Source organism: Apodemus sylvaticus, chromosome 3 (assembly GCF_947179515.1).
Source record: "Apodemus sylvaticus chromosome 3, mApoSyl1.1, whole genome shotgun sequence".
NCBI classification, from domain to species: domain Eukaryota; kingdom Metazoa; phylum Chordata; class Mammalia; order Rodentia; family Muridae; genus Apodemus; species Apodemus sylvaticus.
This window is the reverse complement of record NC_067474.1, coordinates 14,237,234-14,381,412: the sequence shown is the minus strand read 5'-3', so window position 1 is coordinate 14,381,412 and position 144,179 is coordinate 14,237,234. Positions and strand designations below refer to the sequence as shown.

Here is a 144,179-nt window from a genome sequence, read left to right as displayed (position 1 = left end):
CCACATGGATAGTGACGGTGAGATCACTTCAGTTACAGCACATTGGGAAATGGCATTGAGTTCACATTAATCCAGAAGTTGTGCATAGTACTCACATGACTTGAGAAATTCATTTGCCCCTTTGTTATATATTTTCACCTTACATTTAGTTTGGGAGATTGAATATCTATTACTTCCTTTAAAACTATAAGAATGCCTATGATTTTCTATTTGAGGGACATAGTTGACATATAGATCATAACTCTTGGTCCACTCATCTATAAGAATAAAATACCATCTCATGTTGTACATTTTTTCTTTTAAATAATATAACAGATTCATCATATTGTAAAATAGGTTTGCAGAAGCAGATAGTCATCTATGAAGCAGTTATTAAGACCTGACATCCTCTAATTATTTTTAAAAAGGGAACTCAGCAAATGGAATACTTGCTGGTGACTTCACAGAGCTAAGATATCTGAATATCCGAGTAACTGATTAGAAAGTCACTGTGTGAGCTACTAACCTGCCACACCTTGGTTGGCATGTAATTTTATCTTTTAAGCTTGCTCTTTCAGAAAAGTAGGGACTTCCATGAAAGTGAGTTCATGCTAGCAAGTGGAAGTAGAACTGCTGGCAGGCCTCGTCCATGGGGAGGCCTCCTCCAGGCCTGAGGGTGACCGTCTTAGCAATATGCCTTCCCCATGGGCTATTATGCATTTCAGTTGGAAAAAGGTTGTTTGGTGGTTTTTTTTTTTTTTAAAGAACATATAAAACAACTAAAAATGACAAATAATAATTACTAAAACCTAAGGATTTAAAGGTGTCATGAATATGTAGGAAAAGAGGAACCAAGGTTGCCTTGGGAGACTCCTGCTTGACTGTGGTGGGCTTCCACAGAGGAGCTGGGTGGAACGTTAGTGGCAGACCCAGTGAGCCCCTGGAGAGGCCCCGCTTCCCATTCCATTTCACTCTGCTTCCACATCCTGGGGCTTTGCGTGTCAAATCATATTCCTAAACTTATCTTTTCTCAGCACCCTCTGCACACTTCTCAGCAGATCTCAGCTGTGCTGCCTCCATTCAGGTCTCCAGGGAGAGGAGCCACAGCAGATGGGGTTAGGGCAGAGGGCTGACGCATCTGACAGCAAACGGCTAGGCTGCAGAGGAGAAGCTGTGAGCGTCAGGAAGCGCCTTCTCCCAGGAGACCCAACTAACCACTGAAGAAAGTTGAAAATGAGCCCTTTGAGAAACGCTATTAAAAGTAGTAAAAAATTGCAATTGTGCAGATGACGTGCTGCTGTGTGCTTATTCGGATGCTAATGAGTTTGACATTAGGGAACTCAGAGGCTTTACAGCTACTCCCTTATGTGATTCCGTTCTTTATTGGCAATCTTTGAGAAAATAAATGGAAAATGTATTGCTAATAAATACATAACACGATAGGGCATTAGACAGAAAGCCATTACTTTCAGGATTTAGAAAGAGCTTTGTTCACCAGTATGGCTGCTTGCAGGATCTTTTGTTTTAGGTTGGTGTGTGGCAAACAAAGGGAACTAAGCAGGTGGAAAGCTCCAGAACTCTTGCTCTATCAAGACCACAGCAGAGTGGGCCAAAACCATTTTTTTTAAAGTTGCGATCAAAAACAAAATAAGAATTCCCTAGCTGTGGTACTACTTTTCCATTCTTCTACTTGGGCAACTGTGCGAGAATTTGCTGCCTGCTTCTTCTGCACAGCCACAGTTGCTGACTTGAGTTGAAAAAAGCATCTGTTTCCTGTCTGGTCAAGGCTTGCAAGGAACAGGCATGTGTGGCTGAGAGGCTGCTGCTTCAGGACACTGCACTGGGTCAAAGGCCAGCAACAGAAGTCTCCAGCAAGGAAGGTTGGAAGCTTGTGACTTAAAATGTCAGAACTGCCAACTGTAAACATTGAGCCATGGCGTGTGTGCACGTGGCATAGCAGCCCGTCTCGGATGCCGAGTGCACTGCACTGGCTTCCCCTCCCCCACCCTGGACCCAGGAGAGGAGATGCAGCCTTGTGTATAGTTACTTGATGGTAAAATAAGCAAACAAACCAAAAAAACCCAGGCCTTTCCTTGAAAAGTGAATTAAAACACTAGCCATGGGATTAATAATACCTTCTGCTGGCCCTTTCAGAACTGCTCAGGTAACAAGGGAAGGCACATTCTGTCTCTTGAGCTTCTTCACTCGGGCTCCTTGAAAAGCATGCCCTGACTTTTTCTTTTTCATGACTAAGAGTAATAATAACAGTCCTAATAGGACGGGGGATGTAGCTCAATGGTAGCATGCTTGCCTACCGAGCATAAGGTCCTGGCTTCAATCCCTCGTACTACAAAAAGGAATCACAAAATTATTAATAATAATACAATTTGTAGTATAACAATTTTATTCTGTTTGTAATGTGGCCAACCAAATTATAGGTAAAAGATGCCAGCATGTCCTCTGTCATTCACTAAGGTTCTTTTAAGCGTTTTTCTCGTCCCGCCTGACAAGCTTCCTTTCTTTTACTTTTTCTCTCACTAGGATGAATTTCAAGATTTCTACTAAACTGAACAAAAATATTGTCACTCTGAGGGGCCAGAGCAAGCAGTTAGCAGACACAGGTTAACTGTAGAAAGAGTGGTGTGATCTCAGTTTTATTAAAAATTAGAAGAGATTGAAAGAAAACTCATTTAATCAAAGAATTTATATAAAGGCTTTCATAGTCACCAGTGGTCACCTCTGTGCATTTGCTTTGAAATTCATTGTTGCTGCTGAGTTTAGAATGGTGATCTTTTTCAGTACAACACTCAACTTACTGTTTTAAATAGCTAAGCAACTGGCATCTTCTAGGGCTGCCAACTGTTCTGTATCTAGTTACTGGTATCTGCCCTTACAGAATGGTTCATGATTAAATAGATTCAAAAATCTAACGTGTGTTCATTTGTATTAAAAATTAGTTAGGTTAAAGATACTTTAAAAACACAGTCTTATAAATCTCCCAGATGACTTTCAGGGCTCGTTCTGACAAACACTGAAAAGTCAGAAATTCGATTGTCCATGAGACAAAGTCTATTTGAAAAAAAAATATGTCTTATAGAAAAATTATTTTCTAAAAGTTGCCTATTTTGCAGCATATAAATCTCAAAATATGAGAAAGGGAAAACTTCAAAAGACTTTTATATGTTAGTTGCCTTAAATTATATTTAAATGAGTCATATTTTGAAAATACACAAAAACTCCAAAACATGAAGTTGTAGTGTCCACCCCCAGCCCATGTCACAAAAGTATGAATTCGAGGCCATGGTACAGTAACTGACAGAAATCTGTGGCACGCACTTGTTACCTGGGCAGAAAGTTGGACTATTTGCTGCAGATACTTGGTGAGAGGATGCAAACCTATGGCTTTGGCTTACATTCAACATTGACAGTTGTAGAAGTTTCTGGATAAACTCTACAATAGTAGCAACAACGTGAAATCAGAAAGACAATGTGACCAAAGTCTCCACTGCCTGGTGGTGGTGGTGCACGCCTTTAATCCCAGCACTTGGGAGGCAGAGGCAGGCGGATTTCTGAGTTCGAGGCCAGCCTGTCTCGAAAAAAACAAAAAACAACAACAAAAAGTCTCCACTGTAGTGTATTTCCTTTTGCTGCTGAAATTCATAGGGATTCTAAAATATTCCCCTTGAAAATTATTTCACTTGTGAGTAGCATGCACTAATGTGGTCCTTGGATAGAACTATTGCCTAGAGTATAGTCTGATAAACTGTACTGTTTGATAGCAGCTGAATCTATTTCCTCCTTCAAGTTTGGAGAATTGAGAAGGGCTAAGAGAGAAAAGACTACTCATAACTCTGAAGTAGAAATGCTGTTCAACCCCTCAAAGGCTGTATAGAATCAAAGACTATACAATAATACACATACAGATATGAAGAACTAGAATTAAGAACTGGGTGTCTTAAGACAGGCAGTGGTAGTGCACGCCTTTAATCTCAGCACTTGGGAGACAGAGGCAGGTGGAGTTCGAGGGCAGCCTGATCTACAGAGTGAGTTCCAGGACAGCCAGGGCTACACAGAGAAACCTTGTCTCAAAAAAACAAAACAAAACAAACAAACAAAAAAAAAGGGGGTGACTTCAGGGAGCTGAAGGGGGCTTGCAGCCATAGGAAGAACAACAATATGAACCAACCAGTACCCCCAGAGCTCCCAGGGACTAAACCACCAATGAAAGAGAACACATAGAGGGACCCATGACTCCAGCCACATATGTATCAGAGGATGGCCTTGTCAGTCATCAGTGGGAGGAGAGGCCTTTGGTCCTGTGAAGGCTCTATGCCCCAGTGTAAGGGAATGCCAGGACAGAGAAACAGGATGGGTAGGTTGTTGAGCAGGGGTGCAGGGGTTGGGATAGGGGATTTTCAGAAGGGAAATCAGGAAAGGGGGTAACATTTGAAATGTAAATAAAGAAAATATCTGATTAAAAAAAGAATTGCATGCCTTAAATAAGTGTGAATTAGAAAGAACACTGGTAAATATGTCACCATGGGATGCTATGAGGAAGAATTTTGTTAAAGTTTACATTTCTAAAAGATTGACACTAAACATGCTTCGGTTTGTCCTGAGCAATCAATAAATGCATAAACTTATAGAATATTTTAAAAGGAAGGTAAGAATAGAGAAAAATAGACAAATAGTTCAGCCCAGAACCTCTCACCACAAGTCAGCACTTTCCTCTGTTCACTATCAGAGCGCATTTCATTACAACTTTCCTTCTATAAAGAAAACTTCTAGGCCGCCATTTATACTGACTCACAGATGCATTGAGAACAGACTAGCATCATTAAAAGACAAGACAACATTGGGCTCTTTGTCCTCAAGCCGGACAAACTTTATTCTGATGAACTGGCATAATCTAGTCATTTCATTTTCTTGAGTTCCAGGCCTTTTCCAGTTTCCTAGGTTTCTCTTTTTTATTTTTCTAAATTTCACTTCTGACAAGGAAGTATTCACCAGGGATACACAGTCTCTTAGGGAGAGGATCAAGGACCATCCTGCATAGCACAGCACCTCTCCGTTTTACAACAAATTACTCAGAATTGAAAGGGCCTGTTGTGAGCTGGGGTTATAGGTCAGAAGAAAGGCACGTGCCTGGCAAATGCAAGTCCTTGAGTTCAATCCCTAGTACCACTGTAAATAAAAAAAAAAAATCAGAGAGGACATCTCACAAGAAGAATGTAATATATTCCATAATATAATATAGTAAAATATTGTCATTTTAGACATGCCAGAAAAGAACTACAGTGAGCCTTGGTTAAGAAGTAAAAGAAATTCAAACATGACTTGATTGATAAAAATTCTTTTTGCACAGGTATGAGGACATGAATTTGATCCCAAGCACCCATGTAGACTGCCACACAAAGCAATGAGCACTCATAAACCTAGTACTGGAGAGATGGAGACAAGAAGGTGCCTAAAACTCACTAGTCTGCCAGTTTGTCTGTATCTGGGAGCCCTAGGTCACTGTCTCAAAAAATAAGATAGAAAGCTACTTAAGAATGACACCCAAGGTTGAGTTCAGGCCTTCAAACCTACATATATGCATACAGTCCACATACACATGTACACCCATCCACATGCAACAACTCTCTGATAAACAAAACACACAAATAAAACTAAAAAACAAAAACATTTTTCCACTTGGCTAGGCCTTTCCTCACCTTGGCCATTGACTCTTTAACAACCCGAATGGTTTATATAAAAGCAACAACGCCATTCAGTTATGGCAGCACAGAGCCCTCCTAGTGTGCAGTACAAAGTCAGTGGTTCTTGAAGGTGACTGATGGAAGTTTCTATTTTCTCTACATCCAAATCAATGGCTGCCCTCAGACTGCCATAATTTTCCCCATACAAGACCAGAGTAGAGGCCCTGGTGGCTGCCCCAGTCATCCCAACTCAACAGAAAGGAGGCAGTGAGTAGTATAACAGGTTTGGCAGATAGGCACATAGGATGGGGGAAGGAACCAGAATCCAATGTACCACCAGGCAGTCATGATCAAGGTTGAGTGAACTTGAGCTTGAGCGGACTATCTGTCTTCTGAACCATCCAGCGCAGGTCTCTAAGGAGCAGAGTATCTGCAGGTTTCACATAGGGAGTGTGCACCAAGGCTGCACTACTGTCCACCTTGAGGCTAGCAGTGCCAGGAATGGTCCCTTCCATCAGGGTTCCAGGATCTGTCCCCCATGGCCCCTTACATAGATCCAGTCACCAGTCTGGATGCAATGAGGAGTCTCTGGCATCCCTGGAGCATTTAAGACAGACAGTTTGGGCCAAATCTCATGTTCTGGGATACCTCTTGGGAGGGACCAGTGGACACCAAAGGAGTTGGGGGTACTAAACAGGATCTCAAAGGGGGTCAGGTTAAAATGGCAGGGGCTGTTCTGGGCTTAGAAGAGCACCAAGGGTACTACCTAGCCTGAACCAGTTTCCAAGGTCAGTTTATTTAAGGTCTCTGTTAGGATTGTGTTAGTTTTCTCTGCCTGTTCTGAGCTCTGGGGACGCTACACACAATGGAGCTTCCAGTTAGTCCACAATATCTCTGCCAATCCCTGGCTTACCTTAAAGACAAAAAGCAGGAGAGTCAGGGCTGGTTCAAGTCTTGATTTAACTCATCCCCTTGTTTAATCACCTGCATATCCACCCTGTTAGGACCCTTAATTGTTCTCCTGCTGTTGTTGACCTTTGGCTCCTACATGTTGGACCACTACAGAACAGCTGATGATCTTAAAGCAGAGATACAAAGAACTCGATACAGAAGACCATGAGCTATCAGAATACCTGCAATTGCTTCAGGATTGAAGCATGCACAAAGAAAAGGGAGGAATGAAAGGGTCAGCTCGAGAACTTTGGAAAGGTCATGAAACACTTGCCCCTCCTGGAAGGCAGAGGCTACTTAACATTCCTCAGACCATAGTGGTGGAACCAAACTGCAGGTGGAGACATATTCTGAAGGACAGACCATTGGCCACTTACCTCATTCCCTAGAGACCAATCAGTTTAAAGGTGACACTGTTCTGCCAATCACATTGTGCCTAATGGCGGCTGCCCTGAGGACTGTATAAAGGCCCAGTGGGTGGGCTGCTTGTGGTCGTTCTCCATGTACAGGGCGACCCTGACATGTTGGAACAATAAGTTCCTCTTGTTTTTTGCATCGGGGAAAAAAAACTTTAAAAGAAGGGAAATGAATATTGGATATAGGGGAATTTTTTTTCAAATTAAAAGTTCATGTTAACTGTTGTAAGAGTTCAGAAATTACCTCAAACTAAAGTTATTTGAATGACTTTTCCATGTGTTATGACCTGCCCTTCCACAAAGAACCAGGCTCTATGCAACTGTCATAGGGTTTTACATAGATCTCTGTCAAAGAAAACGCAAAGGGCAAGTGCAGTTGAGTTTGTAAATTCTCCACAATGTTTCTTGAACCTTCTTCTGTCTTCTCAGAAGACAGCCTGGGACTTGCTTTCAACTCCATAGTAGGGCTCATATTTCTACACTGTAGTGTTGAGGTAGAGTTCTATTTTCTTTTGTCTATGATATAATAAGCTACAATAAAAAAAAAAGATGGTCAAGTACAGTAGCTAGGAAATTATTCATACATCTTCTGTATAAGCCTGTAAGTAAGTGAAGATGCTAAACAACATTGTTGTTGTTTTGTTTTTTGTTTTTTTTTTTTCAAGATAAGGTTTCTTTGTGTATCCCTAGCTGTTCTGGAACTCACTCTGTAGCTCAGGCTGGCCTCCAACTCAGAAATCCACCTGCTTCTGAATCCCAAGTGCTAGGATTAAATGCGTGCAGCACCACTGCCTGGAAAACAGCATCTTTCAACAGTGAACTACGTAGATTTCATCAATTTTCATGCTTCATTGGTTATCCATTTGTTTCTACCTCTGACTCATATATCCTTATATGAAATGTTGTTTATTAACATTCTTTATTTTACCAGTGTTTTTCACACTTGCCATTTGTTCTTATATTTGTTCAGCTATCCATAAGGCCATATATACCAGGAAGCCTTTTTCAAGTTTTCCTTATTGCTTTATAAGTTAGATTCTGAACATGAAGTGCCTTTTTCTTTCTGCTATAATATTGCACATGGTTTGTGTGAGCTACACATTAGACTGAACTCTTCCCAGTTTGTTTGTTTGTTTGTTTGTTTGTTGAAACAGGGTCTTGTTGTATAGCCATGGCTGACATGGAACTTTTTATGTAAACCAGACTGGCTGGCCTCAAACTCACAGGATCCACCTGCCTCTTCCTGCCATGTGCTGGGATTAATGTTGAATACAACCATGAGTGATTCATATTCGTGTGGTTTCAGAGCAAAAAGATTGCAATGGCAAATTAGAAGAACACGATAGGCATCTGAGAAATACCTTCTATTTTTCTGTAAAACTAATGAGGTGAGGTAGGCAGAGCTCTACAAAATCCATAGAGCAGGTCTTAAAAATTTTGTTTTGAAAAGAAATCATAATATTTACAATGTTAACAGCAATCTTTTCAATAACATTGTGGTGCCTAAGCAGAAAGATAATAAATATCACTTGCCAGTAGGCAAAAAAAATAGATTCTAAGAACTGTAATGTTCAAGATTGCATTACGTGTTATTTAGATTACTTTGCCTCAAACATGTAACAGTTGTGTGCCACCCTTATAATTCATGATGGATTGGAAACGGTAGGAATCTCTCCTACCCCATGTCTTCAGATATGCACAAGACAGAGGCCTTTGTACCTTGAATGCACATGATTAGAGTAAGACATACACTTTAGTAAGTGGTTTGTCTATAGAAAAACTACCCATGTTCCTTTGCAGTTTATCAAGACCCATGGAATAATTCAAATGAAGATCATTTATGTGAGAAGTTCCTACTCACATAAAGTTTTAGAGAGCAAAGAACTGGTGTGTGTGTGTGTGTGTGTGTGTGTGTTCACAGTGCTTCCTATTACTGAGCTGAGCCATGGTCTAATAAGATCTGGTTTTGAATTAGAATGGAAGAAAAGAGAAAGACATGCCACAGTTTTAAATTTTCTCACCAAAAAAAGCTTATGTATTTTAGGTTTCTGATGTATTGCTCCCCATGTGACAGATACTGAACATTCCACTTTGATTAACAGAGTAGAGAAGAAAAGGCCAGTGAGACTGATAGCCTATAAATTATAGCCTTGTTCCATTGCATGCCTATGAATTGGCCCAAGTTCATTTTCAAAACTTACTAACAGTTATATAGGATATATATGTTACACCAAAAGAAAAGAAAAAGTAATAGCCCAACAAAATACAGTTATGAGGTGAGATTCCAAGATCAATCAAGGAGTTTTGTGCATTTGCGCCCTCCCCCCAGGTGGCTACCTCACAGAACCATGACTGGCTTCTTAGTGCTGCTATAAAGAGGATTGTATTTTAATATGTTTCTGAAACTTTTGAATTTGACTCTGGAACTCCTGACAATCTGTCTTTCAGTTTTAGTAAAGAAACTCATGTTGGGGGCATTTTTTGAGAATGACTAGGGAAAGTTAATAGCACCGTGTTGCAGAATAATAGACTTGTACTATGTGACTGCTTGCCCATGGGAGTAGCTTCCTCAGAAATATGTGATATGTTTCATCATCTTAACCCTCGCATGCTACTGATCTCTCTTAATCTAGTTATTTGTGTAGCACACAGAGCTACGTTTGCATGAGCTGGGCCACTTTATATGCAGTGGAGAGCCTCCTGGGAGGAGGGGATTTCACAAGCAGTCCATGCCGTCCTGAGTAAACCAAGCCCTTTTAATCCTAGGCAGTGTCGCATCTGTCATAAACTCATATGGCTTCAAAAGAAAGAAAATCAACAGGAAAAAAAATCACCTCTGTTTTATTGTTTTCTCTTATTGTGTACTTTTAAAATATTTATAACAATGAACCATTTTATTTAGACTAAAGTGGCTGCTGTTCAGCCAAAGCCGTGAACACTTTTTGTTTGCTAATTTTAAACGCAGCTCAATGATTGGTGTGGTGCTTATTATGAAGCAATGACAAAAGAGTTCTGGTGGGTTTAATAGTTTTAGCTTACGAGAGCTGTTGTTAATTTCATCTGTAGTGTTGCAGGTGAAAAAATGCACAATGGATAAATAGTCTATATTGGTTTAACTGAACATAATATATAGTGTGTTCTGGAGTTGTTTGTCTCAATAGACTATAGTAATCAAAAGTAATGAACCTATTATGTGCAGGACCTTGGAGAGCGTCGAATGGCAGTAAAAGTGTGGCACATAAAAGGTTTATTAAAGGAAATTAAAGTCCATCATTGCCACACCTGCTCCCCTATTATAAGTCCATGGCAGGTCAGTGCCTTCAATCACAACCTAGCCTCTGAGAGCAGAGTCTAGCTCCATTACCATGGCAGTCACACCGCCGCTGCGCACGTCAGAATTTAAGAACTGCAGCCATGGAACATTCTTGCTCCCTGCCTCTTATTTTCCCACAAGCAAAGTACCTTGTTTATATTTAAGAATTCTAAAAATGTGCAGAAGTGAATTAAATGAAGAGGTTATTACTAGATTCTTGCAAAATAGATAGATGCCCATGGGGTCAGAGTGTATGAAAACAGAAGGCTTTGAAAGCCTGTATTCCTTTGATAATTTATTTGATTACCTTTAAAACCTACAGTAATGATAGAAATTGATATTTTCATGTACTTCACTTGGATTTTATGTTTCTTCTACATTTGTGTGATCTCATGACTGTAGTTTTTCTGGAACTCAAGGACAAAATGTAGTTTGCTGTTGATAGTTAAACTCCCAGTGGTATTTTGGAGGGGCACTGCAGGGGTTTGCCTTTTGGGTGCATTTTTGCATGGGCAATTGTTTTCCTAACTTAGAAAGAGTTATAATCAGAACTCATGTAGAAGGGTGGAGACATTTGAAATCAGTTAGTCACTCTGGATCCTTTGACTTGGTGTTTGGAGATCTTCTTACTCTCACAACACTGCTGATGAGACAACCCCCTTTTGGTCTTTGGAATTAATTCTAGAAGCATGCAAATCATTAGCAAACACTTGTAGACAAGGCCATCTGCCCCCTCGCTGTTATCATCTCTGGTTTTCCAACATCTGTAGATATGTCTCTAAAATCAGTGGTACTCAATAACTATCAACCAGATCTCATAGAGCCAAAAGGAAATTCAGAAACATAGAAGGCTGTATATTTTCATAATGACCTTCAGAATTTCTAATTACATGTTTTCATTGACTACTCAATATTAAAGCAATGATCTCAGTACTTGTGTTCATATTACAGATGGATGCCGAGGTTGAAGATAAAACATTGCATACTCTCTCAAAAGGAACTGAAGGTGAGTTAGTGAGCAGGCTCCCTGACACTGTGCCAACCACACCATGAAAGATGGGCATGCTTATGCTTGTCCCGTGTGTGCAGTAAGTGAGGAAACCATTGGGTAGCAGGAATGATGATCTCTAGTGACTGAGACAAAAACCAGATCGTCAGCTTATTACCAAGGCTGATTTTTATGTTTATATTGTCTGGCTTAATAGTCCCAGTCTCTACCTAGTTCTAGTGAAATGATAACATTTGTTTTTTCACTGTTCCTACTGGGAGTATCAGGCAGCTCCAGAAAGTAATGTGTGGAAGGTCCAACTTGTTGGCTACCCCTCTTTTTTGTAACCAACAGATGGTAATGTAATATTGAAATATAAGCACGCCCTTGATGATCTAAACAGCTGGAAAACAGGATTGACTGGCAATTATACCCCTCAAGGAAAATAACTTTTATTATAATTAGGTATATTTTGTGACCCTGAATTCTAAGTGGAAAACTAGTTTCACCATGGCTCTGAAAACATTCTGGAGAGCTGAACTTCACACTTCCTTCCAGTGTTCTTGCTGACTGGGAAGAGCTGAGCCACTGTAACCCTACCTTCCAGGAAGGGTTTGGGCTTTACACTTGATGACTAAGCAGATGTACTGCATTTGTTAGCTATGCATCTATGTATGTAGTCAGCATAGTTAATTCCTATTTAACTGAAATCCAGAGTCTCAATGCTTTTTATTCAGTCAAAGATGAAAGGTTTTAGGTAAAATGTGTGCAGTTGTCATTGACCATTGCATCCCAAATGCAAAGTAATCCTGTCTATAGTATGGACTTTTCTCTACTGAAACAGAGCCTTTACCCTCTATTATTATGGACTTTCAGTATAAATGACTTTTGAAGTAATCATATCCTATATCTTTACATTTGAAACAATATGTTTTAGGGCTTTAATTTTCATGCAACAAACATCTCAATAGGATATATGATTAAGAATAAGAGTCTATTTAATTACTTAAAATAAGTTCATGCTTGTTCTAAATAGCAGAATTCTAGAGACTAGACTGTTTGTCTCTTATTTTGATGTCTCAAAGCATACCACTCCATCACAGTTTCAAGACATGGGTCTTTTAATTTGCAATTATTTTTGGACTTCATTTTTTTTGGCAATGTGCACATAGCCTTAAATAGAGCCAACATGTTCTTTTAGAAGTGTACTACTGTTTCTTGTGAAGCGTGAGTAATTTTGGAAACCACCTGTTGTCTCCCTCCATATGCTGCTTACCCTTGTGTAGGCAGGTATTTACCAACATGAATTCCTTTAGTTCCCAGAGTTTCCGGCAGAAATTCAAAGCTCTCTGAAAAAGTCCTTCTTTTGAAAGCTGTTGATACTAACAGTGCTGAAGTCTGCTCCTGGCTCCCATGTGTAGGAACTGTGTGGGATCAACTTGGGGTTCTTATTAGTGAGGCTTGCAGATCTAAGAACTTTTCTACTGTCATCAAATATGTGGTCTAATGCATAGGTAGATGCTTGCATACAATCTATGACCCACTGTATCTATAAGCACCACAAAATAAATAAAAGCAGTAGTCTTAGTTGTCTTTTGAATAGTTTCTCATCCCAAAGAAAGTCAAGGTTTCCTTGTTTCTGAATTTTTTTTCAAGATACATCTAATGTAAGTTCACTGGAAAAATCTAGCCTACTAATCTCTAAGGAGCCAAGGCTACCCAGTGTGTCAAACCTAGGATGAGTCTGCTTGGGGGCCATGTTATCTGCCCTCTTATTTCCAAAAATCCAGAGTGAAAAAAAAACCTCATTCCATTCAGTGAGAAGCTAAGTGGGGTCAGTTCTAACCAGTCACTAGTGTTAAAGTTTCAGTCAAACAGTTTTAAAAATAAACTCAATTGAGACTTTCTTTTTTCTTCCTTCCTTTTTTCCTTCCTTCCTTCCTTCTTTCCTTTCTTTCATTTTTTTATGAACAGTTCCAATGGATTCTCTGATCCCAGAGCTCAGGTAAGATCTCTCCTATGTGACCCTTTCAAATATTGATTGGTCTGATTAGTCTAGAATACGTTGTTTTCAACCAGCTCAGAATCCTTGCTTCAGAATGAGGACTAGCTAACTAGTCCTCTTCATTTGGCTCTTTCTAACCTTCAGGGAAGGACAGAGGGGCAGCAGTTGTGTTGACAATGAGGCTAAAAAATATTTGATCTGATATTCTGATTTAAAAAAACACCTTTGTATAATGTCGATTACTCCCTGCTTTTCCTCACTGGCCACCTATTCCCTAGATGCTTGTAGACCTTGTGTGGCTAGATTTTGCACTGATGATCCATGAGCTCAAAAAAAGAATTGCCTAGGTTGTTAGCTATCCAGTTTTTGTTTTAAATACTTAGGTAATTCCATCAGGTAGGGACTTCCAATTTTAGCCTACACAATAGAAAATGTGACCTTTTTAAAGCATGTCCTTCCATTTCTGTGTTAGGTATTATAGCTTAGGCAGTGTTTGAAAATTCTACCTTACTGAGTGACACAGAAGTTCATTAGCCCTGCCTTCCCAGAATCATTGTCAAAGTATAAATTTTAAAAGTAAAGTACAGAGAGAAAATAAAGGATTTCCGGTGAGAACGAGCACAACCTTACTTTTCTTGAGTAACACAATTGCCCTTGCAAACCCACTAAGACCCCAGTTGATGAACTAGCCTGACTTTCTAACTTAGCAACCTCTGTTTGTATGTCTCGGGGAGTGTTTGACAAAGAGTGTTGCAGTGTCTGACCTCCCTACCCCACAGAGGGACACACTAACAGGCTCTGCAGCTTGTCCCAGGCTCTGTGCGTCGGGATTCCCTAAAACTCAGGCTCTTAGGTATTTCCTCTTTTAAGTGAGTTTCCTTTCCCGAGTACCAATTCATTTGTTTATATAGAATTTGGGTGTGCTTTTTATGCAAAAAGTTGCTATCAGGAAATCTATATGTTTGCCTGGGTTAATGATATTACCATTAACAATTTAAATTTTTAAACTAAAGCATTAAGAGCAGTGCATATGATAGGTGAACACATTTGGGCCACATTAAAAGTATGGAACTAATCACGTGTAAAGTATGAAATTGCCTGCCTCATTCATAATTCTTCCTTTTAAACCTACTCTCATTTAAAATCCTGGGTTTTTTTTTTTTTGAGGGAGGGCTTGATGTTTAAATGATGAAGGGGAGAAAGAACTTGATATGTCTGTGGTACCATACAAAGGATTTCTAGAGGTGTGCTATGATCACATAGATGGTTTCCTTGTGACCATAACCCTAATCCTTCTAGGAAACCATGTCATTCACAGAAAGGAAAGGGCCTTTCTAAATGATGATTGTTTACAAAAGTGACTTTAAAAAGAGACAAGTCTGAAGGAAAAATTTGCATGCATTGACCTAGATGGAGTGTCTACCTCAGATGAAGATGCAGGGAGAATTAAGGAAAGAAGAAAATGTGTAGAAATGTATTTTGTAACTTTTAGAGAAAAAAATATTTTTAAGTATGCTATTAACATTAATGACTACAGTAAAACTAGTATTGTTAAGATCCTATGTACTAGATGTTAATTTTATCAACCAATTACTTCATTTAATCCTCATAGTAACCTTATATATCATGGCTGAAATTTTCAAAATATACGTGAAAATCAATAGCTAATGCCAATATACCACAGATACTCAGGTAGTAAACCATCCAAAATCCTATTTCACAGGCCTGTTTCTCTCCTGGGCTGAACTTCTTCTCATTCACAACTAATCCAATGTAAGGTGTAAACCACAGAGGTGTTATCCCATACCCTGGGACCTGAAGAGGCTAGATCTCAGAGTGCTGCAGTCAGCCCTGGGGATAACCTCCACCAGTCTAATCATGGACAAAGAATTCCTTGTCTTCTAATTGTATAAAAATTATTCATATCAAATATCACATTTTACCTAATCCAGTAATAGATTAATTCAAAAGAAGGATAACACTGACTGGAGAAATTCACAATGTGTTCAGGCCTCTTGAATGAGCTCTAAAAGTTACTTTCTGAAATGTTGTAAATCTTTATGCTCAGCAGGTTGACTGTGCTTAGACTTTCTTTTTTCTTTTTCTTTCTTTCTTTTATTTTTATTTTTTATTTATTTATTTATTTATTTATTTTTGGATTTGGTTTTTCCAAGACAGGGTTTCTCTGTGTAGCCCTGGCTGTCCTGGAACTCACTCTGTAGACCAGGCTGGCCTCGAACTCAGATCCGCCTGCCTTTGCCTCCCAGAATGCTGGGATTACAGGCATGCGCCACCACCACCGGGCATGCTTAGGCTTTCTTGATGCCGAACTGTTTCTTACAGTTCAACTGTAAGACCCAAACATAGATTCCACTTACCATTCTGCATATATCTTGTGGAGGAAACTAAAGAAGTGATTTATAGGAAAACATGTATTGTTGGTATCAACTGACTCCACTGGCTTTTTGTAATTGAGCGTCACAACCATGTGTCTGAATTCAAAGTGCTACTAAGAGATGTGGAATTCTTTTCCAAATGTAGGACTTATTTATTTTGTAGAAAAGGCTGGTAACTTTATACAGTATACTTTAAAATGAACTGGGCATGTTTCTGCTTTCAGAGTGACTACTTACAAAAAAAAGTACTAATACAAATGAAGCTAATTTCAATATACTGTATATTGTTCGTGGCACTAATAAAAATTGATACTGACATTCTCATCTTCTTATTATTCTGTATGCCAGCTACTATCATCACCATTAAAAAAGCAATTTATAACCACAGGCCCACCTTTAATCATCTTCCTTATAGCATTTCCACTCTTCCTCTAACACATTCCAGTTACAGGTAGTGTAGAGAAAGCTCTGCTGCCTTCCTCATTCACAACCAGTGCATTGTCTCTGCTCTCTCCTTACTATGACTCTCCGAAATCTGAACCTCATGCCACTGTATCTACTAATTCTGGTAATTGACTCATGTGTTGGCAACCAGACAACCCTCTTCCTCTAATTAGGAAAACATATTCTTACTTCTGAAATGACTTCCTTATGCGACTCCTTAGAGAGACTAACACAAGGCCCTCAGGTATATTATTGTCCTTCTGTGGTCTATTAAGGTTACCAATTTGTTGGCTCAAGTGTAATAATGAAGTGACTACTTTAATGTCTCTTCTTACTTTATTTTCCTGAATATTTTATTTCCCTTAACCCCCCACCTTTGACATTCTAAGTATTAAACTGCTGAATCTTTTATGAACTCTAACCAATAAGTTAAAAAGCTAATGATGTGAGCATAGATGTAAACTTTTTAACTTACAAAGTTAGATGGTGTCTGGTTTTTCTTATGTTTTCTAACATCCTCATTTTAATACTTCATACATTCAATTTTACTAAAATAAAGCTTCCATTAGTAGTCATGATGATATTAAAACTGCATGAATATTTCTAATAACTAGATAACAACTAAAGAAAATATTAACAGAAACTTGGTAGAAAAGCATTTTAAAATCAATCAGGGAAACCTTTTACAGGAATTAAAACAAAATGAAGTTTGCTGTTTGACAAAAAAAAATCAATGAACTACTGTAAAACTATCATGTATTTGTATATTTGCATAAAATCTGATAGCACTTAGCACTGAACTTTTTACTTATTAGCACCTGAATCAATTCCCATTGAATTGGTTCTTAAAACAATATCCACAATATCTGATTGGATCCGCATAATAAGACAGTAAAGCAGTCAGGACAAATGACATTAGCTGCATTTGAGCTCTAGAATGGGCTCCAGGCTCAAGAAGCGCTTTAAGTACAGTCTGACTGAGAAGGAGAGTCAGAAGAAGAGCTTGGGTTCTCTGTGCTTCCTACTTCCTGCACCTTCTCTAGCTTCCTGTCACTTCTGCCTCCTCTTCTCTGCACTGTCCACCATGTCTGCAGTTCTGTGTCCTATCTACTTGAACTTAAACTTTATCAGTGAATAAATCAGAGCAACAAGAAGAAAGAAGACCTTTTTAGAAGGGGGCTCAAAATACCTATGGTTCACAGCCAACTAAAGGACTGAGTGTAGGGTCCCCAGTGGAGCAGCTAGAGAAAGGACCCAAGAAACTGAAGATGTTTGCAGACCCATAGGAGGAACAATAATATGTACCAACCAGTACCCTAGGGGCTCCCAGGAACCAAACCACCAACCAAAGAGTACACATGGAGGGACCCATGGCTCCAGCTGCATATGTAGCAGAGGATGGCCTTTACAGACATCAGTGAGAGGAGAGGCCTTTGGTCCTGTGAGGGCTCAGTGTAAGGGGAATGCCAGGTCAAGGAAGTGGGAGGGGGGTTGGTAAGCAGGGGAGGGGCAGGTGGGATAGGGGTTTTTTGGAGGGGAAACAAGGAAAGGGGATAATGTTTGAAATGTAAATAAAGCAAATATCTAATTAAAAATATTTTTAAAATCAGAGCAAAATATGTTCTGGCTTAAAAACAAACTCTACTATGCTTTCTCTTTTCCTGGAATGCCAGTTACAAAGTGAACACTGCCTTTGCTTCCAAGTTAGTTTCCATACATTGACTCTCATTTAAAGTCTACATGAAAATGTCAAGAAATGGCACAAATCCCTGTCTTACGTAATTTTTATTTCTTCATTGGTGAACTATCAAGGACCTTAAACATGTATTTTACACTGAGAGAGAGACGGGATAACCACCAAGTCCTAGTCTGTCTAACACCCTTAAATCAAAGTACTAAATGACCCCCGTCTCCATGGGTTCCTTTGATTCAGCCATCCATGTTTACAAAGTATTCTTGAAGCCTGAGAGATATTTAAGAAAATTCATCCAGAGCCATATGACAACTAGTCACTTATTATTTATAGTTTTAGGTATTAGGTATAATCAAAACATGATGTAAACTACCCGGGGGGTGGGGGGGGTATATTCAGGACATGTTTCATTACTGTGCCATTTTAGAAATGATCTTGAGCATTTCAGGTTTTGGTCTCTGAGAAGAAGTTATAGAAATTATATATCAAGGATACTGAGGATTTGATGTGTGTGTGTGTGTGTGTGTGTGTGTGTGTGTGTGTGTGTGCGCGCGCGCGTGCTTATTATGTTGATAGCCATGGTATTTTTTGGCTTAATTCTGTACTTTCTATGTTACATTACATCTCCTTCCAGAAAATGCTATAGAACTAAGAAATAAATACAGCAATTCAAAAACTCTAAAACAAGTTGCAAACAAAAATATTTATTATGAATTTGTTATCTCTTCCTTTCATGCTTAAACACTATCTCAAGGAAATTGTTGACCACTATCAACCCATGTTATATAAGTGCGGAGCCAATGTTGATATCATCTCTAGAAACAGGACTGTTGCAGAATTCTACTACCACAGACTGTATTCAGTTGAGCCATGAGGATTCATTTGCTCTGTGCTAGGATGTTTTCCAGAGCATGCTTAAATTTTCTGCTCCAACCAAAGGATTATTGTGTTTCAATATGTATCCTCTCAGTACTTCTTCTGCACCTGTGAGTGTTGACACAGTGGACACATAACAGGCAGCATCCATAGTAAAGCCATGGAATCAGGTAATAGCATCTCCAGAAGGGATATAAGCAAAGTGCTTTCACAGAATGGGAAATGTCACTTCTAATATCTTAGCCATTTCACAGCCCATACAAAATACAGATTCAGGATTTCTAGTCTAACAATTCCCCCAATTTTTCATTTCAATCTCATCCCCATACTACCTTCTAAGAAAAGCCTGTTCTTCATGCTGTTTCCTCTTTTGCCATTATAAATACATTTTCCAGGGAAATGGATGAAAATAGAGGTAATAATATTTATAATTTTTATTTATTTTTTAGATTCTAATTTAATTGTGAGCAACGCTGCAAAAAAAAAACAAAAACAAAACAAAACAAAAAAAACCCCCAAAAACCGAGTGCAGATATCTCTGTGAAATACAGAATAAAATACTTATTTATTTATTTATTTATTTATTTATTTATTTATTTATTTTATTTATTTTTGGTTTTTTGAGACAGGGTTTCTCTGTGTAGTCCTGGCTATCCTGGAACTCACTCTGTAGACCAGATTGGCCTCGAACTCAGAAATCTGCCTGCCTCTGCCTCCCAAGTGTTGGGATTAAAGGAGTGTGCCACCACTACCTGATAAAATACTTTTTTGCATCCCAAATTTATTACAGGCTCTGGTTGACCAAATTCTCCTCATTGAGTTTTCCTATGTGGAAAATGTGCTTATTCTTTCCAGCTTAGTAGTCACAGCATCTCTGAAGTGGCCAATGACCTCCTAGACAGACGAATACTTTCTTTCTTATGTTTCCAAAGCTTCTGTACTTTTCTTGTTTTAAACATCAGGTACTTTGACCCCACAGCCCTTTAGTTATACACTCTTCCATATGTCTACACACTCAAGAGGAAGCAGATTCTTAGCCTTCAAATGTACAGTTAGGTTGGAAAGAAGAAGGGAACAAATTAAATAAAAATCTAATCAATTAGACATAATTGTGTATTTTTATAGAACATCTACTTCTTTTAGTATAGAGAATTTATTTCATTCTTCTTTGTATCCCCATGGTACTTTAGAAATAAAATACCCTTACATCATTAACCTCTATATTTATTTTTTCTTGTAGAATGAATCATGGTAAAGGATATATTGTTGGAACATTTCTATTTAGCCTTTTACTTCTTTATATCTGTCTTAAAAGTTCCAACATGAATAGGAGAAATCACTCAAGACCCTACCCCTAGAAGAGGAGCTAGACAGTTAATAGTTGCTAAGAAGGGGAGAACCAGCCTTCTCTAAAAACAAGCCCCCTGATAAGCTATCCAATGTCAAGTGATTTACACACACACACACACACACACACACACACACACTAGGATTTTTAAAAGATGTCATAAATTTGAGAAGGGAGGGGTTGGAAGTGATGTAAAAATAGTATTTATGTATAAAAGTCTCAAATTTAAAAGAGTGCCAGCCATACCTCTTCTTCCAAATTCTTTGAGTCTCTCCACTGACCTGTACTTCCCTTTATTTTTTACTTTGTTTCTCTGTATAGCCCTGGCTGTCCTGAAACTCACTCTGAAGACCAGGCTGGCCTCGAACTCAGAAATCTGCCTGCCTCTGCCTCCCAAGTGCTGACATTAAAGGTGTGTGCCACCACTGTACTGCTACCTTCCCTTGTTTTTAAAGAATTTTTTATTAAACTGTGATGAAGACATAAACCATTTTTAATATAGTCATGCCTCCATCAAAGTCATGAATTCTTCCACTGGCCCCTCAATAGCAAGACAGCTAGTTGTATATTCCAACTATCAGGTAATGTATTGAAGTGCCAAATGTAAAAGTTAGTTGCTTTTGTTCTTGTCAGTATCTACTGTGGCCTGATTTTGTCATTTGCAGTCAAGAAGAGAAGACAAAACTGAGACAGAAATAAATACCATACTAATAAATACCATTTACTTAATAAAAACTAAGGAGCTGTAAGGAGAGAGGGCTTACAAACAAGCCAGTATTCCAGCAGGACCTGTGAGTACTTGGAAGACAAAGGCTTGGACCAGTCTGTGCGGAGGAGTGTAGGGACAGAACCCCACCTGATCCTCTGTGCTTTCCTGATGTGGCAACCATGGAGCCAACCGTTCTTCCAGGTTGATCTGTGAGACAATTAAGTAAGCCATGCAATCCTCACAGTGCCCACTGTAACAGCTATAGAGTTCCCCACAAGCCCTACAAGGTTCGTGGCACTAGGCTCCTCAAGGTCCATCTTTATTTCTCTATACCCATGATTCTCTAATGTTCTCATCACTTTAAGTGTATTTGCATGAAAAATGAATCTCCATCTCCATCGCTCCCTTCTTTGAACTGCAGCTGCACAGTCATCTCCAAAACGAGTTCCCTAAGAGATTAGTTCATGTCCAAACTTGTAAGCAGATCCTGTATCATAAATCAGGTATTCTTCTAGCCTTCTTCATGTTCATAAAGGGGGAAGAATGAAATGTATGAGTTCTTCCTTGACCTCTCTCTTCTTATCGTGTATCTAATCTCTCCAAAACGGTGTCTCATCCCTGCTCTGGCCATTCTCCCTGCACTCGTATTCCTGGCCTACCTGGTGCCAGGTGTACATGCTTGCTACTGTGTCAGCCTTTTATGTGCTCCCCCCACCCTCATACCTGGAATGTTGTTTCCCATTTGGCTATGTGGTTCCCTCCCTGACTCCAGCTTTTAACTGTCTTCCTGTTGACAAGGCTGTTTCTGACTCAACCTTTGCAACTACAAACCTCACTCCACAGCTTTCTTTATTCTTCTTGATTTTTTTCCTCTGTGGAAAAATAGGCACCTTCTGATCTGCAGTCTACCTGTGTTTAGTTCAAATCTGTTTTTATGGCATTTGTTTTGTGTCAGTGGGAATTGTCATCTTTTACCTCATTGATAATATCTACCACACAGAATAGTATCTGTCATATACTAAGTACTAATAAAAACACTGAATAAGTGGATTCTGAGAACTCTAGAAAATACTATGAGACACAGAAGTGGTTTGCGATCCTTATAAGACTGACTGCTGTGAGGAACATGGTAGCACAAGCAACCCATTCTTGACAAGTTTGCAAGTTCGGAACCCAGAGCAAGCCCTTCTTAGTTATGTGCTAAGTTAGGCTGAAAGGCACATGCTCCCATCAGCCTGTTCCTTGACTTGTATGTGCTTGTATGCTTGAAAGATGGTTAAAGAGAAAGGATAGATTAAAAGCAGAGGTGGTCTCTGGAGTTCCCGTGAAGCACAGTTCTTACCATTGCTGATATAGCTCTCCTGGCCATGTGTGACATGACAGTTCTGCTGTTTAAGAGAATTCGGTAAATAATATGTCAGGAGAAAGGCTCATCAGGTAAAGGTACATGCACCCAAGCCTGGTGAGCTCGATTCAGTCCCCAAATTCTGTAGTGGAAGAAGAGAACTGGCTGCTATACATGAGTCATGGCATATGCATTAAATGCACACACATAAAATAAAACAAATATGAATTTATTAATAGATAATAAATAATATTAGAATAACTAGAACTATTTGCTCTCTAAGAGTTGTGTTCGCCTTTTGTAACTTTGTGCTTTTATGACTTAAAACTTGAAGTCAAGCTCATTGCCTTGTCTAAAGCAGGTGCAGAGCAGCTTCGGGGCAGCCTAATGGGCCAAGGCTGCCAACATTCTAATCTCATCATCCCTATTTTGAGAGTTAAGCACCTTCATAAACAGTAATTTACAGACTACCTTTTAAAAGTATGCACAGTGACTGTGTAAGTCAGAGGGTATAATGAGAATATTGAGCTCTACCCTGGCCCACAGTGTCTCCAGAACTGTGAAATGGCATCTGCACACCCTGTTTCACTGGTTCCTGGGCAATGTAAAGTGGACACTGCTTCCCATACTGTTTAGACAAATAAGCTTCAGCTCAGAACCAGATGTGGAACCAGCAGCAGCATTCTTTGGGGTGTCTTAGTCCCTTGCTTTGCTGCTGTAACAGAAGACTACAAACTTGAGTGAATAATAAATACATTTATTATGTAAATAAGAAATTCAAAAGCTAGGGGTTACATCAGCACACCAGTAATGATGTACTCCATCATACCTGGGCAGAAGTTATCCCAAGGAAGACAAAAGGAGCACAAAATTCCATTTGTAACCATTGCTCCTGGGCTAATGTCAGGACAGAGACCCTGGTACCAGTTACTCCTTACAGGTCCCACTTTCCCACATTTTACTTGAATAGTTCACTTTTTATATGAGCTATGGAGTAAACCTGAAGCAATAGCAGGGAAAAGCAGTTATATAATGATCTAAATGAAAATATAAGCTAAAAAAATGGTATTCTGATGGAAAGATAGCTAGTATCAAAATGGTTTCTATTACTGACCCTGATGAGTAGAAATGACAAGGTACACTCTGAGGACTGAGGCCAGAAAAGGAGGTGGACAATCAGCATAACTTGTGTCGGGACACTTTGGGTCTCCAGAAACGAAAGGAGGTATCCAAGGAGGGACTGCTCCATCAGCTCATGGGGAGGATGTGAAGGCAAGTCCAGACACCCAAAGAGCAGAAGCAGCAAGCGGCAAGTACAGACATCATGTGCACACATCATTTTTGTTGGACTCCTTCTAAGTCAGAGACAATCTTTATTCTTCTTTAATTCATTTGTTATTATTTATTTGGGGTTTTCTAGACAATCTTACTCTATACCCCAGAATGCGCAGAAATAACCTATGTAGTTCAAACCAGTCTCTGACTTGGAGTAATACCCCAAACCTCAGTCATAAAAGTGCTAGGATGATAGGAACAACTTATAAAACTGGGTTGTGTACTTGGCTGCTAACGTATTTCACAGCTTGGCATGTGCACATATATGTGCACATGCCCACAGTTGTATCTGCATACTTAGAGCAATGTATCAGAGGGACACATTCCTAGTTCAGTACACATTCCTCCTTTGAAATTCCACTCAGATGTAATGATGGAGTTTTATCAAATGATTTAAAATGAGCCTTGGTAAAGATAAGGATATATTGGTGACATTAAAAATGGGAAACTTTCCTTTAAAAATACATTGTTTATTTCTCTAGGTTCCAATTTTTTAGTTCATGAATAATGAGGGGAGGACAGATTTGTGGACCAGATCTCTACATCTGAAGATAAATGTAGCAAATAAATTGGTATTTCTGTTGCAAGTGTAATGTAGCCATGTAGTCTTGGAAAAAATACTTTGTCTTAGATTCTAAATTACACCCATTAGTGGAAGAAGCCCACCCTCATGGGTGCAGCTTGGTCTGCTTTATTTCCTCTCCCATGGGTTGCTGTGACTTTGTTTCTGTCAGCCTTTGACTTACTGTGTCCTACACATGCATGTGTACACTGGCTAACTGGTCCCTTCTTTTCCCTTCACCTCACATTTTAGATCCCTGTTCTTTCTGGTCCTAGTGTCTCTGGAGAGCAGTAGGTCATCTTTGCTTTACTCTGATTGCTGAAAACTATAATGCTTCCTAGGCTTGAAGCCCTTCTATATTAGCTCCATTGAGTTTGAGTGTTTCTGCAGTTATCACTTCTTCACAAAGCAGAAGTCAACAACTGATGAGCTGTTTATAATATGTTGACTTTTACTTTTGACATCTTAATGGTGAGGTAACACCTGCCTCCCAGACACACACAGACATTTTTAATGTGATTGTTTTTAATGATTTGAATATTTTAAGATAATATTTTATTAATTCATTTGAGAGTTCCACACAGTGTAGTTTGACCTGGTTCACTCCAACTCCTCCAAGATCCATTCAACTTTGTGTTCTGTTCTGTTCCATTTTGTTTTTGTATTACCCCATCAGATTGGATTGGTGCTTCCCAAATACTCTTGAATATGGGTCCTGCTCTGGAAAATCCACTAAAGGGTCATAACCTTAAAGCGATCTCTTCTTTTATTCTAGTAGCTATCAGATGCCACTGTCTCTATAACAACGAGTAAAATGCACATGTGCTTGCCTCTTCACCAACGTGCCGTGGTTTTCTTTCTGGCTTGGGTTTACACAAGCTTTCTGCATGTTGTCATAATTGCTGTGAGTACATATGTGGATATGTCCAGTTGTATCTTTAAAACACTATTTTTTCTTGTCATCCACCATCTCTGTCTCTTACAATCTTTCCAGCCCTTCTTCTAATATCTGAGCCTTGAGTGTAAGGATTGATATAGAGGTCCTGTTTAGGGCTGAGCACTCTGTAGTCTCTTATTGTCTGAAGATTAACTAGTTGTATGTATCAATGTTATATGCCATCAACTGAAATAAGAAGTATCCCTAAAGAGGGCTGAGATATGCACTAATCTATGGGTATAGCAATAAGTCATCAAGAATGGTTTTAATTCTCTATCTGTTTGATAGAATATTAATAGTAGCTTCTTCCCTAAAGCCTATGACCTATCTAGTCATAGGCTCTTGATGCCTTGATGGTGTGAGGTATGGAGCAGGTCTTAAATCTAATCAGAATGTAATTTGTTACTACCATAGCATTTGTGTCACTATTGTACAAGTGTCTTACAGGACAGTCATTCTTGGAGCTCACAAGGTTTCCAGCTGGTAAAATTTATTATTAAAATGGAACAAATAAATTTAAGTGGGTAAGGGAAAAATACAGAAAGGCAGTACCCAGAATTATAGTCAGAGGAACAGCAAGTGCAAACCTAAAAGATCAGAAGCCCGTGTACAAGGAGTAGTGGGGAAGTAATAGGAAGCTAACTCAGAAAAAAATGGGTTCAGATCGTGCTGAGAATTATATTCCATTTTAGGACTTCTGACTCTACTGAGATATGAAAATTCTGTAGTGTTTTGAGAGATGGCATAATCATTAATAACATTATCCTGGTCTGCGTAGAAGAGGCTGCAAATCATGTGTTTAGAAGCATGTAGAGTTTAGAAGAATAGAAGTTTACTAATCATACCAATAAGAAATTGTGGGTGACTTGGAGTACGATGGTACCTACAGGGTGATGGAAAATTCTAAATGTATTTGGAAGAGGGAGCTAACTCACATTACTGTGAGAATAGATGTGGATACAGAAAGGAGTGAAGACTGGTTTAAGACTTGTAACTGTATTATCAGCATGACTGAGAAGCAAGATTTGAGGGCTGTACAATCTAGAGCATGTTGAGCAGACATGTTTACTGGCTACGGAAATAGGATACACTCAGAAATATCATACCCAAAGAATGTATTGGCTTTCCAATCTTATGAAATCCCCCTCTCCATGTACCACACTGAAGATGATTCAAATATTTTTATTTTATAAGAGGGTGCATACTTCTGTCTTCCCTCTTTGCATCCTGGACAAAAACCAAGGTCAATATACAAAATCTTCTGGCCTGCTAAGCATAGAAAGGGCCTTTATGCCAAGTGAGCTGCAGGATCTAGCTACTGTTCATGGCAGGAGCTGGGGGAGTACATATGGGCTGAATCCCAGGGGTGCTGGATCCAAGGTATGGAACATCAGCTTGGATAAGGACGTTGCTGTGGAAGCCATCTCTTATGTTATAGGATTTAATACCCTGTCAAGGAGCCTGAGGGGATGGTACTAGCATGCTGATAAACTGGCACTTGAAAGGCTAGAGAATCAACACCACATTCTAATTTAGAAAATCTAGAACTGCCACTGCAAACAACAGAAGAGAGAGGAGAGAGACATGACCATTCCTGGAATAGATACACAGGCCATAAAACCCACCCTATAAAAATCTGCTATCCCTTGCCAAGTTTGTACGCCTGAGGCACTTCTCAGAAACCAAGTACAGTGATTTCCTGTGAGGGAAGTCCTTCTCCCAGTGATGGCTTTGTGGCAGCTGTTTCCTTCACCTGTTACCAGGAGAATCTATGACAATGTGCTTAAAGAACAATTGTCCTGGTGAGGGAGGACTGTACAAACATTTCAAGAACTGTTGCAGTATATTATGCTCATACTCTGACTCTGCTCCTCCCCCTAACTCCTCCCAATTCTATCGGCTACCTCCCCATCACCTCCCAACTTCATGTCCTTTTAATCTTTTATAAATAACTCAAGTCTAGTCTTTCATGCTTTTGTGCTCATGGGTGTGGTTCTGTCCACTGGAGGAGATGACTTACCAGCAGTCACACCCTAAAAGAAAACTGACTTTCCGTCTTCCAGAAGCTACCAGCTATCCATAGCTACTCAGCTTGGAATGGAAACTCATGACATAAGCACAAACACACACACACACACACACACACCACACATACACATGCACACACATGCACACACACACTCATGAGTTCTTTTTGTAATTTCTTTTGAGATTGTAACATGATCGGATAATTTACCCATTATCTTTCTCCCTCCTAACCCGAACCCTCCAGTTAAACCGCTTTGCCCTTTTTCTAATTCATGGCATCTTTTTTTATTAATTGTTGTTATATACATACATGTGTGTCAGGGGTGGGGTGAGTGCATCCCTAAATATATAAATATAATATGTTCCATCTGTATTATGTTACTTGTATTTATGTTTCTGGCTGACCATTTGGTATTGAATAATGAACTGATGTACTCTTCCCTGGGGAGACATCTCCCACTCTCAGCATTCCACAGTTGCCTGTAGTTCTTTGTCTCAGGCTGAGAGAGACCTCTTGAGCCTCCTATAGTAATAAATACTTATCTATGTTGGACACCCACTGGTGCCCTCCTGTGTCAGCTCACTTTTGTGCAGTCTTGTGGGTAAGACTTTATAAATGGAGTTTCTGCATTTTTAGGGCAATGTCTCACAGAGGATTCCCTGTTCCTCTAGCTTTTACAATCTTTCCACTTACTCTTCTGAAATGATCCTGAAGTCTTACTTGCTGAGATATGGATTATTTTTATTGAATATAATCTTCATTTACATTTCAAATGCTAAAACCTTTCCCAATTTTCCCCCCTCCCCAAAAACTCCCACCCCTCCTCCCACCCCCTGCCTCCAAGTATATGCCCCTCCACCTGACCCACTCCCACCTCCCCCACATCTATTTCCCTTTGTTGGAGTATCTGTTGAGCCTTTATAGGACCAAGGACCTCTCCTCCCACTGATGCCCAACAAGACATTCCTCTGCCACACTTGGCTGGAACCAAAACCTATTGTGCTCCTCTAGTCTGCCCTCCAACTCCTCCATTGGGGACCCCACGCTCAGGCCAATGGTTGTCTTCTAGCATCTGCCTCTGTATTTGTAAGGCTCTGGCAAGGCCCCTCCAGAGACAACCATGGCATGGCATGCTCCTTTTGGTATGCACTTCTTGTCTTCCATAGTAGTGTCAGGTTTTAGTGACTGTTTATAGGATGGATCCACAGGTAGGGCAGTCTCTGGGTGGCCTTTCCTTCAGTCTCTGCTCCACACTTTGACTCCTTTATTGCTTCTATATTTTCTTCCCTTTCTCAGAGGAACCAAAGTACCCACCACTTCAGTCCTCCTTCTTCTTGAGCTTCCTGTGGTCTGTGAATTGTAACTTGTTTATTTGAGTTTTTGGGCTAATATCCACTTATCAGTGAGTGTATACCACGTGTGTTCTTTTGTGACTGGGTTACCTCACTCAGGATGACACTTTCTAGTTCTATCCATTTGCCTACGAATTTCAAGTATTCATTGTTTTTAATAGCTGCATAGTACTCCATTGTGTGTATATACCACCATTCCTATATCCATTCCTCTGTTGAGGGGCATCTGGGTTCTTTTCAGCTTGAGAAAAGATCTTTAACAATCCTAAATCGGATAGAGGGCCAATATCCAATGTATACAAAGAACTCAAGACTCCAGAGAGTCAAATAACCCTATTAAAAAATAGGGCACAGAACTAAACAGGGAATACCCAGAAAGGGATTGTGTGGCACTGTCCGCATCCTCCACTTGCACACATCTAAAAAGTAAAAAATTGTGATGTATTTTGCTACTGCAATGTAGGCAGTAGTACCAGCCACTCATGGTGAAGGCTCCACTACCATGAGTCACATTGAAATTCTCTCTCCATCAAGCTGATTATAACAGACATGTTATGTCTAACATGTTATAACATAAAGCTGACATGCTATTCAAACCCATAAGTTTCTGATTCTTCTTTTATTCATCATACTTTTCCAAAGTATTCACACATACTATGTATCCAGTGTAGAAAACTTTACTGGAAAATTGTATTTCTCTTTAATAAAAACTCTAGGAAGAGAGTTTTTTCCCAACTTCATTCAATGTTATATCTTTATTAGTATCTCTCTATATATTATTTAATATCCTCTTATAACTATAAACTGAGCTACAGTACTGCCCATATGCTTTAAAATTGTTAGAAATTGTTGAGTTGTGTTTTTTCCAAGAAGTATACAAAAGCCTCAGAAATCAACTGTAACTAATTACTGGTTGTTGTATGAAGTATAGAATGGGTTTGTTTTATAATTGTGGTATGGAATGCAAATGAACTCATACATACTTTCTCACTTTGGATAATTTGCACTGGACAGTCAGACTAATATACACACTTAGCACACAGAAATATTTGCAAAACAGTCCTCCCTGTATTTGTGCTAACCTCTGTTCTGAGTCCATAAAATACTTTCTTTTCTTGGATCAAAAAAAAATATTCACCACCAGTAGAAGCTCAAAGTAATTTTGTGTCATCCTTTAAGAAAAAGTTGAGGTTTGTAGTTGTAAGCCAAATAGGTTTTGTCAGTTGCTTTATTTCTGGCCTTCACAGGGAGCCTGACATTTAGAAAGCTTCCTGGGGTCTTCCATAATTGGCTGTCTTCATTCACTGGATTAAGTCTTGTCTGTTTATTAAATCATAGCACAAATACTGGGAAACTCACAACTTTTCAAGGAACTGAATTCACCTCCACTTAGAGAGCAGTAAGGCATCTACACACTTGACCATCCCAGTCTCCAAGCCATAGGCCAAGCAATTAAAATCATACTAAGTGAGGTAACGCAGACTCAAAAGGTGAATCATGGTATGCACTCACTAATAAGTGGATATTAACCTAGAAAACTGGAATACCCAAAACATAAGCCAATTTTTTTTTAATTACTACTCTGTCTTTTTTTATTGGGAAGAATTCTTGACATACTCTCCATCATGCTTCATAAGACACGTTTCAAATACCTTCCCCTGCTCTGTGGTTATCTTCTTGAGTCTTGCCTTTTGAGAAGTCTTTGAGGACTGTGGTGTTTGGTAGGATGGGCGCAGAGAGCTGATCTCATTGGACCTTTCCCACCAGAGTCCTCCATGGAAACTGAGGCCCAGGGATGGTCTACATCCTAACTGGTACCTTCTGACTCCAGAAGTTTTACATTTAAATGTGATATAATTTACTAGTTTTGTCCTTTCATTTTGCATTCTTAACTGGTTAGCAAAACTTTGCTTCCCTTAAGGTTATGATAATATCGCCTCACACTTTTTACAGCATAAGTTTTAAACCCATAACCCTTCTAGAATTATTTTGATATAGTAATCCACCATTACCCACAAAGCCACGGAGAACATCAACCTAGTTTGAGCTGTATTTTCCTCTGTTGAGAAAGTCCCTATTTTTCCCTTAGAGAATTGCTTCTTGCCATTCCCACACTGAAGGTCATGGTTGCCACTAAGTAAAGCATGGAACACTATAGCACTGGCACTGTAGTTCCTCAGTAATCTGTTTTAAGAACCAAAATGGTAACTGAATGCCTAGGGCGTGTGGCTTAGTGTACATGCTATTCTGGGCCAAGATCAGAATAGAGTAGAATGGAGCAGTTTAAAAGATGAACTATTTATTTCCAAAATTTTTTAGTGTTTTTTTGATTTGTGATTAATGGTAGATAAAAAACACTGAAAAATAAAGGCTATAATAATGAGTCACAGGTATACATTGTGATGGACAGATGTTTTGGGATTTTGTTTGTTGGCTTGTTTCAAATTAACACCCACTCTATTGAAGAAACAACTATTTCCCCAGTGACACATACCTTCATGATAAGGTAGCCATGGAGTGGGTCTGCTTCTGTCCCCTCTGTCTGCATTAGTGTTTGCACTGGTAAGGCCACAGTTACAGAGTACCAAGTTGTATGAAAGGCTTTGCAGTCAAGGCCATCAGCTCTCCAAGTTGTTGTTGTTGCTGGGTTTTGTTGTTCTTGTTGTTGTTGTTCTTTTTCCAAATAGTCTTTGCTCTTCTTGGTTCTTTTTGTTTCTGTAAACTGTAGAATTAATTTTTATTTCTTTTTAGAACTCTCTTGGTGCTTTGATGGGGATTACATTAATCTGGTAAATTTAGGGAAAGACAAAATGTTTATGTGCTGAGTCTTTTGCTCATGAACACTTTATAGTCTTTCCTTCACTTTGATCTTCTGTAATCTCAAAAAGTGTTGGTTTCCTGGAAGTTTTGTGCCTTGTCTGTTGTATCTGTCATTAGGTATTTTTCATGTTGCAATGCTATTCTAAATGGCATCACTTACTATTGGTTTATAGATATGTCATTAATCTGTGAGTAGCAAATTCACTATATTTACTTCCTTGTCATCAAATTCTCTTTGTGGAGTCTTTTGGATATTCTTCAGATATACTCCCAAGGCTGGGGAGATGACTCCACATGTAAAGTGCTTGCCTTCAACGTGAAGACACCTGAGTTGAAATCTCAAAAGCCATCCATGTAAAACCAGGCATAACAGTATCTATAATCTCAGTAACCCTATGTTGAAATGAAAGACAGAGAAAAGAGATTCCTGGGAAACTCATGGGCCCACTAGCCTGACATGTAAAGTAGCAAGAGACCTTGACTCTAGATGTTGGAAGACAAGGATTGATATCGCTGACCCATTCATATTTGCTATAGTATATATGTACCTGCACATGCACAAGAACATACATGTGCACATATACAAATCTCTCTCATATATCACTCTCTCTCTCTCTGTGTCTCTCTCTCTCTCTCTCTCTCTCTCACACACACACACACACACACACAGTTTTAAAATTACAGTCCTATTTGCGTGAAAAAAATGTTCTTTTTTTCAATCATCATGTATTTTGTTTTATATCAATTATCTTAGTCTTAGTCTTAATACAGACTTTTATTTCTTGGCATTTATGGTGTTTTGACCAATTATAAGATGTCCATAGGAATTCTTGTCCTGAATTTTCCATGAAAATGTTGAATGCAGGGTTGAATAATCTCCACTTATTTTTCTATTTCTTTCATCTGTAAGATCTCAGAACAAGTGCATTTCTGGATCTGTAATTTTAATTGGCTTATTATCTTCTGGCTTGCACTGAGAATATATTACTACTAAAAACAGACTAGAAAACATATAGTGTGAGCCAGGGGTTCCCAGTGTGTTATATATTTTTTTCCTGGAGCCTGCAGTTCTCACAAACTTAACTTATAGAAATTATGCTTTGGTGATTCTCTTGTGAATGCTCTCTATGTGTGACTTGTGTGAGTGAGTTAACTCAGGTGTATATCTCACAATAATAACAACATTTCAAATTATAATTTTAATTTCTAAATGGAGTTTTTCTCAGGAATGTAACCCCAAAAGTTCTCATGGGTTAATACAGATCCTGTGAAGCTAGTTCAATAAAAATCAAACCCCCAAAATATGATGTTTAAAGTGTTTGGTGCATTGATTAAGTCCCCTAGGGGGCTCTGGGTGTTTAAAGCAACAGTTTGATTGAATAGAACAATAAATGCAAAGCTGACTGTATTTTTCTCTTTCTTTCTCATCTGCTAGAAAAATATAGATAATAGAGCTCATTTATTTTCTTTACATTTCAGAGCTCTGCAGATGGGAAAACACAGCCCAGTGGAAATGATTTCTGGCAACCTTGAGAAGATATGTTAGCATTCTGTGGCATTTCTCTCCGTGACATGTAAAGCATGGCTTTCCCTCATTGCAGTGTCACAGTGAAGTGTCACAATAAAGCCAAAATAGTGTGCCCTTAGGGAAAACTAGAAAGGGACCATTTTCTATGCACACACAAAGGGTAATATTTATTATAAAGCCTTTCATTTTAGCTCCAGAATGCTGTCTGGGCTGTGAGTACTTTGCAGTAGAGAAATGCACAGAATGTGAGATTTAAAGCAAATGTTATGTGTAAACCTAATTTATGTAAATGTAAATAAAAAGCAAAAAATAGAATGCTCTCATGGACATGTGTGCTTGTAGTGTGCAGAATGTTGGGAAGAGCCTGCATCAGCTGGTGCTGGTTTAGCCCAAGGAACACTGTTTGTCAGCCCAGAAACTCTCTCTTTAGTCCTTAGCATTTAGAATATAGAAATTCTCCTCCCCGTTTGCTAGATGGGAGATTTAATGTTTCAAAATCATGATAGATTACAGGCCCAGGATTTCTGAATCTGTTTCAGTACCCTTAATAGAAGATAAGTTTGTTCTTAGTTTCAAACGTGTATGTGTGTGTGTGTGTGTGTGTGTGTGTGTGTGTGTGTGTGTGTGTGTGTGTATTCTGATCACTTTTCCTTTACCCTCTTATGTCTGTCATTCCAACTTTGCTTACAAGTCTCTTCCACATCCATATCATTTTGTTTTATGGCCCTCCCAATTTTAACCAGGCCCAACCACCATGGATATAGAACTATCCAATAGAGCAAGGTAGTCCCATCTGTGGGAACACAACTGAAGACAATGATGTACTCCTTTCCTAATATCTATAAATAGCCAGTAATTTCACAGTCATGGGTATGGCCCTGTAATTGACTATTGACAGGCCAGTCTTGTGCAGGCCCAGTGTAGGCAGATTCTGTTGTTGTGAGAACATTTTCCAATGGCTTCCCTGCCCAGAAGGAAGTATTTCATAGCCCTTCTCCTTTGGATCCAGCTCTTGCATTCTTTCCATTCACATCTAGCATGGTGTTCCCTGAGCCCTGGGGTGTGGGTAGGGTATATAAATGTACTGTTTAGAAGTGAGTGCACACTTATTCTCAGCACTTTGAACAGCTGTGAGTCTTTGTATTTGCCAGTGTTTGGAGAGAAGCTTCTCTGATAAAAACTAAGAATAGCATGGGTCAATGGGCATAAGCATTATTTACAAAAGCATGGATTTGTTCTTTTAATTCTAGAACCATGTACATACCTCTTCATCCTATACTTAACAAAATTATTATTTTATTTAAATATTGAGCTTGATTTTCATCATCATTGACAGCTGTCTCATAAGGGCCAAGCTACTTCTCCACTCGAGGTCATAATAAGATTTTACCTGTTTAAATATGTATTTGAACTTAATTATGTTTCTATGTGTGTGAGCGTAGGCACCGGTGAAGGCCAGTGCCACTGGAAGCCGGAGGCAGGCCTCTCCGATCCCTTGGACCTGGAATTATATGCAGCAATAAGCTGTCTGATGTGGGTGTAGGGGCTGAGTTTGGGTCTTTGGTGGCACCTGCTCATAGTTGAGGCACTATCTCCCAGCTCTTACCACAGTGTTCTTATTTTTTTTTTTTATAATTGCTGCAACTCAATATTATCTCTAGACAGTGTTGGCATGTAAATGTACCGGACATCACTAGCCAAAGCCCTACATTAAGGACTTACCTTCAGCTAGAAAGCTCTGTTTCTACATGGTGTCAAATGCATGCAAATTTGTCTAAATCTATTGTTCTGGCCTGGCCATGTGGGGGATAAAACAAGCCTTGAGATCCTGCACACTGGGTTCAACTGTCAATCCCACCAGTTGGTAGTTTTGCTTGTTTGCTAGTGGAATGCTACTTTCTTCATAAATGAGTAATCTTATATGATAATACCAAAAACGATACAGTCTGAAGGACTAGCCAGCATGTATGCAGTCCCTATCGTTAAAGAAGGAAATTGTATTTCCGATTAGCCCTCACTAACTGACCCCACAATGAAAGGCTTCTGGTGCTAACCAATCCCTTTCCTGTGTCACCCTCATCTTCTTAAATGTTATGATACTAATGCTATTTGACATGAAATTCACCTTTTTAACACATTTTAAATATGTAATACACATGGCTGACTTGGCGGAGTTGTGTATCAGATCTCTGGAGCTTCTTCATTTTGCTCAATTAAAAAATTTGCATGTTTATTAATAATTCCTCACTCCATCCTTTAGCATAAAAAAAGCAATATTTTTTCTTATTTATTTTTTGAAATTTTCACACATTTTCTGTAATGACTTTTGATCACCCACATCTACCACTACTTCTCTCATTATGAATGGCACCAAGTCCAGTTAGTAGTTCCCAAGCGTGTATGAGTGGGGTCATGCATGCACTGTGGCAAAACTACTTACTAGCAGCCATGTCCCCAAAGGAGAGTGACCCTTCCTCAGGAACCATCAGATTCTAATGGCTGCTCCTACAGGATGAAATGCCCGTGGCACCTGCTAACATTCAAATTGGAATTTTGACTGGCTTAGTATTGTGCAGGTTTTGTGCAAGGAACCATAACTGCTAGGAGTCGATGTGTGTGCAACAGCCATGTCCTATCTAGAAGTCAATATTTCACAGCTCTCCTCCTCATCCACAAGCTCCCACATCTGGTTCATTCATTCTTCAGTGAGATTAACAATGATACAGCCTCAACTGAGCTTCCACAGTTACTTATAACCTGACCAAGGTTGAGTACAGTATAAATCCATGTGGGTAATCAAATATTTAGAAGGCAGTTTGAAAGCCTAACTATTTAGTGTAACAATAATAGTTTACATACTAGGTCCTGTGATCTCCACAATCATGAGATTTTGACCAAATTTATATTATCAGGCATGAAATTTTTCTAGACCCCATATCAAAACAGAAAGTGATTGTTGTTCCTATAATATTAATGCCACTAGTAGACATTGGACATTTCTTGCCAGGCAGGGACTAGAACAGACCACTGATGCCTTTTCTTCCCCAGAAGGTAGCATAGAATATTTTGACAAGTATTTATTTGACATAAATCTTCATTTTGATATTTTTGGTTTGCCTCTCTCCCAATACCAATTTAAGTCACCCCAAGTTTTAAAATAAAAGCTACTAGCTAGTGGGAAGTAATTCCCATGGTCAAAAAGGACCACCATTATTTCTTTAATTCTATGAGTTGAACACTCTTAGGCTACTCATTTGTAAAACAGGAAATGATTCACATTTTCTCTGTGTATCTGTGACTTATTTTGCATAGTATAATATCGTCAATGTTTATCCACTTGATAAATATGGCAATAAAGGTTTAAATGTACATATTGTACATACATACATTGTCCACTCTCTGTCCATGGAGGTTGAGGTGTTTCTGCATACTGGTCACTGTAAACTCAATATTCAAATCAATATGACATTTCCTCAAAAATAGAACTATGATTGCTTCATCAATTCCACTTCTGGGTATTTCTGCAAAATAATTGAATGAAGAGTCCATTAAATCTTCATTTTGGTATTTTTGGTTTACTTCTTTCCCAATACCAATTTAAATCATACCAATTCTTAAAATCTATTTTCTGTCTCTGCCTTTAATATCTGAACAGAATAAGAGTCTCTTCTACTTCCTACAAATTGTCCTGGTTCCTGAGAAGGACTGAGCAACTTGACATGAATATTTTCTGAGATGTTCTGGGGACAGGGCTGTGGAAATTCATTTGATTTTGAAATGTTGAGATTATCTTGAACTCTCTTCACACATCTATTATTCCTTACCTCCTCTTCATGTCTTTGACCTGTCCCTCAGAAGTGTGCTGCATATCAGGATGGTGGGTGGGTACAAGATCAATTTTGTCTGCTGGTGTCCATTTTCTTTCTATCAGCATGGTGTGCAGACTTGTGCTTTCTTTTCAGATCACCAATGTCAGTCCACATAGTTCTCTACCTCCTAGAGTCCTCTTACCCAGGAGGACCCGTCTGAGGCTGTTATTGTCATCTAGTCATCTTTCCTTGACCTGCAGTTTCTTTACATGTTCATTTTAAACCTAGGTACATATCTATGAAAACACATTAGTTCAGTTCAGAAAATTCACTTATTTCTTCCTATCATGATGATTTTTAGTTCTATACTTTCCACCTTTTATGAGATTTTTTTAACTTCCATTAAAAAGGAAGATGGTTTAGGAAGATCCTTTTCTAAAAGAAAGATGGTTTAAGAAGATCTTTATAGGTTTTTTTCCTTTTTTTCTGTTTCTTTCTTGGAAGTTTTTGCAACTACTTTTTAAATATTTAAAAATATGTAGCTGACTTTACTAGATTTTCTGAACATGTCACCATCTTTGCATGGTATTTATGTGAAACCTTCTGACCAGTTGCTACTATTATCAAGAATTGCTTTTGTTTTGTTTTTTGAGCTGGAGTCAATAAATTGTTCGTCTGCTTTCAGGATTCTCTCTCATGTTTTTTTTTCATGTGAAGCTCACTCATTTATTTTCAAAGAGCATTTAACAAATATCTGTCATAGAGTCACTATTGAAATTCTATGATCTTCACAGATCTTGCCAGGAGCATGTTTCTCCTAACTTCACAGAGTAAATCTCCATTAATTCTGAGTGAGGTGAAGGTAGGAAATATGTGTTGCAAGGGCCTCCCTTGGGAGTATGTCCAAATGTAGCCATGTGAGAACAGAAATAAGGATAGCTGTTGGCCACTTTCTGTGAGAGCCAATCTTATGTTTCCACCTTTTATTTGTTATGTGTGCCAAATGAGTGGAAAATCCAAAGGCACATTGCTGTGTGACAGCTTTTCACTTTGTTGTATCATGAAGATGGGTTGAATGTCCATAGCTTGTTCCCTTGCTAGTGGCTCTTTCAGTCAGATCAGTGCATAAGACCTGTGCTGTCTATTGGAGAACCTACGTTTTTGTCATACTGGTACATTCGTTGTACCTAGTGGTGTAGTTTTTGCATTATTTGTTTCTTAAGGCTTGCAAACTGGTTTAAGTCTTGTTTTACCTCCTGGATATGTAGTGAAATGAAGCAGAGATTGCTATATGGTTACTCAGTAATGGTGAGTTTTTACATACTTCTGATGGACTGTAAAGTAGACTTTTGAGAGACTGATAGCATCAATGATAAACGCTATACTGGATCCAGGTCCCAGGTTTCCAGGTGCTCCAAGTTATACTTGGTGACAGGCAAACACCAAGCAGCAATGAAGGCTACTTTACTGTGTTCTTACTCTGCCCTTCTCTGCTTGCCCCAGGGTTGCATATGATTGCTCTATGGCGAAGAAGAGAAGAGCTGAAGAGCAGGCACTGGGAGTGCCAGTGAACAAGAGGAAATCTCTGTTAATGAAACCCAGGCACTACAGCCCAGATGTGGACTGCAAGGAAAACCCAGACAACAGGAATGAGGATGATAGCCTCCTAGAAATGAATGACCACGCCACCGCAGGTAGCAAAAGGCATGGCCCAAGCATTTTATACTCCTGTCTCCAAGCATCATTCTTATTCCATGGAGAAGACACGGTTTCTATCACTGTTAAACTACACATTTTGTACTTAGAAACAAAAACCCAAAAGTTGTTTCAGTCAGTATTCACTTATTAAGGCTCTGTTTATTTTGACCAGATTCCATTTAGGATCTGTAGTTTCAGCCTGAATGTGCCCTGGATTCACTTCAAGTTATGATTACATTAGCCTTCTTTGGAAAGAAACTAGCCTTAAAGCTGAAGAGTCTGTCTTGAAGAGTAAATGCCTAAATCCAAGAAGAATGCTTCAAACTACAGGATGAATTTAAGCTTTAAGATAACTCTTTAGTAATAAAGATCAATGTAATAATGTTCACAAGCGATATGTACACACACATTTATTGTCTATTTATACAGCTAAAACAGTAATACATAATTGTATCAGTATATATAATATTATTTAGCCCCAAGATATAATAGTAATAACATGACTCAATGTGGGTGTTGTATGACCTTAATATTGTTATATGCTTCAAATAATACTTAGAGCCATTGATTGTAGAGATAACCTAAAGCTGTTAATCTGAGGCTTATTCAATGAATGAACAATATAAAAAAATAGCCCTGTGCCTGTATTTCTAAAATCAGTAATTTAAGTTTATCTTTATAATACATTAATTCAGTTCTTTGTACAATCTTCAGGTGTCCTTTTTTGGATGAGTGAAATGTAGCTACAACTTTAATGGCTTAGAGTTTGTTTATTCTCAGTTCTTAGTTGCTGGCAATCGCATCCAAGAGTTGAAGTGTCATTATTGATTCATGCATGAGACTAAGGTGTCTGACATACAGAAATCTCAAAAACCTATGAACCCTTTTAGGTATAAGGCTTAACTAATAGAAATTTGAATTAGAAATGCATTTGTCCTATTAAATATATAGTTTTACTGAATGTGACTGTTTAGATAAGCAACATACAATAATAAATGATTTATTCAAAACAAGCAAAAGGCAGGAATATTTATGGATCATATTTTTACAAATAAAATTCTAGAAATAACACTAGATATTATTTTTAAAGATATAAAAACATATGGACAGAGGATAAGTTTGAGATCACAAAATCTTCTTTACCTTGTCTAAGTATTAAAGATTCCATGGTCAAAAAAATTGTCTTCTAATTTGTACATGACTAAGGATGTTTTTAAGCATTTTTCTTTTAGTAAATGATTTTAAGCCTCAGAGTTTATATTTAAAATATAATCATCTTTAACTTTTATTAATTTCCTTGAACTGGCCACTTGAGTATGTTGAATTTTGGACACAGCAGATACAATCTGATCTTATAGGAAGTTCTTAGAGCCAGTCCATGAAGCCAAAGATATTTGCAGACCTCACACCCTCTGCTGTGTCTATTTGATTATCATAAATACTTAGTACCAGTTAAGTGAATATATTGTTCAAATGTATTCAATAAATTGTATAATCACAAGTACTTATAGACATTTATTTTCAGGATTACAAAGGCTAATGATTGCATTTAATATTAGAACTACTACTGACAGTGATTCTAGAATTACCATAGTGACTATTAGTTTTCAGCTGTTTATATATTTCAGATACATAAGTGACTCCATTTAGTCCATTTTATAGTGTCACATGGCATGTAAAAACTTGGTCTTGGTGTTACAGTTGAAATCATTAGAGACCAAAGAGATTTAAATTTGAAGGTAACACAGTTTGTAGACTCAGGGAGAAGTACTTAATAGACAATCTATAAGAACAAGTGAAATCACTCTCAGTTAACTGTGCTCTACAAGTTCAGTCCCCCTTGCTGGTCCTCCCCTCAGAATACATGCTGGGAAGAGTTTTCACAAGATTCAAATGAAGTTGCAATTTCTAAAAATGAGAGATCATAAATGTTCTTACCCCAGGTCAACAGAGAAAAGATTTTCAGTTTCCTTTGACTTTGGAGTAATTTTAAGCACAGAAGTTAGGGAGCCAACCTCCGTGCATCCACAGTAACCCTAATTGCAGTGCTCCTTGACTCCAGGCACCCCAGGTCTTTGCCTTAACAGGAGTGTGTCTAGTTGAATCGTCAGCTGTACAGCTCAGATATTGAGAGTATAAAGTACTTGCTAATGCTAAGGCCTGGAAGTGTTTCATTATTCTTTATGGCTGTATCTCTACACTCTAACTTGACTCAAAAGAACTGCATGTGGTTACTAGTGTGGTAGTTAGAGATCCCTGCACCCTAGAGAAATGAACACCAGGAAACAAGACAAACAGACTCCTGGAACATGCAGAAAATAAGAGTCATCATGGGCTCAAAGTATATCCATTATGGAGTTACCAGCAGCATGGCCATATGCCTGGGACCTGGACATGCCTCCTCAGACACAGAAGTTTCTAGGAGCTGAAATCATATTTTTAATATGTCACCCTCAATAAAAAAAAGAAAGAAAAAACTACTCTGAACATTGGAAGATCAATTCATGTATCTATGGGTTTTATTCCTGCCAAAATTTTATATTCAAAAGTTCTAATAAGTGAATTTGCCTGTAGTGTTCCCTGGTTCTAGAAGCAGAACTGAACTCAGTGGTCATAAAAATAGCTACAATAAGGAATTCATTCTAAAATTAGTGAAATTTTCAGAAGAATATTAAAGATGTTTTGATTTAAAGATACATGATAGATGAATAGATAGACAGACAGATAGACAGACAGACAGACAGATAGATATGAGAATTCATTAAATACTTATAGGATTAGCAATCATTCATTGTGGAAACCTTGGTTTATAAGCGGGAAATATGCCAGTCAAAAGTCTATTTTTTTATCTTCACACAACAAAGTTTTGAAGCTCAATCCCCTGCCCACAGCAATGCTTGGAAATTCACACTGAACACCAAGAGGCTTAGGCCACTTCTAAAACTGCCAACCTATGCCCTGCTGGAAGTTGACCCCAAAATTCCCATCCTTGTGGTATTAGCAAAGTTAAGATCTGGTTGTATGAGTTTTGCATTGTTTGTATTTCCATATTTGACCAATAACTTAAGGATCATTGTTCTTTCCAGCTCAAGTTAACTGGAAGTACATTCGACTGTCTTCCTATAAATTTATTATGGAAAAACTTAATTTGTTCTATTAATATTCTTAATACTTTCTCCTAATAATAGCTGTGTTACATGAGCTATCTCTTAAGGCATTTCTAGGCTTCAGGATCTTGTAGTATGTAATAGAAACAAAGACACAAACTTCAAGCCCTTGGTCTGCTCTCAGACCTCTACTGAATAGCTGTGTAGTCTTGAGCAAGCCATGAGAGACTTTGGAACTGCAGTTTCTCTGTGAGATGGACTGCAAAGAAACTTGTAGATTGGGAAATAGAAAATTGAGCACTGTGTTAGACACATGAGTTCATTGTCATAGGAATGGTTGCTGGATCATCTAGTCATTAGCTTATCCTCATTCTGAAATGAGAACCCAGACACCAGAGACCAAGAGGCAACTAGGGTCATGCAAGCAGACACTGCTGAGCCACTGGCAGACATGGTCTCTCGACCTCACACAATAGCTCCTAGCTCAGAGGAGCAGGTGCTGGTCTGTGCTGCAGTCCTCAATGGCTTATATAGTCACCTTGCAGAGACTTCTCTGTGACCTCCAAAGTTTCTTAGGAATGACTTCTAGGGATGAAAACAGGCCAATATTATTCATGTTGAGGAAGCTATTAGTCACCTGATGTTAGAGCCTTTAACAATAGCATCTGATGAAGGAAGGCAAGTCATCCCTTACTGAATGCCTATTATATGTTCCTGTGATCTCTGTAGTTACTTCACAGACTATATGCTGCTGTCCCCAACTGCAAATAGAGAACTCAGAATCAGGCAGGCTAAACAGCCTGACCAGCAAGCAAAGACACTAACAACAGAGCCTTAGCTTCTACCCTCTGAGACAGACCATGCTACTTTCCAGGAAAATAATACTTCAGAGTAGGGAAAACAAGGGGTCCAGGACAGATCTGAGAGAAGCCAGTACCTTGTCATAGATGTTTAAATGCTAACTTAGAGATTTTTCTCATGCCCACAGTGAAAACTGGAAAGGGTTTTCAGAACAAGGAAAGTTGGTTTGTGGCTTATCCCTATCCCTAGAAACAAATGTGTATGACACATGGAAGCACCCCTAGCTGTGAGGTTTCTCTCTTTCTGAAGAATAATTAATAAATATTTTCTCTTAGCATATAACAAACAGTTGAACCAAACAATGATGTAAACTGGAAATGACCCAAAATGCAAGCAGTTGGCAGTCACTCAGTGAAGTGCATTGTCGCGCACATGTGCGAGTTTCTCTCCCCGCCTCTCGGGTGATCTGCACTTAATAGGAATATTTTAAACTATGTAGCTAAGCAACAGAGGTAATTGTTGCTTTCTAGAGCTTTTGTTAGCACTCTAACACAGCCCAAATATGCATAATTAGGTATAATGTCTATAAATCATTATTGTACACATGTGGGTAGTTAAGTGGAGTGAGAGAATAGTTCAATGAATTGAGCATATTCACTGAAAATGCTTTTTATTTGTTTTCTGTAGTTCATAATACTTTAAAATTATCATAACCCTTTACACTTTCTCTTAATAGCCAACTGTGATATTGAGAAAAACTTCATTTGCATTTTAGACTATGTTTAATATATTATTTAAAGCTGGAGTTGCTCTGATACGGATTCAGTAGAGGATAGGCCCATCCTATCAGCGTTATGTGCTTGTTTATCTAGCCTCTTTTCTAGGAACTGAAATGTTAAATTTTTCAGTTTGTGTTGAATAGATCCCAACAAAAGACTGCACCCTATAATCAGCATTATTTACAGGGACTAGTGTTGTGACTGAATTCTTCTCTGCATCCAAAAATGCTTTTAGTTACTATGGCAATATTTACTTGATCCTGGCAGTCCAGTGTTGATTTAGGGAGATAATTACCAGAAAGGAAGATGATGGAGATGTATTTTTTTGAGTGTCCTTGTCAGAGACAATGTTTAGAAAAAAATTGAATGAGACAAAAAAAAATGCACATTGTCTCCCAGGCAAACACCCTCTGTCACAGCTTCAGGCTGAATGCTCTACTTTCTTTCCCTCCAAAGATGTCTATTAACAAAGAATGTGCTTCACTTGGTGTCTTTAGCAGTCTGCAAGGAGGCCTGTCATCGTACGATTCCCATCCCCCACTTGCCTTTGAAATGCAGAAATGGTTGTCTTTTTGTTTGATGTTTTTGTTCTGGTTGGTGTCAGAGGACTCTTGGTGGGCTGGTTGGTGATCTCACAGCCTGGTGTACACTGAGAATCCACATGCTCAGTTGGATAGTTTGTACTGAGGCAGCTTTAGTGAACTGACATGCATGCATGCATACATACATACATACATACATACATACATACATACAAGACAAGTAAAGGAGTAGAACTGGGCACTTAGAGGTCTGCACTTGGTCACAGGACCCAAGTTGTTCCCATTTGACACCCTCAAGCCACCTCTACCCTTCCTCTCCTTTACTTTATAACACAAATACATGCACATATAAGACAAGAAAATATATTTCTATTTAAAATATCTAAGCCTGATGATTATCCCATTCATGTTTTCCTGAATACAGCATTATAGTGTGACACTGAAGAGAAGGCAGGAAGATTTGAGAGCTTCAGTGTCCCTCAGTCATGATCTCTGTGTAGAGCTGTTTGTATCTTACTTCACATTACATAAAAGCTGAGAATACTCTCTTTAGAGAATTTAATTCGAATATTCTTCAAAGATACAATGCCATGATGCAGACAGTGTGTAGCATGCATATTCAAGTTCCTCCTGGTTGCTAAGATGTAGGAATTTAAGAGAGTGTAACAGCAGGAACCTCACTGTAGCACTGTGTTGTCAAAGTACCAATTTCTGTCATGACCTTGTTCTAAAAGGACTCAGCCTTTCATTTACAGATGATACAGAAGCACTAAGCTCATTTATTCCACAGTACTTATTTTTTCTCATCATTGTTTATAAACTAGACACTACATATTATGCATATTTTGTTGGTACAGCAGTCTGCATGTACTTACATATGCAGGCGTATGTGTGTGAGCACATGGATATGAATTGTTATTTGAGCTCCGTAAACTATTTCTGGCTTCTTGGTTGGTGCTCTGCTTTTAGAGGCAGAATCTCACTTGAGGTCTAGACTAGCCTTGAGCTTGGCAGCTCCTGCTCCTCTTTCCTGGCTATTAGGAGTATAGGCCCTGCCCTTTAGATATTTGTATTCTGTTTGTCTTTTCAATGTCTGTCTTCTGTTTTCATAGCTGGAATCATGGTAAAACCCAAGGATGAGACTCTTCATTTACCTGCACCAGAAAGTTCCCTCCTGAAGGAAGACCAGTACACATGTTATCCAGAGCTCATGGTCAAATCTCTGATGCACTTAGGCAAATTTGAAGAAAGTGCGTCTGTGCAGAACGCAGGTGAGACCTTAAATGGCAGCGGCATACAGTCTTTAAAAGCAGAGAGTGATGAAGCAGATGAGTGCTTTCTGGTTCCTTCCGACAAGGGAAGAGACAAAGTCCACCATACCCAGCCACCTTTCTGCTCTTCTGGTGACAGCGAAAGTGACTCTGACAGTGCAGAGAATGGGTGGGGCAGTGGCTCCAACTCATCAGAAGACACTGACGCTCACAAAGGCCCCAGTCGCCAGCTGACATACAATAGAAAGGACCTGTTGGATGTTCCTGAGATAAAAGCTGAAGATGACAAGTTTATCCCTTGTGAGAACAGGTGTAATTCTGACACAGATGGGAGAGACCATCAGAACACTCACATGGAGCCCTTGGCTGTGAAAGCCCAGCCTTCCTTCCCAGAGGCTGAAGAGGGTGAGAGCCTGGCCTCAGTAACACAGGAGCCTGCTGAGGCGGAGGAAGCGAAGGGGAGCCTGAGCTTGCTGGAACAAGCTATTGCTCTACAGGCTGGACGAGGCTCTGCCTTCCAGCACACGTACAAGGAGCTGGACCGATTTCTCCTGGACCACCTGGCAAGGGAGCGGAGACAACCCAGGGTTACTGATGCCAACGGAAGACAGATCTTTAACAATAAACGTAAGCACATTGTTATATTCATTACAGGAAGAAAGTTGGTTTAGAGTTTGAAAATGTTAAATGTGCTTATTATTTATAGATTAGCATCTTGACAACTTAATTGAATTTAAAAGTAAATTCAAAATTGTGAGACAGACCGTTCCTTCCTTCGCAGCCACTCTTTCAGTTGCTGTCAGCTCAAGGTCTGTGGATGCTGTAGTGTCTTAACACCTGAAAGACATGTATCCCGTATGATTTTCTCATTGAATTATCTCTTTACAATCACATTGTACCCTTTAACAGTGCTTGACTGGTCATTTTTATATGATTTTAACATATTTGATTAGACAAATCATTCTACCCCTTGTTCTGGGCTTAGGGCTTGCTTGAAAACATCAAAACCAAGCATCAGTCACTTGTAAGGCAGGTAGGATGTGATGATCCCTGTCAGGATAAAACTGGGGTTTAAGACTCTTGTAAGATGATGTTTTTCCTAGCTCACCAGTGAGAGCTCACAGATACCTGGATCAGACTTAAACTTACAGAGAGAATGTGCTTGGAAAAGACCCTAGATTGTTCTACCAGCATCAGATCAGGGGAATGATACATCTTCCCTGATGGGGGACTGTGCCTGTTCTCATACACAAAGCCTACACTGTTGGTGAGTGATATTCCCAGTAGTCCACTGGTGTCCAGAGAACATGTTTACCATGGATATGTTCAGGGTCCAGTCAGATTCAAACCTCCAAAGATTGTTTTTATTATATGTAAGTATATATGTATTATATGTAAGTACACTGTAGCTATCTTCAGACACTCCAGAAGAGGGAGTCAGATCTCACTACAGATGGTTGTGAGCCACCATGTGGCTACTGGGATTTGAACTCAGGACCTTCAGAAGAGCAGTCAGTGCTCTTAACCACTGAACCATCTCTCCAGCACCCAAAGATTGTTTTTAATTTCAGCAAAATTCTCTGGAGATTTTTGGGACCCCTGGAATCGGATAACCACAGAATTAGGGAAAGAAATAAGGGAATTCTGTGGTCATAGGTCTTGAGGGCTTAGAGGACTGGCATCTGCTTCCTTAGGAGTTCTGAGTGGGGAAAGTAATCCAGATGTGAATCGTTTGGTAATTTTAAGTCCATGTTGATACTTACCGTCCATTTAGCAAATACTGCTTTCCAACTCTGAGAAAATAGACTAAATATAGCAAGAATGCTGCTGCTGCTGCTGCTGCTGCTGCTGCTGCTGCTGCTGCTGCTGCTGCACAAACATCCTTCAAGGGTTCGAGTTGGAACAAATGCAAATGTGTGCCCAGAGACAGGACATAGTATATAGCTCTGTGCACTTCTACCAGCGCACAATGTAGTTGCTCATTTTTCCTTATTTACCTTTTTTTAAAGATAAACTACAAAATCTGAAAAAAGATGACATTCACTCTGAGTCATATTTTATTGGTTTTAAGATCTATATTTTACCCCCAGTTAATATCTTGAAAATCTGTAGGGTGCACAACAGTTTATCCTTCAGTATTTTTTCTTTTTAAAATCACACACAAAATAATGTTTCCACTTGCTATGGATGATGTTTTACAGGAAGTATTACCCCATCTTTGTAGAAACTTTCTTTTAACTTTAAGTGTATGATGATCCTTTGGTTATTTTAGAAGGTTTTAAAAATCAGCTGTTTCCAACATCAATAATACAGTAGGGGTGTATAGCAATCCTTGGCAGTTTAGTGGCTTGGGACACTACTGGGACACTGGAAGAACTACCAGGATGGCCTATGGCACTGGCCTTGCAGTGCTTTAGGGTTAAAAGCCCATGGAAGATGAGCAGGCTCAGCTGAGGCAAATATGAAGGTAAGATCGGTGTTGCTGTGTGCGCATGGGTGTTGACACCTGCAGAGCCCCTACTCAATTCACACCCACTCAGTGCTCCGAGAATCAGAAGTCTGGGGGCATTGTCCTGTGACCTGCATTCTCTATTACAGGTGTCATTCCGGCCATCGACTGCTAAATCCTTAAAATGCTATTCTGATGTGGGAGATGCCTTAGTCATAGACTCCTCTGTTTAGGACAGGACATTAGGTTTTTAGCATGCTGTTCTACCCAAGTCTACAGAGGAGCCAGAAGTGCTACAGCAAGTTTGTTAAACTCTGTCACTGAGCCTTCGGAGATGGGACTGCGGTGTAAGCACTGTGTTGCCCATCATGTGGCACTTGTCAAGTAAGAAGAGCAATAGGAACAATGGGGCCAGTCCTCTTGGTGTGAAGGAGGATGGTCCCAGGCAACCAGGATACAGTAGACCCAGACTATGAAGTCCCCTCATTGTGTAGTGCTATACAAAGAAATTGAAAGAAGAGGCGGGCTGTGAAGCTGCCCTGAGCCTGTGCTCTGGTTCCTTATCATGCAAACAGGTTCTGCCCTCCAGAGCATTTCCTCTGCAGCTTTGTTTTGGGAGGCCCAGGAGAGAGCTGCAGACAAAGGTGCATGGTGGACTGTCAGTGGGCCCTACCTGGGCAGGTGCCAGCCCTGTTATCTCAACACCCTTTCTGGCTTCCCTCAGACACACAGTGTGGTGAGGAGGGGAAGTGCGCAGCGCCAACCCTGTCAGTGCTTAGAAATGTGGTGTCACGTGGACAAGAGCCAAGAGAGGAAGCACATAAAACAGATACTGTAGTCTTCTCTCTGCGAGTGGCACTTTACAAAGTTCACTTCCACCAAACTTCAAAGATTTTAACAGTGGCATATAGGTTTTACATGCCCAAAATGTACTTGAAACTTGGCAATATAGTTTTATTTAGTAAAACTTGTATTACAGAGTTATAGAACATCACAATCTTGATATAGTTTTTTCTCTCACGGAGTACAGAAAAGGGCATCCGACATGAGTTGTTTCAGTTAAATCATTTCTTTTGTTGACTGTGCTGTCCCAGGGCACCCTGGTCTTTGCAGCAATCTGCTTTCAGCCCCCTGACTGGTCCTGAACTGTCAGTGCTAGCTTCAACCTGGAGGACCCTCAGCCCCTCCTTCTTTACTGAAACCATGCCCCCATGTAATTGGATTACACACAACCTGCTGTGCCCCATCTGCCTATGACTGCTTATAATCCAACAACTGGAGTGACTTGCTATCACAGAGACATGTCTGCTCATGCAGGGTAGTACCATGGAGATGTCTGGCACATCCCATGCCAGTGGCCTTCTCTGGATGGTTCCTTTAGAGCAGGAGGGTGTGGACTTCCCATCCCCATGTGACAATGCCTTATCCCTACTCCAGGGCAGCAACCTTGTGAGCAGGGTCATGTAGATTACTTGTTGTCTTCAAGCCTGCTCGGTATTCTTATTGGTCCACGTTGAGAGTCCACATCCCTTTTGAAGGCTGTTTTGCTTCTTCCTCTGAGGATTCACATACTCCTTCTCCTTTGCTGACCACCAGAAACATACAATGTCTCTTGTTAAGTATCAGCCTATGCATACATTAGGGCAGTTTGGACTGTAAGATTGTATATCTGTGTCAAGTTTAGTTACCATCTTGGTCATATGTATGTGTGTTTACATGCGTGTGTTATATAAATGTTCATGAGTGCATGTATGTATGTGCATGTGTACACATGTGCATGTCTATGCATGTGTGTCCATGTATGTGTATGCACATGTGAATGTGACTATGTTCATATTGCGCATGTGTTTGCACAGGTGTACGTATGTACATATGCATATGTGTGTGCATGTGTGTACCTATTATACATGTATTAGTGCCAACCTCATCCAAATTCCTATTCTGTATCATTCATGTTATACATTTATAAGCCTCTCTCATCCTCAACTGTACACAGTTGGAAATCAAACTCCTAGTATCTTCAGCCCTCCCATCTTAAGGTCTTATCCTGTGGCAACTGGCATTACCTGAGAGCCCCGCCATCACAGGCACTGAGTCCTCAGATGGCTGGGAAGCCCCACTCTCCATACTTGCCTCTCTTCAGATACCCGACTAGAATATTTCCCTCTGAAAGCTTCTCCCAACACCTCAGCCCTGAGTTTCTGCAGCAGTGACCACAGCTTCCCACCATGGGCACCTCACATACCCCTGATGGAAAAAAGTTCTTTTGTAGCACTTGGTTTGGGAGCTTGTCCTTCCCACCCCGCATCAGCCTCTGGACTGACCCCATCAGCTGCTTTGTAGGAACTAAGCTCAACTTTTATGTGAGTAGTGAGTCCACTCCCGACTTCACCTGCTGCCAGGGACCCACAGGACCTGGCACAGAGGCCTTCTGCCAGTATGGTGGGCTCTTTGTCATGAAATCTGAAATCTTCCATTTCTAAACTCTTTCAGTAGAGGATGGTTTGAGGTTCTTGCTTTGCTTCTTTCTTTTCTTCTTTCCAGGAGCGTGTTCACCTTCTGGCACAGGCGACTTTTCATAATAAAAATTTAACTACAGTATGTGACTTGACAACCTGAAACCGTCTCTGTAGTTTAACAGTCCCTTGCCCTGCCTCAGCCTTTGCTTAGGAATCCAAGAAAACTGAAAATGCGTTGTGCTTGCATGGGTCTTAGTCGAGGGTTTTATTCAAGGCAACGTAAGAAGAACGTTTATGGCGGCAGAACTGAATAGGGGAAGAGTGATGCCGCAAGGCCACTCTATTGAATGAAGGAGAAGCAGCAGCGTGTGAGTGTCTCCATTCAATTTTTCTGTAGACTCACCGAGGCCTGAGAGGAGGGAGGCCAAGTGCCCCATCCCTGGCTGTGATGGCACTGGACACGTGACGGGGCTCTATCCCCACCACCGCAGCCTTTCCGGGTGCCCCCACAAAGTGCGAGTTCCTCTGGAAAGTGAGTATTCCTCCTCCTGAGGACACACCTATTCATTCATATGTGCAGCCTCACATGGAGGTCCTCTGTCCCTTCCGGGTAGAATTCCATTAGGAATGGAAACATAATCTTTCCTCCATGTGTCAAGCAATTTCATGTAACAATGTGAGAATTTTTAGTTGTTGTTTTTCCAATTTTGAGACAAGGTGTAGCCTCACACTCCTGGAGATTATCTCTGTGCCTCTCCTGTGCACAGCTTAGCTGTGTGTATTAGAAGAATTTAGGAATAGTAATTTTAGTTGAAGAGACACTTGTTATTGAAAGGATAGCTTATTACCAATACTTCTAAGGAAGCAGGGTACCCAGGAGGTAAAGTCGGAAAGACACTGTGTAGGAGCCCTAGTGCCCTTCTGTGGGAGACTCATTAAAACCAGGTCTGTTTGTAGCATAAGGATAACCCTAGTCCTCTAGTTCCTGACTCTGAGATTATTATACAAAAAGAGTACCCCAGAGTGTGCGGCAACTGGGTATGATCTGCAGAGTTATTGGTGTCTCAAGAGAACACCTTGTGGACAACTTGCACACCCTCTGTAATTTTACTAGCCCTGAGAAGGACAAGTACACGGTCACTAAGTCAGAAAGTAGATATAGAAGATAAATCAGTGTTATTGCATAGTGTGACTGCATGGTTCTTCCCAGCCTGAGGTCAGCATCTAGTCTCCATTCAGAGGATGAAGGTCCCTCAGGCCACCTGGCCTGCCGGAATTTTCTTAGGATGTTACATCTGAGTCTTTCAGAGCAGTAGCAGCAGCCTCTCCTCCCTCATGCCCACCATAGTTCTTCAGTGATCTGGGCCACAGAGGTGAAGGGAAGGACGAAGTGAAAACACTGGTATGTCATACAGTCTGTCATGTCTTTATTGTGATAGTTCTTTGGCCAGCCAGTGGTAAAAGTGAGGATATCCCCTCAACATCCCCAGCTGGGTGTAAGGACTTGGAAAGTTTCCAGCTTCCCCTACACAGCAGCATTATCCATTGCTCAGTCTGATCATTTGATAGCTCATTCAACCTTACTCTTATGAGTACTCACTTGGAAGGGGTGATGGATGGACAGATGCAAAATATTACCACTTCAGAAGTAAAAAAGGCTACATGCGCACACCTCCAAGTTACAGGAGAGAGATTGAAAGAGCTGTGTGGAAAAACAGATTTTCTCCTGCTGTGCAGAAATGTACTTAGAAGGAAAGGTAGGGTAAGGAGCTTCTCAGTTCAGACTGGAGAACAGCAGGGTATTTCCTAGCATGTATGTGGGCCCAGAATTACAAAGTCTTGTTGAATGTGAGCAGAACCATTTGGGGGAGAGGATCTAGGGTAGACACTGTTTGACAGCCAGAACAATTAAACATGAGCTAGCTTTCTTGGTTTCGTTTCTGAAGTTCTCACTGGCTTATGTTCAGTATGAATATATCACGTGGTGAATACTTGCCTGATATCATTTGAATGTAAAATGGAGAAGTAAATTTGATGGTGTGTTACGTATGTATGGTAACCCATTCTTACCTTTAACATGACATTCTGTGCTTAGTTCTTGCCATGCATGAGAATGTGCTCAAGTGTCCCACCCCAGGATGCACAGGAAGGGGACATGTGAACAGCAACCGCAACACTCACAGAAGGTAATTCTGATGACTTGACAATCATTTTGCAAAATTTCAAGAGAAACTTTCCACAAATGAAATAATAGGCCATCCATTGAGAGGACTGTTATGTCACTATTAAGTTTGTCTCTTGAAATAGCTAACAAGTAGTCTCAATCTCAGGAAATTGTATATTAAACTAAAATAATGAAGCAGTTGTATTTGAAGATGCTTAGGTTCTGTGTCCATATAGCCAGTCACACAGGACACATTCTTTTCAGCCCCATATCTTACCAGCACACATGGGTATCAAAAGCCAGCACCAGTGTTCCTTCTTAGTTATCATGAATGCACTCAGTAGGTATTTAGAAAAGCTTCACAGGTGTTTTGACTATAAATCATGCAAGGAGTAGATGCTAATTTTATTAATTTTGAAACTAAAATTAAGCATTCTGATGTCTATTTACATTCAAATATATGGTTTGTATATGTAGCTACTTTAAATTTTTGTTTTATTTTTTGACATGTATTTTTACTATGTATAGATATTTTGCATATATATAGATATAGATGTTTTGCATATATATAGATGTTTTGCATATATATATATATATATGCATACATATATCTGAAGTACATGTGTACAGTACCCACAGAGGCTAGAAGAGAGCGTGGTGTCTCTGAGAACTAGAGTTATAGATGGCTGTGAACTGCCAGGTGGGTGCTGGGAATCAAACCCAGGTCTTCTAGAAGAACAGCTAGTGTTTTAACCACAGAGACATTTCTCCATCCCTGGAATTTTTATGTATACATTTTATTTTACATGTGGGTGTGTGGTTATGAGCTTATAAAAAATTGGTTTATAAAAAGATTGCCAAAATGATTTCATATTTGTTCTTTTAATTTGACTGACATAAAATTTAGCCTCTAAAATTTTGCTAAGGTTCCTAAGATAAATCATGAAATTACCGTGCTAACTTATGTAATCAGACAAATGTGTATAGGAAGGAGCACTCTCTACTTACAGTACTGAATTTCAGAATCCTTTTGGTATTTCCCCATTATGTAATATTTTGATTTTTAAAATGTATTCACTACTTGTCACCTCTGAAATGGAGCTAGGGAACAAACATAGACACAGCAGTTTGCAAACCCTTTGGGATCTTTTGTATGACAATGGTGCTAAGTGAACTATTAATATGACTTAACATTTGCTGTGTGCCAAGGGTGTTGCACGCCTGTGCCAAGGCAGACCACATTGTCAAGCTCACTTGCCTCCTCCAACTCTTCTTTTTTGAAACAGTCTTTCTGGTTGTCCAATTGCTGCAGCTGAAAAGTTGGCAATGACCCAGGACAAAAGTCAACTCGATTCTTCCCAGGCGGGGCAGTGTCCTGAACAGGCGCACAGGTATGGACCTTCAGGGCTTGGCCAATACCCTCTGTCCGTGTTGGATACCACCCAGAAGAGCCTCTGTTCCTGTGTGTCACTTCACAGTGGTCTGCGGGTCATGTTCAGTCATCAGTAGATTGATGTGGGCAGGCAGTTTACACGGCTAGGGAATAATAGCATCATTCAAATGATCTATGGGACATTTTAGGCGTCTAACCTGAAGTCCATAACTTTACAAGACCAGCATAATATAGATGAACTAAAGGAATGAAATATGAAATCACATACATTGATAAAAGTTCTCACAAATGTAATACCAGGTAGGCTCCTATGTGTGACTGGTTTCTTTTCTGCCTAGAAGAAACTCAAGATTTGTATATGTTCTCTCTCTCTCTCTCTCTCTCTCTCTCTCTCTCTCTCTCTCTCTCTCTGAATTCAGTCTTTTTTAATTATTTATTTTATACTCCATATTTTATGCCCCCCCCCCGTCCAACCTCTAACTGTTCCATATCCCATACCTCCTCCCCATGCCCATGCCCCTGCCTCCACATGGATGTCCCCACACTCCACCCCACCTGACCTCTAAACTCCCTGGGGCCTCCAGTCTCTTGAGGGTTAGGTACATCATCTCTGAATGAACACAGACCCAGTAGTCCTCTGCTAAATGTGTGTTGGGGGCCTCAAATCAGCTGGTGTATGCTGCCTATTTGGTGGTCTAGTGTTTCAGAGATCTCAGGGGTCCAGATTAATTGAGACTGCTGGTCCTCCTACAGGGTCGCCCTTCTCCTCAGCTTCTTTCAGCCTTTTCCTAATTCAACCACAGGGGTCAGCTTCTAGGTCCACATATGAACATGTGAACATATGAACAGGGCTTCCATGTGTCACTGCTAACAAAGTCTCCAATGGCGCCCTGAGTGCCCAAGTTCCTCAGAATATGTAGTAGTTTCAAAAATATTTTACAGAAAATAAATGTTGTAACTTAAGGCAATGATAAGTACATTTGGTAACATTTTGCATGTAGTAAAAAGTTATTTGAGGATGGAAAAAGATTATCAAATGCCTGTTGTTAATAAGCCACTTAAATGCAAAAACAACTAGTAGGCCCTTCAGCATTTCTGGGATGTTTAGTTAGCTTTCTGTTTTTGTGGTAAAACACTCTGACTAAGCAGAGTAGGAGAAGAAATGGATTTTTTTTTTTTTTTACATTTCCAGGGCCACATCGATAATCAAGGGAAGTCAGAGCAATAATTCAAGCTAAGGATGTGGGTTATTGTGGCACAGTGGTTAAAAGCACTGGCTGCTCTTGCAGAGGCTTGGGGGTCAGTTCCCAGCACACACATGGCAGCGTACAACCATCTATAGCTCCAGTTTCCAGAGATCCAGCTCACTATTCATGCAGATAAAAAAAATAGACACACAAAATAAAAGTAATGAATTCGAGTCAGAACTGAAGAAGAAACCAAGGCCCAGCACCACTTACCGGCTCACTCTCTAGGTGATAGGCTAGCTTTGCTGTACAACCCAGGACAACCTGTCTCCGGATGGCTACTGCTTGGATACTTCAGGGCCCTTATAACAAACATCAACCAAGACAATGGCTCGCACATGGCCACAGGCCAGTGTGACCTGAGCAGTCCCTCCGTTGAGGTTCCTGCTCCAGACTGCATTAAGTTGACAATTTAAAAACAGCACACCGGATATGGATTCCCTTGGTATTTTTCTTCTACAGACTCACATGAGTGAAAAACATGTCAAGTAAAAATCACAAATTATTAAATATGTAGCAATAAGAAATCTTAACATGGAGTTTGCATTAGTATTAGAATGCTCTCTTGAGTCTCCCTAAGTGTGATTATGGAGAACTAAAATTGAGTTTCTTGTTTACTCATTGCTTTAGAAACTAATGTCATTTTATAGTATTTCAACAACTTCAGTCTGGTAAACCAACTTTACATCAGATTTAATCATTCCTCACTTACTTCTTTATTCAGAACAAATTTTTCATTCAATATATTTTGATCATATTATTTCCCCTCCCCCAATTTCTTTCAGGCACTTCCCACCTCCCTTCCTGTCCAACTTCATATGTATACTACGCACTGTCCCTACTCTAAAAATCTAACAAAGTGAAATCAAAACAAACAAAAAACCCAATAAAACAAAAGACTACCAAAACAAAATGAAACAAGAAGCACGCATGTACACTTGTGTGCACACTCACACAAGTGGAATTGGTTTGTGCGGGACTCCTGGACACAGGGCCTGCCACGGACTGTAGATGCTGTACCCAGTACCACTCCAATAGAGAAAATTTCTACTTTTCCAGAAATAATCAATTGCAAATAGCATCTACATTGGGGATGTGACTTTTTGTCCACTCCTCCTTCCCTGTGCTGGGAACTTTGCAATCTTATGCACGCTTGTCACACTCTGTGAACTCAGGTGTCATCAGTCCCGTTGTGTGTGGTAGACATGGTTTCCATTCTATTTATGTATTGGATTCTGGTGATTGCTTTACTTACTTGGAACTATCTATACAGTCCTGGGATGAAGCCAACTTGATCATGCTGGATAATCTTTTTGGTGTGCTGGAATTTAGTTTGCAAGATTTTATTGAGTTTTTACATTTATATTCATAATGGATATTGGTTTGTAATTTCCTTCTTATTGGGATTTTCTGTGGTTTTAGTAGCATGGTAATATTGACCTTGTAAAAAAATGGAAACTGTTCCATCAGTTTCAATTTTGCAGAGCAATTTGAGGATTATTGACATTAGTTTTTCTGTGAATGTGTGGAAGAATTTTGTACTGAATCTATCTGGCCCTGATGTTTTTGGAGAGTTGGGAAATATGAGCAGGGGTAAAATTTTTAATTGCTGATTCTAATTCACTAGGAAATGTAGGTATGTTTAAATTGTTTATTCCATCTTAACTTTAGTTTATGTCAAGAAATCAATTTCTTTTAGGTTTTACAGTCTGGTGGAATATAACTTTTAAAATACATTATTATTCTCTGAATTTCTTCAGTGTCTATTTTAATGTCTCCCTTTTTATCTCTTACTTTGTTGATTTTTATCTTTTCTCTTTGTCTTTTAGTTAATTTTGCTAAGGGTTATTTATCTATCCTACTGATTTTTTCAAATAAACCCCTTGTTTCATTGATTCTCTATACTTGTTTATTATCTTTATTTTATTGATTTCAGTTTGATATTTGAGTTTGATTACTTCTTTCCATTTACACTTTTTGAGTACTTTTTCTTTGTGTTTTCCTAGCCCTCTCACATGTATCACTAAGTAATATGAAACCTCTCCAGTTTTGTTTTTATGTAGACACTTAGTGATGTGAACTTGCTTCTTAGAACTGCCGTTAACATGCCCCCATAGGTTTGGGTGTGTTGTTATCTTCATTCAATTATAAAACAGTTTTAATTTCCTTATGGATTTCTGCCTTCATCCAGTTTTCATTTAGTAATAAGCTGTTTAGTTTCCATGAAATTGTATGCTTTCTGCTGTTCTGCTGTTGTGAATATCCAGTTTGAAACCATCATAGTCAGTTGCAGGGTAATATTCAATTTTCTAATGTCTTTTCAGATTTTCTTTGGGTCCTAATATGTGATCATTTTTGGAGAAAGTTCCATGAGATGCTGACAAGTATACTCTTTTGTGTTTGAATGAAATGGTCTGTAGATGTCTGTTATGTAGACTGATTTATGATGCTTATTAACTCCAGAATTTCCTTGTTTAGTTTTTGTCTTCATGATCAGATTGGTGAGAGTGAAGTATTGAAGTCACCCACTATCATTGTGTGAAGATGAGTTTATGATAGTAGATGTGTTTCTTTCATGATTTTTAGGTACCATTGTGTTTGGTGCATAAATGTTTAGCATTGTAATATACTCTGGTTGAATTTTCCTTTGATAAGTAGGTAGTGTCCTTTCCTGTATCTACTTATTGATCAGTTGTTCTTTAATCTGTTTTGTAAGATACTAAATAGCTACATCTCCATGCCTCTTGGTTTTATTCCCTTAGAATACCATAAGGTTGTGTCTATCTTTGAAGATAAGATGTTTCTTGGATACAGGAAAAAGATGAATCCTGTTTTCTAATGTAGCCTAATAGTTTGTGTCTTTTTATCTGGTAGGGAATAGAGGTCATCAATACTAAGAGTTATTAATGAACAATGTTTATTAACCACCATTTTTTTGTGTGTGTGGAGTTTTTTCCTCTTTGAATTAACTCTTCTGGCTTTATTAATTCCTTATGTCATCTTTATGTAGTTAACTTTTCTCTTGATACTAAAGGTTTCCTTTTAGTGCCTCACTTCTAGATAGGTAGACTCACTTCTAGATAGTTTGAATTTGTTTTTAATTATGAAGTGGTTTTCTTTCTCTATCTATTGTGTTTATTAGTTTTGCTGGATATAGTAGTCCAGACTGTCATCTATAATCTCCCAGAACTTACCCAGTCTTCTAGCTTTTAAATTTTTCCATGGAGGAGTCAGATGATATCTAATATGTCTACTTTTATATGTTACTTTGCCTTTTTCCCTTGCAACTTGTGATATCCTTTCATCATTCTGTACATTTAATATTTTGATTATTGTGTGTTATGGGGAGCTCCTTTTTCTGACCCAATCTCTTTTGTGTTTGGTATGCTCCTTGTATCTTTATATCATATCTTTCTTTAGATTGGAGATATTTTTGTATGATTTTTTAAAAAATACTTTCTGATCTGACTTGGGTTTCTTCTCCCTCCTCTGTACCCATTACTCGTGGATTTAGTCCTTTCATGCTCTCCCAGATTTCCTGAATGTTTGTGCATGAGTGTTGGTGTAGATATCTGCTCTCATCTTTTTGGAGTAGGTGTTACATTCTTTGGTTTCTATTGCTTAATCTATGTCCATGCCATGTGTTATGGCTGTGGGATCCCTGGTAAAGAGATGTTCTGTGGGTGACAGGAGTCACAAAGTAAGAGTTGAGTTAGAAGGACAGGCTGAGAGTGATGTTGGAGGAAAATGAGGGGAACCCTGGGGTTATACCAAGAGGCTCATTCCCTACAAGATTGACTTGGGCTGTTGAGGTTGATTACTAGCTGTATCAGGAATAAGAGTAAGTTTAGAGAGGCTGGAGTGGAGAACAAAGAAGATGTAGGTTAACTCCTGGATCCCAGCCTAGTGTTGTAGCTGTGGCTCAGCAGAGTCATAGAGAAAGAGAGGAAAAGAGGAAAGAACTAGGACATGCTGAGTCTATATTAAGGAATGAATCTCTTAAGTATTTTTAATGTACCATTTGAGAAGTTTCACCCAGCCCACAAGATATCATCAACATTTTAACATTCATATTTTGTTGTAAAATAAAAGGAATTTTTTTATTCTGAAAACCCTGAAAGGTATATTTGTTTGTGATCTCTGACACAGAGACCACAGCTAAGTAGAATTCTACTTTCCTTGGCCAGAGATGGCTCCATAGGTACCATGTGCTTATTTATTCCAGACACAAAAAATAAACAGGACTGTCAAAATCACACTTGGAATGAAACAATTGTATCAAAACTGTGATAAGTATAATAATATGGTAATTGAGATACATCTTGAAATAATGACAATATATAACATAATGTCAATACATTCAATATCTATGAATAAGGACTGAATAGCCCTCTTTTACTGTTTGCACCATTTGAACACAGAAGATGCAGCAGCCCCATCTCACTACAACTCACAGTATCTGCTCTCCTGTGAGCACATCTGCTCTAAGTGCTGGATATTGTCTCTGTGAACTGACAGGCAGGGGTAATTCCATCTACTATGAATTCTGACCAAAGGTTTCTATTTTCTATTTCTATTTTCTTCAAACTACTTCTTTACTCTTATCAGGGTGAATTTGGTGAAGCAAATTGAATTTAATTTCCGCTCACACAGCATCACTTCTCCAAGAGCCTCTGCATCCAAAGAACAAGAGAAGTTTGGGAAAGTGCCGTTTGATTATGCCAGTTTTGATGCACAAGTGTTTGGTAAACGTCCTCTCCTACAAACAGGGCAAGGACAAAAAGCACCACCATTTCCTGAATGTAAGCTTCAAATTTGAATACTAATACTCATTACCATAAAGTACATCTTGTGTAGAAGTTTATTTATATAAATACATAATGTCCTCCTTAGATGTGACAGGAAAGTTTAGTGAAATAAGTAAGTTAACCCTTATTACTAAATTTATGTCAAAGAAATACCAAATATTATAAGTTATTAGTTATTTCACAGTGTCATTATTGAATTTAATTATAATATTGCTAAAGAGATAATTAGGATAGTGGTTAATATATTGGAGGCTACGACAAACTATTATGTTATTTTAATTCATGCTGTGATCATAGCAATCTAATAAGATAAACTATGTCATACATTTTAAAATATTACTGATATCAACAATAGCCATCAGACCAAAGGTAGAAAAAGCTTTTAAAAAAAAAATGCAAGGAACTCAATTCAGGAATCTGAAACTTACTAGGATGAAAATATAAAACTTTCAAAATGTTTGCTAATAAATTTAAGAATTAATTAATACAGAAACCTTTAAAACAGGTTAAATAGTATTCTTGTTAATTCTGACACCTGCCTGGAGAAGACTGAACTGAATGGCTATACAGAGTATAAGACTTGGTGGTCTTGCTTACCCAATTCTCTTAAGTATGCTAATGAAGAGATGGACAGGTAGGTGTTGGGAACAAATGCAGAAGATGATGGGTAATGAACCTTCAATAAGAAGCACATACCCACTTGGAATCCTCTGTGGGATATACAGTTTTTGCACCTTAAAAATCTATGGCTCACTTCGACCTTTTACCTGAATGGTATGAGCATCTTGTGAGTCTAGTATTTGCTTCACTGTATCATGCTGCCTCACAATTGTAGGAATGTAGAAGGCGACCTGGAAGTTTACCTAAAACCTGGCAATGGGAATAGACATGCAGCCTATGGATCGAGTAAATGCTTACACGTGCAAAGTCTAGGTTTTCACCCTGTATTCCCCTCAAAGAGCTCCATAAATTTGAAAGGTATTTGTCCATCATCGATGAGTACATTTTAAAAAAAAACTACCTAGTCTTGTGTAAAGGAGGTCCCACCAAATCTGAGTAGCCATTGACAATTTTGATAGATTCAGAAGAGATTACATACACACATAATGTTTTTATCTAGCAGTCTAATTTGTATAAATATTTTTATTATATATGTACAATGTGTACATGTACATATATACTTAATTTACATGAATGTGAACCTAGAGTGCACTGCTAATGCATATTGTTTGGTTATTGATTATAAAATCTTTAATAGAGTTAGTAACATTTTTTGTTTCCTTGTACTTAAAAACTAATATTCAATACTTTTATTAAAAAATGAGCAGATCTTTAAACTATGTAACATGTAATAAAAACTAATAGCTAGGTTGCTTTAGCTAATATAGGTGCTTCTATATCTTTATATATTATGTTTCGCCCAGACCATAAGTAGTGCTCACAAACAGCCCACAGTGAAGAAAAGTTTGCATAATTATGTCCCTCAGAAAAGCTGTGATGCCCACAACAAAGCACAGAAAGTCAGCCTTGCTGACTCAATGGCCTTCCACCTCACCTTGAGAGCAGGTCCTCGGTGTACTCTGCTCAGCTCACTGAGGACTCTGTTCCAGTTAAGTATAGGACAAGTGTGTATTCTGGGTTATAAAAATGCAGCCCATGTTTAGTAAAAACCACAATGAGAGCAGCCCCACCCCCAAGCCACAGTCCTCAGCTTGTTCAATTCATTCACATACCTGCTCTGAGCTGTTGAGGATGTGATGCCCTGTGACATTACTGATGGAGTTTCTGTGACCTATAGTGAAAATACAAGAACTTAAGAGAATAGGCATCTTTCAAGGTTCACACCATCTGATGTGTGAACCTTGCTGAAACCCAGCTAAGTAACCTCCAGTTAACATACCAACAGATAATGTTTCTGCTTTAATTTATTATTTGAGTATTTTAATCAAAGAAGTTCTGTCTTTAAAAAAAAATCTTTGGTAACTGAAGCAACCACGTACATGCAATTGCTAATCAAATCTCTCTTCAACAGCAAAGCATTTTTCAAATCCAATGAAATTTCCTAATGGACTGCCTAGTGCTGGCGCCCACACACAGAGCACAGTCCGTGCCAGCTCTTATGGCCATGGTCAGTACAGTGAAGACACCCACATAGCAGCAGCTGCTGCCATCCTGAACCTTTCCACCCGCTGCAGGGAAGCCACAGACATCCTCTCCAACAAACCACAAAGCCTGCGTGCCAAGGTAAGCCAGGCCAAGAGCCTGGAAGATGGGCCAGCAACTGAGCCGGGATTATCAACTGCCTTTCATGTTCTCAACTGCGTCCGTCCATTCTCTGCCCCAACTCCCTCCCGAAGAAGGAGGGAGTTCTCTCAATGGGTTGGTTCAAAGTAGAAATGTGTGCTTATCTTGGTGATACAATAATTCAGGGAGCAGTGGCTTAGGAAGCTGCTTGAAGAGAATTTCATCATTGTTTCTGTTCTGAGACATTTGGTGAACAAGGAACAAGAGTTACTGTTAAAATGTGTCTTTACTGTGGAAACTGTTCACTGTGGGCAGATCAGAGCTATTCAGAATAGTGACTGGTAGAACAGTTTTGAAACTGGTGATAATGTTGTGTTGTACATGTCACACTTCATAACATGAGGACATCTAGATTGTAGTGTTCTCTAAAGACCCACAGTAAGTACAAATACAGTGACTTCCCAGACTGAGGAGACTAGGAGACTTGAACACTAAGTCCAGAATCAAATTCTAGGACTTTTGTGAACACAGTGCTTCCCATGAGATTAATCATATTTTCCACAGCCTCCCCTTCACAACAGTGGGAAATAGGTGTTCATCCTCCTCATGCCGACTTGCACACGTCTCTGCATGTCTTCCTTCTCATCACAGAAGCACTTGAATTGCACTTGAATCCAGTGGGCCACAGAGGAGACTGCAAGGGCTCAGTGTTTCTCACACTGGGAGGCAGTAGTTCCTGTTTACACATAAAGCCTCACCTAAAAAAAATCTATCACCTACCAAGTTAGCAAGGATAGAAACTTGCTGACATAGAGTCCCCAGACATTGTCTCTTACAGATTTTACTCCTGCTTAAAATAGGGGAGTTCTTGAGGCAATATTGAACCCTGAAACCTGTGCAGTGCAAGCAGAGACATTTCCCTTTAAGGGCAGCCCCATCCTTGTGTGGTCAGCTGCTCGCCTGGGCTGTGCCAGGCCTTCAGGAGAGCAGGTAGCACAGTGCCACCAAGCATTTGACAGAAGAATCAGAATTAGCTTCTGGAAAAAGCTGAGCCAAGTAAACCCCAGGAAGAGGTGCTTGCCAAAATCCACTCAAAAACAATCTTTAAACAAATGAGGTTCTTAAACAAAGAAAAATATATCCTCTAAAAATACAGAGAAATACCAATCTCTGAATTCATAATTCCAGTCCCAAATTACTGACACAGGAGAAGGTTTTGAGGGATTTTAAAACACAACTTTATTTTTAAATTAACATTTTAAAGATCTAATTTATTTTTCCATTTTAAGAATATTACAGAGGTACCTGGTTCTAGAAATCCTCTAATGTCATTCTACCTAGTGCTTTCCAATGACTGAAATGTCTTATAGAAAATGGGGTCTGCCACTACTGTTACTCATGTTGAAGCAGCTGACTGGCAGTGCTAGGATGAGTGTCTTCCATTTGCACGTTTGTATGCTCCTGCTCCTTGGAGTACTCCTTTCTTCCTGGAGGCTTTACCTCCAGGATCCATCAAATCACTGAAGTCAAGTCACACAGAGTTGACTAACCATTAAGTGGCACTTTCTTGTCAGTCTGTTGTCTTTTAAAAACATGTTTCTGATCAGGAAAACATTTGTTTAATCTCCACATTTCAAAAGTAACCAAATAATCCTTCTCTAATGTCTGTTTGTCCCCTCCTTCTGTCATTGAGGCTCTATGCAGCAGACCTGACAATCCCAAGATAATGTCCTCTCCAGCACAGCTCCTGCTGCTCTTCACTAATGCCAGGATGAGGTCATGGGAGATAGAAAGGTTCAGATGAACTTCTAAAAGGAGCTCGTTATACCAGAGGTCTTATAAAAGCATTTCCTTATGTGAAGTACCCCTCCTCACATAGTAGTTTTGAGCATGGGATGAATATCCTCTCTCCAGCATCACTGTGATGCTGAACCACATAAGTGGCTACTTGTGGTGCCACACAGTAGTACTAGTTTGTAAAACTCTGTTTTCATTAGAGTTTATGTTCCAAAAATAGGACCAAGTCTCACAAATTCCCTGAAACAACTCTTTTAGAGAAGAAAAACCAAGTTAATTAACTCTTCAGACCTGTATCTAAGCAAATCATGCCGAATGTATGGGCTTTGCTACTTCTGGTAAACATAGGATTAGATGCCATCTTCCCATAAGCATTGCATGTATGCCTAATTCTTCCTCCAGGAAATTTGAGCTTTGTTGTTGTTGTTAGTGCCTTTAGTTCTGAAAATTTATGCCCATAAGATTTTCTAATCTTCATATTTAAAGCAAATGCAGACAAGCAGGTTTTCTTATTCTGTAGTTGTATGATTATATGAGTCACTTTGTCAAGTGGCATCTAAGCACTAGGTCCGCTGGCCTCCACCACCTGTAAGACACAGTTCCAAAGCTGTGTATCTCTGCCCATTTGAGGGTCAAACACCCCTTTCACAGGGGTCACCTAAGACCACAAGAGAACTCAGATATTTACATTGCAGTTCATAACAGTAGCAAAACTACACTTGGTTGGAGTCACCACAACATGAGGAATTGTATTAAAGCGTCACAGTATTAGGACGGCTCAAAACCACTGGGATAGACTGAGCTTCAGACCCTGCATTCAAGGAGCTTCCCGATAACTGGAGGAAAGAAATGGCCTTTCCTCGGACATCTGAAGTAGAGGTGGGTGTGTGGAGGCTGGATCATGCACAGGTAGCTTCACAGGGCATTCCATCTGAACCAAGGAGGCCTAGTTTCTTCCTTTCCTTTTGGTCCCTTCTAGAAACCATTGCTGTGAGTATCTCTTTAGCTTCTTAGAGCACCAATCAGAGTATGAACTAAAGAACACACTGTGACCCACAGACCAAAACCCGCAAGCATTAAAGGTACTGAAACACCACCTTGGGCACATTCAGATTTTTTTTTTCTGCAAACACACAACTAGCTCCACACTAACTCAATAAGGTTCTGAATCTATGATCTACAAAAACACTTAAGTTTTCAGAGGTTCAAGGAAACTGAATCCCTATACAAATACAAAAGAATGATGGATGATCTCTTAGGGTTTCTATTGCTATTTAGAGACACCATGGCCATGGCAACTCTTATAAAGGAAAGAGGTTTAGTTTGTTATCATCATGGTGGGAAGTATGATAACATACAGGCAGACATAATGATGGAGAAGTAGCTGAGAGTTCTACATCTGGATCAATGGGAAAAATTAAGACCCTGGGCCTGGCTTGAGCATCTGAAACCTCAGATCCCACCTCCCAGTGACACACTTCCTCTACAAAGCCACACCCCTACTAATGCCACTTTCTATGAGTCTCCAGGGCCCATTTTCATTCAGACCACCAGAGACAATATAGATAATTTACTCTGTTGTGCACGCTATTCTCCACTTAAGCCACCAGTGTTCTCTACATACCAAGTACATACCTGTGACACGAACATGAGGCCATGTCTAGTATGACTGGTCACTTTTAAAACCAGAGCCCATTACATTTTAAATGTTAGAAGAAACTATTTGTGTTAAATACCATCTTGTATCTGAATAACACATTCATACTCCCAGATCTCTCATGTGTAGTTTAAGGAATTAAGAAAAGAGAGAATAATTTGTATGTTTAGTTCTAAATGAACATCCTTAGGAGGTAATTTTGTCTGAAACACTAGTTTTCTTTTGATTCCAGCATATTTATTTGTTCTAAGACACAGAGAATGCCCTCCATTTTTATTTGACATAAATATGAGTTTTGAGACAAAAATGGGCCGCAGTATCACATGTCCTTTTGCCTAGCCACTGTGACTCCAGGTAGGAGTAGAGTCGTGGGTGTAGGAGGACAAAGAGTGAGCCCTTCCTCTCATGCCCTGGGAGCTGGTCCAGCCTGTGACAGATACAGCCCACTTTCCCTCCTCCCATTCTAACCCACAGAGGTAGAACATGCTTCAAGTCTATCTGTATCCTCATCACTGGTACTTGCCAAGCATTCTGTTGTTTGTTTTGGTGTTTTCCCCACCTGTTTAGACAGAATGACATATGCACAGTGTGCCTTAAAAGAAAACAAAAAAATGACACTTACTTGAAGTGTTTAAAGTTCAAAGTCTGTTTTTGCTTGAACAAGGGCTAGAAACAACATGTCATTAGCACTGGCTGCTCACAGGAATACCCCGATGAACCTGAGTGGTTAGAACCCAAGCAGACTTTAACAACCGAACACACTCTACCATACATTGGGAGTGAACAATGATGGGGGCTCCAGGTTGGGTCTTAAGGAACTAACCACATAAGTGTATTATAACTAGGTACTTACTAACTGGTTCCTGGCTGGCCATGGTGGTTCAGCCTGTAACCTCAGCACCAGAAAGGCTGAGACGGGGTATTGTTAGCTTGAAGCCATCCTGGGCTAATGAGCAAGAGCCTGTCTCAAAATAAGTAAATAAATAAAAGAGTAACTCTTTAGCCCTGTAAACAACAGCCTACGGCTATGTCTCTCTTGGGGATTGTGATTTACAGAATACCTACTATGTGCTAGGTACTATTCGTAAACTCTCTGACCATGTGAATCCCCTTTAATCTTCCTAAAGACTATACCATGGATAATAATTTCCCATTTTTAATGGAAGAAACAGTAGTACAGAAATAATTGAATAGTTTTCTCTGAGTAACACATTTGGAAAACAAATTTGAATTTGAATTTACACATAGCCTTAGTTCCTTCCTAAAATACCTTATGGCTCATATACTGTCAAACCACCAGGAACTCAGTAGATTATGATTTCAAATTTAAAATGTATGTCTTGCTTGAAAAAGGCCTAGAAGTTTGGGGAAGTATTTCTAAACTTTATGTCAGTTCCACACCTTGGGTAGGTCATTTCTTCTGTGTGCTGCTTAATTCTGTGTTATAAACACACTTCACATTTTTTTATCTTGACAGGACTGGTACTTACTGCTGAGTAAGGATAGAGTGTGGGCGTGGTTTCTGTCTTCAGTTAGATAAGGACTTCCTATCTGCTCTTTAGTCCTCATAATTACTGTCTCACTGACCAGGGGATATTCCAATTATCAGAGGTGCCATGGTTACATTAATGATGCCTTTGCTCTTGGACATCCAGGTCATTGCTTATCTTCTAGGCGAGATGAAGATTACGTTCACTAGGTCTATAAACTTTCCGTTTAACCATCATTGATAATAAATTTTATATCTTTCGTTACATGCCATTATCCATACAGTAAGGCCTTGACAGGCAGAACAATCTGTCTGAACTGTTTTTCAGTTTCTCTGTTCTCTACACTATAGTGTTATGATCATATTGTGTATGTCCTCAGTAATGCAATGAACATACTGATAGCAGTAAGTAACTCAAAGGCATTATCAATAGATGCCCTATATTGTCCCTTCTAAGCTGAAAGCCAGCCCCAAGAAACTTAAAGTATAAATACTTAAAACAAGGATCCCAAATAGCACTTTAGAAATCTAAGTGTAAGAAGGAATAAGAGAGAAATGTCACCTTAACTATACCTCTGGCTTTGTGAATCCACCTCTCCCACCGCCCAGATTTCTGTGCTGACATTTGGAGATCAAAGCATAGAAATATGATGCCTGGTGGTATTACTCTGAATAAAAACCCATGCTGTGAATGTGTGATCTGCATCATGGCTAGAGAGGCCCTTTCCTGCTACAGTGTAATTGCTGGATGCATCTGCGCACTTACTTAAGGCCCATCTGTACTCCTATCCCGCACACAGCATCCCCTCTCCCCAAGTCAGGTGCCCTGAGCAGCCGGTTGGGACACCTCTTTTAAACATTAAGAGTGAGATTTTTCTAATCAACCCTAATTATGCAAGACAAATAATTATAATGGCTCCTAGAATCTTTAAATTTTAAAAAGTATTTGTAATGTCTGTAAAAACTAATATATACATAAATACACATACATCTATAAGAGACGTTATTCTTGGAATAGTTGGTATTTTTCAAAGCTTGAATCTGCACTATTTATGGGTTTTGCACTATAAAACTCTGCAGCCCAGTCACATGGCTTCTTTTTCCTAAGCCATCTGTCACAGAGGTCTGGAATTTTATGTGAATGTTGGTTGTGCAGCCTTAACCCAAGTTTTTTTTTTAATTTTTTATGAAAAATGTCAGCAACTACAATATTTAGCATTTTACTTTACATTGGCCATTAAACTTGATTACTATTGCTCTGTTTCATTGCTATAGTTACACATCAGCTACTAAGCAAAAAAAAAAAAAATGCTTTGATGCCCAACTGGCAGAATGTATTGTGAGCTCATGTAAGAAAGGGTCTGGTGGCACCGATACAGTTAATATCTTGGATTTTTTGTAACTGAGGTTTATTAATGCTGGTATAAAAATGTATTTGATTTTATACAGATGGCATAAGATGCTGTGGTTACTACGTTATTATCCTGGATAAGCTGTAATGTCAAATTCAGGGCTTAAAACTATCACAGGAGATTAAACTATTTGCTAAAAAGGGGACAGAAAGATACGGCCAAAGCATCTTAGTCTGCCACGTTAGAAGTGTATTTACCTCCCGTAAATGCTGATGGGCTGAGAGACTAGATGGGAACTTTGCAGATAAAACAAACAAAAAGGAGAGAGAGTTATTTCTAATCAGGCACAAGCAGCAGTTCCAACCTATGTAGCAAGGGTGTCATGGTAATTGCTTCGAAGAGGGGCATGAGAGGGGCTTTATAAAACACATGCCCTGGGCGGGATCTGGTGACTACACGTGTTACGGATCTTGCCAACATAACCAAAAAGACTTCTCCTTTGCCAAGAAAAAGGAAAAGTCAAGAACTCGTCAAGAAGTTAATTAAATTGATGGGTGATGGAGCAAGGTTATTTGCTCTATTTGGAAAATTAAAAGAAATATCCTTCCAGCCTTTGGGAGCTCTGGTAATGTTAACAAAAGTCACCTACAGTGCAAATCTTGCAAAAGAACCAGGCCACAGACACAGTCCCAAACAGAGGGAGAGGCTACTCCTCAGAAACAATGAGCCCCTTGCTCAAAGACTTCCCAGAAGAGGTGGGTCTGGAAAGCCTCATCATGTGAAGCCTCACATAAAGCACTAGAAAACAAACACCTTTATCCTAAATCTTCATTACAAAACTGAAACCCAAGTCCTCAGGGTGAAGTCTCTACACAAAGCACTTGTCTCTCCGCACGCGTCACAATTTACCCCAGCATTCTTCAGTTCAGATGGTCTAGGGTGCTTGCTGCTTTCCTACGCCCAGATACTCCAGAAGAGTCTCTTACAGCTGCTTATATTTGCATATTCATGATATTAGATTAATATAATGATTCCGGGAGTTGAGAAGTTATATACCACTTTTGCTAAATACAGATACGAATGCTGAAAATGATAAGCTTGTAATAATACTCCTGTCAGGTAGAAAATATTTTTGAAGCTAAACTTTAAAAATATGCAAGTATGTAAAACTGTTTTAGCCAATGCATCTTATTTATATTAAGCTTAGTTTGTTTAAATGCAGAAATATGACACACACTAATGGGACTGTTCTTTAAAGTCTGCCTAAGAATTGAATGTTACCAAATGCAAATCAGAAAGCTGGATTTAAAAGCAGATATTCTTACATAAAAGCTTACATTTTAAATTATCCCTTAAAAGCCCCGCACGGCTAGGCTCTAACTGTAAACTGCTGAGATGTTTTCTCTTTCTGTTCCTGTCCTCCATCAGGGAGCTGAGATAGAAGTGGATGAAAATGGCACGTTGGACTTAAGCATGAAAAAAAATCGAATCCTTGACAAGTCTATACCCCCGACTTCCTCACACACTACAATTACAACCCCATCCTCATCCCCATTCAAAGCAAGCAGCCTTCTGGTCAATGCTGCCTTCTGTCAGGCTCTCTGTGACCAAGAAGGCTGGAATGTGCCCATCAACTATAGCAGATCCCATGGGAAGACAGAGGAGGAGAAAGAGGTATTGTATCAATGTCTATCAATGAGATGTCTACCCTTAATTTTCTTTCACATTCCTGGCTTCACAAAAAGTGTTATGCCTTGCTTTAGATTTACATTTTATTTTTATGTGTATGAATGATTTGCCTCCATTTATTTATGTATACCTCATAGGTGTCTGATGGTTATTATGAACATCAGAAGAAGGGGTCAGATCCCATGGAACAGGAGTTAGAGATGATCATGAGCCACCACGTGAGGGCTGCAAACTGAACCCAGGGCCTCTGCATGAGCAGCAAAAGCCATTTCCTCAGCCATTATGCCTTGTTTTAGATCTGAAAAATAGTGCTTTTAAAGTTAGATGAAACTTATTAATGAACTCAATTTTTCAGGTCATTGGTCTAGTTTAACACCATTAAAGTGTGTCTTATTCACACAATGGTGGTAGTTCTCACAGAAACCTGTAAAGAACAATGCATTACTCAACACTAACAGGTGACCTCAGTAACACAGGTAGAGTCAGTGAAACAGAGCCAGCGACAATAAGAATCTTGAAATGCCAAAGCCATGCCTTTGGTCTCTTAGAGTGCCTTGCGAGCATGTCTGTGGAGAGTTATATAACTGGAAACTCATATATACTGGACATCTAGGTAGAATCCGTCCCAAAGCCCATGAGACATGCTCATGGGCCAGAGTTGTGACAGGGTAAGAAGCGTCCAGCCCCTCTCACTTCTGGAGAGTGAGCCATCCACGTGGCCTGAGCAGATGCTTAGTTCCTACGTAATTACAAAGGTGACCTGTCAATGAACGTAAGTGGTCACATTGTGATATTAATCAGGAAAGTTGTTGATGGGCTTCCCGGGTCGTGTGTTTAAGGGACTGACATATCTATTCACTGCAGAAAAACTTATGATCTTGTTCAGCTCTTAGAGTTTCAGAGACTTGGATTGGGATGGGAGGGAAGATCAAATTTGATTTTTGTTTACTATCTCAGGAAGTAGAGTCAACATCTGCAGAAGTGACCACAAGCTAGGAGGTTCTCTATTCCTTTCTCCCTTCTTCTACATATTCCCTCCAGCATCTCTACGGATAAGCAGTGAGACCCAGAACAAAAAGGTCTCGTCTCCACCAGGGTGCACACCTGATCTCAGGCTTGCTGATAGTATTACAGAGGACTCAAATGCGGGGGTAAAAAGGCAGGCATGGGGCACATACCTGTAAGTCTTTAATTCTAGCACTAAAGAATCTAAAACAGGAGAATTGTGAATTCAAGACCAGCTTCAAGGCTCACTACATAGTGAGACCCTTTCTTAATGAACCAGCAAAGGCAACACAAGCGGGCACCCACTGTGGTGGTCAGAGACATCCATCTGGAAGAAACCCTGCCCCTAGAACTCCTCGTACCAACATCAGCCATGCCAATCTGTACCCCACCTGGAGGACGAGCAGACTCATGAAGCAGCAGCATTCAGTAGACTGACACTACTGTACCCAAATAGGTAGAGTTTTTCAGATCTTTACATAGACACCATGAGTTAAATATCCCTAACTTAGAAATTCTGATATGCCCTAAAACCCCAAATTCTTTTACTGTCATAGGCAGGTTATTGGTCTGTGGTGCTGACTACAAACTTCTCCCACTGCCATCCTGTGTATGCAGAAGAACCAAAGTTATGCCCCTCTCCCACCTACTAGTGGAGATGAAGAGACAGCAGGCAGGGTGCTGGGAGCTGACATAAGCAGAATAGAATTCATTTCATTTCAGGGGAAACTGTGTAGTACAGAGTAGCTATAACTACATCTCATTGTTCTATGAAATAAGAATTCCAACAGCTTCTGATAGCTCAACATTATGCAATGAAAGGTTTTTAAGCATTCTTCTCTTGACTACCTGTCTGTCTTGGTCAATTATGCACTAGAAACCTTTCTACCATCTTGGTGTCCTGTGTCAGCCGGGAGGATGTGAGTTGTAATGCAGAAAATGAGCCCTTGGGTGTGTGGTTCTTTCACATAGGGTATCCAGGACAGTATGGCTGTCCCTACATGTCTATGCCTTCCACCTCTGCCTTCTTGCCTCTCATGCTTACATTACAGTCAAGAGTATCAGAAAATGGGTTTACTAACAACATTTTATCTCTGCTTTCCAATCTGTTTTATAAAATTTTAAAAAAAGAAACATTGGGATTCATCCTGGTAGTTATATGGATCCAAATGTTTTATGGTTTTCCCTACATTACCATATATTTGTGACAGTGTTTCATTTCTCTGAGTACATGCAGGGACACACACATACACACACACACACACACACACACACACACAAGAGAGATGAAGAGAGGGAGGGGAAGAAAAGGAAGGGTTCTTTAATCTAGTTCATAGAGTGGCTTACTTTAGGGCTAAAAGGGCAGTCTTACTCTACAGTTTTCAACCTGCATTTCAGAAATGGAAGTTAGAAGGCACATTGGAATTCCATACCACTAACACTGTCCAAGAAGACTGTGGGGATGCTCTGTGTGTCACCATGATTTCCTGAGAGAACTAAATACTTCTTTCATAGATATTCACTGTTGGTAGAGACACAAAAGTGATATTCAACCAGTGAAACTCCTTGGTAATTATGTACTTTTGTTTTTTGATGTCTCATCTATACCAAGGTATTCTATGAAAAGAGAATATTTTTCACATACTATATTGAATCTTGAAGATAATAAGTATGAGGCTTGATAGATAATATGTTTTGAAAAGTAACTTAGATTAAACAATTTATATTCAGAATCCTTGTTTAGAAGATATCAAAGGAACACCACACATACAGTAAGAAAGCACAAGGACTCGTTCTGAAGCATGCCATATTATCCAACAGTTCTGTGAAACAAGCTTACTAACGTTTCCAGAGAAGAGAACTGATACACAGGGAGGTATGGTTGTTGGTCCTTATATCCCAAAAATTAAATGATTAGGTTGGACAAAAATGAATAAAGCAAAGTGGAGAAAATGTATTTATAAATAAAGGAAGAAAAAGAAAGAGAGGGGGGAAGGGAGGGAGGGAGGGAGGAAGGAAGGAAGGAAGGAAGGAAGGAAGGAAGGAAGGAAGGAAGGAAGGAAGGAAGGGAGAGAAAACAGACAACAGATTGCTAGAGAATATTAAGAAACATTGGAAAGGGAAAAAGAAGTCATGTCAGAGGAGGAAACAGAAGAGGAAGAGGAAAGAGATAGTTTGGTCGAGGTGTGTGGAAGCTGGCATAGCCTTGGGAGCTCCAAGGATGAGGACTAAAGTCTGATGGCCCAGTAAGTCTGCAGAATGTAACTAAGGAAGGGTCCCTTTGCCATACTTGTTTAGGGACACTGTTTACCTCAGGAGTTCATCGTGACTATTTGAAGATCTGAAAGTATCTCTTCCCTTTTGCCCCTACCTCATAGCTCTCACACCACCAGAAATTGAGTGATTATTTCTAATTCATTGTTATCTAGTTCATATGCACAACAGTTGCTTAATTTTTGTGGTAATTTTCAGAAAATATTGTCTATCTCTCTCAGTGAAATAGCCTGTCCAGATGCCCCCTAAAAAAATATCCTGTTTCTGGAAAAAATTCAAAATATCTCAAAAGGAAAGCACTGAGAAATGACTAGGGCTGTCAGCTTTATTCAACTGTCAGTTCTCCAAAGATTTCAGGGCTTAAAATTTTAAAAGTGCCAGATGCTATTATCTGTTATTCATGTTACCATTATGTTCTGGTCTTTACTGAAATCAATATAACCTTCCATCTGTACATTGAAAGATCTGGGTACACACGTGTACTCTCTAAACACACACACACACACATGCCTTGCTAGCACATTTTACACTGAACAAAATTACTATTTTCAAAACTATACTTTTTAAGTGTTAAATAACAGTCTCAAAAATATTACTCAATTCTATACTGGATGGTATTTGAAAATTCATCTAGTATATGTTTCTGTAACAGAACTAATCCTGACAATTCTTTTAGCTGTAGCCACATGTATTAATTTCTCTGCAGGTTTGCAGAATACAAGGTAACACAGAAACAGAAAGTACAAACAATTGAAATCATGAAAGTCTATAGTTTTAAAAGTTATGAAATATTTAAAAGGTCATCACCAACAAAGCCATCTTATAAAAACCTTTTACAATACTTTGCCATGCCAAATTAAATAACATATATCTAACCAACATTGTTTTATTTGCATTTTAGCTATATAATAGTTCAAGCTTCATTTCCTTTAAAATCCTTCCATAATTCCACATTCCATAAGACATGGATTTAACCCTCAGCCAGAAACCTCCCATGCCTGGCTGTAACTGGACATGCTCAGGAGAGGCTAAGCTAGACTGGAACTGCCCCTAAGCCAAATCCATGTTAGAGTGCATGGGAGAAGAGGCGGGCGTAAATCACCGTGATCAGGAATCTTTTCCTTTCAGCCGGTTTCATAGTGAAGATTTAAAAACAAGTGTCACCACTTCACTGGCCTACCTTGCTGACGATGGGGGCAGGGACATGGAAACAGCCATTCTCTGAAGTTTATACACATACACATTTTCCTTCCAGTACATATTAGTATCACCTCTTGTTTTGATAGTAAAGTAACACAGAATACTTTAGCAGCACAAACAATATGAAGGATGGTATTGTTCCACACTGGTGTCTGTTAATTTGGCATAAAATATCATCAATTGAGGTATTAATACTACTGTCCATACTGTGATACAATCTCCCTTTTATTTTGTTGCTGCTGTGACAGCTGGACATCTAAAAACTGATTCCTGAGTTTATTAGGACATGTTTATTTAATTAAAAAAACTTGAACCATACTAATATAATATACTAACAATCATACAGTTCAAGAAATATAGCCATATTTACAAAGATATGAACTTTTAAAGGGGGTTCCTTCTCAGTTATAATTCCTCACTCTTTGGATAAAGATCTATAATAATCAAAATATAGCTTTTTATTTATTATCTGTTTATTCTTTCTATAAATCCTTTGCAGTATTCTAGCCAAGTCTTCAAGCCAAACTCAAACCTGACACCAGTAGTTTCAAGTCCAGTTGCCTTTTCAGAATTCCTTAATGTCTTCTGTCTCCTCTCCCCACTTACCTGTTTTTGTTTTTTTGTTTGTTTGTTTTTGTTTTGGCTGTTGTTTGTTTTCCAGAAAGACCCCGTGAACTCCCTAGAAAACTTAGAGGAAAAAAAGTTTGCTGGAGAGGCTTCTATTCCAAGCCCAAAGGCCAAGCTGCATACAAGAGATCTCAAGAAAGAGTTAATCACGTAAGTCATGCTCAGCCGCCTGCCCTAAGACATTCTGCAGTTACAAGACATCAATGTACAACTGAGAGGACTAGTGGCTTATACATCAAAGTTGTACCTACTTCAGTAAACCTGAACTAGTTAGCATGTACCTAGCTCTTAGCACTACACTTCGGGAGCTTCCAAATGTATGTATGTAGAGGGAGGAACTTCATGGTCACAGATGTTCAAACTCACAGTATCTAAATCCTGACTTCAGGAAGTCAGCTAACATTGTAACACTCTAGAAAGCATGACATGGGAAAGGATGGTCTTCATTCCTCTTTGGGTTTTTTAACTCAAAAGAGTTCAAGGAACCGTTAACCATGATCGATCCAAAGAATCAAACCATCACATTGTACCCCTGTGTTATTCAGCCTTTGGTCACTGTTACAAAGTACCAGACTTTATGAATTGAAAGAAAAAAAATGCTTCCTATGACTTGTGGATTTGGAAGTGTTGATCCATGGCCACTTTTCTCTGTTGCCTTTGGGCTTGTGTTGAAGCAGAAAGAACTTCATGACAGGAGCATATAATGGAGAAAACACCGTGTTGTGTTTGGTAACAAGAGAGGTCCCAATATACCCTTTTGGACTTATCTACAGTCATCTCCCACTAGGCCACTCTCCTTGAGGTTTACCACCTGTCACTACTAACATGGTCTTCAACACATGGCATGGCCTTTGAGAGACATTAAAGATGTACTTCACAGCAACCCTATAAATATGACAATATGTGTCAGTAAAGCAAAATGTCAATAAAACCTGGAGGCAGCAATGAGAGTGAGTGGGTGTTTGGGTGAGTGAGTCAGTGAGTAGGTGAGCAAGTAGGTGGGTGAGTGGGCAAGTGAGTGGGTAAGTGGGTAGATGGATGAGTGGGCAAGTGACTGAGTGGGTGACAGACATTATGGACATAATTTTCCTTCAGAAAAATGTGGAATTTTAAATGTGTTGACTTCTAATTAGTTTCTCGAAAAGAGTAACCTTTCTACTTGGGAACCACATCTTGCCTTCTGTAATCTTCTACATAAATATATCCTTTCCATTAAAAACTACCCCCCCAACAGATTCAAAGTATACTCTCTTATCCCCTCTTCTTCTTAGAGCTAAGCTTCTCAGGAAAATTGTTAGTGGTGCATGACCCCATTTTTCTCCTGAATCTGTTCCATTCTTCCCATTCCACCTAAACCACTATCCTTGGGAAGCCCTCCACAACCCTTCCACCTCCAGTCTGGAGGTGGGTCTTTGACCTTTGTTTGCCTGACAGACATCAGGTTTGGTGAACATGACAATACTTGGCTACTGAGACCCCCTTACCTGAAGACTTTTCTTTCCTCTCAGTGATTGCTTCCTAGACTCAACACAGATATGTGGTAACTGAAATACCTGCAGCTTAGACCTGGGACCTCTTTTCTTCCCTTCCCACATGTACGAGAGCTGCCATCCCTGGATTTAATCTCTGAGCCATGTGCTCTGTCCTCATTCTATCCTCATTCTATTCTCATTCTAGACCCTGCCCATTAGCAATCTCAACTCTTATTCTTTGAGCACATGAGAGGCACACAGTTCTCAGGGCCTTGCCATTGCTGTAACCTCTCCCCATGGTCTCTGAAAGGAGTCCAGACTTGTCTTAGTTAGGGTTTCTATCCCTGCACAAACATCATGACCAGGAAGCAAGTTGGGGAGGAAAGGGTTTATTCAGCTTACACTTCCACATTGCAGTTCATCACTAAAGGAAGTCAGGACTGGAACTCAAGCAGGTCAGGAAGCAGGAGCTGATGCAGAGGCCATGGAGAGATGTTTCTTACTGGCTTGCTTCCCCTGGCTTGCTCAGCCTGCTCTCTTATAGAACCCAAGAGCACCAGCCCAAAGGTGGAACCACCCACAAGGGGCTCTCCCCACTTGATCACTAATTGAGAAAATGTCCCACAGCTGGATCTCATGGAGGTACTTCCCCAACTGAAGCTCCTTTCTCTGTGATAACTCCAGCCTGTATCAAGTTGACACATAAAACTAGCCAGTACAATTGACCCCTTGTCAACTTGACACACAAACACATCACTATTAAGCCTCAACCCTTACTTTCTTATTCATCCCCAAGATCTAAATTACTTTAAAAGTCCCACAGTCTTTACATATTAAAAGTTCAATCACCTTAAAATGTCCAATATATTTAAAATTCAAAGACTTTTAAAAATTCAAAGTCTCTCAACTGTGGGCTCCACTAAAATACTTTCTTCCCTCAAGAGGGAAACATATCAGGGCACAGTCACAATCAAAAGCAAAACTCAAACTCCAATGGTTCAATGTCTGGGATCCAACTTACGATCTTCTGGGCTCCTCCAAGGGCTTGGGTCACTTCTCCAGCTCTGCCCTTTGTAGCACACGGCTTGTCTTCTAGGCTCCAGCTGCCTGTATTCCACTGCTGCTGCTGTTCTTGGTGGTCATCTCATGGCACTGGCATCTCCAAAACACTGCTGACTTCTACTGTAATTAGGCTTCACCAATAGCCTCTCATAGGCTCTCTTCATGGTGACAAGCCTCTGCTCCTATGCATGACCCCTTCAATTCCTGGGCCATCAATTGCAACTGAGGCTGCACCTTCACCAATGGCCTTCTGTGGCCTCTCACTGTGCCAAGAGCCTCAGCTGCTCTTCATGACCCCTTCATGCCTTCAAAACCAGTACCATCTGGGTGACTCTTACACAGTACCAAGTCCAGCCACAGCACAAAATACAACTGTGGCTATCTCTGGAACACACTCTCTGTGCTCTCAGAAAACACTTCCAAGAAGATTTCATCTCAGTGATGCTGGTCTCTTGTTAATCACCACTAATTTCTTAGCTCCAGCTAACCAACATCAATAGTCCCAGTAACACAAAGGTTTGCTTTAGTGGTTCTGGTATCTTGTTACTTACAGCTGATTCTTCAGCCCCAGCTAACCAAAACCACAGAATCATCACAATCAAAACATGGCCACTGTAAGAGTATTTAATCTTCCCTCTGAAATTTCACAAGCCAGGCCTCCATCTTCTGCACTGTTCGTAACATTGTCTTCCAAGCTCCTACAGAACTTTTCACAGCTTTTCTAGCTCAAAGTTCCAAAGTCCTTCCACAATCCTCCCTAAAACATGGTCAGGTTGTCACAGGAATACCCCACTCCTGGTACTAATTTATCTTAGTCAGGGTTTCTATTCCTGCACAAACATCATGACTAAGAAGCAGGTTGGGGAGGAAAGGGTTTATTGAGCTTACACTTCCACATTGCAGTTCATCACTAAAGGAAGTCAGGACTGGAACTCAAGCAGGTCAGGAAGCAGGAGCTGATGCAGAGGCCATGGAGGGATGTTTCTTACTGGCTTGCTTCCCCTGGCTTGCTCAGCCTGGTCTCTTATAGAACCCAAGAGCACCAGCCCAAAGGTGGAACCACCCACAAGGGGCCCTCACCACTTGATCACTAATTGAGAAAATGCCCCACAGCTGGATCTCATGGAGGCACTTCCACAACTGAAGCTCCTTTCTCTGTGATAACTCCAGCCTGTGTCAAGTTGACACACAAAACTAGCCAGTACATCCAGTTTGTGTCAAGTTGACACACAAAACCAGCCAATACTGTACTCTTGTCTCTTAGTCCTCCCCTCCATCATCACTTGCCAGAAAGGCCCTCTACCCACTGTGGCTTCTCACCCCAAGTGCTGGTTTCAGGAACTTTTCTTCACCAGTATGTACCAGTATCACCAACTTACCAGTGTATATAGTTGTTTCCTTTCTACTCTCTATTGCCTGCCCACCTCCCTGAGAATGAGGCCCAGCCAGCATGGATTCTTCTTTCATCATTTTGTGATCTACGTGGCCAAATAATTATTTCATAATATGTGCTGCATGCTTCTTAGATACTCAAGCTAGATGCACAATAGCCTTTGATACAGTGCATATTTGAAATGCTGGACAGTAGTAAGTATGGACCTTGTACAAAATAGATATTTGTAGATAATTGCTTGGAGAGGACCAGTTTGCAATCTGACATGCAATTAGCCTTTTTATTAATTTCTTTACTTTACATCTTTGCCTCCCCTCTTCCTAGTCTCACATTCCACCCCTTCTTCCATTCCCAACTCCTCTCTTCTTAGAGAAGGAAACCCTCCCCTCCTCAACCCTCCCTTACTCCCAGGTACCAACCTACCCTGGGCACATCAAGTCACATCAGGACTAAGCACATCTTCTTAGGCCAGAGAAGTTACCCTAGCTAGGGGAAAGGAATTCAAAGGCAGGCATCAGAGTTCAAGTCAGAAACAGCTCCAGCTCTAATTGTTAGGGAACCCACATGAAGACCAAGTTGCACATCTGCTACATATATAGAGGAGGCCTAGTACATGCATGATCTTTGAGCCCCCATGGGCCCAGGATAGTTGTAGGTCTTCTTGTGGTGTCCTTGACTCCTCTGGGTCCCTCAATCCTATCCCTGACTCTTCTACAAGACCCCCTGAGCTCTGCCTAATGTCTGACTGTGGGTGTCTACATTTGTCTCCATCAGCTAAAGGATGAAGCCTATCAGAAGACAGTAATTCTGGGTCCTGTCTGCAACCAGCTTTTAAAGAAGCTTACATAATGGCATTCTTTACAGACTCTGTAGTCAAGCATGAACAGTTAGTGTGAAGTTCAGGCTTCACCTGGATCTTACTGGTCTACACAACATGATGAAGGGTACCAGACACACCAGAACTCAAATTTCTCAGAGCATTTTCTTTCGAGGGGCACTTATGAGAGCCAAACACTCATTCCCACTGGATCTACCATTTGAGCTTCTGCATCAGCTTCTTATAACTTTTTTCCATGTGATTTTTTAAATGCATTCCAAAATGGCAAAATTCTATCTTTTCAAGGTGGGTTTTTAGAAATTGCTGAAATCATTACAAATTATGTGAGGTATGAATGATCATTGAGCATCCTGAGCCAGAAAAAAAAAGAGTGATAATGAACACCACTCATGAGTATGAAGATAAATATACAAAAGAAGGATCCCAAGACCCTGAACCGTGTTTTTGAATCTATTGTGAATTCTCTGGAAGTTAACAGACCTCCCAAGTCCCATGCTCAACATTTGTATGAATCTCAGATTTATATGTGTCTATGTTAGAGTGCTGATTTCTGTCCTAATTTCATTATTATCTCAATTTTTGTTTTTAAGAGATAATCATGCCATGATAGTTTACCCAAAACTGGTCAAAAGAAAAATTTAAACTTTGTCAACTCTCCTCTGCCTTAAATAGATTTGAGCATCAGTTACCAAGAGAATTAGCTAGTTTCCTGCCTGTAACTTTGTTATTTTTATCAGAAATCCCCCCAAAAATATATCGCCCAACTGCTATTATATAATATTACTTAATATTTTTCACTATAGATTTGAATTTATACCTGATATCAGAAGCCTAACAGGAACTTAATTAAGAACATCATTCTCCTGTTTGAAAGAATATTGCTACTAATTATTTATTTTTTTGGACTTTTTATACTACAAAGCTTTAATTTTTTATCTAATCAAATTTATATGTTTATACTATATTCATTGGTAATTTACAGGTAATTGATTTAAAATCAGTATAACTTATTTGCATCTTTTGGCAGCCTTAATGAGCAATTTGAACACCATTTGGGCATGCGAATTCCCAAGCACTTGACAGCCCTTCCCTTTCCAGTTAAACAATGTTCAGAGATTTTTTTTCTGTATTTAAAAGGTAAATGTTTATCCAAAAAGAAAGCTCAGACTAAATATAATCTCCATTACATTTTTTAATTTTTTGAAACATATATTTTTATCGTCTATACTTTCTGATATTCCATCCTGAATCAAGGACAGAATTCAACGGCTCCACTTTAGATCAGTCCCTGAAAACAAGCATCCCTCCGAGATCTCTATGCTCATACCTTCTTTACCTAAAACAACTGATAAATGGCTAAAGGGGACGCTACTTAGAGGAGGATAATATCGTAATGTTAATCCCCAAAGTTTCTTCAAAAAACCCTCATTCTGAATTAATATGCATGAAGAGAAAGGACTTGCTCTGGGCAGGATGTCAGTGAAAACCCAATTCCTAGATGATAGAGCCGCTTTTTCTCAGATCTTCAACATGACCACAGACAGCACGTCTGGCTGTAGTCCGTCTGTACATTTCAAAAGAGCAATGCCAACAGCTTCTAAAGAGTTAAGTGTTTGGAAAACCAGGGATTCTCTAATTGGAAAGGTTCCTCTTGAGGATAACAAACTTCTTGTGATAATTTTTAAAAATATAGAAGAAGCCTAAGAAATATGAAGAGACACAGATCACAGTAGGCCCCTCTGACAGATATCCTGGAATCTGTTTTCGGGCTAGCTGTAAATTAGGAGTTGCTGTGTTGTTACAGCTTTGAGTGAAACTGCTCAAGAGTTTTAGTAGCTAAATCTCTTGCCTATTTCTCTATCACCAGTAATTTTCCCATGTAAATAACAATTTACATTTCAGTCAAAGATTTTCTTCTTTGTGGTTTCTAAAATGTCAGAGTTACCAGGTAGTGTGAAGAGCCTATAGAAAGATTCCTTTCTATAACATCTTACAGCTGGGGCCAGGATTTTTGTTCTCTTATTTTTGGGGTTATAGAAACATAAATTTATCTTTTTGAGGAACAGAACAGCATTGAGTGCTGACTCAAAAACCATGATGACCGTGTCAGCGTCTCTTCCCACATTGTTGGAGATGAAATCTGGACAAACACTGAGAAGGAAAATTGAGCAAGTGGCTGGGCATGCTGCGCTTACTTTTTTCTCCCTGTAAATTCTCTTTAATCTCTAAATTCTTACAACTCTGTGGTATTTATGAAAACCCCATTTAAACCTTAAAAACACAGATAGTCAAGGGAAAAGATGAAGACAGACATATGCTCACACAAACCAAATCTGGGATGGTGTGCCTTTGTCAATTCTGGACAGAGCAGGCTCGAGAACAAGGAAAGTGACCAGAGATAAAGATGGGCAGTAAGCACATGGTCAGTCTTCTAGCAGCATGACAGCAGTGACATGAATGCAGCTGACAGCAGTGAGGAATGCATCTGCAGATGTGCTGGGAGATGTCCACAGCCCCATGTGCACCTGACAGCAGCGGTGCTCAGAAGGAGGGTCAGAATATAGGTGGGCCAGACACTTGGTCCCTGGGCTTGATCTGGTCGATGTGTTTAATATGCATCATTCAGTAAGAGTGAAATACACATTCTCCGTTCTTAGGGAATATTCACCAAACCGTGCTGTCCAGGCAGGCCTTGCATCACCCAGGAGCTTCTTGGTGGCCGTGGGTGTCTCTGCCCCTGCTTTTCCTGCTCACTGCATTTTAACAGCTTTGACCATGCTCCTCCTGCCTAACAGTGCAGTGTCCATTCCTGACATCGACCCCAGCATCCTATCCTATCCTCACCTCTCCTTAAACCTCTAAATTCTTCATGCTTTAGCGTCTGCGTTTCCTAAACAACATATTCTTGAAAGGAGAAAATGCTTTGTAATTTATCTGGAAGAAAATAATCTGTGAAATTCACTTGATATTTATGATGTGTTTTTCTGCTGCCACAGCTGCCCAACACCAGGATGTGATGGAAGTGGCCATGTCACAGGCAACTATGCATCTCACCGCAGGTACCAAATGCCCTTGTGTGTGTTCAGGGTTTCATCAGCTTAGTGTGTTGCATCTTGTTTATTCTAACAACCTCAAGATGCTCTCTAGATTAGGGAGTGATGAGTGAGGAGGTATTTTTATTTTTCAGAGATTTAGATATGGTACATGGAAATAATTCTTGTTCAAAAGAGTATTCTGGTCCTGGTTTCAGACCAACTCAGGCTACAGCCCACCTAGCATTAAACAAAGGAAGCACAGGAGCCTCTCACTGTGGAGGTGGCATTTGGTCCTGAGCAGTTAAGTACAGGTGTTGTGAGGCTGTGCAATGACAGGATCTCCCCGGTGCTTTCCTCATGGTAGCATCTCCTTTCCTGTGGACAGTGGCTGAAAGCTGATTCTTCACGGTGGCTGCAGCGGCAGTGAGGATGGCTGCCTGGCCACTGCTGATCACTGAGTTCTCATTAGATTAAAGCCCTTTGTTTGACAAATAGCAAAGCTGGTTTACAACAAACGATTGAAAGTGCCCTAAGACCATGTTCATTAATAGTAAAACCAGATTCAGTCCCAGTTAATTCTTTTCAATCCCTGGTCACCCATAACTTAATGTATATCACAAATGCAGGACACGCTTTGCATCAGATTTGTCCACATCAGTGCTGTACTTTTCTTCCTCTTTCCTCTGTAGTGTCTCTGGATGTCCTCTAGCAGACAAGACTCTGAAGTCCCTCATGGCTGCCAACTCTCAAGAGCTTAAGTAAGTACTGGGAGGCATGACCTCTGTGCCCCTCTTCACCCTGGTAGAGCCCTCAGTGTCCAGTGTCCATGTTGCCTTGTGAGAAGACTGAGGGGCTGAAGCTGAGCCCGTACATCTTGCCCAGCCTGACATTCTGGGGACTGCAAGAAAGGGAGTGGGCCTTATGTTCTATAGTGATGTGTAACAAATGGCATAAAAACACAATCTTTTTACTGATAATTTCAGAACTTATTTACTAAACCAGACTAATGAAGGTGTAGCAAAACATTCACCATCAGTTTTAAGGAATTATGAGAATTTAAAATCTCCCACCTGCCCTTGACTTTCGGTAACCATCATTCCGTCCCAGTTCTACATTGTTTACAAGGTCTCTACATATATGTTAATATCTAGTTACTGATTATTTTCCTGACATTTGATGTTTTATATAAATATATTTATAATAAATATGCAATAATTTCACATTATAGTACATCTTATAGGCTTAATGAAAAGGAACATAAAATTCTGATGTTTTTAATCCAAAAATAATGAGAATTTAGAAATAAGCATTTTTTTCATTTTTAAAAGTTAAAGTTCAATTTATTGTGTCAAGGTACAGTCTTGAATATTGATTGCCATTTTTATAGATTGAAATATAAAGATGTTTGGGGGCTGGTAATTAATGGATTGAAATGTAAGGTACAACATAATATCATCTTCAGCCTAAACTTTTTCATTGTCACATCTTAAAGCTATCACTTTACAGACTTTCTCTAAATTTCATGTTACAAAAAAGTCACAAAGATTCTGGAGGCATGTAGGTTGAGAAGGCCTGTTGCAATGTCAATAATTGTTTCATGCCACCACCTAACAAATAATTTATCTGTTTTATCCATTCAAGAAAAAAATCTTTCACTAATCTCTTATTTAGATACTCAAGAAAAAAATTCTAAAAAAAAAGTATTTCTTGACATAATAGAAAACATATAAACATATCTGTGCCATATATACGAAGATGTATGAGCTACAAAAGCGCTAAAAGAAAATACTAATAAAGAGCTTGAGAGATGGCTCAATGATTTAGAGTTTCTACTGCTCCTGCAGAGAAACAGGTTCAGTTCCTAGCACCCATGGGAGGCAGCTCATGACCACATGCAACTCCAGTTCCAATAGCCTTTCCTGACCTCTGTAACAGCACTGCTCAGACCCACACAAAGACAAATGTGTACATAATTAAAAAGTAACTTTAAAATTACTAGAAAAGAGTAAGAAACAAGCATGTCTAATGATAGATAATATATTTCTGTTTTATTGATTAAAGTTACAATGCCTGTCTCTCTGACTAACTGGATGTTTGCTAATTATTTTATCTGAAAAAAATGTACTACTAATCCCTACTTTGTGTCTCAGAAATGGCATGCCATGATATAAAAACATTTTACGAATATTCATTGAGATAGAATTTAAGAAAATCCATCTGCCATGGTAGCACATGCCTTTTTCCCAGAACTCGGAAAGCAGAGACAGGCAAATGTCTGTAACTACAAGGCCAGCTTGATTTATATACAGTTCCGGACTAGCCAGGGCTACAAAAGTGATACCTTGTCTCAAGAAATTATTGTATAATAAATAACGATATATTGTTCACCAGATGTCACACAGTGGTTTTATATGTTGAGTATTTGTTCTCCTCATGGGTCCTTAACTGAAAGCTAATTGCTTAAACCTAAAGCGTCCAGCTCATCCTCTAACGTACATGCGTCATGATGCCCATCTCTTCTATAACCAGGCATCCATCCCACTGTGTTCTTGTGTTTTCTAGGTGTCCAACCCCAGGTTGTGATGGTTCTGGTCATGTGACTGGAAACTATGCCTCCCACAGAAGGTAAGACTAACCCCATTTCTCAAATGGAAACTAATGTGTTGTCAATAATATCCAGTCATAATCTCATAATCACAGGGTCTTGTACCATTCTTGGTTATTCCTTTTAGCTTGTCTGGTTGTCCTCGTGCAAGGAAAGGGGGCATCAAAATGACCCCAACAAAGGACGAAAAAGAAGACTCTGAACTTAGGTAAGTACCACAAAGAACTGGAGTGAGCTGTATCTTGTTGTATAACTGGGAGGAGCCTTAGGATGTCACTGAGTACACATTGGATTCTGGAGGAGATAAATCATTGAGTCAGAATTTCTGGCTAAAGACTCAACCTTTCAGAAGTTCAATAATATTTTTACATTCATAACTGCATGTCTATACTTTTTTAACAATATAGAAGTGAGAGAAATTTATCCCTTGCTCATCTGATTTATCGGAAAGGAACATGTGGAAGTTGTTTTATTATGGTATTTCTCTTTATGTCTATATGTTTTTTGAGCTTTTTCTTTGTTTTGATTGTTTTTTTCCAATTCTAGTTTATTTTTATCAATTTTATTATTATTTTATGCCTGTTTGTATTTTAATGAGAGAGAGAGATAAGGAGTGTGAGTTTGTGTGATTAGGTTAGTCGGGAGGATCTGAGAGGACTTGGGAGAGGGGAAATGATAACCAATCAAAATATGTTGTATTTTAAGTCTATTTTCAGTTTTAAATAAAGAAAAGCAAAAGAGTGGGTAAGAGCTTGGCTACATCTCTTGATAACTGGGTGGCAAGCAAGCTAAGCTCTTACACAAATCTCATTTTTCCTGCCTGTAAAATGGAATACTATTCTCTACCCAAGAGTTTTCAGTAAACACTAAGCAGTGATGTGTGGAAATTTCTCAGCTTACAACCTGCCAGCTCTTACCAACACAAAGCTCTTTCACTACTTCTGGTCTGGCTTAGGGTTTCTGTTGCTACAATGATATACCAAGACCAAAAGCAAGTTAGGGAGAAAAAGGTTCATTGGACTTATTACAATGTCAGATCATGGTCAGTCATTGAAAAAAGTCAGGACAGGAACTCAAACAGGACAGGAACCTGGAGACAGGAGCTGATGCCATGGATGGGTGCGGTTGACTGGCTTGCTCTCTCTGGATTCTTATAGAATCCAGGACTCCCAGCCCGGGGTGGCCCTCCGACATGGGGCTGGGCCCTCCCACATCAATCACTAATTAAGAAAATGTTACACAGGCTTACATCCAGCCTTCTTAGGTGAGGTTCTCTCCTCTCTAATGACACTAACCTGTGTCAAGTTGACATAAAATTAGCCTTTGAAACACTCTGCTGTTGGTTGCTTCTGTATAGTTTGGAGCTGTTACTTCCTGATAATGGCTCTACTGTGTTTCTGTAGATGTCCTGTAATAGGGTGTGATGGCCAAGGTCACATATCAGGTAAATACACATCACACCGCACAGCTTCTGGCTGTCCTCTGGCTGCCAAAAGACAGAAGGAGAATCCCCTCAATGGGGCCCCTCTCTCCTGGAAACTGAACAAGCAAGAACTTCCCCACTGTCCTCTGCCAGGATGCAATGGTCTGGGGCATGTAAACAACGTTTTTGTCACCCACAGAAGGTAATGCTTGTTTTCTGTCCTGTTGTTGTGATAGTTTGTGAGTTACTTGGGACAAGGTCAAAACTTTCAACACATCATTATTTATAACACTTTAAATATATAACACCTAGTCTTGCTAAGTCTAATTTGACCAGTCTGAAGAAGGAAAACTGCATTTTCTCTGTTTCTGGAATTCACTGCACAGATTCCAAGCGCTTTAGAAATGCCATTTGTTTCTTACGCTCTAAAATATTGCTTACATTGCTATTTTTAAGTGGCTTGGTCTTTAATGCTTTGCTCCGGTTCCAAGTGATGCAATCCACTCTACTCGGTTAGGCAGTAGGGAGCTTTCACTTAGGTATTTCTGTCTTCCCACCTCTCTTCATCTACCCAGTTGCAGGCCAGTGTAGCAATGTTCTGCCTCTAGGAAGGTGGGATTCACGCACAGCAGCCTGGAGGCTAGCCGCAGGTGTAGACGCCGGTGTGGCACATGGTCCTGGAGCTTTACAGTGATGTCAGTCCCTCAGCACTGAACCCCTGCCTCTCTAGGGAGCCCTCCGTTGCACAAGGATGACCGTAGTCCAGCTCTGTGGCTCGTATTCCACCTACAGAAAGAAAAGCTAGAAAACTCTTCCTGTATTTCTGCAGTCCATGAGTGCCCGCCCCTCCAATCTTTGCACTGCTTCTTACAGTCCTAGGGAAGCTTTGGCTCCTTGTTCTCAGTAGACAAACTAAGCAAAGTTGGGACATTTAGAAACTTTTTCAGTTCTAAAAGGACAGAACAGTTTTACCAGAAAATAATCACTACAGGAATTGATCATTTTCAAGGTGCCAGTAAAACCAGCTTATGGAGAAATATGAATTTTCTGTGAGGTGGTCAGAGAAAACCTTTAACACTGGTACCAGAAAATTATCTTTCCAGGTGTTGCTTGATTTGAAATTGTCAGTGAAACTTGCTTAGACAATTCTTTTTCCAAGTAATGTGTTTTGATGGCTTTCAGAGCAAGGCCATGTCCACTGTAGCATCCCTGGTTTTAATGTTTGAATCATGATCTCCCATCTAGGAGCAGCAGTTACAAACCAAATGTGCCTAATTGAGTCACCGGCCATTTTGTTTTAAAAAGGCAAACAAATCTGTAGCCATACTATATATACATAATCTAAATATACATAATCTAGTATGAGAAAAAATGAAGACACAGTTCACCTCCGCTTTGATATGCCTTAACTGAATTGCTGATTCTATGGAAATGATATAAGGCTTATGTTTTAGGTTGGTTTTGAGTTGTTTGTCTGCAATGGAGTCCACACCCCATAGGCATGCTCTCAGGCCTGCCAAGCTTCACCTCCAGATTCATAAAGGACTTCTATTGTGGGAGATAGGGGTAGGGTGATACATGCATGTATGTGCATGTCTGAGAAGGCCTGAGAAAAGGTAGCTGAGAGTGACCTATGATCTACACACATGTAGAGACCAGAGGGCAACCTCAGTGTCTTTCCTCTGGACTGTCCATCTTTTGTTTTAGAAAGGATATTTCACTGGCCTGAAACTTCCACAAGTATTTTGAGCTAATGGGCTAGTGGGCTCCAAGGATCTACTCACCAGCCTCTACCTTCCACAGCCTCATTTTCATGTCAGCACATATTGTTTCTAAGCTGTGTGATGATAGTTAATGGTTCCTTAGCACTTTTATAACAGTGTCTGCTAGAAATGTACTGTAAGTTCCAAAACAGATGTTGGAAGGGAGAAGATGTGGAGTTTCAAATGAAATGATACTGTCCATTATGTTAAAAGTGGACACCTTTAACATTTCCCTTTACCAATTAAGTATTTATCCCCTTCACAACCATTTTCTAAGACCACAGCATGTGACAATAAAAGAACTGTACATTCACACTGTACAGAGAAGGAACTAGTATTCATGAATCGTATGTAAGCCATGAATGTCAGAACGAGGCTCCAAAGTAGTTTTGACCTCAAGTTGTTCCTCTCATTGTCTTTTCCTTCATAAATAATTTATCACTTATCCAAGATGACCAAACCATATAACATTTTATAATGTTACCTATTATATATGACCATTAAAGTTTTATATTAGTTTCTGAACTTTAAGAATAAGGTAGCTATTCAACATTAGCATTCTATAAAGCATGCAGTAGCTCACATTTAATAAGGACTTTACTCCAGAAAAACCTTTCTTCCACTTGGCATAGCATCTTGAACTTCAGGTTGAAATGATTGTTTTATAGACAAATTGAAGCCACATTTCTGTGGGGAAAAATACATTAAATGGTTGATTATTCTCATTTTTGTTTTAATCTAAAAGTGGTTTCTACAAAGATACAACAAAACCATAAAAGAATTAATGACTGCTTAGAAGAAGAAAATTATTTGTTAATAAACAATGGGAAGCATGTTTTTGTTCAGGGTTGTCATTATCACACTGGTGCTATTTAAATAGAGCAAGTGACATTAAAGAAAGGAAGCCTGCAGAAGAGAGCAGTGATTCAATGGGCAGGGTCATGTGCACAGATCAGATAATACATCTCCTTGTCCTGGCTGCGCCTGCCACAGCCGCCTCTATTCTCATCTCGGTGTAGAGATCTTTAAATGAAAAATAATATTTTAACAGTTGAAGAAAAAAATTAGAATCTTTCGACAAGTACACTGAATCTTCTATAGTGAGAGGGGGTTTGTTACTGACTATTATTAAAACTGAGTCACTCTATAAAGATCAGAATGTACTTTACATAAAAACAGGAAGAACTAGGCTCTGTCATGTTTTTCATGGACTTCGGCCAGGTGACAACAGTCCTTGTTCATGACCTTTGTGGGCAGTTTTGTATCTACAGAAAATAAAGTTTGTACCACTGACCACACATTCATGAGTATACAAGACCAGTGTTCTGCCAAGTGTATGAGAACAGTTGTGTCAGCAGTGACAACCTGTACTTTGATTTAAGAGGAAAATGCAAAATACTTTATATTATTTTAGGACCTTTAGATTTTATTTAATATATATACATATATATGTGTGTGTATACCATATATATATAGGTTCCTTTCTGTAAAGAGACAATGCGTTATGATACAATTAATAAGCAGGCAAAACCATCAAGAGTAAGTAGCAAAAAAAAAACATTTCATGAGAAAAAGCATCCATTTCACATATGGGTATAAATCCTCTTCTCACAGCTTATCCGGATGCCCTCTTAATGCACAAGCTATCAAAAAAGTCAAGGTCTCTGAGGAACTAATGACCATCAAGCTCAAAACAACTGGGGGTAAGTCACCATCTCAATCAAGGTCTAGCCATTAGATACTACTGGCCTCTTTAGATTAAAGTATTCGGTGTATTAAAGCGTATTTTTAGTGTGCAAAAAAAGGGGGGGGGAGTTCCTCAGCTTTAAGCCAAAACCGTAACCTATCTCAGAAACAATTTCTCCACATCTCTTCTACTATTTAATAAGGCTTTCCTGCATGAAATGGCACATGGATAAGTGGAGAGACACACTAATTGTGTTCTTCAGGGTTTCAATGACAGTTTTTCTCCCAGGGGATGTATACCTACATGTACATATGTGTGTATATGTGCACATATATGCGTAGGTTTATGTGCACACATGTGTACATGCATATGTGTTCCCAATGTATATTACCCATACATTTTCAATAAACACAATTTCTGGCCTCTGAATTTGAAACTTTAATTGTTTTCTTTTAAAAACAGATGCTTTGTGGTAACTCTGGGTACCATAGTATCTGTATCTATATCTCTGTTTCTCTACCTAGTCCTTCATGTCAGTTCCCTGCTCGTAATGGGATGTATTAATTCTGAGTCCTCTAGGAGGCTCCCATTGTTGGTTTTGGTCCTTGAGTAGTTTTCACATGTTTCTTTCAGCATTGTTTCAGATTCTCATTCCCTCAAAGATCTTCCTAAAGCATGAGATAAACCATGGCAAAGCAGTACTGTACTTCAGAATTATATCTGATGTCTTTGGTGCCTGATGAGAGCTGAACCAGAGGCATTTTCTTTTCATTTTTGCTGCAGGGGAGGGAAGCTCAGGCCTCTTGAATGTTACATGTGCTCCCTCATGCTGTGCTCAATCTGGGGACCTTTAATTGTTATCACATTTCTATCCTGAAAATCTTTTTGCGTATTTAATGGGAATATGGGCTTTTAAGTAGGAACGTGTGACGTCACGGAAAGAAGAGCTCTCTTGATCTGGCTCTCACATCCTACCTCGAAGACCTTCATCCGGATTACCTACAGCATCCTTTAGGTGCTTCTCCACTCCCAGGCCGCCCACTGCTAAGACCTTTAGAAAGTCAAAGCTTAAGCCCCTAGATGTTAGAGACCAACCAACTACCTCCACCATTTCTAGCTCCCAGATGCTTAGTAGCTAGCTTTGCCTAGAACTCTGGCTCTTTCTTAGAAGTATCTCACTCCTCCAGTACCTCTGCATCAGTGAAATTAGAACACTTTAATGTGTTTTTGCCTACATATTATGCATATATGTGTGTATGTATATGTATGTACTTACCATATATACATTTATATATATGGTAAAGTGTGCAAACTTCACTGAATAGACAAATAATAGGGTATTTATAAATTTTCATTGATTCATAGCAATATCTAGCTAGTCCAACATTCTGCCAACAATGAACTTAAAGGAGCACCATGGTGTGCATCTTATTATGCTTCCAAAACACATCAGACATCTGTGCATAGAAGTGACATTATAAAACCCCTACCAACTTCTAAGCCTTCAGTGGATTCTAAACCACGAATAGTATTAGCCCTATATGTACACACCTGTGCTGCAGTTTAATTTATAAGTTAAGCACAGTAAGAGATTAGCAACAAATAATTATAAAACAGAACAATTACAACAACTTACTATAAATCCGATTTTTAAGAACTTAGGAGCTATTTGTGGAATTCTCTTGAATATAGCCATCTCAGGTTGAGTGTGAGGAAGGCACATAACAGATGGCAGGCCCTAAGTAAGTCCCTGAGGCGTTGTTCTGGAGGCAGAGAACTCCCTGCTCTGATACTCAGTTTTCCATCTACAGAATGAGAGAGATTGTGTCGTGACACATGAATTATGGCTTGGTAGTTCAACGTGAAATTCAAGGTGTGAGTCCTCTTCTCAGCCCCACTCTGTGGGTATGAGATCCACTGGAGAAGAGAAGGTTCTTCTGTCTCTGTGGAGAGATTCAATGCCTATGTGGAAGTAGATAAGTAATGTACTTACTGAAAAAAAGTACAAAGATGTTGACCAAATTCAACACTGTTGTTAAAATACCCCCTAGATCTCAGAATTGATGATATAGTTTATTTATCATTTGTGTATGCATATACACATATGCCTCCCTTTACTTTCCTGCCCACTCTCTTTCTAATTTATGGACAGTTTCTGAGTCAGTTCCCCCCTCTTGTTAATGCTACTGTCCGGCATACTCCAAGACAGTAGCCTCAGCTTCTCAACCCCACCCCTCCCCATAGGAGTACTGGTGTTACTACTGAGTGCTTATGGCATCTTACACTTTATGTGCACTCTAGGAATCAAGCTCAGGTTGACTGGCTTGCTCAGCAAGCACTTAATACCTGCGGAGTCACGTTTCTCAATCTCAATAACCTTTTCTACTTTCCAATAAGCTCAAGAAACCATTTGTTAATTAGAATCTTCCAGATCACACACCATTGATTAAGTGGCTGTGTTCTTGTTAGTCAGCTTTCCAATGTGATTTTAAATGGTCAGAAATCTTGAAGTTAGAAGAACTGAGATTTGAGTGTACTCTCTTTAGAGGTCCCAGCCATGGCCACTGATGAGGCATATGATGGTAACAAAATGTGCTGGAGCCAAGCCACGTGCCTTGTAACCTTGAAGCCAGGAAAGAGATGGCTGGTGTTTCATAACCCCTTTAAGGGTATGTCCACTAAATACTAAAGCCCACCTACAGGGCCTAACCTCCTAACATCCATACAACCTACCCAGAGGAGTACCCTAAAGATTACACATTAACTCATGGGCCCTTGGACTTCAGACAAGAACCAAACTATAGCAGCCATCTTCATTAACAGTATCAGAGAAACATAATCTTAACTGAATCCCATTACCAATCTCTCACTTAAAAGTAATTCTCAAAAGTATTCCATAATATAGCCAAAATTGAACACTTAATCATCCTACTGCAAACTGGTGGCCCCTGTTCCTTCTCATTGTGAAGGCATCTCACTATAACGATACCACTTATTGCAGCAAAATATTCACCATAGATCTTCCTTCTCATGTCTCCTATCATAAGTCTAGCAAATTCTGCCTTCAAATTTTATTTTGAATCCATCTCTTTCCCTTACTTCTTGTCACATGATCATGGGTCAGGTACTGACACATAAGCAGGAATAATTGTTCTGCATCTTCTAGCTTCTGCATCTTGTACCTTCTGCATCTTGTACCTTCTGCATCTTGTACCTTCTGCATCTTGTACCTTCTGCATCTTACAGCTTCTGCTCTGTCTTACCTCTCTGTTCCTTCTCCACAAAAATCCAGATGTGTTTTGAAATCAGGCAAATTGTTGGAAATGCAGCTCACCAAAGTAACACTTGCATTGCGTTTACAGGGCCCTACATTTGATTTCCAGCACTTCGTGAGGAGTGGGAGAAGAGAGGGAGGAAGCAACGGAGGGAAGGGGAAGAAAGGGAGGGAGGGGGAAGAACGGACAGGCAGCAAAGAGGGAGGGAAGAAGAGAAGGAAGAAGGGAAGGAAGGAAGGAAGGAAGGAAGGAAGGAAGGAAGGAAGGAAGGAAGGAAGGAAGGAAGGAAGGAAGGAAGGAAGGTTGGTTGGTTGATAGAGAATACAGATAGAGGGGGAAGGAGGTCACAGCAGCTTTCTGCCTTAAAATCATTCCGTGGATCCTACTCCAGGTTCCATCAAGTCCCCACAACCCATTCTCCTCGTGTACCTTCTTACAGTGCTGGGAACTCCCACTTCTCTCCTACCTGCACCCATGTAATTTCTGTTCTTTCCCTGGGATGCTCAACTTGTCCATGTCAGCTAGCCATGTCTTAATTGCCTGCCTTCTTAGTTTTGAAGTCAGAGTGAGAATATTCTCCAGAGAGGGACCTAAAATACTCAGTGTGTACAAAACACTTCAAAACTCTTCATACTTCCTATGTGTCTCACCTCACCCATTATTTTAAAAAAAAATTACCTGAAGTAAGATTGTAGAAAGGCAGAAAGAAAAACACTATCAGAGAAGTGTAACAAGGGCACTTTTCAATTGCTCAGATCAGAAAACTGCCAGGTGCGGACAGTACTCAGTGCATGCCACTGAGAATCCCTTCATCCCTAGCTCCTGTGTGTTATCTCCCTGAAAGAAGATTCCTCGCCCTACAGATGCGTATGCATCAGCGTTCTCTAGGTATCATAGACCTCTCCCCATGGAAGCATCACAGTTACATTAATGTGGGCCTTTGTCCCTGTCCACTCTCTGATGTGGAACTATGTCAGACTGTTGCTTCCTATTCAGATTGATCTAGGAACATCTTGATTGTTGGGTTTTTTGTTTTGTTTGTTTTGTTTTGTTTTGTTTTGTTTTTTATTGAGTGTCAGAATCCAGTGTGAAATCAGTCTGTTGCATGTTTTTTTTTTCCTCCTTGGCATGTGCATGGCCCATTTTTAAAATGCATAAGTACCTACAAAATAGCCACCTGTTTTATGACATTGTGTGTAAAAGTTCAGGTCTTACAGTATTTTGCTTCATATTGTATTATTATAAATTATCCAAAAGCTGAACAGATTGCTCAGTGCTTTAAAATGTTTATTGATCACACATAGGAACTGACTTCAGTTCCTAGTACCACATTTAACAGCTCACATCCACCTATAACTCTAGCTCCAAGAGAAATCCAATACCCTTCTTTTGGACCCCACAGGCACCCATACACACATGTATGCATTTGTGTGTTTGCATGTGTGTACAAGCACACACCTGCACACGCACAATTAAAAATAAATATTTTACAAGGATCATCCACATCATGATTGGGAGTGGGGGAGGTATCTGGCTTGTTTCAGCATCAGGCTTTTGTGAAGTCCAGCTTTGAATATCTTCTGAGTGCATCCTGTGTGCACCTTCCTGTTTTGGACATGCCCTTGGGAATAACATTTCTGGGTCACAGAGAACATGAATGAACCTTTACCTTCAGTGGATAGCTTACTGCATCTTCAGTTGTTATAAAGAATGTTTGATATTGGTAATTTGTACAGAAGACTTAGGTTCCTGGTTTTAGAGGATGGGAAGACCAAGAACGTGTCACCAGCATCTGCTGGGTAACTGGTGAGGGAGAGCCTTCCTCTGATACCTGACTGCATAGTAGAGGGTATCATGTGGAACAAATGTGCTAGTTCCAGTCTCTCTTCATAAAAGTTACTGGTACCACTGCAGGGACCCTACTCACAACTCCAGATAATCCCAATCTCTTCCTTAAGGATCCTACTTCAAGCCATTAAATATGACACCAGAAGTTAAGTTTTGGTCACATGAACTTTTAGGGACATGCCTGAGCCATAACAACAGGCTATGGACTATCCACTCAGATAAACTACAGTATCTTAGTCCTGGTAAAATTACCAGAAGTACTCATTCCTCTCTGTTGTCTGTTGTCAGCACTAGTATAGACCCATTTCTCCAGACTGGTGAGACTGACTTCAGTCCAGGCTGTGGCACTCTTCTCTCTTTCCCAGACTTTCAAATGGGTAAAATGGATTCACACTCACTGTACAAAACAATGATGGAAAGTAACACCTGTTCACTGGACACTGTTCCACAGGCTACATTTGATTGCAGTTATACTATGCATATTTTTACAAAAATTAAAGCCTAAAGATTAGTCAGTGACCAAATATCAAGAGCAATAATCAAACAGTCTTCTTTCTCCTAAACTACATGTACTGTCTTGCCAGGTGCATGCAGAGAAATTATTTTGCATTCCTGGCCGCCACATCATCTGCCAGCTCTGCCCCTAGGCATGGCTCCTAAGGGTCACCTCAACCAAGCAGATATTTAATTGCTGGGCATCCTTTGTGACCTTACTGTCCTTGCGGCATCTATACAAGAGGCTGTGTAGATTTGAACACTGTTAGTTCATTTAATTTCTGCCAAGTTATTTTCATTTTGGAGGCATAGCAATTTCACATATGAAAAGAGTATAATGGGGCGGCTGGATGTCGGGGCTGCAGTCGGGGCTCGCGGGTCTTGTAGAGCGCAGTGGAGCCACCTGAAAACCAGTGATTTCCCACTCCACTTTCTTAGAAAGCATTAAATTCCAAAACTGTTTCCTTTTTTTCAGAATCGTAACATAGTTTGGATTTTAAAAAAATTAAACTAAGGTCTCATATTTAAGCATAAAATAACCTGTCACTGGCCTTGTCTTCTGTTTTCAATGTGAACTGTTAACTCTTCACAGGTATTGATGGTGAAGAAGAAATTAGGCATCTGGATGAAGAAATAAAGGAACTGAATGAATCTAACCTTAAAATTGAAGCAGATATGATGAAACTTCAGACCCAGGTTAAAAAATACTAATTAGTTATTTCTAAAAGTGGTTATGATCGCTAGGGGTACAACTGAATCTTGTATCTGAAACATTGCTAATACCATAGAGAAATGTGATTCTCGGCCAGGCACTTACTGTAAATCTTGAGTGAGCGGCTCCTACCTGAGGCTTTTGACTCAGCAGCAGTGACAAGAGTTGCTCCTCCTCCTTTATGTAGCTGGCATAGAATCCCCTTCATGGGCAAATAAAGCAGATGGCTATACAGACTCTGGTAGAGCATGTGGCAGTTTGTAGGGAACTGTGTCAAAAAGGTAGAGTCCTTAGTTGTATTTAAAATGCAAATATAAACATTAAACATAAATATACATAAACATTAAGATGCAAATATAACATTTATATGTAATTCTTCTAAAACAGTGATGATTTTGCTAAAAGCAGATCTTATACAATTATTTTATACAAAAATTCCAAGGAATGTTTAAAGCTAGACCACTGGAAAAAGAAAAGTCCACTCAGTCCAGGATTTTTAAGATGCTGCCACAAATTCTGTTATTGAGGAAGTAGCTTGGTGGAAGATTGTTTGCATATCCATTGCAAGACTCTGGGTTTGATCCTCAGCATCTCAAAAAGCAAAAATAATTGCACTGCAAGAAGTGAGAAGTGGACAAAGGAGGCCAAGCCGAGGGGAGAGGACCCTTCTGCTGCTGCTCCTGTTGCTCTCCTGCTCTCCCTGCTAGAGTATGGGCTGCTTCCCACTGCCCTCTGCAGTCCTCACCTGAGCAGGGCAGCGCCTTGGAATCAGTTTCTTCATCTAGTCTTCTGAATGCCACAGAAATCCACAGGAAGAGCTCGATGCTTCCATCTGGAAAGTATGAGGCTCCTCTTGAAACCATTAGTAAAGAACACATAGCCTCTTCTTCATGCATCTGGATCTCAGTGGGGAAGCCAAACAATAAGGAGTGTGTGTGTGTGTGTGTGTGTGTACGCGCGCGCGCGCATGCATGTGTGTTTCTGCTGCCATAGAAGGAAGGATTTAATATTAAACAGGATGATCAAGCTCCAAGAAAAAAGAAATGTGTCAGTGATTTAGACAGGAAGGAGCTAGCCAACTCTGATAGGGAAGATTGTTTTGAACAGACTAGGGCCCTAATCATGAGAATTGTAGAAATTTAAGCAATAGAGAAATATGTTTGTAGGTAATATATCTGGATGGGGCAAGTTACAGAAGGGTACCAGAGATGACATTACTTTGATGGAACTAGGAGCCTCTTAATGGTTTGGGCTTTAAGATAATTCAGTCATCCTTGGAGTACACTCTAACATGACTGGAAGACTAAATTTGCTAGTGAATCGATGAGGACCAAGGAGAGACTATGCAGAGCACAGGTCAGCTGTGAGAAGTGACAGTATTACACAAAATGGCTGAGTCCAGGTGGCTACAACATAGGTGGATAGTGGCCTCCTCCTGCATATTTTAAAAGAAGTTCTCAATGAACTTGAAGTAAGAGGACAGGAACCCTGAATCTGGACAACATTCAAGTTGTCATTCACTACAAAGAAGAGATGTGCTACTGAAGCAAGAATTGGGAAAATAGATTTACTCTGGCGCATATTGACTTTAAGATATCCGCGATATAGTCATGTACAGAAGCTAGACCTGCAATTCATGGAAAAGTCTGTGTTGAAAGTACAAATCTGAAGTTATGAATCCAGTGCCTAGAATGCAAGAGCAGGGCTGCAGTTGGGAACGGTGGCCTTCCTTGGCACTTACATCTAGCCTCGGGTTTCCCTCTAGCTCTGCTTCTCATGTCATTGCCTCTGTTCTAGATAACATCTATGGAGAGCAACTTGAAGACCATAGAGGAGGAGAATAAACTTATAGAGCAGAGCAACGAGAGTCTGCTGAAGGAGCTGGCCGGGCTCAGCCAGGCTCTCATCTCCAGTCTCGCTGACATCCAGCTTCCACAGATGGTAAGACCGAGAGCAAAGCTCTGCTGCCCCATCAGCTGCCTCCCTGCTACAGCTCCCTCCCTACTACAGCTACCTCCCTGCTACAGCTACGTCCCTACTACAGCTACCTCCCTGCTACAGCTACCTCCCTGCTACAGCTACCTCAGTGTCTTTGTTCCATTTCCCTGTGGCTGGACTGTCAACAGTCATCCACCCCTGATTCATTCTCATACTCAATGATTTCACCATCTGAGGACATGGTAGATACACATATTCAGATAATTTAAGGCCAGTAACATTCCAAAAGGCCAGGACTCTCTAAAGATGGAGGTTTGCTTGAAGCTATTTTATAAAGTTACATGAAAGCTGGATTCCAGAGCTCACTCACTGAACATACGTTTCCAAACAGATGATTCTAATACATCTCTCAGCATCATCTACTCAACTCATGAACTATAACACTCATAATAATCTCATGGTAATATTCAATTCCTTTTCATGGAACATAGAATGCATGATGTAACCAAAGAATCCTTATCTCTTATCCCTTATCCTTATCCCTTATCTCTTAGGCCTTATTAGTAAGTATACAGCTATTTAGAATTCACAAAAAGTTTATTCTACATTTTCACAAATATAAATCAGTCTTTGGAGATGGAGATTCATTGCTGCAGGCTATATTGATGATGCTGTTAATTTCCTCAAAGCCTATATTCTTATACCAAAATTGTTAATTAACATAAGAAATCCCATTTGTTAATTCTTATCTTAGAGCATAATCTATTGATGTTCCGTTCAGGAAATTTTCCCCTGTGCCCATGTGCTCAAGGCTCTTCCCCAGTTTCTTTTCTACTAGTTTCAGTGTGTCAGGTTTTATGTGGTGGTTCTTGATCCACTTGGACTTGAGCTTAGTACAAGGAAATAAGAATGGATCGATTTGCATTCTTCTACATGTTCCAGTTGAACCAGCACCATTTGTTGAAAAGGCTATCTTTTTTCCACTGGATGGTTGTAGCTCCTTTGTCAAAGATCAAGTGACCATAGGAGTGTGGGTTTGTTTCTGGGTCTTCAGTTTTAGTCCATTGATCCACTGGCCTGTCACTGTACCAATACCATGCAGTTTTTTAACCCTATTGCACTGTAGTACTGCTTGAAGTCGGGGATACTGATTTCCTGAGAAGTTCTTTTACTGTCGAGAATAGTTTTAGCTCTCCTGGGTTTTTTGTTATTCCAGATGAATTTGAGAATTGCTCTTTCTAACTCTATGAAGAATTGAGTGGGGATTTTGATGGGGATTGCATTGAATCTGTATATTACTTTTGGCAAGATGGCCATTTTTACTATATTAATCCTGCCAATCCAAGAGCATGGAAGATTTTTCGATCTTCTGAGGTCTTCTTTGATTTCTTTCTTCAAAGACTTAAAGTTCCTGTCACAGAGATCATTCTTAAAGCAACCTAAATGTAATTAAAATATAATTGAGTTACTCAAAATACCACAATTCTCAATTTAACCAACTTGCTAACACAAAGTCTTTATCTCACTCAATCCTAAATGTTTTAGACATGTCTGCCCTACCAAAAATATCAATAACTTAATTTTAGATAATGTCAAGGAGATTATTGGGTATTATCAACTTCCTTCTTCCTGTTTTTCTAGCTCATTCTTCAAATTCTTAGGATTTTCTTCTTTGTTAGTGCCACAGAAATGACTGACAACAAGATAATTGTACCTACCTACCATCCAAGGTGCTGTAGCAGCAATTGTAGGCCTAATCACATGAAAGCTCCCTAGTCCTGAACACTTGAGATCTCCCAACCACAGTGGAGAAAGTTACTGCTCAGCTTCTATCATTGGGTCAAGATCATAGCTGGAATCTATCAGGGGTTGTGGGACAATAAACTTCCTAAGGTGCTCTTTACCCACTCTGCTACCAGATCCTTTGCCCAAGTGCATGTTTCTATAAGAAACATATATACAACAGAGATAGAAACAAAAAGGGAAAAAAATCATGACTAGTTACTGGGCATATTCCAGATATGAACTATGCTGAGCACACAAACTCATCTGCAAATATAGAAAGCTTACCTTCTAAACATTAGTGATGATAGTTGTTTTCTGTACACCTTACCTATTTACTCATTTTCAAGTCTTTCCTTCTACATACCTTTTGGGGTGAAAAATCATTTACCATGGCTTTTCAAAAAGGTGGCACCATACATGGCAGGGGAATATTCCCTTTTGTCATACATTTCCTGCCTCCTGAGCATAGTTTACACTCTGCTAGTGTGTGCCCATTATAAAACATATCACAAGGCTGGAGAGATCGCTCAGCAATTAAGAGCCCTGGTTGTCCTTCCAGGGGACCCAAGTTCAATTTCCAACACTCACAAGGCAGTTCAGGGCCCAGTTCCAGATATCTGATACCTCTTCTAGCCTCCACAGGTACCAAATACATATTTAGTACACAGACATATATACAAAACATCATTATATATTGTGTCTGTCTACCTATCTGCCCATCTGTCCCAGCATCATAACACTCCCCTTTAATCCTAGCATTTGGGCGGCAGAGGTGAGTAGATCTCTAGGAGTTAAAGACCAGACTGGTCTACATAAAGAGTAGACCATAAATCAGGCAAGCCAAGATTACAAAGTAATACCATGTCTCAAAAAAGCAAAACAAATTAATTAACTAATTATTTAATTAAACCATTATATTAGGCAAAGAAGATGCCAAAATGCTCCCAAGGGTAAAGTTGGAAAAGTCTAGCCCTTCCTTCTAACACTGATACTCCATAAGGAAACAGAGAAGGCAAAATGAACAGAGTTGCCATAGTAGAAAAATCTCTATCACAACTATGAGTGAACAACTGGCTTAAATCTACAATTCCTGCCATTCCGACCTTGGACTGTTAAAGAACCACTTGGCCAAAGCCTCCTCCTCTGAGCATACTTTCCACAGACAGCTAGTTTTGTACTGAGCAAGTACAAATGGGAGAGGCCCAGACGCTTCCCATGACAAGACGTATAGTTTGGAGACCTCTAGCTCAGCATTCCTTATATGGCTCCTGATCCAGCTCCCCAATACTATCCAGTCATATTCCATTAATGACGTGAATTAAGATTGTACAGATAATCCCCTCACACACTCACATTTTCCTGTCTTATCCCAAACTGCCACAGTCCTATCAACCCTTTGCTTCCTGCTTATGTAAGTTGGCAACACTGCTCACCATCTCCTGATCTTCCCTGAGGCAGCTGAACCTCTGTGATTGGTTTCCATGTGATTTATCTCCATCAGGGGCCTATCAACGAGCAGAATTTTGAAGCATATGTAAATACCCTCACAGACATGTACAGCAATCTGGAACGGGACTATTCCCCAGAATGCAAAGCTCTACTGGAAAGCATCAAGCAGGCGGTGAAGGGCATCCATGTGTAGGACGACAGTCTGCGGGGAAGCAGGTCACTACAGCCATGGCCACCCGCAGAGCCACAGGGCCTGATCCCCGAGCCTGGGGGCTGGCCCTGTGTTTACAATTGCAACATTGCACTAATTTTCCCCCAGCTGACATAAAGAGGAAAGAAAACTATGATAAACTCTTCGGATTAAAAGCAATTCAGTCAATTATTAGATCTCATTTATTTTCATATCTTTTTCTTTTCTTTCTTTATTGCACTCTTTATTTTGTAAAGTATATGTAAAAATAAATGTGACATTTTATATTTTATTTATTACTAATCAAAGAGTTTTTTATCTTTTAACTGCATTTTGAAGTCTACCATATTTTTACAGGTGTGTTTATTAATTTATCTTCTAATAGGATTTAAATAGAAATGCTCTTCTCAAATCACATATCTTTCTGGGTTTAAATGAGAAAAACAAAACAAAAGAAATGTGTGAAGGAAATCCCGATGTCAGAACTACACTGTGGTCAAGCTTGGTCTCCTGTGTACTTCCATTTCCCCTTTACTGGTTTTGTTTTTATAAATTTGTTTTGGTAATGTGAGCTGTAAAGGATTATGAAGATAAATGGCGCCCACTAGTGGGAAATCCGCACTCACCAAGCACAGGATGTTAGCAAACAGCGCACTCAGAACTCGATAGCAATAATTAAATAAAAAAGTCAGCATAGTATTCCACATGGCTGCACAGATTTAATTAATATGAATTATTTATTTGGACTGTTAAAGCATACATTTTAAGTGAATCAGATTTGTCTTTTTGTTTTCCAAGTCACATTGATTAGTTGGCAACCCTTTTCCAAGATGAGAAATAAGCTTCGATGTGACCAGTCAGGCTTTTCCTGCTACACGTTAGTACAATATACAAGTGACAGCATTGGTGTAGATTCGTACTTACAAATACAGACACATCCAAATGGAAAATTTGTAGATACCATATCCCCTGAAATAGCATTTATCTTACTGGGTTGACTGGAATAGAATGGAAAACAAAATGTTATTCCAATCTGAGTGGTTACCTTGAATATTGGCAGCAATGGTCTTTGCTTTCCTAGGAAATAAGACAGTTTTCAATTTGATAAAACTATTGAACTACAAGTAACACAAAGTATGCTACACACACATACACACACACATGCACACACACTCACATGTGCACACACACCAGCACCGTCCACACACATATATGCACTCACACTCATCCACACATGAAATTCAACCTACAATCTCAACTGGATCAGAGTTTAGAAGTTGCTGTAGTAAAGGCAATGTCTATTTCAGGGATTGTAAAGTAGTTAAGCATTGTTTCGAAAGTTTTTTTATATTTATTTTTTTTAAGGAAAAGGTATAGACAACCAGCTAAACTGCCTTTTTGGTGTGCACACACATTTCATGTGCAGATGTGCCTCTATGTAAAAGTACACATGAACTTTAGTGTGGGCTTAATTTTCTGTGCTATAATAAAAGTGTTTATTTTTCCTTAGCCTCATGGATATTTAGATTTAGTGTGATGGCATTCACAGGCTTGAATTCACTGTTACTACTGTTACTTACTCAGATGCATGAGACGGGGTAGGCACTCCACTCTCATGGAACCGTGGGTATTGTTATGCATCAAGTGGCGCTTATCTTTGGCTTGGGGTTCATTTGAACTCTTGAATCTTAGTCTAGTGAAAATGAGATGTCTGTTCTTAGGTAGGAAAGGTGTTTATTTAAAGCTCAATTTTAAAATAAGCAGCAACTGCAAATAGTGTCTGCTATAAACAGGACACAACGTTTCCTATTAAAGTGTGTCTTTGAACATTTTGCTATACAGTACTTCAGAGAAGCACACAAGTGGGCTCACTTATGACAAAGACAGAAGTTTACTTTGCTAAATATTTTAACAAGTTTCTTATATATTTTATTTAAAGAGATCTCTTACAGTCCTTCATATTTATTACTATAATTTACATGGCTTCAGTTAATTTATTTGTGTTCACATAGTTTTATGAAGTGTGACTGTATTTATTTGCCTCTGTGGTACTTGTGTTTTGTAACATGCACTGAATTACTTTCTTTTCGACTATGTTAATGATTGATACTGTAAATTGGGTCTTTTGTAAACAAAAAAAGGCAGTGATGTATGCATTTTTATTTGAAGTAGTTTGTATACTGTTTCTCCAAATAATTAATATTTCTTACATCAATGCAACAAAATTGTGTTCAGTGCTGTACATTTGGTGTATGGTAGGAAATAAAAATTGATAATGAATTTTGCTGTGATATTTACTTTATCAAGACAGATGTCACCATCCCTATGACCTACAGCTCCTGATACTATAGAAAGCCTCCAACACAGGACAGTTCCAGCTGAACTCTTTTACCCTTGATTGAGAGGATTCTTGGCCACTTGATGATTGGTTAGCACCTTGGTGTAGAACATATCTCCAAAATGGAGTATGCCTTCGCCTTTGCCTTTACTAGAACTAGAAAGAATTTTGCCCAGATCTAATGAAGAGCTCCCAATGAGTCCTTTTTTGATATGAAACTGCTGGAGGTCCTGAATATAGCTTATATGTATGCAAGATAGGGGCGAAAAATGTAGATAATTCTAGGCTCCCCGCTTTTGTTATCTTATCTAAGTCATCAGTATTCCCTGCTTTTCAGTTTCCAGCCAGACTTACATATCTCTTGAATATGATTGTCCCTCATGGGCCATGTAAAATTTACACAATGAAATCAAGTTAACTAAAGGGAAGTCTGAATTAAAGAGTGAGCAGGGCTTAACCCAACATTGCTTTCACTGAACACCACATACTTTCATCCGCTAAGCTTGCACGAAATGCTCAGGTGATGTGTTTTGGAAAATCGCTGCAGAGATGCCCAGCCAATCTTAGTTTCCACTTAATTTAGTATGTTTTGCATCCTACCTTGGTTTTTACTGTCTGTGAGAAAGTAGTGGCTACAGTTTCTCATAGAATTGTATCAATTCTACTGGAACTTAGGAAGAAATGATGATCAAGATCCAACCTTCCCCATCACATATTTCTGATCAGACAGTTTGGTAAAAAACATGGAAGGCAGAGGAACCACAAGTACAGAGTATGAAAGGGAAACACCCATGAACAGCAAACAATAGTATAAAAAGAATCCAGGTGACTGGAGGCAGAAAATCCAGGAAAGCAGGATGAGCATTCAGTTGAGCATCCAGGCCTCGTGATTCAAATTTTCAGTAGCAGCCTTTGCTATGCACTAAAAGGCTGAATTTCAAGGCTAGGTGTAGTTCAATAGTAGAGTTCCTACATCACATTTCTGAAGCCTCGTCTTCCATGCCTGGCACCTTCCTTGAGATTTAACAAGCAGAGGGTGGAGATGATTTGTTTAGCAATACAAATTATTTCTTGCAATAAAGCAATGCAACTGTGTTCAGTATATTTCAATTGTAATAGGATGTGAATCAATAAGAACTTTATCTGTAGTCATTTTCTGTCTATTACCATTCCATCAAAAAGTAAAATGAAATAAAATCATGAGGTCATTAGAACTCTGATCTGCTTCTACTGGATCCAAAGTCCTGTATGAACAGAGCAGGACAGATGAATTTAGGAATCGCCTTGTTCTGGCGCATAAGGATTTCACTACTAATGTTTTCTATGTGTCTTTCCACACATTCCACCCACTTCACTGTGGCCTGCAAGTAGTGCCTTCTGTTTCCTTCAGCTATCCAGCAGGTGACGTGCAGGAAGCAGATTGAACTTGCTAATAACTGTCCACACTGTCATTCTCAGTCAGAGATGCTTTGTATACTCAGAAAACCCTCGGGTCTGTAGAGCCATGTTTCCATATGCAAGGAAAATGGTGAGAGGGCTGGTTCTCAAGTAAGAGCAGTGCCCAAGACAATAAAAGTGGGCAAAAATGCACCCTGAATTCAACCCCATTTGCTTGAAAAGCTAATCAAGCAGCGTCTCTGTGTTTTAAGAAAAACCTACAAAAATGCATGGGTTTTACCATACACACTAGTCTACACTACCAGAAATAAGGAAGTCTAGTATACAGTTTTGGCCAGTCTTTGACTAACAGGAACTTTTTAGATTCCTGCCGGATACTGTTTCATCTACAGGTTATAACCAGGAATGATATGAAACCACTAAAATAGAACACTCCACAAGGGGAAAAGCAGTTTATTTGGGGATTCGAACTGCTGGGGGTCGGGAAGGAGGTGGTAACAGGCAGCAGGGAGACCTTTACCAGTTTTACTGGGCCAGGAGGAAGGATGCATGAGCCAGTGTAAGACCCCCAAAAACCGGAGGGTGTCCCAGCACCCCACGCCCCAGAAGGCGACACCCAAATCACTGGAGAGAAATGGTCTCGATACAATAGCATGAGGATTTCTTTATTCCAGAATTCTGGGTTCCACAGCCGTACACCATGCAGGGCTAGAGGACTGTGGACCCCGAATGCCAAATTGCGACAGCTTTTTATAAGTTTACAACAAAGCCCGTGAATCATAAACCAATCATTTCTTAGCATGGAGAGCCCGTGAAATGTGAGCCAATTGATTTGTACCACTCCATAGTTTTTAGGCCAATCAGTTTAAATTATCGGAGCCCATGCTCAGTGGACCAATTAGTTTCCTATTTTCTTGAATGTCTATAGCTGTGTGAACTCCTGCATAGGGGTAATGGTGTAAGCAGTTTACAGAAGCAAGATAAGCTTAGCCCATTTCCAGTTACCTTGTGCGGCCCGGATCACCTATTCAAGGCCTTCCTGCTAGGTCTAAACAAAGGGTGGGCTCTGGAATGCGACCTTTTACCTAGTTTCTAACAAAGCGAGATAGCATTTTAAACTTCTGACTTCTTGGGGTCATTAGAGTTAGGCTGTATTATTTTCTATCCTTTCACCAGAACATCCTGAGAGTTAAAGCAGGAGAAGATGGGATGCAGGCCATAACCACCTGCAGGCGAGCATGGAAACTTTGAACTGAGGTAGGTTGTTAATCAGGAACTAAGTGCGCCTTGCTGACGGCAGTTGACTGTTGCAGGTGAATAAGGGAAGGGACAGCTTTCCTGACAAACAGTAATGGCTTGGTAAGATTTCTGAGGAATGCTGAGTTTGGGTTTCTGTTAATCTGATAGTAATCCTTCTATGTAGTCTAAGGCCAATAGCTATTATCATACTATTTAAATTATGCTTGTATATTTTTAAGAAAAGTTTAAAGTTTGGATGCCAAGGAACTCCTTGCTGAGTGTATATGACATCCTGTAACTAGGCATACTGATTCCTGGGTGAAATGAAGGAATTCACTTATTGACATATGCCATGATCCTGACTTAATATTGGGGAAGAAGGCATGTCTATGTTTTTTTCCACAGAATGCTACAGAAGCATACTAGCTGCTAGCATTGGTGTGGCTGAAGATATGTTGACTCTGGTCTTGCTGAGTGCCCAGACAATAGTAACATAAGAGTTATATTGGGTATATATTCTTGACTTACTTTAATTGCCAAATGTCCCAGACGAGATAAATTGCCTTGCTTCAAGCTTTTAGACCTTGTGAGACAGAACATGGAGACTGTTAAACTAGCTTAGAAAAATTAATCTAAAGAGGAGTTATAATGACTCTTCTTTCTCCTTTAATGTGATCACTGACTCAACCATAGAGTGGTCTAGAAATAAATCCAATATTGGAGATTCCAATTATGAAGAATGCTAACAAGCATCTTCAGCCAGCTGAGTTATTTTTAAAAAATATTCTCCACCCTAACCCTAACTACACAAAGCTACCTCCCCCACCCCAGAGGCCAGACTTTGTGTCTTCTAAGTTGCTAATTTGCAACTGAATTGGATACCTCAGGGACATCCATAGACAAGCTAATCCTGTTCCAACTTTAACTCTTGACCTTGTTTGTTAAGCAGACTGGCTGTCTCCATCCAGGCTCACCTGGATAGAAAGATGGAGTGTCAAAGACACTTGCAGACGCCCTGGTTTCAAAACTTATACAAATGGATCTCCAAAAAGAGAGCCACATAGAACTCAGATCTATGTGTGTTTGCTAATTGAGCAAACACGGGCACCAGTGAGAGGTGAGAGGCAAGGCACCGCATGGGGTGGACCATGATTTCTGCCTCTGAGTCCCCAGGAAGTACACCTAATTGCATAGGGGTTAATGTCAAGAGGCTGTCCTTAAAATAATAGGGGATCCTATTACCCCTCCTCTGCAAAAGACGTCATACAATATTTAAGAGGAATTACTGTCAATGCTTTCCCTCCCTGGTTAAGGCCCACCATCTAATGATGGATGTGTATCCACTTGTTTTCTACCTCCTCATTTTCAAATTAATAAAAAGGGAGGATATGTACCAAGCCATAGTAGGGTGTCATGCCACTTGGTAGACACTTGACATTGGCCAAGGACAAGGGCTTCCGGGCAGGAAACTGACATTAGAGCATAATAGGGAAGTAGGTTACTACAGGAATTTTTATCCTAGGGTGGAATGCTCAGAGTGAACTTGACATTGGTCAAGGTGAACTTCTTCTCCCAGCCTTTGTTGAGCTGGTATTCCAGTGCTAGTCAGGATCCTGCTCCACCTAGGGTAAGCTCAGAGTGAAGGTGAAGTTCACTGTTCCTCCAGGTCTACAAATTCCTGAATTAAGCAGGTGACCCACCCAGCTGCATGAGCAATGGAGCCAAGAACCGCCAGACGACTTCCCCGGAACTCAGCCCAGAGTCTGGGGCAAGGGGTTTTCCCAAGCTATATATTGACTAACATTTATTGACGTTTCAGCCTCTACTGGCAACTGTCACCCTGGCCGTTGTTCTTTTCACCACTTTCCCATCCATCCCTCAGCTTCTCTTCCAGGAACCAGTTTGCAGAAGCTGCACACAGCAACAGAATGCAACACCATGGGGTTGTGCCCCTCTTCCGGACTCCCTACTCTCCAAGCATCCCTTTACCTCACTTCTCAGAGCTCTGTCCTTGTCCCAGCAGTAGCAGGAGGTACTAAGATTTGACTAGCAGCATGGGATGAAATAAAAAATATTTATATGCATTGAGTTGAATACAATGTCAATTTAGTGTTAATATATCTTTTTGTTATTATTGGTTTGTAACATTCAGTGTGACTTCTAGAAAAATAAAGTCACCTGACTCTCAGTATTGTGAACAGGATTCTGGTACATTTCTTCTACACAAAGTTGTTCAAAAAGGAAGATGAAAAATAGGGGATAAGAACAGAGGTGAGGAGGATACAAGATCTCTCCCAATATCAGGAGTAACTGGGACAAGTGGGACACAGACATGCAGGAACCCCACCAGACCATTGGCACAGGTTCCTTCCAGTCCATTTGGGCCAGTGGCCTGAGCAGACCTTGGGTGCAAACTCTTCAGCTAGTCCCACAACACCAAGAGGAACCTCGACTCTCAGGTGCTCTAACACTCCCAGGAACACAGGATCACAGGATCACAGGAGCTTGGTCACACCAAGATCTGAGAGTCCCAGGGGCAGCTTGACTCCCAAGAACTCAGACACACCCAGGATCTCAGGCTCACAGGGTCCCAGAATCACAGGATCACAGAGACAGCTTGACTCTGAGGAGTTCTGACACAACCAGGTTCACAGGAAGGACAGGCTCCAGTCAGATATAACGAAGGCAGGTAGCACAAGAGATAACCAGATGGCAGAAGGCAAGCATAAGAATACCCATCAAAATCCCAACTCAGTTCTTCACAGAGTTAGAAAGAGCAATTCTCAAATTCATCTGGAATAACAAAAAACCCACGATAGCTAAAACTATTCTCAGCAACAAAAGAAATTCTGGGGGAATCAGTATCCCTGACTTCAAGCAATACTACAGAGCAATAGTGTTAAAAACTGCATGGTATTGGTACAGTGACAGGCAGGAGGATCAATGGAACAGGATTGAAGATCCAGAAATGAACCCACACACGTATGGCCACTTGATCCTCGACAAAGGGGCTGAAAACATCCAATGGAAAAAAAGATAGCCTTTTCAACAAATGGTGCTGGTTCAACTGGAGGTCACCATGCAAAAGAATGCGAATTGATCCATCCTTGTCTCCTTGTACCAAGCTCAACTCCAAATGGATCAAGGACCTCCACATAAAGCCAGACACTCTGAAGCTAATAGAAAAGAAACTGGGGAAGACCCTTGAGGACATTGGTACAGGGAGAAAGTTTCTGAACAGAACACCAATAGCGTATGCTCTAAGATCAAGAATTGACAAATGGGACCTCATAAAATTACAAAGTTTCTGTAAGGCAAAGGACACCATCAAGAGGACAAATCGGCAACCAACACATTGGGAAAAGATCTTCACCAATCCTACATCAGATAGAGGGCTAATATCCAATATATATAAAGAACTCAAGAAGTCAAGACTCCAGAAAACCAAACAACCCTATTAAAAAATGGGGTACAGAGTTAAACAAAGAATTCTCACCTGAAGAACTTCGGATGGCGGAGAAGCATCTTAAAAAATGCTCAACTTCATTAGTCATTAGGGAAATGCAAATCAAAACAACCCTGAGATTTCACCTTACACCAGTCAGAATGGCTAAGATTAAAAATTCAGGAGACAGTAGGTGTTGGAGAGGGTGTGGAGAAAGAGGAACACTCCTCCACTGCTGGTGGGGTTGCAAATTGGTACAACCACTCTGGAAAGCAGTCTGGCGGTTCCTCAGAAAACTGGGCACCTCACTTCCAGAAGATCCTGCTATACCACTCCTGGGCATATACCCAGAGGATTCCCCACCATGTAATAAGAATACATGCTCTACTATGTTCATAGCAGCCCTATTTATAATTGCCAGATGCTGGAAAGAACACAGGTATCCCTCAACAGAAGAGTGGATGCAAAAAATGTGGTATATCTACACAATGGAGTACTATTCAGCCATTAGAAACAATGAATTCATGAAATTCTTAGGCAAATGGATGGAGCTAGAGAACATCATACTAAGTGAGGTAACCCAGACTCAAAAGGTGAATCATGGTATGCACTCACTAATAAGTGGATATTAACCTAGAAAACTGGAATACCCAAAATATAATCCACACATCAAATGAGGTACAAGAAGAAAGGAGGAGTGGCCCCTGGTTCTGGAAAGACTCAGTGAAGCAGTATTTGGCAAAACCAGAACGGGGAAGGGGGAAGGGGTGGGTGGGAGGACAGAGGGAGAGAAGGGGGCTTACAGGACTTTCGGGGAGTGGGGGGGCTAGAAAAGGGAAAATCATTTGAAATGTAAATAAAAAATATTTCGAATTAAAAAAAAGAATGTAAGCAACCAAAGCCAAGGTTACTTGGCATCATCAGAACACAATTCACCCACCATAGCAAGTCCTGGATACACCATCATACCAGAAAAGCAAGTATTGAATGCAAAATCACTTCTCATAATGATGATAGAGGACTTTAAGAAAGATATAAACAACTCCCTTAAAGAAATATAGGAGAACACAGATAAACAGCTAGAAGTCCTTGAAGAGGAAACACAAAAATCCCTTAAAGAATTATTGGAAAGCACAATCAAACAGGAGAAGGAAATGAACAAAATCATCCAAGATCTAAAAATGCAAATAGAAACAATAAAGAAAACACAAAGCAAAACAACCCTGGAGTTAGAAAACCTAGAAAAGAGATCAGGAGTCATAGATGTAAGCATCACCAACAGAGTGCAAGAGATAGAAGAGAGAATCTCAGGTGTAAAAGATAACATAGAAAACATTGACACAACAGTCAAGGAAATGCAAAGTGTAAAAAGCACCTAACTCAAAACATCCAGGAAATCCAGGACACAATGAGAAGACCAAGCCTAAGGATTATAGGTATAGAAGAGAGTGAAGATTCCCAACTTAAAGGGCCAGTAAATATCTTCAACAAAATTATAGAAGTTCCCTAACCTAAAGAAAGAGATGCCCATAAATATACAACAAGCCTACAGAACTCCAAATAGGCTGGACTAGAAAAGAAATTCCTCCCATCACATAATAATCAAAACACCAAATACACTAAACAAAGAAAGAATATTGAAAGCAATAAGGGGAAAAAGTCAAGTAACATATAAAGGCTGACCTATCAGAATTACACCAAACTTACCACCAGAGACCATGAAGCTAGAAGATCCTGGCCAGATGTCATACAGATCATAAGAGAACACAAATGCCAGCCTAGGCTACTATTCCCAGCAAACCTCATATACCACAGATGGAGAAAACAAGATATTCCATGACAAAACCAAATTTACACAGTATCTTTCCACAAATTCTGCCCTACAAAGGATAATAGATGGAAAACACCAACACAGGGAGGGAAACTAAAGTAAGAAAGTAATCTTTCAAAAAACCCACACAAACATAATTCTACTTCTAACAATAAAATAACAGGAAATAACAATCACTTTTCCTTAATATCTCTAAATATGAAAATTAATATTACCATATATCCTAATGAATTGAAATTCAGAAATATTAGAAATTTGTTGGCTGTCATCCAGTGGTCTCTCTAATTTGGTAATTGGAGAAATAAGTCCAATATTGTACAATTCATATACTCTTTCTGCTTGTTTGTATATGACAGTGTCTTGCTATATACCACATAATGTCTTGAAATCATGCTTCTCCTATCTCAGCCTCTCTATTAGTAGGATTGTTTATTTGATGTTTTTACACTATACTCTAGTGTTCAGAGCAGCTTATATATTTCAAAATTATTTATACAGCCAAAAGAAACCTAGACAATTAATTTTGGAGGTGGCTTGTAAGAGAACAACAAAGAATAAGACTGATTTTTTGCTTGATATTTATAATTATTGTATCAATTTTGAAGAAGCAGACCTTATAAGTTACTCTTTTTCTGAGATGAAAGCTTTCAAAATCATCACAGCCAATGAATCAGAATCTTACCCTCACCTAATGTCTGTGACACCCTCCAAGCAGAACCATTGTTCATTTAAACAGTTGATGAATCGGTTTTTTTTTTTTTTTTTTTTTTTACTTTTTTTCCCTTTTCTTTCTTTTTTATTATTTTATTTTCTATATCCTTTGCTTACATTCCAAATGATTTCCCCTTTCCCAGTTCCCCCCTCCCCATAAGTCCCATAAGCCCTCTTCCCTCTGTCCATTCCCCAATCACCCCCTTCCTATTTCTCTGTCCTGGTAATCCCCTACAATGCTGGATCAAACCTTTCCAGGACCAGGGCCCTCTCCTTCCTTCCTTCTTGGGAATCATTTGATAAGTTAATTGTGTCTTGAGTATTCCGAGCTTCTGGGCTAATATCCACTTATCAGTGACTGCATTCCATGTGTATTCTTTTGTGATTGGGTTACCTCACTTAGGATGATATTTAATACACACACCATTTCTTAAATGAATATAACCTGTTCCCTAAGGGCTGAGAATGATGACAATCACTTGAGTCAAATAGCTTTGACCATAGCAGGAAATCTGTATACAAATAATTATTCCTACATTTCATTCCTTGGTGCAGCAGAACTGTCAACTCTTACCTTAGCTACTATGGAGGTAAAACCCTTTGGTGATGTGAGGGGCATTGAAATACAGCCTTATTATAATAAACTCCAGTGTCCAAAAATTGTTCTTATTTTGGGTTTATACCACAGTAAGAGCCAAGATCTTAAGCTCTACTAGAAACAAAACAAATAAACAAACGGAAAGACGTTATCTATTTATGTTCATTTAATAACATGTCCATCATTTTTATGATATATATACATATATAATATATATATTATTCTGTTGAATATAATAAAAAAGTTTTAGCCAATTTACCATGCCTGTAGATAATGACCTTATGCTAATTTTAGGAGTTGCATGGATGTCTATTATGTAGAAATATGATAATTTATTATTCATGAGCTATTAGCAAGTTTTTGCTGTTATAAAAGTAGTACAACGATTATACATGTACACCATTTATGTACTTGATGAATTTATAACATATGTGAAGTCTAAGGGAAGATATAATAAATATGTTAGTTATAAGATTGAATATCAACTTAAAAAAAGAAGGAAGAAAATAAACTGTAAAATAAAGATTTATGGAAGGGAGACCAGGAAGGGGGATAACATTTGAAATGTAAACAAGTAAGTGAGAAAGAAAGAAAGAAAGAAAGAAAGAAAGAAAGAAAGAAAGAAAGAAAGAAAGAAAGAAAGAAAGGAAAGAAAGGAAAGAAAGAAAGGAAAGAGAAAGAAAGAAAGAAGAAAGAAAGAGAGAAAGAAAGAAAGAAGAAAGAAAGAGAGAAAGAAAGAAAGAAAGAAAAAGTTAATCACACTAAGATTAGGACCTGATTGCTCAGACTGGTCTTGACCCAAACTGTCCCAATGTGTTTATTGGAACCATCCTGCCAAGCCTCACCCTGGTGGAGTCCTCAGAGGATACAAGACATGGAAAACAAGAAAAGCCCAGGGTGGCCCTGGACTCACCTTTTGCCAGGACCATATAGGTGTGCTAAGTCCCAGATTTCACAGACCTCAAAAGTCCTTTCCACATTACTCAGCCTCTCAGTTCTGAGGGATGCTAATCCATGGAGCCAGAAAGAAAGGCCAGAAATTGTAGCAGAGAGGGACCCATGGAGGGGGGACCCACTGGAAAAGGAAAAGGAAAAGGAAAAGGAAAAGGAAAAGGAAAAGGAAAAGGAAAAGGAAAAGGTTTCCATTTGGGCCCAGAGCTGATCCTGTGTCACAGAACTCCATATATAAATACCATCAGAAGAGAGCTGGTCTTCCAAGAGAGTTGACAAACCTGTGAGCACAGGTAAGACCACCACTTCTGTTCAAATTCCTGGCCCAAGAGGGACCTTACCAGACCAACCAAGGAATAGCTAGTGACAAGATCCTTCTGGTTTCTATCTGTGCCCCAGAGCTGACCCTGTATTAGAACTCTATACTTAAATTCCTCCCAGAGAGAACTGGTCTCCCAGGAGTACTGACACAGAGGCTTTGATGAGGGACAAGCCACAGTCAGGAGAGAGCAAGACCAGCTAACACCAGAGATAACCAGATGGTGAAAGTCAAGGGGAAAATATAAGCAACAGAAACCAAGGCTACTTGGCATCATCAGAACCCAGTTCTTCCACCACAGCAAGTCCTGGATACCCCATCACACTGGAAAATCAAGACTCTGATTTTAAAATTACACCTCAGGATGATGATAGAGGACTTTAAGAAGGACATAAACAATTCCCTTAAAGAAATACAAGAGAACACGGGTAAACAGGTTAAAGAGGAAGCCCTTACAGAGAAAACACAAAAATCCCTTAAAGAATTACAGGAAAACAAAACCAAACAGGCAAAGAAAATGAACAAAACCATCCAGGATCTAAAAATGCAAATAGAAACAATAAAGAAATCACAAAGGAAGACAACCTGAAAATAGAAAACCTTAGAAAGAGATCAGGAGTCATAGATGTAAGCATTGCCAATAGAATACATGAGATAGAAGAGAGAATCTCAGGTGTAGAAGATAACATAGAAAACATTGACTCAACAGTCAAAGAAAAAGCAAAATTCAAAAAGCTCCTAACACAAAACATCCAGGAAATCCAAGACATAATGAGAAGACCAAACCTAAGGATAATAGGTATAGAAGAGAGTGAAGATTTCCAACTTAAAGGACCAGTAAATATCTTCAACAAAATTCTAAAAGAAAATGTCACTAACCTAAAGAAAGAGATGCATATAAACATACAACAAGCCTACAGAACTCCAAACAGACTGGACCAGAACAAAAAGTCCTCCCGGCACATAATAATCAAAACACAAAATTCACAAAACAAAGAAAGAATGTTAAAAGCAGTAAGAGAAAAGGAGCAAGTAAATTATAAAGGAAGACCTATCAAAATCACACCAGATTTCTCACTAGAGACAATGAAAGCTAGAAGATCCTGGGCAGATCTTATAGAGACCCTAAGAGAACACAAATGCCAGCCCAGGCTACTATATCCAGCAAAACTCTCACTCATCATAGATGGAGAAACCAAGATATTCTATGATAAAACCAAATTTACACAATATCTGTCCACAAATCCAGCCCTACAAAGGATAATTGATCGAAAATGCCAACAAAGGAGGAAAAGTACACCCTAGAAAAAGCAAGAAAGTAATCTTCTTCCAACAAATCCAAAAGAAGATACCCACACAAACATAAAAATAACTTCAAAAATAACAGGGAGCAACAACCACTATTCCCTAATATCTTGTAACAACAATGGACTCAACTCCCCAATAAAAAGACATAGACTAATGAAATATTTCTCATGTAAATCTTCAATCTTATCATAAAATGTTTGTAATTCCTCTTTTAATTAATTTAGAAATGTTTTTATGTCTACCATTTTATCTGCATTATTTTTCATGATAATCTTCAATTTTATTGTCTTTCTATATACTTCCTCTATATTATCAGAACTGCTTTCAATGTAAATCTTTGATTTTATCACAAACGTTTCTAATTCCACCTTCAATTAATTTAGAGTTTTTATATCTACCATTTTTTATGTAAAGTTTTCCATGAAATAGTCAATTTTAACCTATTTGTCTATTTATTTCTTGAATTTTACCAGAAATATTTTCCCTGTAAATCTTCAATGTTATCTGAAAATGTTTATAATTCCACCTTCAATAAACTTAGAATTATCTTTGTGCCTATCATTTTACCTATAAAATTTCCATGATAATCTTTAATTTTAACATGTTTTTCTTCATATTTCTTCAATTTTATCAGAAATATTTCCCATGTAAATCTTCAAGTTTATCAGAAAATGTCTATAATTCCACTTTCAATCAACTTAGGAATACTTTTATACCTACCATTATTATACCTATATAAAAATTTTCTCCATTTTTCTACAATTTTTATCAGGAATATTTTCCACGTAAATCTTCAATTCTATGATAAAATATTTCTATCCCATATTTCAATTAATTTAGCAATGTTTTACATGTCTACCACTTTACTCTTTCATTTTCCATGAAAATTGTCAATTTTAAAATGTTTATCTGAAATATTTTCCATGTAAATCTTTAATTTTATCATAAAGTGTTTTTACTTCCCTTTACTTCCCTTTTCAATAAATAAAAAATAAATAAATTGATACCTTGTGTTGAAAACTGACAACTCAGCTTAAAGGATCTTAAGAATCTTAAAGGATCACTATAAGATCTATAGAATTGGATGCCAGGCGATGGTGGCACATGCCTGAAATCTCAGCACTTGGGAGGCAGAGGCAGGTGGGTTTCTGAGTTTGAGGCCAGCCTTGTCTACAGAGTGAGTTCCAAGACAGCTGGGACTATACAGAGAAACCCTGTTTCAAACAAACAAACAAACAAACAAACAAATAAATAAGATCTGTAGAGTTGGTTTTATATGTAACTATATGAAATAGTAAATTCTAAGCTTAGAAAGCCTTTTGAAAATAAGAAAGACAAACCAAGTGTGGAGTGGTTCACACCTGGCCTCCAAAGACAGAGGCAAGAGGTTCATGAGTTTCAAACTAGCCTGTACTCATAAAAGGGGGAGAGGGCAGAAGAAACTTTTTCCTTTCTGCAAAAGCAGTCCTTTTTTTTTTTTTTTTTTTTTTTTTTACTAATACCAATGCAGATTTTACTGTCATAATTAGTAAACACACAACCATGACAATCTCCATGTCATCTAGAAGAAAATGTGGCTTGTCATTGGAGAGCACTGGCTATAGAGGGGCCTTCCATGGCAGGACTAAGATTGTAATAAATAATTATGACTGTCACAGGTCCAGAGGTGACCTTGACAGGAAGTTTTGGTAAGTAGCCCATTAAATTGACACCTTGTGTTGAAAGCTGACAACTCAGATATCATGCACACTGATAATTTTTCAAGTTCTAGAAATGAACAATACAGTCATATTCAGCTTTTATCTTGGCAGAATTTCCTGTGATAGTAAAATCTTGTGGGTAGACAATGACAAACAAAAGGCATGGTAATTTACACATAAGCTGTGGCAAAGAAGCAGCTGGGCCATCTTGAGGAAGAATGTGCTGTTTAAAACTTAGCCAGACTGAGCATCTAAGAACAGAGAACATCCTTAGGTCATAGGTCAGAGTATCTCGGTTTGTCCTACTTCAGCTTCCGGGTAAGGGGAGGCTCAGCGAGGCACTAGTAGAGAGCAACAGATCCAGAAACAAGGGCCAACCAAAAGCTACAGTTGGCAGGCAGCTAGCCCAGGCTGGGAGGTGCATAGGGATTGCTGAAAGCATGCATTTGGGTTGGAGATGGCTCAGCGGTTAAGAGCACTGACGGCTCTTCCAAAGGTGCTGAGTTCAATTACTACATGGTGGCTCACAACCATCTGTAATGGGATCTGATACCCTCTTCTGGTGTGTCTGAAGACAGCTACAGTGTACTCAACAGTGTACTCATATACATCAAATAAATAAGTCTTAAAAAGAAAAAAGAAAGAAAGCATGCATTCAGTGGTCAGGAATGGCTCTCGATAACTCAAAAGAGCTCTTCAGTGAGTTAGAACTGATCCCTGTGACAGCAAATGGATCAAAATCTGGAGCTGCCTGGCATTTGCTACAAGAAGACCCAAGATCTCTGACGCTGCAGGGATGTACATGACACCAACTGCATTCCAGCAGAGTGATCAATGATCGATTCCTATAAAGTCACTAAACCCAAAATAACTGAAATAAGTAAAATAACAGATGAAGACTTCAGAAGTTTTCTTGACCTGAAAGACACTATAAACTAGTAGATCAATTTAATTCAACATCTTAAGAGGAAAATCAGCAAAATGGGTAAGAAAACTGGCAATATATGGGTCCAGAAACAGATGGCTCAGCACTTAAGAGCAGTTGCTGTTCTGGCAAAGAATTCAGACTTGGTTCCGGGCATGCACAAGGCAGTTCACATCTGCCTGTAAATCCAGTTTCAGGGGACCCAACACCCTCTTCCAGCCTTCATTGGCTCTTGTCTGCAAATTCACACAGGCTCACATATATACACATATAATAAATATTTTTTAAGGAGTAGAAAATCAACAATGTGGACAAAAAAGAAAGCTCACAGCCATGTCCTTGAAGGACTGGGGCAGAGTGGACACCCAGCTATCTGGATAAACTGTAATGATGTCTGGCCACAGACTGTAAGACAAGAGGTTACACATAGCCTAGTATATATCAACAAAACCTTCTCCAGTAGGCTGCAGAATCCCACCAATCAGGAATGTTCTGGTCCTGGGTCTCAGAAGCATCTCCTTCTTAGAATGAGGAAGAAAGCTGTCCTCTTACAGGTCTCCTCTCTTTTCCTCAGTCCTGAGTCTTCAGAGACTTCCAGGGTGTGAAATCCTCTAGGTGCATCAACAGCAGGAATGCTTTACTCCCATTACTCCAGCCCTGGCTGCTCAGTGTTGGATCCTGCAGCAGGCCTGTGTGATCACACACTCTGCCCTGTGTGGGAGTTAACTCTTCTTATAGGACAGTCCTTTTAAATATAGCCCATCCACCCAGCCTCATCTTGCCTCTCTAAGAACTGTTATTGTCAAGTGATGACTCTGGGGGTTGTAGTTCTAATATGGAAACTTGGGGAGGCAAAAATCAAACTTTGATGCTCATTGAGGGATCTAGTTTATTTGTTTCTTTTTTCTTAGATTATTTCCAAATATACTTACATGTGTAGGCAGGAGAGGAAATTATCAGATGTGAGACTCAGACACTTCCACGGGCAGGAAAGGGAAAGAGGAAAAATACTGAGAGTCCCAGAATCTGACAGTGAAAGGCAACACCTGCAGAGCCTCAGAGATGCCTGAGATGGCCCAGGGCTTGGGATTTTAGGATAATTTTTAAGGATTCTGTGCACCTGTCTTTGGGGTGTGTTTTACCATACTGACGCAGTTAGCAGGTGGGTTCGTATGCTCATGTATTTAAGCCAATGATAGAACAAGTTCAGGACGAAGGAGAGGGAAGTTTGTTGGTAAGCCCAATTTACAGGCTGACACTCCTATTATGGGGAGAGTATGGATTTGGGGGAAATTCAGTTATCCTGCCTGATGACTCTTTCTCTCTTCTATTGCTAGGATATGTGTACCCCTTCTGGTTTGGGATTGGGGTCACTCTGCTTCTGACCATGAGTACTAAACGACTTCAGTAGGACCCCTTACCTCTGTGCTTGGCCACAAGATGGTTTGATGTTTGGCCATAGAGCCAATGTGTGTTGTCTGGCATTAGACTTGGGGCCCCTAAGCCCCCCTTCTTTGTGGTAAAATGAAGGAAAGAAACTCACTGCCAATGAAGAGAAATGCCCTACTTCTCAAGAAAATGGAAACTTAACTGATGGGAACAAAAGAAGGGGAGAAGAAAAAAGAAATGGAATCATGGTCACCTCTAGTTGTAGGGCCATAGTTTCATGCCTCTCCTTGGTCAGGCTGCTATTGTATCTTGCAGGGGAGCAGTGTGAGGTATTTGTGTCCCCTCTGCAGGCCACCTTGTGGCAGGCCAGCTACTTTCTTCCTTATCTACAGGGTCCTCAGTGCTCCTCTGTGGAACTTACTCCTCTTCCCTGGGAACCACTCTGCTGTCCCTGAGTCATCTCCTACCTTAGCTCCCTTCCCTCCTATCGCTCTTCCCTCCCATTCTCTTCACAGGACTCCTGGCCTGTGTCTGGAGGACACCTCTAAGATGCCAAGGGATACCAGGAGCATCAGGAGCTTGTGTCAAACTATCATACATATTTTTAAAAAAATCCCAGTGAAATATATGATATCTTAGAGATAGAGTACACATGCAACTGTATGAATACACTTTTTACTCTTTAGCAAAAGGATCTTGGCATCAGTCAGAGCCTGAAAAATATTACAGCCTCAACCACGTTAGCTAATGTTACATAGATTTAGGAAAACAAATTGGCCAAGGCTCAGGTTTTCAAAACTGCTATGCAATAATCGAATGCTAATTTCTCCACTGCAGTTCCATTTGGACCTGGCACTGAGCAGTGAGTAAATCAACTTTGCAGTGGCCTTTTCAGCCGTATCTGCGGACTGAATTACGCACTTTCCCCTGGTGCTCTCAATTTCAAAACTCATTTCCTATCATAGTGGGTATCGTTTTTCTGAGCATCCTTTCATAATTTTGAGACCATTTCTATATGATTCCTCCACCTGAGTTAGTCAGAACACACAGTGTGAAGAACTTTATATCAACATAAGTCTGTGGAGAGGGCTCATTAAGGTGGAGAGGGGGCTCACATATATATCATAAGTTGTGACAGTGACCTGGCTTTGACATCTTCCAAAAGTCATTTTAATTTTTATCTCCTTTGGTCCAATAGTTCTTTTGTAGTCAACCTACATGTTCTCTGGATTAATTTGTCCGAGCCAAAATTGACTTATATGAAGTTAATATCTACTCATCTGTTTAGTGGACCAACCAGCACTGCCTCTTAGTGTCCCTGAATCACCTCTCACCTGTTTGAAGCTTCTTCTGAAAGCCTCTCACAATAAAAGTTTGCCTTTATTAGCTTAGAGAAATCAACAGAAACCAGACAAGGGCAGGCCATTCCATAGCAATGTATACCTTGCACCATCCAACAGGGTAGGTAGATAGACATGACCACCCCCAATTCATCCCTATAGCACAGGAACCTGGTGGGTGCAGTCCCCTGGTTTCTGGACAAAGGCTATGCTTCTCAGGAGTAGCATTGGAACCAGGGCCCTCTCCAGGCTGCTTTCCTTTATATGCTGACTGGTTAACCCACGGTGTAACTCCGGCTCCTTGGACTAACAGCCACAGAGTAGGCTACCAGACTGCAATTTCATTTCCTTGTTGCAGATCAGATGCAAATAAGGCTTCTTCTGCATCCTCTGCAGGAATTGATGGTGCACGCATGCACACGTGCGTGCATCTGTCTGTCTGTCTGTCTCTCTGTTTGTCTGTCTATCCTAGTCACTTCTTAGTAAGACAGGACCTTGGTAAATATGACCCATCCACACCTCAATTTACCTTTCTAAGGACTTTATCTCCAAATACAGTCACTCTGAGGTACAAAGCCCCCGGCCCCCCAAAAAAACATCCTTTAGTAATCAGTAAGGAAGCTGCAACTGTCTTATTATGGCAGGATACTGGGTCCATTTGAAAATTTAAAGTACTTTTATCTATTTTATTATTTCTTCTTCTGAGTGTGCATATCCAGGCTTCTCTAATTACATGTCTTTTCCCCAAATACAAACCACCACATGTACTTGAATGTTCTTAGCCTCGTTGATCACCAAAGAGATAACAGATTAAAATCACAATGAGCTATGAGCTCACACCTGTCAGAATGGACACTATTATGAAACATAAGATAGGTATTATGGAGGAAGAAGTGTAGCTTTTGTGAACTGTAGGTGAAAATATAGATGAGTGCAGTCATGCTTAAAAGCGGTATGAAACTTTTTCAAATATGCCGAAGTAGAGTCAGTCTGTCAGTCACTTTCCTCACACTATGGCCAAAGAACCAGACAGGATCACGAAAGGAAGGGTTTGTACCTTTGTAAGATCGGATTCATCATGGCAGGAGATGCAGTCTGTTCCTTGATGATGAGAACTATGACAACTTGCTGCTTGTGTCCAACCAAGAAACAGAGAGCTCAGGTTGGAAGCAGGACCAAATTATTGTGTGAATCCCCCGTAACCCATTTTTTTTTCATTTAGACCCCAACTCTAGGGTCCAAATGCTCATTGTAAAAGCCCATGAGGGATATTACAGACCACAATAGTATCTATAAAAAAGAACTGGAGTCAAGGAGAATGAAGACACCAAGGAAATGGTTCCAAGCACAAGAGGACTGACTGGCAGCACACATGTGGCCTGCACAGGACCAAGCCACACGGGTCCAGTGCTGAGGGGACGTGGACAGGAACTGCCATGCCTAATCTCCGGGCACTGTCCACAAGTGTAGTGTTCTTGTAAAGGAAATATTAGTTTTCTCCAATGGAGTCTCACTGGGTAAATAAGCCACATTTAAGAGCAGATCTTACGTCCAACAACAGATAGCCAACACAAAGCTAACTCAATGGTATTTTTGGAGGTTTTTTTTTCTTTACTGGTCTTATCTTTATATATTATGGTTTCTGATTTTGTGTTTTTATGGTGTGTGTGGGTATATGTGCGTTCATGTTTCTTGTGCCTTTTCTTTATTTTTTCTGCTACTTATTTTGTTTTCCATTGGAGTTGCCTTCTTATTTTCTAAAAGAGACAGAGAAAGATGGGAAGGGGGCATGAAATAAAATGGGTAGGGAGGTGGGGCGGATCTGGGAAGAGATGAAGGAGGGAAAGCCATGAACAAAATATATTGTATAAAATTTTATTTTCTTTTTATTAATTGAAAATAGTCTTTTCATCCAGGCATGGTGGCACACGCCTGTAATCCCAGCATTTGGGAGGCAGAGGCAGGTAGATTTCTGAGTTCAAGGCCAGCCTGGTCTACAGAGTGAGTTCCTGGGCAGCCAGGGCTACACAGAGAAACCCTGTTTCGAAAAACCAAAAAGAAAAAAAAGTCTTTTCTCATATAATATATCCTGATTATAGTTTTCCCTCCACTACTCCTCCTGCTTCTCCCTTCATCCCCTCCCCTTCAGATTCTGTCTCTCATTAGAAAAGAACAGGCTTCTAGGCAATAACACCAAACATAATGAAGCAAAATACAATAAGATGAAGCAAAAGGTTTATAATGAAGTTGAGTACTGCAACCCAATAGAAGGAAGAGTTCCAGGATAGGCAATGTAGTCAAGGCCCCACTTGTTCTCATAGTCAGGGGTCCCATAAAAATAATAAGTTGATAGTTGCATGCAGAGGGTCTGGTGTAGACCCTGTGCTTGCTGCCTCAGATCCTGTGAGCACACATGTGCCTTGCTTAGTGCATTAAGAGGCTCTCGTTCTCCTGGTGTCCTCCATCCCCTCTGACTCTTACACTCTTATTTTAAAAATTATTTATTTTTTAAAGAATTATTTATTTTATTTATATGAGTAAATTATCCACTGTCTTCAGACACACTGTAAGAGGGCATCTGATCCCATTAGAAATGGTTGTGAGCCACCATGTGGCTGCTGGGAATTGAACTCAGAACCTCTGGAAGAGCAGTCAGTGCTCCTAACCTTTGAGCCATCTCTCCAGCACCTATGTTTTATTTTTTTTAATTGTTTTATTTATTTACATTCCAAATGTCGCCCCGCTTCCCAGTTCTTCCTCCAAGAGTTCTTTATGCCATTCCCCACTTTGGCTCTGAGAGGGTGATCCCCCACTCCACATCCCCTCCTGCCCACCCACCCCCAGCTCACTCTGACACTTGCATCCCCTTTCCCTGGAGCATCAAGGATCTACAGGATTAAGCATATTCTCTCCCACTGAGCCCAGACAAGGTAATCCTTAAATGTGCTGGGGGCCACAGACCAGACCATGTATGCTCTCTGGTTGGTGGCTTAGTCTCTGGGAGTGCCCAGGGGTTAGGGCTAGTTAATATTGTTGTTCTTCCTATGGGGTTACCGTCCCCTTCAGCTCCTTCAGTCTTTTCCCTAACTATTCCATAGGGGTTCCTGGCTTCAGTCCAATGGATTAAAGGAATGGCTGGCTGTAAGAATCTGCATCTGTCTCAGTCATCTTCCGATAGTTTCTCATAGGACAACCATGCTAGATTCCTATCTGCAGGCACAGCATGGCTTCAATATTAGTGTCAGGGTTTGGTGCCCACCGATAGTATAAATCCCAAATTGGGCTGGCCACTGGATGGCCATTCCTTTAATCTCTGCTCCATTTTTGGTCCTGTACTTCTTTTAGTCTGAAACACTTCTGGGTTGCGGGATCCAGGGATGCAGGGACCCCTGCTGAATCAGTGGCATGGGATCCTTCCGGTCTTAGCTGGTGCCCTGAGCAGGACTTGGGTGCTAGCTCAGCATCTAGTCCCACAATATACAGAAGAAGCTTAACTCCCTAGCACTCTAATATGTCCAGGATCATAGGATCTCAGGAACTTGGTCACACAAGGATTTCAGAATCCCAGATGCAGCTTGACTCCCTGAAGCTCTGACACAACCAGCATCCCAGGATCCCAGAATCATAGGATCACAGAGACAACTGGGACTCTGAGGAGTTCTGACACAACCAGGATCACAGGCTCCAGTAAGACACAGCAAGGGCAGGTAGCACTAGAGATAACCAGAGGGTAAGCAGCAAGCACAAGAAAATAAGCAACAGAAACCAAGGCTACTTGGCAGCATCAGAACCCAGTTCTCTCACCATAGCAAGTCCTGGATACACCATCATATGGGAAAATCAAGACTTGGATCTAAAATCACTTCTCATGATAATGATAGAGGACTGTACTGGCTGGTTTTGTGTGTCAACTTGACACAGGTTGGAGTTATAACAAAGAAAGGAGTTTCAGTTGGGGAAGTGCCTCCATGAGATCCAACTGTGAGGCATTTTCTCAATTAGTGATCAAGGGGGAGGGCCCCTTGTGAGTGGTACCATTCCTGGGCTGGTATTCTTTGGTTCTATAAGAGAGCAGGCTGAGCAAGCCAGGGGAAGCAAGCCAGTAAGGAACATCCCTCCATGGCCTCTGTATCAGATCCTGCTTCCTGACCTGCTTGACTTCCAGTTCTGACTTCCTTTCGTGATGAAGAGCAATGCAGAACTGTAAGCTGAATAAACCCTTTCCTCCCCAATTTGCTTCTTGGTCATGATGTTTGTGCAGGAATAGAAACCCTCACTAAGGCAGAGGACTTTAAGAAGGACATAAATAACTACCTTAAAAAAATACAGGAGAACAGAAATAAACAGGTAGAAGCTCTTAAAGAGTAAACACAAAAATCCCTTAAAGAATTACAGGAAAACACAAACAAACAAGTTAAGGAACTGAACAAAACCATCCAGGATCTAAAAATGGAAATAGAAACAATAAAGAAAACACAAAGGGAGACAACCCTGAAGATAGAAATTTTGGAAAGAGATCAAGAGTCATAGATGTAAGCATCACCAACAGATTAGAAGAGAGAGAAGAGAGAATCTCAGGTGCCGAAGATAACATAGAAAACATTGACACAACAATCAAAGAAAATGCAAAATACAAAGAACTCCTAACACAAAACATCCAGGAAATCCAAGACACAATGAGAAGATGAAACCTCATGATAATAGGTATAGTAGAGAGTTAGGATTCCCAACTTAAAGGGCCAGTAAATATCTTCAACAAAATTATAAAATGAAACTTCTCTAACAAGAAAGAGATGTCCATGAATTACAAGAAGCCTTCAGAACTCCAAATAGACTGGACCAGAAAAGACATTCCTCCTATGACATAATAATCAAAACACCAAATGCACTAAACAAAGAAAGAATAATAAAAGCAGTAAAGCAAAAATTTTGATGATAGGTTGGTGACCCCATCCCTCTGCTGGGGGCCTTGTCTATCTACTGGAGGTGGTCTCTTCTGTTTCCATCTCCCCATTGTTGGACATTTCAGCTAAGGCCATCCCCATTGAGTGCTGGGAGCCTCTAATATTGCAGTTCTCTGTGACTTTCTAGAAGTTTCCCCTCCCACTACCACCACCCCTACACAATTGTGTATTTACATTCATTCCCTGACCCCTCTGGGCTTCTCTCCTGTCTCCTCCATACCTGATACTGCCCCCCTTTTCTCTCATCCTCCCCTGTCCTTTTGAGGTTCCTCCCTCCCTCTGACACCCCTGATTATTTTGTTCCAGATTCTAAGTGGGATTGAAGCATTCTCACTTGGGCCTTCCTTCTTGTTAAACTTGTTACAGTCTATAGTTTGCACCATTCTATACTTTTTGGCTAATATCCAATTAAAACAGTGAATACATACCATCCATGTACTTTTGGGTCTGAATTACTATACTCAGGATGATATTTTCTAGTTCCATCACTTGCCTGCAAAATTCATGATATCCATTGTATAAATAAACTACATTTTCTGCATCCACCCTTCAGTTGAAAGAAATATGAATTGTTTACAGCTTCTGGATACTATGAATAAGGCTGCTATGAATGTAGTAGAAATGGCACAAAGACAGTATCTAAATTAACAAAATCAGAAATGAAAAGAAATGAAGACATAACAATAGAAACTGGGGAAATTCAAGAAATCATCAGATCTTTCTTTAAAAAAAAAAAGCCTGTACTCAACGAAACTGGAAAATCTAAATGAAATTGATTATTTTCAAGACAGATATCATGTACCAAAGTTAAGTCAAGGTCAGGTAAACTATCTAAATAGTCCCATAACCCCTAAGGAAATAAAAGCAGTCATTAAAAGCCTCCCAAGGGAAAAAAAAGTCCAGGGCCAGGTGGTTTTAGTGCAGAATTCTACTAGACCTTCAAAGAAGAGATGATAATAATACTGCTCAAACTTTTCCACAAAATAAAAACGGATGGAATACTACTTAATTCATTCTGTGAAGCCACAGTTACTCTGATATCTAAACCACACAAAGACCCAACAAAGAAAGAGGATGTCAGACCAATTTCACATATGAATATCGATGCAAAAATAGTCAAAAAAATTCTTGAAAACTGAATTCAAGCACACATCAAAATTATCATTCACCATGATCAAGCAGGTTTCATCCATGAGATAATTTAATATGTGAAAATCCATCAACATAATCATTATATAAACAAGCACAAAGAAAAAAATCACATGATCATCTCATAAGATACTGAAAAAGCTTTTGACAAATACAACATCCTTTCATGTTAAAAGTCTTGGAGAGATCAGGAATTGAAGGCCCTTACCTAAACATAATAAAAGCAATATATAGCAGTTAAACAGCCAACATCAAATTAAATGGAGAGACACTTGAAGCAATCCCACCAAAATCAGGGACAAGACAAAGCTTCCCACTTCTCCCTACCTATTCAACATAATACTTGAAGTTCTAGCTAGAGCAATTAGACAACAAAGGGAGATCAAGGGAAAATAAATTAGAAAAGGAAGAAGTCAAGGCATTACTATTTTTAGGTAATATGACTGTATACCAAAAATTTTACCAGACAACTTCTGCAGCTGATAAACAACTTCAGCAAAGTAAATAGATATAAAATTAACTCTTACACGTTTTCTGCCTCTTCTGACAAATCCCCTGAGCTCTGAAGGATTTGGTGGAGACCTCTGATTTAGACTGTCTCTCTGTTTAATGTGTGGCTGTCGGTCTCTGTACCTATTGCCATCTGCTGCGAGAAGTCTCTCTGATGATAACTGGATATGACATTTTCTATCAGTATATCAGAAATCATCAGGAATAATTTTATTGTTCATTTGATTTGTTTGTTTTAAACAAGTCATGTTTGGTCTTTGGGCTATCTAGTCTCTGGTTCTTGGTTACCAAACAGTGTTGAACAAGCAATGCTGATGCTAAGATAAAGTGCTTTTTTCTTTGAAAATTGACAGAGGGGCCTTGTGGCCAAGGGCAGCATCTATACAACTCATTAGACACGGAGAAGTAGAAGCCTACATGGAGCTTTCAACCTTAAGTTCTAGTCTCTTTTGTATGGAAAGGAGTACTGAGGCTACTGGAAAACAACAACAACAACAACAACAATAAAAACAAATATGGACACCAACCCAGCCACAAAGCCTTTGACCTACAATCTATTCTTCCCGAAAGGGCAATTGTAGCACAGAACTTATTGGAATTGACAACCAAAATCTGATTTCACGTAAGCTCCACTCCATGAGAAAAAAAATATTTTCATTAAAAAATGTTTTTTTTAAAAAAGAAGGAATTGAAATAAACATACTGAAGCGATATCTCACACCCATGTGTATTGTCTCATTGTCTGCACTGACCATGCTATAAAAAGTATGTTGTTAGGTGTATTAAATTAGTAGATAAAGGAAATATGCCTTAGTAAACAACAAAATATTATCCACCTTTAAAACGAAGACTGGGCTGTCATTTATGTAACATGAATGTGACTGGGGGACAATATACTAACCAATTAATAAATGAGATATCCAGGAAAGCAAGATACATACTTCAGAAAAAGAGTCGGATTTACAGAAACAATAAAATCCATGCCTACAAGAGGCTGGGTAAGAGACTGACATGGAGGGAGGTAAGGGTTAAACATGATGCACATTTCACCTTCACTAGCACATTCAACTTTAGCCCAGTTTGTTAGACTGTCAGCAAGTATCAGTGTTCCCAACAGAATGGTTTTTCTTATCATACACATTAAAACATAATGTTTAGGTGATAGGCATGTTGATTAGTACAACCAAATCTTCTAAAATCTAAACTTTTCATTGTACTCCATAAATATAAATAATCTCTTAAAATTTTATTGGTGGGTGTGTGTGTGTGTGTATGTACACAAATGTATTTAACCCTTACCTCTCTCCACATCAATACCTCACCCAACCTCTAGTTAACCATAGTTTTTATGGTTTCTATAATCTCCTCTTTCCTCCCCACCATATGATATATATTTTGCTTTCCTAATTTACTCATTTATTCAATATTTAGTATTTTGTGCACATGCACACACACACACACACATGCATATTTGTAAGAATCACAAACTTGAATGAGCTAATTTTCTCTTTAATCATGTGAATCTTAAGAATCAAGCTCAGTTCCTCAGGCTTGGCCAAAACCATGTTTATCTGATGAACCATCTTGATAACCCTGAATGATTATTTTTTTAATGAAAAACAATTTCTTCATTAAAATAATATCAAGAATTGAAAAATGAGATTAAGGATGAAATTTGCAAATTTCTCCATGTGATGGCTAATGTATATTATCAACTAAGTCTGGAATCAACTAAAATGCAAGCTATGGGAACACCTGTGAGGGATTTTCTTTTCCTTTTCTTTCATTTTTTCTTTTTTCTTTCTTTTTTCTTTTTTTTTTTTGAGAGAGAAAAGAGTTTATTTCATCTTATATCTTACAGTACATTGTGAATGGTAGTCAGGACAGGAAATCAAACATGAACTTGGAGGCAGGCACTGAAAAAAAGGTCATGATGGAAGAAAATTACTAGCTTGTACAGACTGACTTCTTTATTTTTATCATTTTATTTGATGTATTCTTTATTTACATTTCAAATGATTTCCCCTTTTCTGGGTCCCCACTCCCCACAAGTTCCATAAGCCCTCTTCCCTCCCCCTGTTCCTCCATCTACTCCTTCCCACTTCCCTGTTCTGGTATTCCCTTATACTGTTGCACTGAGTCTTTCCAGAACCAGAGGCCACTCCTCCGTTCTTTTTGGACATCATTTAATATGTGGATTATTTCTTGGATATTACAAGTTTCTAGGCTAATATCCACTTGACAGTGAGTGCATACCATGATTGATCTTTTGAGACTGGGTTACCTCACTTAGCATGATGTTCTCCAGCTCCATCCATTTGTCTAAGAATTTCATGAGTTCATTGTTTCTAATGGCTGAATCGTATTCCATTGTGTAAATATATCACATTTTTTGTATCCATTCCTCCGTTGAGGGACACCTGGGTTCTTTCCAGCTTCTGGCTACTACAAATAGGGCTGCTGTGAACATAGTGGAGCATGTGTCCTTATGGCATGCCAGGGAATTCTCTGGGTATATGCCCAGGAGTGGTATAGCAGGGTCCTCCAGAAGTTTCATGACCAGTTTTCTGAGGAACCTCCAGACTAATTTCCAAAGTGGTTGCACCATCTTACAATCCCACCAGCAGTGGAGGAGTGCCCTCTTTCTCCACATCCTCGCCAACACTGCTGTCTCCTGAGGTTTTGACCTTAGCCATTCTGACTGGTGTGAGGTGAAATCTCAGTGTTGTTTTGATTTGCATTTCCCTAATGATTAATGATGTTGAACATTTCTTAAGGGTTTCTCAGCCCTCCGAAGTTCTTCATGTGAAAATTCTTTGTTTAGCTCAGTACCCCACTTTTTAATGGGGTTATTTGGTTCTCTGGGTTCTATCTTCTTGAGTTCTTTGTATATATTAGATATTAGCCCTCTGTCCACTTATCAGTGAGTGCATACCATGATTGATCTTTTGAGACTGGGTTACCTCACTTAGTATGATGTTCTCTAGCTCCATCAATTTGTCTAAGAATTTCATGAATTCATTGTTTCTAATGGCTGAATAGTACTCCATTGTGTAAATATACCACATTTTTTGTATCCATTCCTCCATTGAGGGACACCTGGGTTCTTTCCAGATTTAGGGTTGGTGAAGATCCTTTCCCAATCTGTTGGTTGACGTTTTGTCCTTTTAACAGTCTCCTTTGCCTTACAGAAAATTTGTAGTTTTATGAGGTCCCATTTGTCAATTCTTGATCTTAGAACATAAGCTATTGGTATTCTATTCAGGAACTTGTCCCCAGTGCCCATGTCCTCAAGGGTATCCCCAGTCTATTAGTTTCAGTGTGTCAGGTTTTATGTGGAGGTCCTTGATCCATTTGGAGTTGAGCTTAGTACAAGGAGATAAGAATGGATTGATTCGCATTTTTCTGCATGCTGACCTCCAATTGAACCAGCACCATTTGTTGAAAAGACTATCTTTTTTCTCACTGGATGCTTTCAGCTCCTTTGTCAAAGATCAAGTGACAGGTGTGATAGGTGTGTGGGTTCATTTCTGGGTCTTCAATCATATTCCATTGATGTGCTTGCCTGACATTGTACCAATACCATGCAGTTTTTATCACTATTGCTCTGTAGTAAAGTTTGAGGTCTGGAATACTGATTCCCCCTGAAGTTCTTTTACTGTTGAGAATAGTTTTAGCTATCCTTGGTTTTTTGTTATTCCAGATGAATTTGAGAATTGCTCTTTCTAGCTCTATGAAGAACTGGGTTGGGATTTTGATGGGGATTGCATTGAATCTGTAGATTGCCTCCGTCTGATTTCTTATATCAGCTGTTCAGGGATGGCACTTGCAAATAGTCACTCTACAAAATACAATGATGTTTTGCCTATTACACAATCTAATAGAGACATATTCTCAACTGAAGTTTCCTTTTTCATTTGACTCCTGTTAGACTATATTTGATTTTTTTTTAAAAAGGGAAGAAAGAAAGAAAGAAAGAAAGAAAGAAAGAAAGAAAGAAAGAAAGAAAGAAAGAAAGAAGCAAGGAAGGAAGAAGCAAGAAAGACAAAGAAAGAAAAGAAAAAAGAAAAGAAAAGAGAAAAGAAAAGAAAAGAAAAGAAAGGAAGGGAAAGGAAAGGAAAGGAAAGGAAAGGAAAGGAAAGGAAAGGAAAGGAAAGGAAAGGAAAGGAAAGGAAAGGAAAGGAAAGGAAAGGAAAGGAAAGGAAAGGAAAGGAGAGAAGTCGGCAGCCGCCATTTAGATCCCAGTAGGATGAGACAGTCGACCCCAGGTGCTGAGATATCGCAGAGTCTAAGACCTCTAGGGACGCAGACCACTGAGCTGCAGGCTGCGGCCTTTACCCAGGACCTAGGCAGAGAGGCGGTTCTTTGTGTGCCAGCCAGGTGCAGGTCCTGTTCCCTGCGGAGAAGTCAGCAGTCGCCATCTTGGGCCCCAGTCAGACTGGACAGGCGACCCAGGTACTGAGATATCCCGAGTCTAGGACCTCTGGGGACTCAGACTGCGAAGCTGCTGGCTGCCACCTACGCCCAGAGCAACCTGTGCGCCAGTCAGGCATGGGTCCTGTGCCTTGCAGGATCTCCACTGCCATCTTCGCTCCCTGACAGGGCAGACGGGCAGCACCAAGTTCTGACCACAGAGACAACCTAAGTATAACATTGTTTGGGGCAGAACACACCAGGGCGCCAACAGCATCCAAGAGGAGGGCAGCACATTAGCAATCTGTGCCAGGGGAAATCCAGTCACCCAGTGGTGCAGAAATGGCCTTACAGGCTCACAGGAGGTTCAACCACCAGCCAGTGACAATAGAACAAACTAACACAAGAGATAACCAGATGTCAAAAGGCAAACGTAGAAACTATACCAACAGAAATCAAGACAAAATGGCAGCATCTGAACCCAGTTCTCCAACAACAGCAAGTCCGGGATACCCCAACACCCCAGAAAAACAAGATTTGGACTTAAAATCACTGGACATGATGCTGTTAGAGGAACACAAGAAGGACATAAATAAATCTATTAAAGAAATATAGGAGAAAATGGATCAAAAGTTAGAAGCCCTTACAAGGGAAAGACAAAAATCATTTAAAGAAATCCAGGAGAATATGAGTCAAAAGATAGAAGCCAATAAGGAGGAAATGCAAAATTCACTTAAAGAAATATAGGAGAACTTAGGTCAAGTTTCTTGAGGTCATGAAAGAGGAAACACAAAAATCTCTTAAAGAATGACAGGAAAACACAAACAAGCAAGTAAAGGAATTTAGCAAAACCATCCAGGATCTAAAAACAGAAGTAGAAACAACTAAGAAATTGCAAAGGGAGACAACTTTGGAGATAGAAAACCTTGGGAAGAAATCAGGGGACATAGATGCAAATATCAACAACAGAATACAAGAGATAAAAGAAAGAATTTCAGATGCCGAAGATACCATAGAGACCATGGACTCAACAGTCAAAGATAATGCAAAATGTAAAAAACTTGTAACCCAAAACATCCAGGAAATTCAGGACACAATGAGAAGGCCAAACCTAAGGATTATAGGCATAGATGAGAGTGAAGATTTACAACTTAAAGGGCCAGCAAATATCTTCAATAAAATTATGGAAGAAAACTTCCCTAACCTAAAGAGAGAGAAGCCCATGAATATACAAGAAGCCTACAGAACTCCAAAAAGACTGGACCAGAACAGAAATACCTCCCATCACATAATAATCAAAACCCCAAATGTACTAAACAAAGAAAGAATATTAAAGGCAGTAAGAGAAAAAGGCCAAGTAACATATAAAGGAAGACCTATAAGAATCATACCAGATTTCTTACCAGAGACTATGAAAGCCAGAAGATCCTGGGCAGATCTCATGCAGACTCTAAGAGAACACAAATGCCAGCCAAAACTACTATACCTGGCAAAACTCTCAATCACCATAGATGGAAAAACCAAGATATTCCATGACAAAACCAAGTTTATCCAATATCTTTCCACAAACCCAGTCCTGATGAGGATAATAGGAGGAAAACACCAATACAAGAAAGGAAGCTTCACCCTGGAAAAAGCAAGATAGTAACCTTCTTTCATCAAACCCAAAAGAAGATAACCAACCAAATATAAAAAATAACATCAAAAATGACAGGAAGTAATAATCACTATTCCTTAATATCTCTTAACATCAATGGACTCAATTCCCCAATAAAAAGACATAGACTAACAGACTGGATATGTAAACAGGACCCTACATTTTGCTGCATACAGGAAACACACCTCAGGGTCAAAGACAAACACTACCTTAGAATAAAAGGCTGGAAGACAATTTTACAAGCAAATGGTTCAGGAAACAAGCTGGAGTAGCCATTCTAATATCAGATAAAAGTGACTTTCAACATAAAGTCATCAAAAGGGACACTGAGGGACACTTCTTGCTGGTCAAAGGAAAAATACACCAAGAAGAACTCTCAATCCTGAACATCTATGCTCCAAATGCAAGGACACCTTCATTCTTAAAAGAAACTTTACTAAAGCTCAAAGCACACATTGCACCTAACACAATAATTGTGGGTGACTTCAACACTGCACTTTCCTCAATGGACCGATCAGGAAAACAGAAACTAAACAGGGACACAGTGAAACTCATTGAAGCTTTGGACCAATTAGATTTAACAGATATATATATATAGAACATTTAATCCTAAAGCAAAAGAATATACCTTTTTCTTAGCACCTCATGGTATCTTCTGCAAAATCAATCATATAATTGGTCACAAGACAGACCTCAACAAATATTAGATGATCGAAATAATCCCATGCCTCCTATCAGATCACTATGGAGTAAAAGTGGTCTTCAATAGCAACAAAAACAACAGAAAGCCCACATGCACGTGGAAACTGAATAATAATCTACTCAATGATAACTTGGTCAAGGAAGAAACAAAGAAATCAAAGACTTTTTACAATTTAATGAAAATGAAGACACAACATATCCAAATCTATGGGACACAATGAAAGCAGTACTAAGAGGAAAACTCATAGCCCCAAGTGCCTCCAAAAAAGAAAATGGAGAGAGCATACACTACCAGCTTAATAACACAACTGAAACCCCTGGAACAAAAAGAAGCTAATTCACCCAGGAGCAGAAGACAGGAAATCATCAAACTCAGAACTGAAGTCAATCGAGTAGAAACAAAGAGAACCATACAAAGAATCAACAAAACCAGGAGCTGGTTCTTTGAGAAAATCAACAAGATAGATAGACCCTTAGCCAGACTAACCAGAGGGCACAGAGACAGTATCCACATTAACAAACTTAGAAATGAAAAGGGAGATATAACAAGAGAAAATGGGGAAATTCAAAAAAATCATCAGATCCTACTACAAAAGCCTATACTCAACACAACTGGAGAATCTGGAGGAAATGGACAGTCTCCTAGACAGATACCAAACACCAAAATAAATCAGAATCAAATAGATCATCTAAACAGTCCCATAACCCCTAAAGAAATAAAAGGGGTCATATGAAGTCTCCCAACCAAAAAAAAAAAAAAAAAAAAAAAAAAGCACAGCACCAGATGCCTTCAGTGCAGAATTCTATCAAACCTTCAAAGAAGACCTAACACCAATACTCTTCAAACTATTCCACAAAATAGAAACAGAAGGAACAGTACCTAACTCCTTCTCCGAAGCCACAATTACGCTGATACCAAAACCACACAAAGATCCAACAAAAAAAGAGAACTTCAGGCCAATTTCCCTTATGAATATCGATGCAAAATTACTCAATAAAATTATTGCCAACCGAATCCAAGAAGACATCAAAATGATCATCCACCATGATTAAGTAGGCTTCATCCCAGGGATGCAAGGATGGTTCAATATAAGGAAATCCATCAATGCAATCTACTTCATAAACAAACTCAAAGAAAAAAAACTACATGATCATTTCATTAGATGCTGAAAAAGCATTTGACAAAATTCAGCATCCTTTCATGCTAAAAAGTGTTGGAAAGAACAGGAATTCAAGGCCCATACCTAAACAGAGTTAAAGCAATATACAGCAGACCGGTAGCCAGCATCAAACTAAATGGAGAGAAACTTGAAGCAATCCCACTAAAATCAGGGACTAGACAAGGCTGCCCTCTCTCTCCATATCTTTTCAATATAGTACTTAAAGTTCTAGCTAGAGCTATTAGACAACATGAGGTGCTCAAAGTGATACAAATCGGAAAGTAAGAAGTCGAATTATCACTATTTGCAGATGATATGATAGTATACTTAAGTGACCCAAAAAAAATCCACCAGAGAACTCCTACAGCTGATAAACAACTTCAGCAAAGTGGTTGGTTATAAAATCAAGCAAACCAGTTGCCTTCCTATACTATAAAGGATAAGCAGGCTGAGAAAGAAGTTTGGGAAATGACACCTTTCACAATAGCCACCAAAAATATAAAGTATCTTGAGGTGACTCTAACCAAACAAATAAAGATCTGTATGAGAAGAACTTCAGGTCTCTGAAGAAGGTAATCGAAGAAAACCTCATAAAATGGAAAAATCTTCCATGCTCAAGGATTGGCAGGATTTATATAGTTAAAATGGCCATCTTGCCAAAAGTAATATACAGATTCAACGCAATCCCCATCAAAATTCCAACTCAGTTCTTCATAGAGTTAGAAAAAGCAATTCTCGAATTCATCAGAATAACAAAAAACCCAGGATAGCTAAAACTATTCTCAATAATAAAAGAACTTCTGGCTGAACCAGTATACCAGACCTCAAGCAATACTACAGAGCAAGAATGTTAAAAACTGCATGGTATTGGCACAGTGACAGGCAAGTGGACCAATGGAATAGAATTGAAGACCCAGAAATGAATCCACACACCTATGGTCACTTGAGCTTCAACAAAGGAGCAGAAAACATCCACTGGGAAAAAGATAGCCTTTTCAACAAATGGTGCTGGTTCAACTGGAGGTCAGCATGCAGGAGAATGAGAATTGATCCATTCTTATCTCCTTGTACTAAGCTCAACTCCAAGTGGGTCAAGGACTTCCACATAAAACCTGACACACTGAAACTAATAGAAAAGAAACTGGGGAAAACCCTTGAGGACAAGGGCACAGGGGAAAAGTTCCTGAACAGAACACCAATAGCTTAAGCTCTAAGATCAAGAATTGACAAATGGAACCTCATAAAATTACAAAGTTTCTGTAAGGCAAAGGACACTGTCAAAAGTGACAAAAACGGCAACCAACAAATTGGGAAAAGATCTTTACCAACCCTACATATGATAGAGGGCTAATACCCAATATATACAAAGAACTCAAGAAGTTAGACTGCAGGGAACCAAATAACCCTATTAAAAATGGGGTACAGATCTAAACAAAGACTTTTCACCTGAAGAAATTTTGATGGCTGAGAAGCACCTTAAGAAATGTTCAACATCATTAGTCATTAGGGAAATGCAAATCAAAACAACACTGAGATTTCACCTCATACCAGTCAGAATGGCTAAGGTTAAAAACAGCAGGTGTTGATGAGGATGTGGAGAAAGAGGAACACTCCTCCACTGCTGGTGGGATTGCAAGATAGTACAACCGCTTTGGAAATCAGTCTGGAGGTTTCTCAGAAATCTGGGCATGACACTTCTGGAGGACCCTGCTATACCACTCCTGTGCATATACCCAGAGGATTCCCCAGCATGCAATAAGGACACATGCTCCACTATGTTCATAGCAGCCCTGTTTGTAATAGCCAGAAGCTGGAAAGAACCCAAGTGTCCCTCAACAGAGGAATGGATACAAAAAATGTGGTATATTCACACAGTGGAGTACTATTCAGTCACCAGAAAAAATGAATTCATGAAATTCTTAGACAAATGGATGGAGCTGGAGAACATCCTACTAAGTGAGGCAACCCAGTCTCAAAAGATCAATCATGATATGTACTCACTGATAAGTGGATATTAGCCTAGAAACATGGAATCCACAACACATAATCCACATATTAAATGGTGTCCAAGAGGAACGGAGGAGTGGCCCCTGGTTCTGGAAAGATTCAGTGCAGCAGTATAGGGGAATAACAGAACAGGTAAGGGGTAAGGGGGGATGGGGTAATAGGGGGAGGGAGGAGGACTTATGGGACTTTCGGGGAGTGGGGTGCCAGAAAAGGGGGAATCATTTGAAATGTAAATAAAAAATATTTCAAATAAAAAGAAAAAAGAAAAAAATGCTCAACATCATTAGTCATTAGGGAAATGCAAATCAAAACAACACTGAGATTTCACCTCACACCAGTCAGAATGGCTAAGGTTAAAAACTCAGGAGATAGCAGGTGTTGGCGAGGATGTAGAAAATGAGAAACACTCCTCCACTGCTGGTGGGATTGCAAGATGGTACAACCACTCTGGAAATCTGTCTGGTGGTTACTCAGAAAACTGGACATGACACTTCTAGAGGACCCTGCTATACCACTCCTGGGCATATACCCAGAGGATTCCCCGGCATGCAATAAGCACACATGCTCCACTACATTCATAGCAGCCTTATTTATAATAGCCAGAAGCTGGAAAGAACACAGATGTCCCTCAATGGAGGAATGGATACAGAAAATGTGATATATTTACACAATGGAATACTACTCTACAATTAAAAACAATGAATTCATGAAATTTTTAGGCAAATGGCTGGAACTGGAAAATATCATCCTAAGTGAGGTAACCCAATCACAAAAGAATACACATGGAATGCAATCACTGATAAGTGGATATTAATTAGCCTAGTAGCTCTGAATGCCCAAGACACAATTAGCATATCAAATGAATCCCATGAAGAAGGATAGGGCCCTGAGCCTGGAAAGATTTGGTCCAGCATTATAGGGGAGTACCAGGACAGAGAAAAAGGAGGGAGGTGATTGGAGAATGGGTGGAGAGAAGAGGGTTTATGGGACATATGGGGAGGGGGGAACCGGGAAAGGAGAAAGCATTTGTGCCTTGGGTATTCAGAGCTTCTGGGCTAATTAATATCCACTTATCAGAGATTGCATTCCATGTGTATTCTTTTGTGATTGGGTTACCTCACTTAGGATGATACTTTCCAGATCAAACCATTTGACTAAAAATTTTGTGAATTCATTGTTTCTAATTGCTGAGTAGTATTCCATTGTGTAAATATACCACATTTTCTGTATCCATTCCTCCTTTGAGGGGCATCTGGGTTCTTTCCAGCTTCTGGCTATTATAAATAAGGCTGCTATGAACATAATGGAGCATGTGTCTCTATTGCATGCCGGGGAATCCTTTGGGTATATGCCCAGGAGAGGTATAGCAGGGTCCTCTGGAAGTCTCATGTCCAGTTTTCTGAGGAACCTCCAGACTGATTTCCACAGTGGTTGTACCATCTTACAGCCCCACCAGCAGTGGAGGAGTGTTTCTCTTTCTCCACATCCTCGCCAACACCTGCTGTCTTCTGAGTTTTTGACCTTAGCCATTCTGACTGGTGTAAGGTAAAATCTCAGGGTTATTTTGATCTGCATTTCCCTAATGACTAATGATGTTGAGCACTTCTTAAGGTGCCTCTCGGCCATCCAAATTTCTTCAGGTGAAAATTCTTTGTTTAGATCTGTACCCCATTTTTAATAGGGTTATTTGGTTCCCTGGGGTCTAACTTCTTGTGTTCTTTGTATATATTGGATATTAGCCCTCTATCAGATGTGGGGTTGGTGAATATCCTTTCCCAATTTGATGGTTGCCGTTTTGTCCTTTTAACAGTGTCCTTTGCCTTACAGAAACTTTGTAATTTTATGAGGTCCCATTTGCCAATTCCTGATTTTAAAGCATAAGCTATTGGTGATCTGTTCAGGAACTTTTCCCCTGTGCCCATGTCCTCAAGGGTCTTCCCAAGTTTCTTTTCTATTAGTTTCAGTGTGTCTGGTTTTACATGGAGGTCCTTAATCCACTTGGAGTGAAGTTTAGTATAAGGAAATAAGAATGGATCAATTCGCATTCTTCTGCATGCTGACCTCCAATTGAACCAGCACCATTTGTTGAAAAGGCTATCTTTTTTCCACTGGATGTTTTTGGCTCCTTTGCCAAAGAGCAAGTGACCATAGGTGAGTGGGTTCATTTCTGGATCTTCAATTCTATTCCATTGGTCCACTTGTCTGTCACTGTGACAATACCATGCAGTTTTTAACACTATTGCTCTGTAGTATTGCTTGAAGTCAGGGATACTGATTCCCCTAGAATTTCTTTTGATGTTGAGAATAGTTTTAGCTATCCTGGGTTTCTTGTTATTCCAGATGAATTTGAGAATTGCCTTTTCTAACTCTGTGAAGAACTGAGTTGGGATTTTGATGGGGATTGCATTGAATCTGTAGATCACTTTTGGCAAAATGGCCATTTTAACTATATTAATCCTGCCAATCCACGAGCATGGCAGATTTTTCCATTTTCTGAGGTCTCCTTCGATTTCCTTCTTCAGAGACCTGAAGTTCTTGTCATACAGATCTTTCACTTGTTTGGTTAGAGTCACACCAAGATACCTTATATTGTTTGCGGCTATTTTGAAGGATGTCATTTCCCTCACTTCTTTCTCACCCTGCTTATCCTTTGAGTATAGGAAGGCAACAGGATTTGCTTGAGTTGATTTTATAACCAGCCACTTTGCTGAAGTTGTTTATCAGCTGTAGGAGTTCTCTGGTGGAGGTTTTTGGGTCACTTAAGTAGACTATCATGTCATCTGCAAATAGTGATAATTTGACTTCTTCCTTTCCAATTTGTATCCCCTTGACCTCCTTATGTTGTCTAATTGCTCTAGCTAGAACTTCAAGTACTATATTGAAAAGATATGGAGAGAGAGGACAGCCTTGTCTAGTCCCTGATTTTAGTGGGATTGCTTCAAGTTTCTCTACATTTAGTTTGATGTTGGATACTGGTTTGCTGTATATTGCTTTAACTCTGTTTAGGTATGGGCCTTGAATTCCTGTTCTTTCCAGTACTTTTAGCATGAAAGGATGCTGGATTTTGTCAAATGCTTTTTCTGCATCTAATGAGATGATCATATGGTTTTTTTCTTTGAGTTTGTTTATGTAGTGGATAGCATTGATGGATTTCCTTATATTGAACCATTCCTGCATCCCTGGGATGAAGCCTACTTGATCATGGTGGATGATCATTTTGATGTGTTCTTGGATTCAGTTGGCAAGAATTTTAATAAGTATTTTTGCATCAATATTCATAAGAGAAATTGGCCTGAAGTTCTCTTTCTTTGTTGGATCTTTGTGTGGTTTTGGTATCAGTGTAATTGTGGCTTCATAGAATGAGTTGGGTAGAGTTCCTTCTGTTTCTATTTTGTGGAATAGTTTGAAGAGTATTGGTGTTAGGTCTTCTATGAAGGTCTGATAGAACTCTGCACTGAAGCCATCTGGTCCCGTGCTTTTTTTGGTTGGGAGACTGTCTATGACCCTTTTTATTTCTTCAGGTGTTATGGGACTGTTTAGTTGATGTATTTGATCCTGATTTAGTTTTGATGTGGGATATCTGTCTAGGAAACTGTCCATTTCCTCCAGATTCTCCAGTTGTGTTGAATATAGGCTTTTGTAGTAGGATCTAATGATTTTTTGAATTTCCTCAGTTTCTGTTGTTATATCACCCTTTTCATTTCTGAGTTTGTTAATCTGGATACTGTTTCTGTGCCCTTTGGTTAGTCTGGCTAAGGGTTTATCTATCTTGTTGATTTTCTCAAAGAACCAGCTCCTGGTTTTGTTGATTCTTTGTATGGTTCTCTTTCTTTCTACTTGATTGATTTCGGCCCTGAGTTTGATGATTTCCTGCCTTCTATTCCTCCTGGGTGAAATAGCTTCTTTTTGTTCCAGGGCTTTCAGGTGTGTCATTAAGCTGGTAGTGTATGCTCTCTCCATTTTCTTTTTGGAGGCACTCAGGGCTATGAGTTTTCCTCTTAGCACTGCTTTCATTGTGTCCCAAAGATTTGGGTATGTTGTGTCTTCATTTTCATTGTGTTCTAAAAAGTTTTTAATTTCATTCTTTATTTCTTCCTTGACCAAGGTATCATTGAGTAGAGTATTGTTCAGTTTCCACGTGTATGTGGGCTTTCTGTTGTTTTTGTTGCTATTGAAGACCACTTTTACTCCATAGTGATCTGATAGGAGGCATGGTATTAGTTCGATCTTCTTATATTTGTTGAGGTCTGTCTTGTGACCAATTATATGGTCGATTTTGGAGAAGGTACCATGAGGTGCTGAGAAAAAGGTATATTCTTTTGCTTTAGGATAGAATGTTCTATATATATCTGTTAAATCTAATTGGTCCAAAGCTTCAATTAGTTTCATTGTGTCCGTGTTTAGTTTCTGTTTTCCTGATCAGTCCAGTGAGGAAAGTGCAGTGTTGAAGTCACCCACAATTATTGTGTTAGGTGCAATGTGTGCTTTGAGCTTTAATAAAGTTTCTTTTACGAAAGAGGGTGCCCTTGCATTTGGAGCATAGATGTTCAGGATTGAGAGTTTTTCTTGTTGTATTTTTCCTTTGACCAGCAAGAAGTGTCCCTCAGAGTCTCTTTTGATGTCTTTGGGTTGAAAGTCAATTTTATCTGATATTAAAATGGCTATTCCAGCTTGTTTCCTGAGACCATTTGCTTGTAAAATTGTCTTCCAGCCTTTTACTCTAAGGTAGTGTTTGTCTTTGACCCTGAGGTGTGTTTCCTGTAAGCAGCAAAATGTAGGGTCCTGTTTATGTATCCAGTCGGTTAGTCTATGTCTTTTTATTGGGGCATTGAGTCCATTGATGTTAAGAGATATTAAGGAATAGTGATTGTTACTTCCTGTCATTTTTGACGTTATTTTTTAAATTTGATTGGTTAACTTCTTTTGGGTTTGATGAAAGGTTACTGTCTTGCTTTTTCCAGGGTGAAGTTTCCCTCCATGTATTGGTGTTTTCCTCCTATTATCCTTTGTAGGGCTGGGTTTGTGGATAGATATTGGGTAAACTTGGTTTTGTCATGGAATATCTTAGTTTCTCCATCTATGGTGATTGAGAGTTTTGCTGGATATAGTAGTTTTGGCTGGCATTTGTGTTCTCTTAGAGTCTGCATGAGATCTTCCCAGGATTTTCTAGCCTTCATGGTCTCAGGTGAAAAGTCTGTTGTGATTCCGATAGGTCTTCCTTTATATATTACTTGGCCTTTTTCTCTTACTGCCTTTAATATTCTTTCTTTGTTTAGTACATTTGGGGTTTTGATTATTATGTGACGGAAAGTATTTCTGTTCTGGTCCAGTCTGTTTGGAGTTCTGTAGGCTTCTTGTATATTCATGGGCATCTCTTTCTTTAGGTTAGGGAAGCTTTCTTCCATAATTTTATTGAAGATATTTGCTGGCCCTTTAAGTTGTAAATCTTCACTCTCATCTATGCCTATAATCCTTAGGTTTGGTCTTCTCATTGTGTCCTGGATTTCCTGCATATTTTGGGTTACAAACTTTTTGCATTTTGCATTTTCTTTAACTGTTGAGTCCATGGTTTCTATGATATCTTCAGCATCTGAGATTCTTTCTTCTATCTCTTGTATTCTGTTGTTGATATTTGCATCTCTGTCCCCTGATTTCTTCCCAAGGCTTTCTATTTCCAAAGTTGTCTCCCTTTGAGTTTTCTTAGTTGTTTCTACTTCTGATTTTAGATCCTGGATGGTTTTGCTTAGCTCCTTCACTTGCTTGTTTGTGCTTTCCTGTAATTCTTTAAGAGATTTTTGTGTGTCCTCTTTCATGACCTCAGTCTGTTGACCAAAGTTCTCCTGTATTTCTTTAAGTGTTTTTTTACGTTTCCTCATTATTGGCTTTTGTATTCTCCTGGATTTCTTTCAATGATTTTTGTGTTTCCCTTGCAAGGGCTTCTAACTTTTAATCCATTTTCTCCTGAATTTCTTTAAGTATGTCCTTCATGTGTTCCTGTACCAGCATCATGACCAGTGATTTTAAATCCAAATCTTGTTTTACTGGTGTGATGGGGTATCCAGAACATGATGGTAAAGGAGAATTGGGTTCAGATGTTGCCATATTGCCTTGATTTCTGTTAGTGACGTTCCTGCGTTTGCCTTTTGCCATCTAGTTCTCACTGGTGTTAGTTGGTCTTGTCAATGCTAGACTCACTAGTGCAAGCTGCCCCTTCCCTGGTGCACAGCTTACCTCCTGCACTGCCTTGAGACAGGGTGCTGTTGCCCAGGCTGTTCAGATCCCGAAGCAGACACCTGAAGGCTCCAGCTGGGGCCTGCTGGATTCACCAGAGCACACTGACTCCTCCCAGTCAGCCTCCCGGAAGCCCCTCTTGCCTCTTGCAGGACCAGGAGATGTGGCGTTGCAGCCCAGGATGATCTGGATCTGGAAGCAGAGAGATCTGAGGGCTCCCGCCAGAGGCCTCAGGACTGGAACCTAAGCTCTGTGTCACTGGAGCAAGCTGTGCGCTCCCAGACTGCCTCCAGGTGCACACCAGGTCTCCCGCACTTCCTGGAGACTGAGTGCTGTGG

At 39.6% G+C, this 144,179-nt stretch overlaps 1 protein-coding gene across 4 annotated transcripts; it reads left to right on the top strand.

Moving 5' to 3' along the window:
* The first annotated feature begins 38,038 nt into the window (after window positions 1-38,038).
* Window positions 38,039-101,559, top strand: St18 (ST18 C2H2C-type zinc finger transcription factor). 4 transcript variants are annotated; one of them, XM_052175991.1, is made up of 19 exons: window positions 38,045-38,228; window positions 44,574-44,961; window positions 45,043-45,359; window positions 50,038-50,172; window positions 51,736-51,826; window positions 53,091-53,195; window positions 59,053-59,246; window positions 61,285-61,496; window positions 69,220-69,465; window positions 74,621-74,736; window positions 82,348-82,410; window positions 83,076-83,144; window positions 84,949-85,011; window positions 85,119-85,199; window positions 86,395-86,616; window positions 89,792-89,880; window positions 96,075-96,178; window positions 97,992-98,135; window positions 101,419-101,559. In XM_052175991.1, exons 1-19 carry the CDS (start codon window positions 38,057-38,059, stop codon window positions 101,557-101,559), a joined length of 2,952 nt encoding a protein of 983 aa, XP_052031951.1. In that variant the 5' UTR covers window positions 38,045-38,056. The 4 variants fall into 4 exon arrangements, with proteins under 4 accessions (XP_052031950.1, XP_052031951.1, XP_052031952.1 ...); XM_052175990.1 differs by having other exon boundaries at window positions 38,039-38,228; window positions 44,574-45,359; XM_052175992.1 differs by lacking the exon at window positions 69,220-69,465 and having other exon boundaries at window positions 44,574-45,359.
* The last annotated feature ends 42,620 nt before the right edge of the window (window positions 101,560-144,179 follow it).

Bases quoted from the DNA above. Each gene is read 5' to 3' on its own strand.
- St18 (XM_052175990.1), top strand. From the start codon at position 38,057: ATGGCGAAGAAGAGAAGAGCTGAAGAGCAGGCACTGGGAGTGCCAGTG. The intron at 59,247-61,284 runs GTAAGCTTCAAA...TCTCTTCAACAG, and splicing joins AGCACCACCATTTCCTGAAT to CAAAGCATTTTTCAAATCCA. The intron at 96,179-97,991 runs GTTAAAAAATAC...CCTCTGTTCTAG, and splicing joins TGATGAAACTTCAGACCCAG to ATAACATCTATGGAGAGCAA.